At 46.8% G+C, this 141376-nt stretch overlaps 6 protein-coding genes across 21 annotated transcripts; 2 read left to right on the forward strand and 4 right to left on the reverse strand.

Moving 5' to 3' along the window:
• The first annotated feature begins 1864 nt into the window (after nt 1-1864).
• On the forward strand, nt 1865-7955 carry TAF9B (TATA-box binding protein associated factor 9b). The gene is made up of 7 exons (XM_048863612.2): nt 1865-1946; nt 2195-2276; nt 3521-3657; nt 3740-3874; nt 4967-5048; nt 5861-5974; nt 7596-7955. The coding sequence occupies exons 1-7, from the start codon at nt 1896-1898 to the stop codon at nt 7760-7762; spliced, it is 768 nt and encodes a 255-aa protein (XP_048719569.1). The 5' UTR covers nt 1865-1895; the 3' UTR covers nt 7763-7955.
• A 5756-nt stretch (nt 7956-13711) lies between these two features.
• Nucleotides 13712-54499, reverse strand: KIF4A (kinesin family member 4A). Of its 4 annotated transcripts, none has more exons than XM_075132457.1 (32): nt 54404-54499; nt 53226-53366; nt 50522-50664; nt 50224-50338; nt 49260-49450; nt 47580-47669; nt 46375-46541; nt 45972-46066; nt 42065-42184; nt 40515-40690; nt 39659-39720; nt 33736-33868; nt 33010-33068; nt 32699-32804; nt 31861-31938; nt 31311-31496; nt 30504-30607; nt 28272-28416; nt 27699-27809; nt 26923-27006; nt 25745-25858; nt 24580-24735; nt 23271-23365; nt 22640-22769; nt 20456-20626; nt 19689-19796; nt 18672-18749; nt 18467-18568; nt 17616-17777; nt 15935-16054; nt 15003-15125; nt 13712-14517 (listed from the first exon to the last, which is right to left on the reverse strand). In XM_075132457.1, the coding sequence occupies exons 3-32, from the start codon at nt 50642-50644 to the stop codon at nt 14332-14334; spliced, it is 3690 nt and encodes a 1229-aa protein (XP_074988558.1). In that variant the 5' UTR covers nt 50645-50664; nt 53226-53366; nt 54404-54499; the 3' UTR covers nt 13712-14331. The 4 variants fall into 4 exon arrangements, with proteins under 4 accessions (XP_074988558.1, XP_074988557.1, XP_048719545.1 ...); XM_075132456.1 differs by lacking the exon at nt 54404-54499 and adding an exon at nt 54181-54347; XM_048863588.2 differs by lacking the exon at nt 54404-54499 and adding an exon at nt 54177-54347.
• Nucleotides 54439-63581, forward strand: PDZD11 (PDZ domain containing 11). The gene is made up of 7 exons (XM_048863623.2): nt 54439-54538; nt 54780-54879; nt 57399-57482; nt 58980-59036; nt 59437-59535; nt 60169-60229; nt 61839-63581. The coding sequence occupies exons 1-7, from the start codon at nt 54501-54503 to the stop codon at nt 61877-61879; spliced, it is 480 nt and encodes a 159-aa protein (XP_048719580.1). The 5' UTR covers nt 54439-54500; the 3' UTR covers nt 61880-63581.
• Nucleotides 63582-65667: 2086 nt separating this feature from the next.
• Nucleotides 65668-71011, reverse strand: LOC125642373 (START domain-containing protein 10). Its single transcript, XM_048863611.2, has 6 exons — nt 70823-71011; nt 69136-69283; nt 68557-68660; nt 68006-68123; nt 67645-67697; nt 65668-66810 (listed from the first exon to the last, which is right to left on the reverse strand). Exons 1-6 carry the CDS (start codon nt 70976-70978, stop codon nt 66589-66591), a joined length of 801 nt encoding a protein of 266 aa, XP_048719568.2. The 5' UTR covers nt 70979-71011; the 3' UTR covers nt 65668-66588.
• A 10116-nt stretch (nt 71012-81127) lies between these two features.
• Nucleotides 81128-104285, reverse strand: LOC125642375 (ras-related protein Rab-6A). 12 transcript variants are annotated; one of them, XM_048863621.2, is made up of 8 exons: nt 104058-104263; nt 98903-98961; nt 97560-97613; nt 94809-94914; nt 90132-90243; nt 87134-87227; nt 84971-85037; nt 81128-83704 (listed from the first exon to the last, which is right to left on the reverse strand). In XM_048863621.2, the coding sequence occupies exons 1-8, from the start codon at nt 104134-104136 to the stop codon at nt 83640-83642; spliced, it is 636 nt and encodes a 211-aa protein (XP_048719578.1). In that variant the 5' UTR covers nt 104137-104263; the 3' UTR covers nt 81128-83639. The 12 variants fall into 12 exon arrangements, 8 of the variants coding, with proteins under 8 accessions (XP_048719578.1, XP_048719577.1, XP_048719575.1 ...); XM_048863620.2 differs by lacking the exon at nt 94809-94914 and adding an exon at nt 90524-90629 and having other exon boundaries at nt 104058-104257; XM_048863618.2 differs by lacking the exon at nt 87134-87227 and adding an exon at nt 86493-86586 and having other exon boundaries at nt 104058-104254.
• A 3787-nt stretch (nt 104286-108072) lies between these two features.
• Nucleotides 108073-127105, reverse strand: ARR3 (arrestin 3). 2 transcript variants are annotated; one of them, XM_048863598.2, is made up of 18 exons: nt 126634-127103; nt 123643-123688; nt 121645-121675; nt 121144-121204; nt 120458-120502; nt 119823-120022; nt 119023-119082; nt 118599-118666; nt 118071-118206; nt 117379-117463; nt 116114-116186; nt 115177-115314; nt 114375-114458; nt 112373-112396; nt 111544-111596; nt 110410-110419; nt 108956-108958; nt 108073-108412 (listed from the first exon to the last, which is right to left on the reverse strand). In XM_048863598.2, the coding sequence occupies exons 2-18, from the start codon at nt 123657-123659 to the stop codon at nt 108313-108315; spliced, it is 1188 nt and encodes a 395-aa protein (XP_048719555.1). In that variant the 5' UTR covers nt 123660-123688; nt 126634-127103; the 3' UTR covers nt 108073-108312. The 2 variants fall into 2 exon arrangements, with proteins under 2 accessions (XP_048719555.1, XP_048719554.1); XM_048863597.2 differs by lacking the exons at nt 108956-108958; nt 110410-110419 and having other exon boundaries at nt 126634-127105.
• Between the last annotated feature and the right edge of the window lie 14271 nt (nt 127106-141376).

A 141376-nucleotide genomic window follows, 5' to 3' on the forward strand; every position in this document is an offset into this window, starting at 1 on the left:
CACCACACCACCTTGAATGGGTGGCTCCACAACAGCCCATACTGATCATGGATCACACTTATTCCACAGATGGTCCTGCCCTAAATTGCACTGCCTCTTGACAGTGACTTCGAGAAGTTGCAACCCACCCCCCCAAATCACTTCCCCTCTGAGCTCCACACAATGATTTTCCCCTTCCCTCATTCTTTCAACAGTAATGTGGAGACAGGAGGACAAAGTCCACAAGGTCCCATTCATCCCCCATGCCTCCAGAGAGGCTCTGTTGGTAACCCTCAAGATGGTGGTGAAACTTGGTCCATAGTTCCTACTGAATCATGCACAAAAGCAAAAATGTTTAAGTGTCCTAAACATTCTCAATCCTGCAAACATATGCTTAACTTTGCATGTGTTAGTGGTTCCACTGAAATCAACAAGACTACCCTCGTGCAAAAACTTATGCATATGTATAAGTATTTGGTGGATCAGTACCTAAGGTAAGTGAATCCACACAAGCCCACGCACATCTAGTTGCAAGATTTGGACCTATAAAGAGAAAGCCAAAAGGCAACGGGTAGAGATACACCATACACACAGAGTGATCAGAGCGGTGGCAGACATGTCATGTTACCTTGATTGTTTTTTTTTGTTTTAATTTTCTGAACTGCCCTTGCTGATAGGAATACATTTTTTAAAAAATCACTTTTTGCCTATTTTCTAATTTTTCAAGTGAATGCTTATTAATTGCCCTTGGCTGGTCCATATTTAACCTTTGCCCAATCCCTTTTAGAATTTCATTAATCACTGTTGTCTGTTGCATTTTATGATACTTTTGCCTATTTTCTAGCATATTTGCCAGAAGCTGGGAATGGGCGACAGGGGATGATCACTTGATGATTACCTCTTCTGTTCATTCAGCACCTGGCGTTGTCCACTCTCGGGCTAGATGGACCTTTGGTCTGACCCAGTATGGCCATTCTTATGTCAATTCATTTTATTCACCACCCTCGCCTTTTGTATGTGTGGGAGAGAGGAACAAAGAAAGGCAGGCATTTATTTGTGGTTTTATTTATTTTGCAGACCTCTGCCCACTTTTACTTTTTCCTGTAACAGTCTGTACAAGCGTCTCACTGCTCGGTAGGAATCCTGCCCCTCCTCTAACTCCCCCAAACTAATGTCATCTAGCACTGCCAACTCTTGTGCTTTTATAGCAAATCATATGATTGTTGATATATTTCTGAAAGCCCCAGCTCCTGGAGGCATGTGATTAGGCTTTCGTTCAAAAAAAAAAAGTTTTTAGCCCTCCAGCCAGAGAAAAACTTGATTATGTCACACAAGAGCAGGGCAAAGGCTCAGACACAGGAAGGCACATCAAATGAACCCTTCATTTACTAATTTTTAAGTACGATTTGGTGGGGCCCACTCGTTATTTTGACACACTTGGGGTCACCAACACTAGCCCCAACCGAGCAATAAAAAAAGCCACGAGTCAGGCCCCCCGAAACCATGAGACTGGCTTTAAAAACAGCCACCCGGCTCTTTCCAAAGCCGAGCATTCGGGGCTCCCCGCCTGAGCCCTCAGCCCGCCCCGCGGCATCCCCCCGCCTGAGCCCTGCGCGCCACCAGGGCTGGACCCTCGCGTTCCAAGCCGCAGCAAAAGTTCCCGCGCTCGCGCAGCACCCCGGGGGCTGGGTCCGCGCGCCGCCCTGAGCAGCAGGAGAGGAGCACAGAGCGCAGACCCTGCCCCGCCTCTCCCGCACAGCCACGCCGAAAATGAGCTACTACTCCCACCCTGACACTCCACTGCGCATGCCCAACAGCACCGTGCGGGGGCTCTTGCGCATGCTCACTAGCAATCGGAGGGGGGCGGGACTTCACACGGCAGCCCCGGAAATAAGCAGGTCAGCTGACCGGAAGCAATGGAGCAAAGCAAGATGGCGTCTCCCAAGAGCGCGCCTAAGGATGCTCAGGTAGCGGGGGGCTCCCAGTGGGGGCGTCGCGGGCCGGGCTGGGTGGAGGGGCTCGGCGGGGCGGCTCCGGGGCGTCCTCGGTGCAGCGACTGCGTCCTGTGCTCGGCTGCTGCTGAGGCGAAGGAGCGCTGAGAAGCTGGGGGCGCTAGCCCCAGAGCACTGTGTGCCCAGCCCCTTGCGCCCTTGGCAGGGGGGTGTTAGCGCCTGATCTAATGGACTCACGCTGTATTTCTCTTCCCCGAACGCAGGTTATGGCCCAGATCCTGAAGGACATGGGGATCACGGAGTATGAACCACGGGTTATCAATCAGATGTTGGAATTCGCCTACAGTAAGTTGTCAAAGTGCTACCTACAGAACATGCTGCGCTGCCTTTCCAGGTGTGGCCTCCCCGAGGCGGTACCGGGCACCCCTCTCACACGGGCTATTGCAGAAGTGGCAGGGCTTCGGAGAGAGTCAGTGAGGATGATCAAAGACCTGGGAAAACTGGAGACCAATAAGAGGGACTGTTTGAGAAGTAATTAGAGTAATGAATGGTATGGAGAAGGCAGATCTGGAGTGCCTGCCTGTCTTAGCATAGGAGAACAAGTGGATGTTCAATTAAATTAAAAAGGGAAAATTCAAAACCAATAAAAGAAAATATGTTTGCACATGACTTGTAATTAAATTGTGGAATTAATTGCCACAGGAGATCATTGTGGTCAAGAACTTATCAAGATTCAGAAGGTGATTGCATATTTATAGGTATCGAAAGAATATCCAGAGTTATCAGTAATAACAATAAAACTGTAGGAAACAATAGTAAACCTTGTGTTTCAGGGCTTAAACCAATTTCTGATTAGCAGAGATCAGGATGATCTTATGTTATTGTCAGAAGCATCTAGTTCTGGATACTTGTAGACAACGTACTGGGCTAGGTGGACTGCTGGTCTGATCCAGTATGGCGGTTTCCATGTTCCTAACTCTCCAATATATGGCACAGAAAAAGAAAAGAAAAATTTGGATATTTAGAAGGTTTGTGGTGCGGTGTGTTGCTGCTGTAGAGTTTCACCTGTGGAATTTTTGGCTCCAATCTTAGCATGAGAACAAAAGTAAAAATGAGTCCATCGCCATTTAAAAAAAAAATTATATGGAAAACCCACCACATTATTTGGCACAATTTGCAAATGTTGCTGATGAGATGCCCTGGACTGTGGCACAGGTGGGAGTGATATTGCATGCTAGGTTTCATGTACATAAACAAATGCTTGATAGAAAAACTTGCACAAGTCATTGCTATTAGCTTTTCAATGAGCACAATTGTTTTAAAAAAATTTTTTTGAAGAAAAAGAGGAACTGTTGGAAATAAAACTAGATGGGTACTAAGGGATTAATTTTTGTCACAATAAATGTATTGTTGATTGTGACGAGACAGATTCATCTTTTGTTTTGTGGAATGTGTATCAGGAAATAATGTTCTTTCATAGCTTCTAGAAAACCTGTAGAGTACATGAACTTTTACCAAATTTTTGTGAAGAGAAGTTGCTATTTTTTTAGACATGTGCATCGGGAGATATTCTGTTTTGTTCTTCGAAGGGTATGTGACTACTATATTGGAAGATGCAAAAATTTACTCAAGTCATGCTAAGAAGTCCAGTGTTGATGCAGATGATGTGAGACTAGCAATCCAGTGTCGAACAGACCAGTCATTTACCTCTCCTCCCCCAAGAGATGTAAGTAAAGCTTATTTAGAGAATCATTATATAACAAAAGAACGTGGGTATTGATAACTATTTCCCTTTTTCTCCCCCCTAGTTTTTGCTAGATATTGCAAGACAAAAGAATCAAACCCCACTGCCATTGATAAAGCCATATTCTGGACCCAGACTACCACCTGATAGATACTGTTTAACAGCTCCAAATTACAGACTTAAGTCCTTGCAAAAAAAGGTAAGAGTTTTATGAGCCAAATGGGATTTTTGTGTGATGATGATGACATTTTATTAAACAGGATGCTCAAATTATTCAGTTTTTCTCAAGGTACAAACATAGGTGCAAATACCAGTAGAGATCTCTGGGTGCTAAAGTATATGGAAATTATTTCTGGCAATTGCCAGAAATAATCTGCTGTTTGCAGATATTCTTTCCACCAATTTACCTTTTAATATTGTGTGTAAAAGAGGCTGTGTTGTTTAATGGTTAGCACAAAGGATTTCAGGTTAGGTGTATCCTGGTGGACCATTCAGTCAGCTCAGCTGGACTATTGGGTAAAAGGTGCAAAGTCATTGAAAATCAGACACAGAATCTAAACAAAGCTTTCCTGGATAAATAAATGCTAAAGTGAAGACTTGTCCTTTGGTTAGATTGCTTTAGCCTATGCAAAATGACATACTATACTGAAAAAGCAAATCAAAGTAAATTGTATTGCTTCTTATTAATGTAATAGTAGTATTTGTTAGTCACGTATACTGTGAATAGTGCAATAATTTTCAGTATTACTCAAAACTAGCAATGCACTTTCATTATAAATGATTGGTTAGTATCTGTAACTACAATATTAAAATTGGTTAGTGCTATCACAATATTAAAACACTGCTATAACTGTAGCAACGCTTCCCTTGTAAACACTATCCAGGTAACAAATTTCATCCTGAGCCAAAACAAAGTTTAGAAGGCCTTAGTCTGTAAGTGGTGTGTTTAAAATTAAATCTTTAATGTAATTTCTTTTACATTTGTATAACTCAAACAGCTTAAGTTTTTAAAAGATTCTGCACTTTGTGCATAAGCATGGTGGATTAGTGGTTCCACAAGGCATCTCTACTGAAATGTAGTTCACAGTGTGAGGAGTTTGAGAACTTCTGTCCCAGTGGGTAAATTCTGTGACATAAGTGTTGCATTGCAGTAGGCTGCGCATGATCACATGTTCATATTTTGTTACTCTTCCATGTTGCAGAGGATACACGTGTTATCACAGAAATAATCAATGGTTCTTAACACTGAAATGGTGGTTCTAATCTGAATGCATATATTCTCTATCTACAGGTCTCTTCCTCTGCGGGAAGAATAACAGTGCCCCGACTAAGTGTTGGTGCTGTAAGTAGTAGACCTAGCACGCCTACGTTAGGTAAGAGGGAACTCAGTTATGGTTTGCCATATTGACCTTGCTTAGAAAAAACTTTAAACTTATGGAACAGTTCTAAATTTTGAAGAATAGTCTTACCTGTTAAAAACCATCTTGGAGTATGTTTTTAAGGAACAGTAGATAACATCCAACTCACCATTTCAGTGAACTTTGATATCTTAACAACCTAATGAGTTTTTAGGAAAGTGCAATGGAAGTTAAATGAAAATAAGTTTCTCTCTAAGTTACCAAAGCTAGACCATTTTTATTTAGTATGTAGGAATGATAATACCATTCTTGTATTTCTGACCTGTTCTATAAAATGGAAACTGTGGCACTTTTTCAGGAGAGAAAAAGTGAACTAGTTGAATGACTTTTAAAAAAGTACAAACTACATTCTGAGGAGGGCTTTACACCCTGAAGTATAGATTGAAACAGGTTTTTTACTGACTCAGCTATTTTGAACCAGAATTTAAGTTGGGCACATGCAATGATATACATGTAACCATGCATGTGCTTCTGGCCAGCTGGGAGTTTCACTACTTGTGTTCATACACAAATGTATGAATGCTGCTGCACACAGCTTACTCTGCATATCTGGCCATTTGTTAGGATCTAGATCAAACCTAGCTATGAAGTATCAATGTATATTGATATTATTTAATAGTAATTTATCTCTTTTCTATAGGAAAGTAATTTATCTCTTTTCTATAGGAAAGTAGCAAGTTCAGTTTTTTTGAAGACATTTTATGTAATGTAAAGAGTTGTGTATTTGCCTGCACTGAGTCCTCTAATGAAATCATTGTGTATTTCAGGAACTCCTTCAGCACAAACAGTAGCTGTTTCAACAAAAGTTGGCACTCCGGTATCACTGACAGGTCAAAGGTTCACTGTACAAATCCCATCCTCTCAGACAACAGTCAAATCAGGTATGGCATAAGTTACAAAACACCAATCTCTTGAGACCTACACCACTTCTTTAAAAGACCACATATATTGGTTATTTTGTTTTTTTCTTCTATTGAGGTGCAAGAGATCTGCATGGTGGATCTAGAGGTTCTAACCCTATTGATGACCCATGTGGTTAATGTGATACCACATGATGGAATTTGTTTCTTCCATTTTCTCTTTTAAAAACCTAGGAAGCTAGACACACACACACACACTTAAGATTTAAAAGTCAAGTGCTCAAAAGGCATGAAATGCCAGAATTAAGCTTGTCTTTTCAACTTTATTTTGGTCCTCAATTCTTAGTCTTAACATAACCAGTACAAATGTACCAAAGCCATTGTTAGTCTTACTTAGCTATTGAAATAATTCACTTTCTGCTACTAAACAATTACAGATTCTCTTAATCAGTAAAATTGTCATAGATCCTACTTAGACAGACAGCACAAAACTTCCTTTAAGGACTAAGCCTGTTTAAAAACAAACGAACAAAAACAAGCAACCAGAGTTGTAGTTATGTTCCTGAAAAATGCTACTTTAAGCAAATCCAATTTCCCTATTAAACAAACAGTTTAATATTCTACACAGCAGGGATGATTGTGAAGCTTGGTTGAGGTGGTGAAGTCAGAGGGTGGGATATTCCTCAGGGAATGCCTTACTGCTAAATGATGAACTAGCATTTGGCAGAGCTCTCAACGGTTAACACATTGTTGTTAATGTAGCCTCACAGTCTACAAGGCAGCACGAATGGAGGGAGGGGAGACAGCATGGCAGAGAGAGGCAGACACACACTGTATGTGTGTGTGTGTGTGTGATGCGTATTGCCCCTTTAAGTACACTGACCCCACTCTAAGTACATTGCCTTTTTAAGTAGATCAGCAAGTTGAGACAGCAGCTGCTGCCAAGAAGCTCCCTCTGTCCTGAGCCCTGTCATATCCCCCACTGCTCTGTGGAAATGGGGTAAATTAGCGGGGGTAGGGGAATACCCTGACTTTCTTCTCTTCTCCCCCTTCTCCTTGCACAGCAAGCAGGAGGCTCCTGGGAGCAGCTCCTAGGCAGAGGTCGGGAGCAGCTCCTAGGCAGTGGGGGGAGGGAGAGCTGAACTGCCTGTCAACTGGTAGCCTGCTGGGCTGCTGCTGTACAGGGAACTTAGGGGCTGCTGGTCCATCCTGGTTCCAAACTCCCACCAGCTAGCTCCAACGGGCTGCTCTTTCTGCAAGCAGTGGACAAAGCAGGCGGCTGTCAAACAACGTTATAAGGGAGCATTGCACAGCTTTAAAGGAGCATGTTCTCTAATTGATCAGCAACGTAACAATGAAACAATGTTAACCGGGACAACTTTAAGTGAGGACTAGCAAAACCTGACAGAAACAATATAGCAAATTTCAATTTAAGCTTTGCAACAAATCCACAATTATGTGATGGAAACTCCATTGAACATTATTGAAAATAAACAGGAATATTAGCATGCAGCACACCTTTCGCCTTTAGGATATTACATGTCCTATAATAGGAAACTATATTTTCATTAGCTTGAAATACTAACTATATTTTTGTGGCAATGGCAGCTAATAAACACTTTTCTTTTCCTTTTAAATACAGCAACGCCTACTACCCCTACAGTTCAGAATGTTCTGATTAATCCTTCATTAATTGGATCAAAAAACATTCTGATTACTACAAATATGGTATCATCACAGAATGCAGCCAGTGAGGCAAATCCATTGAAAAGGAAGCATGAAGATGATGACGATTATGATAATTTGTAAAGGGATACAGTCCAGTCTCCATACTTTTTCAGAGGTGTGATTCATATTGAGTCTGATGCCAAGTTGGAACTTGCCAAAATGTTGTTCACAAATTGTGACAGAAAATGTGTAAATATTCAGAGTTAATGGAATCAGGAGAAGAATGATAGTGCCAGGATAATGATGCTGCAATAAAAGCTGTTTTTTAACCATGCCTGTGATTCAAAATTGCTTTTGGTGCTCACTCACCATGATGTTCATTATTATTCAGGATTTCTGTCTTGTACCATAGTTATGTACATCTTTCCCTCTCCTCTTGAGTGTGTTGCTTGTAATTCAAATAGAAATGCTTGAAGTTTTGAAGAGTGCAGTTTCTGCCAGATGCTTTTCTTACTATACTGTCTAAGAGAATTTTTAAAAAGGAGTCAGAGGTAGGTGTAGACTTTGAAAGGACAATTTTTTTTTTTTTTAACTAGGTTTGAAGTTGGTGTCAATTTTTAAATAACCAGAAAAAGTCTTGGTTTAGTTCTTGAGAACGTTCTTTTTCTGCTCCTGAGCTGCTACGCAGATTTCAGAGTAACAGCCGTGTTAGTCTGTATTCGCAAAAAGAAAAGGAGTACTTGTGGCACCTTTGAGACTAGAAAAGAGGGGAACGATCACGTCCCTCGATCTGCTCGCTATGCCCCTACTTATACATCCCAAAATGCCATTGGCCTTCTTGGCAACAAGGGCACACTGCTGACTCATATCCAGCTTCTTGTCCACTGTCACCCCTAGGTCCTTTTCCGCAGAACTGCTGCCTAGCCATTCGGTCCCTAGTCTGTAGCAGTGCATTGGATTCTTCCATCCTAAGTGCAGGACCCTGCACTTATCCTTATTGAACCTCATCAGATTTCTTTTGGCCCAATCCTCCAATTTGTCTAGGTCCTTCTGTATCCTATCCCTCCCCTCCAGCGTACCTACCACTCCTCCCAGTTTAGTATCATCTGCAAATTTGCTGAGAGTGCAATCCACACCATCCTCAAGATCATTTATGAAGATATTGAACAAAACCGGCCCCAGGACCGACCCTTGGGGCACTCCACTTGATACCGGCTGCCAACTAGACATGGAGCCATTGATCACTACCCGTTGAGCCCAACAATCTAGCCAGCTTTCTGCCCACCTTATAGTGCATTCATCCAGCCCATACTTCCTTAACTTGCTGACAAGAATACTGCGGGAGACCGTGTCAAAGCTTTGCTAAAGTCAAGATACAATACATCCACTGCTTTCCCTACATCCACAGAACCAGTAATCTCATCATAAAAGGCAATTAGATTAGTCAGGCATGACCTTCCCTTGGTGAATCCATGCTGGCTGTTCCTGATCACTTTCCTCTCATGCAAGTGCATCAGGATTGATTCTTTGAGGACCTGCTCCATGATTTTTCCAGGGACTGAGGTGAGGCTGACTGGCCTGTAGTTCCCAGGATCCTCCTTCTTCCCTTTTTTAAAGATTGGCACTACATTAGCCTTTTTCCAGTCATCCGGGACTTCCCCGGTTCGCCACGAGTTTTCAAAGATAATGGCCAATGGCTCTGCAATCACAGCCGCCAATTCCTTCAGCACTCTCGGATGCAACTCGTCCAGCTCCATGGACTTGTGCACGTCCAGCTTTTCTAAATAGTCCCTAACCACCTCTATCTCCACAGAGGGCTGGCCATCTCTTCCCCATTTTGTGATGCCCAGCGCAGCAGTCTGGGAGCTGACCTTGTTAGTGAAGACAGAGGCAAAAAAAGCATTGAGTACATTAGCTTTTTCCACATCCTCTGTCACTAGGTTGCCTCCCTCATTCAGTAAGGGGCCCACACTTTCCTTGGCTTTCTTGTTGCCAACATACCTGAAGAAACCCTTCTTGTTACTCTTAACATCTCTTGCTAGCTGCAGCTCCAGGTGCGATTTGGCCCTCCTGATTTCATTCCTACATGCCCGAGCAATATTTTTATACTCTTCCCTGGTCATATGACCAACCTTCCACTTCTTGTAAGCTTCTTTTTTATGTTTAAGATCCGCTAGGATTTCACCATTAAGCCAAGCTGGTCGCCTGCCATATTTACTATTCTTTCGACTCATTGGGATGGTTTGTCCCTGTAACCTCAAAAGGGATTCCGTGAAATACAGCCAGCTCTCCTGGACTCCTTTCCCCTTCAAGTTAGTCCCCCAGGGGATCCTGGCCATCCGTTCCCTGAGGGAGTCGAAGTCTGCTTTCCTGAAGTCCAGGGTCCGTATCCTGCTGCTTACCTTTCTTCCCTGCGTCAGGATCCTGAACTCAACCAACTCATGGTCACTGCCTCCCAGATTCCCATCCACTTTTGCTTCCCCCACTAATTCTACCCGGTTTGTGAGCAGCAGGTCAAGAAAAGCGCCCCCCCTAGTTGGCTCCTCTAGCACTTGCGCCAGGAAATTGTCCCCTACGCTTTCCAAAAACTTCCTGGATTGTCTATGCACCGCTGTATTGCTCTCCCAGCAGATATCAGGAAAATTAAAGTTACCCATGAGAATCAGGGCATGCGATCTAGTAGCTTCCGTGAGCTGCCAGAAGAAAGCCTCATCTACCTCATCCCCCTGGTCCGGTGGTCTATAGCAGACTCCCACCACTACATCACTCTTGTTGCTCACACTTCTAAACTTAATCCAGAGACACTGAGGTTTTTCTACAGTTTCGTACCGGAGCTCTGAGCAGTCATACTGCTCCCTTACATACAGTGCTACTCCCCCACCTTTTCTGCCCTGCCTGTCCTTCCTGAACAGTTTATAACCATCCATGACAGTACTCCAGTCATGTGAGTTATCCCACCAAGTCTCTGTTATTCCAATCACGTCATAGTTCCTTGACATCACCAGGACCTCCAGTTCTCCCTGCTTGTTTCCAAGGCTTTGTGCATTTGTATATAAGCACTTGAGATAACCTGTTGATCGCCCCTCATTCCCAGTATGAGGCAGGAGCCCTCCCCTCACAGACATTCCTGCCTGTGCTTCCTCCCGGTATCCCGCTTTCCCACTTACCTCAGGGCTTTGGTCTCCTTCCCCCGGTGAACCTAGTTTAAAGCCCTCCTCACTAGGTTAGTCAGCCTGCTGGCAAAGATGCTCTTCCCTCTCTTCGTAAGATGGAGCCCGTCTCTGCCCAGCACGCCTCCTTCATGGAACACCATCCCATGGTCAAAGAATCCAAAAAGCCTTCTCTCCGACACTACTTGCGTAGCCATTCGTTGACTTCCACGATTCGACGGTCCCTACCCAGGCCTTTTCCTTCCACAGGGAGGATGGACGAGAACACCACTTGCGCCTCCAACTCCTTTATCCTTCTTCCCAGAGCCATGTAGTCCGCAGTGATCCGCTCAAGGTCATTCTTGGCAGTATCATTGGTGCCCACGTGGAGAAGCAGGAAGGGGTAGCGATCCGAGGGCTTGATGAGTCTCGGCAGTCTCTCCGTCACATCGCGAATCTTAGCCCCTGGCAAGCAGCAGACTTCTCGGTTTTCCCGGTCAGGGCGGCAGATAGATGACTCAGTCCCCCGGAGGAGAGAGTCCCCGACCACCACCACCCGCCTTCTCCTCTTCAGGTGAAGTGTTTTCATGCTATCCCAAATCTGGAATACCATAATTTACCTTATGGCATATTGTTTTTTAATATATCCTCTCATTCAACTGCAGCTGCCTATTAAGCATGTCTGTAGTGGTCTCTAGGTTGTGTTGATACATTGAATTTAGAACATCAGGGGCAGGAGATTAAAGGGGGTGGGGGAGTACATAATGTCAGGGTAGGCTCCCTCCCTCCCTGGCTGCACTGCCCCCCTCCCTCTGACCCCTCCCTGGCTCTGGAAAGTGGCCGGAACCAGGCAGCAGGGCAGTGGCACAGGGGTCTGTGTGTTGCCCTTGGAGCTTTGGGGGAGGTACCTGGAAGAGTGGCCAGGGCAACACACAGACCCTCCAGTGTGCCGCTGCTCCCCCCACCCCTGGGTTCTGGCCCCTTCACAGAGTGGTGTGGGGGCAGGCAGGCAGCCTGCCTTGCCCTCTGTGTGTGCTGGGCTGGACCCAACCCCCTGCCCTGAGCCCCCTGTGGGGGCAGGGAAGGGGTGGAGTGGGTGGTCAGTGGTGCAGCCCTCAGGCTAATGTACTAGTCCTCATGTGGCCCTTGTGGTCATTTGAGTTTGAGACCCCTGTATTAGACTAACTGCTGTTGATGGAGAGAAGCTTTTGAGCTGTGCAGAGCTCTTCTCTTTCACCAGCTAAGGTAGTAGAGTAGATTTGTTTAAAGACAGTGAATGTGCAACTCACACTGTTTGAGTACCACTGGAAGTGGTGAGAATTAATATAGCAATACTGTGGTAGGATATATGAAAACTTGCAAAAGAAGAATGTGCTACATTGGACTGAGCACTTTAGCCATTTTGAAAACAGGGCCTAGTCGCCTTTAGCAAATCATATGGGCTTTTACAAAATAGATTTCTGGTAGCTTCATAATTAAAGTGATTGTGGCTTGAAAGAAAATGGTACTCTGCAAGCAATAACTTGTGAGAGCTGAAATAGTTGACAGTGACAGTCCAATAAACTATATAAAGAAACTTATCCTGCATCTTCAGTTGGTGTAGTTCTTGGCTGATACTCAACAGGAGGGCTGTTTGTCCTAGTACACTGAGCAAGGCACACCATATGAAGTGGAGAGTCTCAGCATAGGAGCAATTAGATGCATACGATAGCTATTAACAAGTGCTTATGCAAGAAGCCACTGTGACCACTTTCAATAGTAGTAGCCAGTAGCATAGCTGCAGCATGCAGCAGTGGGAAATGCTGGAAGATCATTCCAATTGCTTTATTTAATGTTATGTCAGATCCTGTATTCCACAAGTCAGTGCTGTAAGCTAATTGCCCCTAGAAAGTAGTTTCTGGATTGCAGTTTTAACTGTACAGCCAGCTGAAAATTCATATCAACCAAGGAGTTGTTCCAAAGTGAAAGAAGGGTAGGGATGAAATTCAGGGTCTTCCTTAAAGTGGGGAAAACCTTGACATTTCAAAATGTACAAAGATGGGACTTGCAATTTGTGCAGATACCTGGGGAAAGAATTCAGTTACTAACTCCGACCCCTCCCCAGCTAGCAGCCCATCTACAGTAGTTGAGGTTTTTTTTGCTACTGGTTATCACATGGCATATAGGTAGTCCTAATATACCATCCCCTCCATTTAAACACAGACCCCAAAAACAACTTTAACTGGTTTCAAGCCTGAGCTTAATATGATTTTTTTTTTGCCCCCACTCCTCCCCTTCGAAAGCTGTTCCAGAACTTCGCTCCTCTGAACAAACGTGAGAAGTGAAACTACCACAGCAGAACTGCTAACTACTTGCAGAAGATGGGTTTTGGCTCACAAAGTTAACAGCCATCCACTCATTTACAACCACATGCCTTTAAAGATACATTCTCCCCAAGGATAACTGTTTATTTGAGTCACTACAGTCATCCTCTAGCAAAGGAGCCATCTGTACATTAGATTAGCTAGAGCATGCTGCACTGCTTCAGCCTCAGGCGGCCCTGTAGTTTAGTTCCTGGCATGGACAACAGAAGAACCCAGTGTGCTGTAGTAAACAGGAACAAGTACAAATGGCAGTATTTTTTCCTTGTAGGTCAAGAGGAGGAGAGAGTTAGACAACGCCATTTGTGTTTCCTGTTCTTTCAAAGTATAGCATAGCTATTGAACACAATTCAGCCTAGCAGCAAGCCCTGTGCTTGGTTGGAGCAGTTGCTGGAAGTTTTACTAACTACATGCATTGCAGTACAATTGGGCATGTAGTCAGAGAAGAACTTTGATAGTTGCAGTTATCCCACTGACATGATCAAACCTCATTGTCTAGTCAGATCAACCTGGGTTAGGAAGTTACTGAGGTTCTGTGGAGTAGGTGCTGTTAGAATCGCTCAGAACATAATACACTAAGCTTATGCATTTTTGTACTTCTTTATTAAAGCTACAAAAATTTAAAAAAAGTTAAAATTACTAATATTCACAAACACAAGGGCTAGTGAGAGTCATTTCATTAGTGAGGCACCAGTGGCCTAGAGGAAGCACACTCACTGACAAGTTTGCTGTGCTAGCTAGTTTTAAGACGACAAACAGTGCCCCACTGAGATAAAAGCACCATGAAGGCTCACATGGTAATTTGGGCAGGAATTCCTTTTTCTGCATTTGAAGAAAGGGCCCAGTGACCAGTGCATTCAAAATGATCTTTTAAGAGCAATGCAGGTAAAACTGTTCACAGTTCAGGATGCAGCTGGAATGCATGGACTAGATGAGTCTACTCTGCTCACTAAAATATTCCAAAGAGAAAGTAACACTTCCCTCCATTGTTCTGGTACAGCGAACATCTGCTCAGGCAGATCTAGACAAACAACCCAGGGAGAGCTGCCATCCCATATCACGGCCAGCAGCTGAGACTTGTTCCTTCTGAAGTTTTATTTTGTAGCCATAGATCCTGTTAATCATTTAAGAGTTAGTGTCTGAGGTGGGAAAGGAAGTGCAACATGGTAACATTAAAAGTCACAGGTCGTCTCCCTTGCCCTCAGTTGTCCTCCTCTTTGATGGGGGTACAGCCGGAGAAGAAGCTGGTGTTACTACTCAACATTCGCTTTTTCTTCTTTACTAGTGGTAGTTGGTTCTCCTGGAACTGTACATCTCCATTGATTAAGAGTGCAGCTGTGTTGGCCTTCTTGACAAACACATCTTGCTCAGTGATCTCTTTCAGGACCTGGTAAGAAAATGAGGCTATTAGCTTGAGTTGCCACAGCACTCAAAGAAACCAGCTAACCCTCCCTGAGACTTGAAGACCTCCACAATTGCAAGCTGCCTTTCCCCAGTCACGAACGGTAATTCACAAAAGCTACTCTATTTTCTGTACATGTCAAAACTCTGAAGAGATTTATAAAATGGGGCAGAAAAGTGGGGTGGGAGGGAGCAGAATCCAGTGTACTTAGTTGGCATAAGGACATGGAATCAATTAGGGTGAGGTTGAACCAGGTAAAGGGCCAACATGTCAATGGCTTATTTGATAGCAAAATGGTCTAATTCCCCCAGGCTACTCAGAAGGTCAGGGAGAAGCAAGAGGCAGAGACAGTGAAATTGCCTCTCAATTTTCTCCTGATTTAGTGCCCACTCCTAGCCATGAACAAGATACAGCAGCCAGTGGCTGGAAATCATCAATTCCACCCAGGCTCCCCCATTTCTGATTTGTACCTTCTTGGTTGGAGTGATACATATTGGTTCAAAGAAGGTCTCCCCAGCAGTCACTTCCGTGGGATCTTCCAGTTTGAAGGATCCTTCAGAATCTCTTGTTTGATCCTCACTCATAGGACCATCCTGGGGACAAACATGCACATGAGCCTAGGCCAATGCTGCCCCATCAATAAATCTTATTCAGGAAATAGACTTATTTATGGATCCTAGTATTTTACTTCCCCTTGCTGTGAACAGCAACTCTAGAGAAAGTGGCGTGGGCACTAGAAGGCACATGTTATAAGGCAACTGGTTCTTCAAGGTAATAAGGGATCAAAAATCACCTAATTTTGCTTTCTAGGTTACCAGGATGGGAGGTCTGGAGCAGAGGCCTCCCAGTACCAGACTGCTAGTCAAACTCAAATGCAAAAGGCAGATAGGGCTACTATTCGGAATCATAAATGATTCAGGATGATTTGTGAGGTAGCTAAAACCAGCTAAGTTCCTCTTCAGAGGTTTTTAAAAAGCCATGAATAAATGGAGTGGAGTAAGTTTTTTGTAGTTTGGACCAGAGGCACAAGTTCATGTCAATTACCAGGCAGAAGGGACTGCCATTACCTATCCTCTGAGAGGCATCTGCCAGGTTGCAGCAAGTTAACCCAGAAGACTGGAGATCAGTAGAAAGACTCCCACATTCATATTCTTTAATCCTGCAGGCTGGCAAAGCAGATGGAGCTATTACCATGGTTAACATGGCAAGATGCACCAGGTGGATTATACTCAAATGACATTTACAATTGTTTCCAACATAGGTTGCCAAGTTGTATGTGTAGGCACCACTAGCTTGTGGATGCCCGTGTTTGTCTTTCTGAATTAGATTATATGGAAGTTATTAGGTAGATGTTGGGTGCATCCAGCACCAAGGTCCAAGTGCCAAATGCAGTATTACTCACCAGCAGGCCAGAATCACGGTTTCTACATTTTGTTGCATCACAGTTACAGCCTGCAGTACAGCCTAGCTTCTGCTTCCTGCAGCCACACTGCCTGTTTCCACATCGGCCCCGGCAGGAACACTTAAGAGAAGAGAGCTCAATGTAATAACAGTTCCACTGCTGCTGGGCTGTGTCTAGATAGCCACAGCAGAGGGTCTTTACCAGTGCTAGTACTGGACACCAAATTGCATAAACTACCATGACCCTCATCACCTCACTGCCACTCTATCCCCAGAAAAGAGATGCAAGTGATCATGTGATCCACTGAGCCATCTCCTGGAGTAGATGTTCATTCTGAATATTGGTGTTTCAGCACCACCACGATAACTTTCATCACCTTGCCAGGTCAAATTCAAGCTTGAGACCTCTCCATGTTCCCATTACACATGCCAGCAACAGCCAGTCTCACTCACAGGTCTAAGTGCATGAAATTAGAGTTTCTCTCAGAAAAGCTAATGCACATCCCAGTTCAGAAGTAAAAGGGTTACACTGGTTTTGTGGCACAGTTTTAAATTCTAAGCCTGAAGTACAATCAGCCACTCTCACCCCTGCAATGGAGGTTCTGAAACTGCCTAGTTTTTAAATAAGGTTTGAGCACAGCAGTTCAGAATTACAAACTCCCTTTGATGCCAAGCAGCAGTTTCAATGTGGATGGCCCTCAACCCTTCAGGTCAGTTGAGCCTGCATGTAGCTTGCAGATGTGTCAGTATACATTTTACACAAGTGTATCTGTAAAAAATAAAATAAAATAAAAAAAATAAAAATTTGAGGGAGAAGGCAGTCATAGGGGATCAGAGCGCTGGCTTTGGGGAAATTCAAGCTTAGAATGGCCCATTGGTTCTTACTGATTTAAGCGTTCAGCACATGCAAGCTCCATCCACACTGCCTCTCCCTCAAAAATCTTAGTGGAGAGCAAGAGCCTGAACAAGGTATCACTACGGGAACCAGGAAGGAAGGGAGAGTTCCCACAAAGTTTAACACTTCTCTCTACCTCCCAAATGCCATTCCTTAGTTGTATGCATGTGCTTCATTTGGTACCCATCACTGCTTGTGGAGAAAGCTGCATGGTACCAGTGTCATCAATATTTTTGCCTCTTTATCATCTCCCACTCTCTCTCACTCATCTTCTATTCTGTCCCCCTTTCCCTTCCTACATGTAGTGCTTAGTGTTCCATACTCATCTTCTCCCCACGGGGTCAGCAGCCCTGTACACATAGAAGCTGACTACTCAGCTTCTTTTGCATCACACGATAGCTGGGACCGTCTGCAGGAGGACTTTGCAATCCTAGCCAGTTTCTCTCTGGAACAGCCACATGCATGAGCATAGCAGTTCAGAGAGTTACAAACTCCTTTGATGTGCAGGAAGTACAGCTGCCCTGGAACACTTGCTACTTTTGCTGCTATCTGAAGTGTTCAGGTGGATGGCAGACAACAATCCATCCAAAGCACTACTGGCCACAACTAAATGCCCTCTTGTGCTGCTGGAGTAAATGGCTTTTGCTTCAGAATGCCAGCACAAACCCCACAGTTCAGCTGTGTTTCATTCTGTATGTGCTAGGCAGCATCATGACATATATAAGCGGCCCCCTCAGTCAGAGCTAGTAACCCAAGCTGGAGGCAGAGAAAGGTAACTGGATCATACCCCTGATAGGCTTTTCTTGGATCCTTTGGCTGCTTTTATTGGCACCCACTCTGCATCTTCCATCTCCCCTCCAGACTCCCCAGATTCAGAGAACAGCTCTTGCACATCCATTTCTGGTGTCTGTGCACGGGGTTTTGCAGTTGTCTGACGGCGAGTCTTTGGCTACAGATGGAAATTAGATGGTTTGAGACCTCCTAAGGAATGTGTCAGAATTTGGACTACTCCAGAGTCCCAGCAGCATATCACACCCAGCTTACTTGAACAGCCAAGAGAACTGCAGGACCAGAGAGGTGCCAAGTCATCAGGTTGGCAGGGATTCTTAACAGTTCAAAGCAGCAGCTGGTTTAGCCTGTTATCTTTAAAGTTTGCAGAACTTTGGTGCACTGCCCCATGCTACACAGCTATGACAAGTGATCCTAAACCATCACATTATTCCTAGTGGTTAGCATATTTGCAGGCCATACGTTATACTTGATTTCTAGTTTCTTGCTTCCTGGCTCAGCAAACACTGGCAGTGCTGCAGAGGAAGCAGCCTGCTTGCGAAGGTGGGGACAAGGCAAACTGTATCAACATACAAGGTGTGACAGCTTCCTTTAGACAGAAAAGGAGCAGCAGTGCCAACTGGTTCCAAAAGGATTCTAGTTCTTTACTAAAGAAGAGGGTGGGGGAAATCCTTGGGGCCTGCCTAGGGCAGATGATGCATCTATCCCAGTCTTCAGAACAAAGAAGCTTAATAAAGCAACTCGGGTGTAAGAGGGAAGTTTGAAAGGTTTGTTAGCCAGTATCTTTATCCATACAGAGCCCGATCAGTCACAGAGAAGTGTGGCAATTAGCAGTTGGCAGTTGTTTACCTTGGGTGGAATATAATCAAATGGAGAATCTGGGGACTGAGTCGGCATTTGCTGAATGTGTCGGAGCTTCTGTCCGCTGGCAATTTGGTGGAGTATTAATTTCTGTTAAAAAAGATGATGAATTTCACTGCATCATAAATAGCCAAAGCTAACAAACGCTGCCATCAATAAGGCGCCAGGTGGCTGTGCACACACTCTTCCCTACCTGTTTGAGGGACTCATTCTCCTGGAGAAGCTCTTGGTTCTTCTCACAAAGTTCCCTCATTTTCTCAAGCTCTTCATCCTGTTCTCAAGAAAGAATGAAATCTGTAGGGTTATTTAGGGTCTGAGAGATAGAAACTGCTTCCAAACTGCTGGCAACAGATCGTTCAAGTCAGGAGGAGGTCTTGCTCAATGCTTAGGAGTGCTCTGCTCCTCCACATCCGCAGAGGTGGCCTCCCCACCAATCTCCAACATGAGACTGGACCTTTAGTTTTGAGGTCAGGAGGAATACAAGCCTCACTTGTATTATTAATAACTTCCTCTGTCCTACCAAACAGGCCAACAGTTCCCTCTCCTCATGTTACAGTCTCCAAACTTTTAACACATTCCTTACCCATCAGGGACAATCTATGAGTTAGGCTAGGAAAGCTCTGCTTTAGTAGCTCGGACAAATCTCTCCTTCCCTAGCAATTTGCTATACTAAACTCTAGTAGCTTTGAGGGAGAGAATAGTGTATTCCACTGTTTACTACTGTAGGGCCCATCCTGGAGCTGGTGCTTTTAACATTTCCACTGTTGGATCCCCCCCAAAGGCCCTTCATCACTGAAGGCAGACTGATGCTGCACTCAGCATGGAGCTAACAGTATTCCTTTGGTTGGCCTGAGCATGCATAAAAGCAGCTGATGTGGGGCTTGTGGAAGCTGAACTGGTCTTTGAGGCAAGGCTGGTGTCACTTAGTTTGCTTCTTTCGAAGGAGCATTTACGAACACAGACGAGAGGCCCAATATTCCAGCCATCTACTAGCAACTACTCCAAGCAGTCTAGTCTACAGATGCAGAGCAGCATGAATAATTTCCATTGTTACTCAGCCACTCGGAAGCCCCGCTTCCAATGGCAAGGAGCTGGCATTGCGCCAGCAGGGGCAATGGGGGGATACCGACATATAAAAAGATCCTGCACCAGGGGACCCCTCCATAAAGAGGGAACCTACCACAGCCGAGTCCACCTTCATCTAATCTACCTGGAACTTGAGCCGCTCAAGTAGCTGTTGCTCACGCTCTGTTAGAGAGTCCTCCAGCTTCTTCTCTGCTGCTTCTTTCTGCTGCAGTTGGCTAAGCAGGTACAGAACCTATAGGCAAATTAACACAGCTTAGATGAAGAGGATGTAGACAGTGACAAAACATGCTTTTAAGGGATAAACCCTTAAGGCATGCCTGGCAGTCTTGACATTCTCAGTAGACCTGGAGGTTTTGGGGCAGCTGAAGAGATGGTGTGGTGAGCAATCTCTAGTAGGCAGACAAGTTGTAGAGACAAGCAAGCTAGTTCTTTGCCATCCACAGCATAAGAGTAGTCTGGGTCCACTTGAAAACACCACCGTGTCTTCAGATGCAGCAAGTTTGTGCCTTTGAATGGAGCTGAATAAAATGGTTCTGTTTTTACTTCAGCAAGACCATTTAGCACCATTAAAACTTTAGAAATGGAGGCCAGAAGACAGATGAGGGAGACTTCTTAAGGGATAATTACATCAGGTCTCCTGCAAGAGACCAATAAAGCCTCATGAAAATAGGGTTTGTTTGCTGGTTTTTGTTTTTTTTTTTAAATAAAAGACAGGTTGCAAATTGATTTTAATTTAACCCTTTTTCTCTTAAGGAAAGAGGTACTTGGATCTAGGTACTCTTTTGGGCAGACCTTTAGGAACCTTTTTGCAGAGAAGCTCCAAGACATTTGTTTAACTCCATGGAAGCCAAGCAGTGGTAATAATGGTGCTCCTTCACCTCTGGGTTTTACCTTTTCCTGATGTTGCTGCTCCTGCGTCACCAACTGACTTTGGAGCTCAGCCTCTATCTCTGCCACCTGGTTTCGCTCTTCAAGCAACATTTTCTGCATGTCTGCACAGTTAGCTTTGCTCTGTTCCAGGCTGCTGTGAAGTTTGCTTTCCTCCACTTTGGAGGAAACCAGCTGAAAGACATCAGTAAGGAGACTACTGGAGAAAATGGGTGCCACTCTCCACAGCCCATGAGTGGGACTGGACATCAGCAACAAGGGTGCTGGAGTCAAATTTAGAGCTAGACACACCTGAAAACCATCATCAGGTACCCCCCGCGCACACACTTCACTATGGAAACAGATAGAATCGGCAGCAGTGACAACAGTTACTAGAATGACTCCACCATTGTCTATTACCTTTGTTTCTGCATTTCAGCATGCCATTGTCTCCCCCACTCCTCAGATATCTCTTGATCCCACCTACCTCATTTGTCTCCAGTCTTCTTGGACTTAACATCTACTTCTCCTGCCTTGAGTTTCTAACTCTCTCCTTGATCCTCTACAAGTCTGGTTTCCTCCCCCTCCCTCCACTTCATCTATGCTTCCGTTATGAGTGGCCTTTCCTTGGCCAAATCTCTAGGTATCTTCTGTTATCCTTCAAAGTTACCCACCGCACAGAAAGACAATTACTCTCTATCCTGATATTTATAGACTGTGCTTTTCATTGCTGACTACTCCTTCAGGGATGCTTTTTATGCTGTTTTCCCTCCTCCCTTGCACTCAGAGTACCCCCAGAGATTTGTCCTCTGCCCTCACTGCCCCTGGGCAAACTCATCTGATCACAAAGATCTGATTAGTGTCTCCAGGCCAGTGCCTCTACATTTCCTTCTAATTTTTTTGTGGAATTTTTTTTTTTTTATTTTAAACCTTTCCTCCTGGGAGTCTCAATGCCAACTCAAAGCCATCTTCCCCATCTCCCAACTACAGACATTGCTAGTAAATTCCTGTTTCTCCACAACCCATGCTTCCAGTTTCTGGAAGTCCCAATCAGCCTTTGATTGTATCATACCTTTACTAATGCAACTTGCTCCTTTCTGGCTTTCTTTACACACATCATCCCTCACTCTTAACCTTCCAAAACTCCACAGCAGAAAGTCACATGCCTCACTCGTAGCTAGAACCATGTTCAGCTCTTCCCTGAACACCATCATAGGCTCCCCCATACCTCCTGTGTCAAATTCAAGTTCTTCCCTTTCAAGGATGGTGTCTCCCCTCCCAACCCATTTGTCATGGATGCATCCTGTGTGTCTTTTCCCCACACTTCCTCCATGCTACACCCCAGGTCAGGAATTGCATTCTGACCCCATCCAGCATACCTCTTCCCTCTCTTTAGGCTGCCCATATAACCCACTTCAAGGAGACCAGTGGTTGTTTTAACATTTTAAAACAACCATCTATGTAACCTTCAAAATGAATGCACAATTCACCCAATCATCATCATGATCTTTTTATGACCCTTGTCCAGGGGTGAAAGTCAGTCTAGAAAAACTTACCAGTATGGGCCCTCCGGCCCCTGGAAGGGGTGGGGCCTTGGGTGGAAGGGGCGGGGCTGCGGGAGGTCAGAGCCAGCCCTGGCCCACCCTGTACCAGCAAGTGCCTCCTTCCCCCTCCCCGGGGTAACAGCGGCAGCAGGGCTCCGGCCATCACTACCGCCCCAGGCCCTTTAAATTGTCCCCAGAGCCTGCTGGAGCCCTGGGGAAGCAGCGGCGGGGCTCCGGGGACGATTTAAAGGGCCCTGGGCTTTGGCCACCGCTACTGCCCCGGGCCCTTTAAATTGCTGCCCCAGCCCTGCCGCCACTACCCCAGGGCTCCGGCAGCAGGGCTCTGGCAATTTAAAGGGCTGGGGGCTCTAGCTGCTGCTGGGAGCCGCAGGCCCTTTAAATTGCGCCTGGGGAAGCTGATCCACCCCGGTACAGCGCACCGGCTCTTGCCAGTACGCCGTACTGGGGCATACCGGCTTACTTTCACCTCTGCCCTTGTCACAACCCCTTCCTGTCATGTATCACCACATTTGTCACTTCCTTCTATTCTTGTCCAACCCGAGATTATGAGCTCTTTGAGGCAGACATGTCTATGGTGAAAGCTAATAAATACAGTGTAGCAATCCCAAACAGATGGATGTGCCACAATGCAGAAAGAATTTACCTCTCCAATCAGGTATTTCAGGGCACATTTTGCCTCTAGAATAGTTGCAATAGTTTCCCAGCGTTGCTTCACCCGGTCTCCATTGTCGGCATCCAATAGCTTCTGCTGCAGATCTGCTATCTGGGCACTCCTTTGGAAACAAACACACATTTGAGCTCAAGGAAAAGAATTTGGAGTAGCTCTTGGATAACACTAATGTCATATTCCCAAAACATTACATTATGGAAAGCTACTTCAGTTAGTTAAAACTTGATTGTTTGCACAGTGGTGGGGTCTGCTGCAAAGCTGCATTGGTGGGTCAGCTGGAAATTCATTCTCCTGAATCTGTACCAAGCCACTGCTTCAGCATCATGCAAGTAGGGCTGTGCTACCATCTTTCAGATAAGCAAAACAGACATACATTTCTTTTGCATAAATAGTGTTCATAGCCCCAGTATCTTGGAAATTCTCACTGGATAGCTATATTCTGCCTGAAACTACACAGAACAGGTCAGTTGGGTTTCCTATTCTTCACTTCTCCCAGGTCTCACAGAATGGCTGCAATGGTGAACGTGTAAGGTACCTTGAGATCATGGTGCTATAGATATGAGAGCTAGTTCTGCCTGCTAGAAGCTTCATGACACTCCCTTACCTGAGCGCCATCTCTGTTTCCAGGCTTTCTATCTGCTTTGTGATGGAATGGTCTATTTCTGAAGCCTGCACATCTGCGATCGAGTATGTACGTCTCTGAAGAGAATTGCAGCAAGACATAATATGAAATAATTGGAGGTTGGGGACGCAGGTGGAGAGTGCTTGAGCAGCAGTGGGTAAACCACGGGTCACGTCCGGACCGTGGGACCTGTTAATCTGGTCCTAGAGCTCCCGCCAGGGAGCAGGGGCTTGCCCTGCTCCATGCTCCAGCCAGGGAGTGGGGTTGGGGGCTTTCTGCACCACTCCCGGAAGTAGTGGCATGCCCCAACTCCAGCTCCTGCGCATAGGGGCAGCAAGGGGGCACCACACACTGCCCCTGCCCCAAGTGTCACAAGGGGACATGCTGCTGCTTCCAGGAGCTGCGGGGGCAGCACCTGCGGATAGGGCAGCGCACAGAGCAGCCTGGCCACGGCTCTGGGTAGGAGCCGGAAGTGGGACATGCCACTGCTTCCAGTAGCTGCTAGAGGTAAGCGCTGCCCGGAGCCTGCACCCTGAGCTTCTTCCTCCTGCCCCAACCCCAGCCCTGATCCCCCTCCCGCCCTCTGAACCCCCCCCCCCGTCGCTGCACAGAGCATCCTCCTGCATCCCAAGCGTCTCTCCCCAGTCCCACCCAAGAGGCTGCACTACCAGCTGGAAAGCTCCCCCACCTCCTGGCCAGCCTGGAGCCCCTTCCCACACACTGAACTCCTCATTTCTGCCCCCAACCCAGCAGGAGCCCTCACCCCAGCAGGAGCCCTCACCCCCTCCTGCACCCCAACCCCCAATTTCGTGAGCATTCATGGTCCGCCATACAATTTCTATACCCAGATGTGGCCCGCAGGCCAAAAAATTTCCCCACCCAGTGCTTGAGTCTGAGTTTTAGTTTAGACACTCTAAACACTTAAGATAGGGGTTGTATTACCAGGAAAGATGTTTATAAATAGTTCCTCTCAGCTGAAACCCGACCTTCCTTCTCAATGGAAGAAGGGGTTGTACACAAAACCTTCGATGGGGCAGGGGCTCACTCTCATGACATTGATGCCAGACTAATTGCTTTAGGAAATAGAACCACGAAGAACCAGATCCCCGCTACCTCTTGTGCTACAACCACCTCTTCATTGCTACTCCTTTCATCAGCCAGGGGGGCTGTGGAAACCTTCATCTACTCTTCACAGGAGTTCACAGGCCCAGAATGGAGAAAACAAGCATAGCAGTAAGAGGACAGAGAGTGAGTGTAGCTCTCAGCTATTGTTTCCCTGTGTGTCACTCACCCTGAGTTTTGGAGGTGGAGTCTCCCCAGCTTCCCTCTTTTCTCTAAGCTGCAGGAGTTCCTGGGCCAAGATTTTTCTATCCTCCAGAAGGTCAGAGAGGTGGCGCCGGGCCTCTTCAGTACTAACCAGAACCTCCACTTCATTTGCAAGCCAGCTCTGGAGAAAGACAGGACAGAGAATAAACCACGGGTGGGCAAACTACAGCCCACAGGCTGCATACGGCCTGCCAGCCGTTTTAATCCAGCCCTTGAGCTCCCACTGGGGAGCAGGGTCAGGGGCTGCTCTGTGCAGTCCCAGAAGCAGTGGCATGTGCCCCCTCTGGTTCCTACACATAAGGGCAGCTCCACACACTGTCCCCGCCCCAAGAGCTGCCACCGCAGCTCCCATTGGCAGGGAACCATGGTCACTGGGAGCAGCAGGAGCAGCACCTGAGAACAGGGCAGCATGCAGCAGAGCTGCCTGGCCGCACCTCCCCGTAGGAGCTGGAAGGGGGACATGCTACTGCTTCCGGGAGCTGCTTGAGGTAAGTGCCACCCAGAGTCTGCACCCCTGAGCCACCCCCACATGCCCCAAACCCCTGCCCTGATCCCCTTCCCTCCCTCTGAACCCCTCGGTCCCAGACCAGAGCACCCTCCTACACCCCAAGACCCTCATCGCTAGTCCCACCCAAGAGCCTGCACCCACAGCTGGAGCCCTCACTCCCCTCAGCCCCCCAGCGCCCACTCTGCCCCAGCCCAGAGCCCCCTCCCACACACTCATCTCCTCATTTCTGGCCCCACCCTGGAGCCCACCCCCCAGCCAGATCCCTCACCCCCTCCTGCATTCCAATCCCAATTTCGTGAGCATTCAAGGCCCACCATATAATTTTTATACCCAGATTTGGCCCTTGGGCCAAAAAGTTTGCCCACCCCTGTAATCAACTCTACTGAACATTGCAACAGTGGGACTTTGGTCACCCACTTCCTCCTCTGAACTCTTCCATATCTAGGGACAAATAAACTATGTTGCCTCTATTTACTCCTATACAGGACAGGAAATTCCATGGCCCTCCCTGTTCTCCACCCATCAAACCTAGCCTCCATCAGTGAGCTAGTCAGGCAACCTTTGTGTGAGCTCATTATTCAAAGGGATGCATCTGGCAGTGCACCACCATGCCGATACCCACTTTTACTCGAGCAGCAGCTCCTTCCATTCCTCGGTTTTGGCTTTCTTTCCGTTTATCCACTACTTCACGCTGTTTCTGTAGAGCATCTTTCAGGCGCTTGTTAGCAGCTGCTGCCTGAAAAATAAAATAAAATAAAATTCCACCACACATACAAGCATTTCCCCTCCCTGCATCCCTAGCACAGTGGAAACTGTTGGCTGCTTAGCTTAATTTGATTCACAGCTCTGGGAGCAGGACTCCATGCTGCTGAAAGTCAGTCAGGAAACATCTGCACAAAAACACTGCTGCTTTTAGCTTTAGCTGTGGAATAGCAGATCTACATTTATAAGAATCCATTCTTCCTTCACTGAGCCCTTGTAAAGCTAATACAGATGGGAGGTCAGGGAGCGCAGGGCAGTATTAAGCATGAAGGAAACAGCTGCCTGATCTGCTTTTGGAATTATTGAATGTCAATAGCCTTTGGAGGAGAATACCCCTTAACTAGGGTCTTAGACATATTACAAGCCTCTTGGTTCACCTTTAGAATGCATTTTTATTATTAAGTCTATATGCCGGGTACCTAATTTCCTGTGATTCTGCAGCCAAGTTGTCTCCAGAATACACCCAATGCAGTTGTGTGCCAGAACCGAAGCTCTCATTTTAAAAGCATTTTTGTGTCAAAACATTTCTGCTTCTAGGCCTTATAGTTGCAGAAAGCCTTTAAGAAGTGGACCCAGAGAAAACTGATGCAGTGTTGTCTTCTCACATCTGCAAACAGCCTGAGACAAGCTCTGCACAGTGTTAACTGCACCCACATACATCAATGAGAAGTCTGAAGCCTAATGTCAACACTTTAAACATTAGCGATCTCATTGGTGATCATTTTAGCAGATCCAGCTAGTGTGCTTATCCATCATTGTTGGAACAGGTGGTAAAATCTAGGGCAGGCAGTGCAATCAAGAGGTACTGGGTTTGGGAAGGAAACAGTGAGAATTAAGAGGCAGAGTCCCAAATTTTTCAAGGGGGAGAGAAAAGTCACAATGCATCCCCTCTGAACTGATATCTTCAATTCATCTCCAAACCCCAAAACTGTTCCCCAGAATATCAAGAGTTCCATCTGTCCCCTGCCAAAACTCCAGTCACGTCTTCCAGACCTTGGGGGACTGATCAGGAGTCCCTAGCAGATGCTGGCTCCTCACCTCTTCTGTTTTGCGCCTGAGGATATTGGCTTGATTCTGGAAGTCTCGTTCTAGCTTAAGCAGCTCATACTGCCTCTTGCGATCCTGAAGAGAAACAAACTAGGCAAGTCAAAAAGTTGCAGGTCATATAAAGACATGTTTACAGTGCACTTGTTTAGTCCAGGGGGATCATGACACAGACATCCTATGTGCTCTATGACAGAAACACTGATCACTGTAAGCTTGAGCTGACTTAAAATTCAGGAGGCCCTTGTTGCTCTAGAATATGGTCTCCTACGTCCTCTGGGACTAGGACTGTTCTGCTCACAACATCTTGAGACAAGGAGACTTGAAAACTAAAGAGGCACAGAAGCCCTATTAGGCCTGAATGCCACAACCTGATTGATTAAGTTAACTACTGTAATAGTAACAGCTTTAACTATTTGCTCATGTAGTGTATTCTCAATATACCCTTGAAAGGCAGATGCCTCCTACTTCTCTTTTGTGGTAAAGCTACCCCTAGGTACTAACGCTGTGGTATTTTTTCCTTCTGATTTAGATCGGAGTTGTGATCACTCTACTGGCAGATCAGGGAACCTCAGACATAAACCAATTGTCTATCTGCCCATTACACATATAACTGGTGAAAGGTGGCAGCCTGCCACTCAGGCATATATGGAACAAGAGGCTTTTTGACCTATTGGTTTGTTATTCTCAAGGCACTGTAGAGATGTTATGTTTTCAGATGTTAACTCATGGCCAGCAGCGACTGTCCAGGCAATTAATGGCTCACTTACCCGTTCTTTCAGCTGGATCACTTCCTTGTCCTTCTGCTGCTTCCACTGTCTAAATTTCTCAGCATCCTCTTTCATTTGGCGCATCAGCTGTACCCGCTGATTTTTCATTTCCTGCAGCAGGAAGTTATTCCAGTACTTACACTTTGGATAGTTTTTCCAAGTACTCTTGACAAGAGGACATATTACAAAACTTTGCCCACCCGCAGCACCTGCCTTTTGAGGATGTCAGTGCTTGAGACTAATGATTTCATCCTCTTAACCCCCACTTAAAGGGGTAGGGAATCATCTTGATTTTACAGACATGGAAACCAAGTTACAACAAAGTCAAGTGACTTGCCCAAGGCTTGGACTGAACAAGTAGTATAGCCAGATTTGACTCCCATGCCTATACTTGTACTACAAGAGCCTCCTATCCACTCCATCATTAGCAGCGATAGTCACAGAACTACAATTACAGGAGTCTTGTAATACACAGGGTGATGCCAACCCAATAAAATGGAAGTTTTCACTATCTTCTGACTGAAGTTACTCCGTTAGATGAGCTCAGAGGCTGCATATGGCAGTGTTAGTTACCCGAATCTCCTGGTTCAGTTTGGAGACTGTGCGCTCTGTAGATTCTTTCAGCTTCAGGAGTTTTGACTGTTCATTCAATTTCTTCTTTAGCTCATTCATTTGCCCTTCCAACTCCTGGAGTCTTTTCCTGCGGCGTTCACTCAGCCTGCAAAGAATCACCCTATAAATATATGCCTAGTAGAGCTATTCTCCAGAAATAGACTCCCCTTCTCCTTACTGTGAAAACAGACCCAGAATTGCAGTCCCTCACTCACCCCAGGACCTGACCATTGTATAAAGCAGAGTTTAGAAACTCTGGCTGTGCTTCTCAGCAACTCATTCAACCCAAAGGGAAGGTGGAAGGGAGATGCACACTAGAAATCTATTTCCCAGGGTGCAAGTAGAATAGTTGATCCTGGGCAAGCCAAGAACATCTCTGCTAAGAGATCAGTTCCCTTCAGGTGAAAGAGAGCCGACTGCATTGCAAACATACCTTAAAACTCCCAAAGAGAGATGGACAGCAGCTAATCCCAGAGCCCAGGTTAAATGACTCAAGCTTGTAGGGTTCACACAATGGAGCTAAAAACAACAATAATGAAGACATTTGGGCTAGGACTGAAGCCCAGGCTCTGAGACCCTCCTTCTTCACCCGTTTTCAGAGCCTGGACTCCAGTCCAAGCCCAAAATGTCTTCACTGCTATTTTTAGCTCCATAGTGCAAGCCTGATTCATTGGATCCAGGCTCCGAATCTTGCTGCTGCGGGGTTTGGGTTTTTGTTTGTTTGGTTGGTTTTTGCAGTGTCAATAGACATACCAATAGAGTCTAGAACTGTAATACGGTACACTCCCACTTAACTAGAATTTCCTTTATCTGAAAATTCTAGTTATCTGAATCCACAGTGCACTCCCCAAGTATCCCACTAATAACTTCTCAATTAACCTCTTCATGCTAAGCTAATATTCAGCAAGGAGTATAATTCATGCTATACCAGTGCAACAATATCTCCACTCACAATCTGGTTCCATGGCTGCAGCATTGTGCCCAGTTCAAAAGTGCAGCCTGTAACTAGTTGTATCCATAGCAGCCTCTCTAGTCAGCCCTCCTCTTCCATCATAGAGCCCTGCAGCCCAGGACACAAACCCTGCCAGTGACCATCAATGCAGGAATTTCACAGACACTGGAACCATCACTGAGGGGCTGTGTCCGGCCATAGCCCAGGGCAGGCAACATGTGCAGGAGAGGGGCTGACACACAGAGCTCATTGGCTCATAGCCCGGAAAGACAACAGTGGCCAATTGAGCAAAGCAGCTTCCCAGAGTGTCTTCAGCCTGCAACTCCCACTGTACCCAGACCTTTGCCTCCCAGCCCGAAGCTAGAACCAAGATCAAAAATAGTACTTCTGTTTAACTGAATGCCTGGTTATCCAAAAGTTTCAGCTGTTCCCCAAGCCATTTGGAAAAACAGGAGTATACTCTAAAGAGGCTAGCGATAAGAATAGATTTAATCAGCAGACGGCAAAGCGCTTTAAAGATAAATAAGTCTGACAAGTCCTTCCCAACAAATCAAATCAAGTACGCATTATTCTTGTTTTATTGATGGGAAACTGAGGCACTGAGAAGGGAGAAAACTACACAACATCAGAGTCTGTAGCAGGGCTAAGAATAATGCTTTGGCTTTCTGTTCTGGACGTTAAGTCTCAAGGGCCTCCCCTTCCCCATCTCAACTCCTAGCAGGATGCACTAGGTCAGAATAGATTCTCTACAAGAGAAATTGAAAATTTACTCATTCAGAGTTGAGGGTATTCCCCCCCACCTCACCACTTTATGCCAGTCTGTAGGGTAAAAACATGATACAGTAGGCACCTTCCTAGTGCCAAACATGAACCCTTCCACAGCCTAAAAATATACTCATTGTCTCAATGAAGTAGTTAAGGTTTGTGAAGCGATTCCCCAGAGCCCTCATGACCTGACAGGGGTGTGAATTCAATTCCTTAGCTTGGTTCATTGTGTAGTGTGGTGATAAAAACTACACCCAGCACCTGAAGTGTGCAGATTTATCAAATGGGACATAGTCGTGGAGGAGACAAGCCCATTCATTGCAACACAGTTTGGAATTTAGGATTTTACGTTTTATTCCAGTAGTCAGTATGTGCTGCAATGGCCAGGCCAATTTACTTGCCAGGCCAAGTGCCACTGATTGGTTCCAGTAGATGCTCATTTCTCTAATCTACTTGGCCTTTCTAGCCAGCCTTACTTTGCTTGGTTAACATCCTTCTTTGCAGTGTGAAGTGCAAGGATCAGTTCTTCCTTCTCTTTTTGCAGGCTGCTGACCTCCAACTCCAGGCCCTTGATATTAGTCTAGAAAGGAGACAGGAGCAGAGAGATTTCAAGTCTTGAAATCCCAATGGCTAGGGACAAGGCTAGATAAGGTCTTGGGGAGCCATGTTTCCCTTCAATAGGTTGGACAACTGCACTATTGTCGGAGGAATCAAAAGACTTCTCCATGCAGCAGCTGTAGGAGCCAGATCAATATACACCTGCAGTTAGCCTTTAGTCTGGCAGTCATGTTTTGATCAATAAATCAGGTGGGTGCTGGAATCCATCATTTTTGAACTTGTAGGAAAGAGGAAGCCAGTTCAATGGCAGCAGTGGCCGAGTTCCATGGAGGCTAAGCACTGCCACAACAGAAGTGCAATTCTGAGGGGTGAGTTGGAAGACTGGGACTACATGGAACAGTCAGTAGCCAGTGTCCTGATCAGAAGCAGCAAGGACTGGCTGCTTAGAACGATGTGCAGCCATTTAGGCACCGTAGTTCTGCCACCTGTGGGCACCTACAGCTAGATGATTACCATTCCAGAGATGGCCGAGTTCTGTGACAGAGGCTCTCTCATACCACACCTCAAGACATATGGAGTTCTTACTATGAGAACCACCAGGGGAATGCTCATGTTCTGATTAATCCCTTCCCCCACTAGCATTACAAAACATGCACATATGGGATGAAGAAGAGGACAACACTGGACAGATATTTCCATGAGCCTTCCTGGAAAGGAGCATTTACCTGGTATTGGGACTGTATTGGCTCCAGCTGGCTGTCATTCTGGGTCATTTTCTTGGCCAAGGCCTCTTTCAGAGCCAGGGCTTTATTTAATTCTATCAATGCTTTGGACATCTCTGCCTGGCGGAGGGCATGCTGGGTGGTGAAAGCATCTGGGGATCTCTTGCTGTCCTGGCTGGTTTCTGCTTGCTGGAATATAGACACAATTATTAGCCAGAAGAAACGAATTCCAAGGAGCTCCTCAGTGCTTGCATTGGCAGTTTGAACATAGTTAGCAGAACAGTTGAATACTACTGAAGTAAGCAGCAGTATTTATATAAAATGCTTGGACATTTTTTTTTTTTTTAAAACATAACTTTATAATTTTAAGAAGGAGAAAATAAAAAAACAGGAAAGGGTACAGTAAAGGAGGAAGGATAGATGGTAGGAAGTAACTATAAAGTGACAAACACATGGGATTAGGGAACAGGAAAGATGCAGTTACTGAGTGAATGAGAATATTTACATATAGTCAAAATCTGCAGTATATCAGACCCCCCCCCCCACTACTTACAGCGTCAGATTCTTGCTCAGAGTTTGCCATCTCAGCAACAGCTTCCATGGATGCTGCCACATAGGCAGCACTTTCATCCTGTGTAGCACAAACAGAGCACTTTAATGTACAGCAGTGAGAAGTGATGTGCAGTTAACAAGGGCTCCTCGCTGTCCATTTAGAACAGCAAAGGCTTCTCTAGACTCTCCTCTGATCTGAAAAAACTCTCCTCTCTAGGAAGGGAAGGTCACTGGCATCCCATTTTAACAGCAACAGTGAACGCCTCTTTTGAACGCAGTCTCAATTGACAAGCCAAAGTTACTCCCTATCAGACACTTCCTGCACTGCACAGAATTGGCAGCCAGTTCCTTACGGGGTGGCTGGAGCTTTGAGGGACATCTAGGAAGGGGAACATGGAAGAATCATATATTAGACAAGGACATGACATTTTCAAACAATTCCAGCTCCCTCCAATAGGGCCGTTTACTAGAAATATAGAAGCTAAAACCCTGAGCTTCCAAGAGTTGTTTTTGCGCCCTGCATTACCCAGTCTTTGGGCTGTAAATTTGTGCAATAGTCTCACTTCACAGCATTTTTCTGAGGATACTCATTTACTCTGGAGCGAGCAGCTATCTGAGCATAAAATGGTCATTTTGTGGCTTTGAAGTTTCAACAGGAAGTCTATATTAAAGTAACTTGCCAAGAGCCATTTAACAGCCACACACCTTGTGCAAAGGGCTTATTTAGCAGGGCTTTAAAGAAACCACTACCTAGCAGACTGGCACCATACCACTGAGTTCATCTCAGTAGGAAGCTCATTTGGTACAGGGATCTTCCCATTCCCTAGGTCAGTTCTTACCTGTAACTGGACTATCACTTGCTGGAGATCACGAATCACTTCTATGTTCTCTTTGAGCTCCTGATCCTCCAGAGTCTCTACCAGCTTCTGCAGATCAAGTTTGCACCTAAAAAATTCAGACATGCAACTGAGTCCACGGGTCTTGCTTGGCAATTGCATGTCTGACTGCTCAATAGATAGGGTATTGCCAACATACTTGCTCACCCTCCCTGCATACAGATGGACTTTGGAATAACAAATGCAGAGCCAATCAATGAAATGAACAGTGTTGCAGGGCACTTCTGCAGCACATGAAACTGGATGGGACTTACGCAGCATGCTGCCGGAGTTCCTCTAGTTTGGCATTCATCTTATCATTTTCTTGTTCTGTCTAAGAAAAGAAAAAAGTCAATTAGATACTGAATTATAGAAGGAGAAGCAGGAAACAGTTATCTTCTTTGTAGCAATACTGCTTCATCATTCTACTGTAAGGTGACTTGCATTGTGATTCAGTACAGGTTTCTGCACACTCAGGGGAAGGTTAGTTCCCTTTAATTTAAAGTAAGTCTGGAGTTTTCTCCAAAGCCAACAAAAGAGCAGGTATTAGGAGCTTTTGGGAGAAGTTGGGCATGCAAGACACATTTTTACGTATTTAACCCTGAAATCACAAAGTTTGGCAGTACAACCACTGAGGGCAAATGGCCTCCAAATAGTCAAGACACACAGAGCCACAGTGACTGATGGGAGAACTTGGGAAATAGAAAAGTTGGTATTCAGTGTTGTATTCCTGTGGGTAATGCATTTTCAGAGCAAAGTGCAATGTATTCCAGTTCTAGTACATTTGAGTCAAAACCTGCAGGCTTCGGAACCAGATGCATTCTGTAGCTTAACATGATATTGCTACTGGACATTTAATATGTTCCCTACAAATTTAGCTTTAGTCCTCCAGAGTCAGATGTTCCTGAATACCATTAGAACACTGTTAGTGGTCAATTTCCAACAGGTGGGAAACAGTAGTGTGTAGCTAAAAGCTCTTCACATAGAATTTTGAGCCTTACCAGAATGATTCTCTCCAACATCTGGGCTGTCTGACCAGCTGCCTCACTCAGACCTCGGCTCAACTTTTCATTTTCCTCCATCAGGGACTGGTTCTTCTCCATGAGGGATTGCAGATTCTCTGATGGCTTCACACTAATTAAGACAAGTGTTTATTATTTTAATGCCAATGAGATGTTTACTGTTACAGACTGACAGTATCCTGAATGAACTTTATTGAATTAAGTTAAACCTTATTGAATTTGGGTTAATACCTGTTGGATAAACATTTTCATTTCCTATACAGTGTATGTATTATTGTGAGATTTTATGGAACTTCTTTAGCAAGAAGACAGATTACTGCAATCTTCGGAAGGTATGAGGAAGTTCAAAGGTCTTTTTGGAACAATACGTTGGAAATGGATTTCCTTAGGAAGTACCTTGAGGTGAAGGGAATATAAGTTCTACCCCTCTAGATCCAACCTTCAAAGACATGCTTTGGGGGAGGTGGGGGGGGTAGGGAGAGAGAGAGAGACACACGCGTATTGTAATTACCTGCTTCTGGAAAGTCCAGCTCAAAAACTCCTGGAACTGTATAAAAGAGTGGCCTAAACTTGTCATGAGGGTACTTGTTCTCAGCTGAAGCAGTTATGAACCGGCAACTATAAGGAAGCCCCAGGGGAGTGTTGGAAGACTTTTCTCACCAGAATACATTAGGCCTACTCTACACAACACAGTTAGGTTGACACAAAGCAGTTTATGTCAACCTAGCTGTGCACGTGCCTACACTTACAATCAGTCTCCCACCACTGTAAGCACCCCGTTACGCCAACATAGTAACATCAGCTCCCTGAGCAGCATAGAACCACAATCAGTGTGCTTAGGTTGACACAATGCAAGTGTAGACACTGCATGATTTATGTTGACACTAACTGCCCTCCAGAGCTATCCCACAATGCTCTACACTGGCTGCTTTAGTCACCATTGTGAACTCCACTGCCCAGGCGTCACAGAGATCCATAAGTCCCTAATCCCCTTAAAGCCCTGCAAATTGTTGAAATTCCTTTTCCTGGCTACTAGACTTGGTGATCATAACTAGCAGCTCTTCACTGTTGAGTGCAACTCTCCAGCAGACTATGTTGGCTACGTGCTCCAGATGCACTGACAGGAGATATTGGATATCGTGGACCTGCAGGAAGAAGAGGCTGTGCAGGCACAGTTGTGGACCAGCCGTAAAATGTTGATATTATGAACAAATTGCTCAGGGGATGCAGGAGAAGATGAATGACAGGAACCAGCGGCAGTACTGGGTGAGAAGCAAAGGAGTAGTGGCAGGCGTACCAGAAGACCAGGGAGGCCAATGATCAAACTGGGTGCCAAGCCACAGACGTGCTGCTTTTATGAAAAGCTGCATGCCATATTGATGGAGACACCACCACCACTCCCACAGCACCGGGGATACCTCTAAGGGCCCCGAGTCACAAGCCCCTGCCATGAACAGTGGAGGTAGTGGATGAAGAGGAGTATGGGGGACAGGGGACCAGGGAATCCAGCTACGCAGCAAGCCAGGACCTGGATTTATTTGTTTGTTTTGACTCCACCACAGTCCAACACAGGCAAGCCTGATACAGGGAAAGGAACCATTATTTTCAATTACAAAGCTGGCACTCTCAAAGTAGCAGGACACGGTCTTTTCATTAATTTATTCATACAACCAAAAGAGGTAGAATTGCCATCTGCTTTTCATTCCCCTCCAAGATTACGTGGGGGCATGTGCAGTAGTTTATATATGTACACAGGGATGTCCCTTGAATCCTCCTAAGATCACGATGAAACTTTCATGAGAGTATTCTGCCAAAAATTTCTAGGGAGAGCTGCCTTATTTCTTCCTCCGCAATAGGACACTTTCCCATGCCACTCAGTGATAACTTCAGACGACACTATTGCAGTACACAGGCTAGAAGCATCTGGGCCTGGGCGGCTTCAGGACATGAGCTGCAGCTGTGTTCTCTGCCTTTGTTACCCTCAAGAATGAGATGCTAGCTAAAAACCACCATCATCTGTGGAAAACGGTGCCAGCATTCAGTGCCATTGCCCTATGCTACTAGAATCATGCAACAGAGCAATTCCCCCCTCATTTCCACATCCTCCAGCAGGCCATACTGACCATGGCTGGTGATGTCACTAGCACTATTCACAAGCAATCCCAAGCAGAAGAAGCGAGAATGTAGTGCTTATAACTTTAGGGGAGCAAGGTGAGTGAGATCCGCATTTTAAGTTTTGTTTTCTGTAGAGAATATGCTGCTAATGGTACCTCTGTTTTATCTTCAGCTGCTGCCATTGCGGCCTTCAAAGTCTCCCCCTCCACACTTGCAGAATGCCTGAGCCAGATAAAGAGGAAAGAACAGGACTCGGGATGACATGTTCAATGAGATCCTGCAAATCAGTGCCCTCAGGCCTTGAGCACAGAGCCTGGAGGATGAACGTTGTGGACATTCTGGAGAAGGAAAGAGTGGAGAGGACAAAGGCCCAGGAGTCCCAACAGGAAAAGGAGATGCACCAGGACATACTAGGGCTTCTCAGGCAGCAGAACACAGGTGCTGCACACTGGTGAACATGCAGGTTCAACAATTCTGTGCTCGCCACCCTCTGCAGCCCATTAAGAACTCAATATTGGGGACCTCTGTATGCACCCCCTGAACATTCCACATGGCATTAGGGGTTGCTGCACTACTCCTTCCATTCCATCCCAGGGAACATTAATGACAATCACAGCTTCATATTCACCAACTGTGACTTTCACAGGTAGGTGTACGTGTTTAGTTAAGATGGACATGAAGGTCCTTTCCCCTTCAGAATTTCTGTTCTATTAATTTACTAAGTTTTTAATGTATTTGTTTTTGTTACACAACTCATAGGATCATTCACAAACAAAATTATATGCCTACATGTGTAGCAATCACCACACGATTCTTACCAGGGCACAAAAGAACAGGGACAGGTAGAGCACCCAACACCATCATACCCTACTCTGGCTCTCTGTTAAAAACCTGTCTTCAAAACCTCCGAGTCATATAGCATAGCACTGAGCTCTTCTAATAGCCCATGTATCTGGCTGCTCAAATTCAGCAGACAGCTGCTCCACCGTAACAGAAACTTTTCCTGCTTTGCTTCACATATTATGCAGGACACAGCAGGCAGTCTTAACTATTGGGATATTTTTCTCACTGAGGTCCAATCTTATGAGTAAACAATGCCAGTGACTCTTCAAATTACCAAAAGCCCATTTAATTATTATTTTGCACCTGCTGATCTGTCGAGATGGCCAATGTATGACTTCATGAGCCAGGGGAGCAAAGGGTAGGCTGGGACGCCCCCATCACTATTGGCATTTCAACATCCCCAATGGTAATCCACCAGTTGGGAAAGTCCCTGCTTATACCTTTCCAAACAGTCCTGTATTCTTAAAGATGCAAATGTCATGCACCTTCCCTGACCAGCCCACACTGTCGTCATTGAAGCAATCCTGGTGATCTGCCATTGCTTGTGTAACCATAGTAAAGTAGCCCTTTCTGATGATGTACTCAGTGGCACCGTGGTCTGGTGCTGAAATAGGGATATGCATGCCATCTATTGCTCCACTGCAGTTTGGATTTGGCAGCAGTGGGGCTCCCAAATCCACCTACTATATCCTGCACATTGCCCAGAATCACAGTCCTACATAGCAGGAAGCAATTAGTGGCTCTGCACACTTGGTATTACAACAGCACCTGCAGTGGATTTACCCAGCTCCAAATTGATTCCCAACTGATGGGCAGCAATCTGGCATAGCAAATTTCCCTAAGACAAAATGCCCCCCACTTGTCCATGGTCAGAGCAGCTCACGTTGGTATCTCTGCGCTGGAGGACTCGGGCGAACTCAGCACACAGATCCAGGAAGTTGGCTTTCCGCACCCAAAAGTTCAGCAGCCACTGCTAGTCATCTCAAACCCATATTATGATGCAATCCACCAGTCAGTGCTTATTTCTCGGGTCTGGAAGCAATGCTCCACCTGCTGCAGCTTCTCTGTGAATGCCACCAACAACCTTGAATTGGTTCTCACTATGTTCCACAGCTATCTGTCCTCCAAGGAAATGTCATGTTCCCTCTCATTTGGTTTTTCTTATGGCTTTGCAAATACTCCAGGATCACGTACCCTGTTCTCGCAACACTCATGGACAATAGTGCTGAGCTGTGCAGGCTCCATGCTTCTGTCAGAGATGGTGGACAGTGAGGAGGGTCATAGGTTTTTGACAAAAGTCACAAAAAGTATGGGATGCAGACAGTTGCAAACTGGTGAGTTGACACCATGCTCCCAGTCACTCCTGTGAGACTTGTTTAGGACCCATCATGCATCTTCCTAAAAGACAGTGTGCTGGACAGTGGCAAGTTGTACAACAGGATACCTACCCATGAAGCACTGCACTCTGCATCAGTACACTTACCAGGAGTGCTTATGCTCACCACCGACACAAGGAGCCAAGTACGCATGCACACAAGCCATGTAGTAACTGCGGCAGCTGTGTGCCAACATGACTTGAGTCGACATAAGCTTGTAATGTAGGCATGGCCTTAAGCTTACCAGAAGCCCTATTAGCATATGTTCTGGGTTCTTTTATTGTTTTTAATAGGTTCTCTCTCTAATGCTTTTTATCTTAAGAATAAAGTAGGCTTCCTTAAAAAGAACCATGTAGTCATATATCCGTGGCAATCATTCTGGTATCAGTCTCTCAAGAGAAAGCAAGTAAGTCTGTTTAAGCAGACTGTCTTTGCTGGGAAATACACAATGAAGGCAAGAAACTGTACAACCTGGAAATACCCTGGTCAGAAGGGTGAGAGACATGCATCTCCACCTGAGAGAGGCAACAGCTGGGGAGCTGGAAGCCTAAGGGTAGGCACCCTTGCTGAGATGCAGGTGCAGTCACCCTGAACTGTGACAGAAAATTGAAGAGAGAAAACTCCTGTATTGAGAAGCTTACAGTCTAGGAAGATGGAAAAGTAATCTTTGCTTACTTTTAATTTACAGTTTGGGTGATGGATTGAGAAACTATACAGCAGAAGTGTCCAGTAGGAAGGAGGAAGTACAAGGGATTTTATCCAATATGAGAAATACATGGTCAGTAAAATGCTACCCTTCAATTTAAAAAGCAGGGTCAGATGCCTGCTCAGGGAAGTTTTATGGGTAACCCCAGCAGCTGCCTGTCAGACAAGACCAACTACAGCTCAACTGCAACTTTAGTAAAGTTTTGGAGTGAGATTGAAGTTCTCCGCACATTTCCCAACAGAACTATGACAAACAGAGGCTGGATCAGTTTGAGAGAAGGATATAACTGGTGAAACCCAAATCCTGAATTTAAGACCTTCAAGCACTATAAAAGTTAAACAGTTACTGCATCACATAGGCAAGTGGATACTATTTAGGTAGCATCACTGTGGCTGGTGTTAAATTGAGAAATGGCATTCACTTAGGAGTAGATGCACCCTCTAAGACAAACCCACACACACATCATTTCCTCCCTGGATTTACTAGCGTTTGCTTTTTAAGCTAGAGAGGAAATAAAGTCAGTTACTCATAGTGTTTGTTAGCAGCCTCTTAGAAGGCTGATATTTACACCACTAAAATGTTACCATTATTGACCAAGTTCCTCCCCATGCCTCCTCTACTACAGCTAGACTGTTGCATTCTTACAGAGGGTATTGTTGCATATGGAAGCGAAATACTGGGAGCATGACAAAGGAGTGAGAAAGAGGACTTGACAAATACTTGAGTGAAAAATTAGTTCCTGTCTTAGCACCAAGTGCAGTCTAGAGCCTCAGTACAAGAGGGCTAGTCAGGTGGGGGGACGGGGAGGTGTGGGGAATCAAGGCCTCTAGTTATATTAAGAGCATTAGTCTACAATTCTTACTTGACAGACACTGGGAGCGTCCCTCCATGGGCTTGCAACAACAAGACCTGCAGCTGTTGTACCTAGAGGGAAACAGAAAAAAAGTACCCAACTTTGAATCTACCTCTATAGTAATCAGCTCAGAGCACACTGACCTCTAAGAAAGAGTTGGAGCTGCAGGAATTAACATTAATGACTAAGAGGGAGCTTTTCCCTCTCTGTCAGTGCTGAACCAATGCTCCAGCGTTATTTGACAGCACAATGTTACCTTTCACATGATACACAAGATAGAGTTTATGAGCACATCTTCACTGAAGAGTCCCTACAAGAGTGCCAGGAGAAATAGGGAGAAAGCATTATCCTTTATGTTTTAAGCAAACTAGAATTTGATTAAACTAGATTTGCCTGCAATTGATTGCATATGAACCCTTCTACATTTCCTATCCTAAACTTGGGCAGTATAGCTGTGCAGCGTTCGCTAGATGCCATACTTCACTCCAGAGATGGCTACACTTTGGTGGCAGTGACATTTCTTATGCTGTGTCCAGTGCACAATTAATGTGAAATGTAAACTGTGGTGGACACCAACACTTGGCCACCTTGAAGCTTGACCTTGAAGGCCCAACCTAAAAGTGGAGAAAATAAATGTTCCAGGTGCAGCACACTTACAGTGGAGAATCTCAAGCAGCATGTGGCATTAGAGAAGAGGCCACTGCACACAAAAACATTTACGGATTTCCTTTAAGGTGACCCATAGCTAAGTGAGTTCAATGTCTATTTCTCTTTCGTGAATTTGATGCAATGAGGATTATCTCACTTTTGCTATGTACAACAGATGTTTTCCAGCCTCCAGCTGAAGGAGGGAAGTGTTCAGTACCTGCTGCTTTAGATGATTTAGTTCAGCTGCCTGAGGATCAATGTTGACTATTGGTTTGTTTTTTATTTTTCTCGCCCTGTCAGCATAGCGCAAAGTGTTTAAGGTTTCTTCTAAGTTGGAATCTGCTGGGCTCACACAGGCAATCATGAGAGTGTGGCTGTTACCACCCAAGGAATCTGAATAGAAACAGAATGGGACAAAGCATTACTGAGACAGTGAAAATGTCAAAGTGGGTTAGTGATGGAAACCCAGAGCTGTAAGAGTGCACCAAACCCATAAAACACAATGGTCAAAACCTCTTGTCTGTGTTGGCAAACGTGCTAGTCATGTAATACTCAATAGCTGATTTCTCCCATTACAAGAAACACTGTTAAGAAAAGCAACTAGTAAGAGCCCCACTGAAATATGTCACCCCACCTCCTTCTTCCCCTCAAAAAGTTAAACAACATTTTTCACATATGCTATTTTGCCTCCTGTTTCTACTCCAAACGCCGGTGGTTTGACATCACATGCTGCTAACGGGAGTCTCATGTCAAGCAGCTACACAATTCCCTATATCAATGTTTCAGGTACTCTTACTTCTGCTGGCATCAGCTCCCCTGGAAGATGAAATTTCATGGGTACTCTGGACAGTCAAACATCAGATCAGACTTCATTCTCCTTCATTTGAAGATCTGAACAAATATACTCCCCCTGGCAATGAGCTGCCCAGAATGGCTTATTACTTTTGCACCCAGCGTCTGTATTATCCAGCTTTGTGCCATAAGTCTCCTGAGAAGAGCACAAATGGCCCTGCTCAAATTCAGCTCACTCAACTGGGTTTCTTAAGAAGGTTATGGCACCTTACAGTCCATGTTTTGAAAGATGTAAAATGGTTTTGTGTAGCAAGTTACTTCACTGTGAAAAGGAAGACTGAAAAACTAATTTAATAAATTGAGCTATTTCCTTTTTATTCCCAGACTAAAGTGTCATTAAGATGAAGACTAAAGATTCCAGATCAGGAATTAAGGGTAAATAACAACATTCTTGTAATGTGTTTTATCACAAAAACAAGCATTACAAACTCAGAAAATTCAGAGTTAAGGTTAAACTTAAGAAATCCAAAAAAAAAAAAAACAAAAACAAAAAACACATTAAGGTGTAAATGTTAAGGGACACAGCGTCTTAGCTCTGCCCTGTGGTGACATGGTGCAGTAACCATTCAGTTATGATTTGTTGATACTAGTGATTGTGCCTCCAGATTAGATTAATGTATTTTAAAAAGGCAGTTTAGAGTGTCTCAAGGTTTTTTTCCTTATAGTGTCACTGCAGGATAGAGTTAGAGTTGTTTGTGCCCCTACGCCAAAGCATTTGCACTCAAAGATAAGACAACAAAAACACAGAGGGATTAAGGATCATGGGTATGTGGAATAAAGCACAAATAATACATTCATATCAGGTCAATGAGAATGTAACACACTTGGCCTGAGGGTTACACAGCTCTTGACATATTATTTTGTTACATATTTATTTTTAACTATAGAACAGAACTATACCGGTATGGCTCTTACCTTGCAGCAGCCGCGTTAACTTGGAGTCTCTGTAAGGGACAAAACCACCCTTTTTATTTTCATCGCCAAGAGCACTGATTACATTCCCCAGGCATAGGAGACCTCTGTTAATGTTGATTCCTGCACACACACAATAAAATCCAAAGTGAGTAAGAGTTAAACCAAATAGATAGATTGCTTTATTACTGTTTATGTCCTATACTTGCCAACAAAGGCCAGAAAATGTAGAAAATGAAGAGGTTTAGTCCTCATAGAAAAGCTCCAGTTCCCAGAAGGAAATCCCTCCCTATGCCTTCTTCCCACAGGTTTGCATAAGAGATTTAATGAAGAAGGATATGGTTACAGAACAGATGTGCTATGTGGAGTCATATGAAGCACCAGCAGGTTAATAACCTTCAATGTTGTCCTAGTCAGAATGGCAGAGGAACTTTTCTTTAAAGACCTGCTCTTTTCTCCAACTGAAAACCCCAAAATAGGGAAAGAACAGATTAAAGAACATTTTGATAAGTCAGATGTATTCAAGTCAGCAGGGCCTAATAAAATTCAACCTAGGGTACTTAATGAACTAGCTGACAATCTCCAAACCATTAGCAATTATCTTTGGGAATTCTTGGAGGATGGCGAGGTCCCAAAGGACCGAAGAAGGGCAAACATAGTACCTATCTTTAAAGTGGGGAACAGAGATGACCTAGAGAATTATAGACCAGTCAGCCTACATATTATTAAACAAATTTGGAAGCATCTACATGGTAACAGGGTTACAAGGAATAGCCAGCATGGATTTGTCAAGAACAAACCAGGCCAAATCAACCTAATTTCCTTCTTTGTCAGAGTAAGTGGCCTAGGGGATTGTGGGGAATGGAAGAAGTAGATGTTATGTTTATTTTAATAAGGCTTTGTGACAGTCCCAAAAGACACTCATGAGCAAACTGGAGAAATGTGGTCTAGATGAAATTACTATAAGATGGGTGCACAGCTGGTTAGAAGACCATACTCAACGAGTAGTTATCAATGATTTGCTATCATAGTGGGAGCGTATATCTAGTGAGGTCCTGTAGGGGTCAGTCCTGGATCTGGTACTGTTCAGTATTTTCATTAATGACTTGGGTAATAGAGGGGAGATCATGCTTATTGAAATTGCAGATGACAGGTTGGTAGGGATACAAGCACTTTGGAAGACAGGATTAAAATTCGAAATTGCCATGACAAATTGGAGAATTGGTCTGAAATCAACAAGATGAAATTCAGTAAAGACAAGTGCAAAGTACTGCACTTAGGAAGGGGGGCGTGGAAAAATCCACAGCTACAAAAGGGGGAATAACTGGCTAGGCAGTAGCACTGCAAAGAAGCATCTTAAGGTTATAGGGGATCACAAATTGAATATGAGCTAGCAATGTGATGCAGCTGCAAAAAAGACCAATATCATTCTGAAGCCTATTAATAGGTGTGTCATATTAAGACGCGGGAGGTTGTTGGTACTGGTAAGGCTTCAGCTGGAATACCGGTGTTCAATTCTGGGTGCCAAACTTTATGAAAGATGTGGACAAAACTGGAAAGAGTCCGGGGGGTGGGGGGAATGATATAAGGTTTAGGAAATCTGACAGAGAAAGGTTAAACTGATTATGTTTAGTCTTGAAAAAGAAAAACTTAAGAGGGACCTGATGATAGTCTTCAGATACATTAAAGACTGTTATAAAGTGGATGGTGATCAATTGTTCTCCATGTCCACTAAAGTAGGATAAAAAGTAATGGGCTTAATCTGCAGCGAGAGAGATTTAGGTCAGATATAAGGAAAACTAACTAGAAGGCTAATTAAATTCGAGAATAGGCTTCCAACAGAAGTTGTGGAATCCCCCTCACTGAAGGTTAAGAACAGTTTGGACAAATACCTGTCAGGGATGGTCTAGGTTTAGTTGGTCCTGCCTCAGTACAGGGGGCGGGACTTAATGACTCACTGAAGTCTCTTCCAACCCTATATTTCTGACTCAATGAACATCAGAGTTTCATCCTACTAGATTTGGATATTTTTTTGAAAAACGAGAACCAAGGATGAACAGCATCTGCCCTTCTCACCTCCCACCCCATTATCAGAGTGCAACAGATGGCTTATTTTGGTACAGTCAAAGGTTCATAAAGATCGTAGCAATCAGTGATGTTTTAGCATGTTGGACCTCTACCCTTATATCCATTCCGCCTAGAAGAGTCAATGCTGACATCAGCTACAGCGTGATGGCGAGAGTGGAAGATAAGGCACATTTTCCTTCCCCATACTTTGCTAGTTGAACACAGGAATGCAGTAACTGACAATGTGCCTCATCTAGTCCAGTACCCATCTCTGACAGTGATCAACACCAGGAGCCTCAGAAGAAGAAACCCTAACGTGGGGTAGTTATGGAATAACTTGCTCCCAGAGAAAGTTTGATCCTAATTCCCATTAGAGGATGTCTTATGCCCCAAGTTGAGGGTTTATATTTTTTTCCATAGCTCTTGTTTATTTTTAGCTTTTACTATTATAACTTAAGACATTCTGTTATCCAAGTAAAATGTCTAACCCTTTTTGGAATCCTGCTAAGCTAATGGCCTTAGCAATATCTTGTGGCAGTAATATCTTCTGCATTGTGTGAAAAGTGATGTATCAGTTTTGAATTGATTGCCTTTGGATCTCATTGAACATCCTTATGATCAAAGGTGAATAGACATTTCAAATCTACCTAGAACCCTTCAGTGGCTAGCATGAGTTCCTCCAAGTTTCCTGTTCTTCTGCACCAACCCAAAGAATCTTGTTCTGATTTTAAAGGGTGAATGTAGAGGAAAGACTGGTTGAGTCCTCTAATGCAGCAGTTCTCAAACTATGGGGCAGGCCTCCCACAGGAGGGTCGGGAATGTGTGGATTTAAAAAACCTCTGGCTGTCAGCCCCAGATAGGGTGACCAGACAGCAAGGGAGAAAAATCAGGACGGGGGTAATTGGCACCCATATAAGACAAAACCCCAAATATCGGGACTGTCCCTATAAAATTGGGACATCTGGTCACCCTAGCCCCAGGTGACAGGGGCTCATGCAAAAGTGCCGTGCACACCTGGTAGGCAGGGATAAAGGGGACAGCCAGAGCCTCAGCACCTGGGCTCTCCTTCCCCCCCACTACACCCAGTCCCTCACCAGGAGGCAGCAGGCTCTGGCTGTCAACCCTGGGGTGGCAGAAGCAGTGCAGAAGTAAGCGTGGCCATGGGGTTCTATGTCTGCTGTGAAAAGTGATTCTGACATATATCACTTTTCACATTGCCACCCTTATTTCTGTGCTGCTGCATGCTCTCCACTCTGCCTTCATAGCTGGGTGGCGGTATATGTACTTGGGGAAGAGACGCATAAAGGACTACAGACACAAATAAGTTTGAGAACCACTGCTCTAGTGGATTTAAAAAAAAGGAGAAGAAATTTTTTGTCTTTGTTTTTGCTGGATTCCTTAGAGATTCGCAATGGAAGATCAGCCCTTAACTGAAGGTCTATGACTCTTTCAGAGAGCTTTTCTCCCAAAGCATTTCATGCACTTGGGCTAAATAACTGAACACTGTGTTTGATCATCAGAACAAAAAGCTTTCCCCCTCAACTGCATATGTTTCAGTCACTTAGGAAGCCATGATCCAGCTAGTCCTTCAGTCCTCAAATTCCAGAAGACAAAGCCTGATATATTCCTGACATAAAAGCCAAACAGAAAGTTTTACTAGATACCTTTCAAGCTCTCCTTATACCTCAAAACCCAGCAAAAACAAGTCTCTCTCCTTTATGTGTCACCTTTAAGGTCAGGATTTCAGAGTGGTGTGCTGTATTTTGTCCTTTCTAGGAATGTCAGAGGTGAAGAGCACAAGCTTGCACTACTGAAGTTGTTTGAAGTTATTGTGCTTCCTTACCTTCCTTTAGTCGGTCCCCCTCAGCCTTGGTTTTCTTTTGCCTTTCGGAGCCAGCAAGATCTACAAGGTGTAGCTTGCAGCGAAAGCTGTTGTTCCTACATCAGACAGAAAAGTTACACTCCTCAGCTAATGTGTGGTTAGAATGCGAGCAGCAAGCAGGATGTAGGGGATTTCACATCAGAGCTGATCCAATGGGTTTAAGAGTGCATTTCTTATCAAAGTGCTGCCACTGGCTTTTGAAATTAGGAGAGTCCAGTGACTGTATATCTTTGAGGCAACTTTTTCTAGAGTCAACCAGTAATGGTTAAAAAGGTTACCTTTTGATAGGCAAGTATGAAATCTCAGACTGACAAGAGACAGGGTTGAATCAGAACTGTTACCGAAGGAGTTCTCGCTTTCTTACTTGTCACATTTCTTTCTCTGTTCGATTGAAATGGTGAAGATTGCATGGGACCGCGAGGACTGAGAGTTCATAGCTGTAGAGGCCACAGTTCTGGAATTGTTTCCCTGCTCCAGACAGAGGACGGTATCTTGGGCACACGCCACATCCCGTTCTGTTAATCCTACAATCTGTGCCAAGAACGAAGAATCTGGTTTCGTCTTCTTGCCTCTCAATATTCAGCCTTCACTTACTACATTACAGATGTGTACTTATGTCTCAGACCAAGTCCCTGCTTCCATCCCACTGTGACCACAACTAGCAAAGGAGAAACACACATTTGCACTCTGCTGTAGTCTAACAGACTTTACCAGAGATTAATGCTCACCAAGGGGTCCAAATTTGTGCCAACTAAGAGCTGTATTAACAGCTTATAAATAGGCATATCTAATTGCCATCCAGGAGCCCAGTATGCTGCCACTAACATGAGTCATGCCTCATCTAAAATACAGAAGCAAATCCTCTGAAGGTGCCAGCATACAAAGCTGCATAAGAGAACCTTTGTTCCAGGCATCCAACTAGAACATAGATACTACATATGCCCAAGGTTTTTGGAAATATGGCAATCAGCAACCCACTCACCATTTGGAAATGTTAATGAAGTATGATTGACAAGCCCTGGAGACAAAAGCTAGTTTATCCACAGAACAGATGCAGGATGAAACAGCAGCACAAAACTTTCCCTACACTGTACCCCAAACTCATCTATGGACTTCAGGCCTTCTCTGGGGGACTTAGAGACAGAGTTTAGTTTCATATCTATAGCCAGTGCCTGCCATGGCCATTTTGCTGTAGCTTTCCTCCGTTTGAGTTTGGGAGAAGGCATGCAGCAAGGAAGTTTGGCTTCAGGAACTACAGTAATGTGTTACTTTAAATAAAATCAGGGTTTGAGTTAATGTTATCAGTTCACTGAGAGCTTTAACTAGCTGTGGTCTGAAATCTAGATCCTAATGAAGTCATCGCAGAGCAGGTTTGAGAATCACCAGACATTTAATTTAGAAAAGAGTTGGAAGTCAGCATTCTTTTGTATCAGTGACCAGAGTGAAGCATGAGAGAGAATCTGAGACAGCAAGATTATGAATTGCAAAAGTGTGTCTGGGTTTGATTGAAACATTGGACTCTGACCTCTCCCACCTCCCAGTGTGCCCACCTCTGTGGGAACAACGCACCTTTATGCCTTCTTTGGGGTCCTCCCGTATGCTGATTTGAGATCGTTCTCTAGATGGAGACAGCAGGTCTAGAATATCCTCATTGTAGATCTGAAGGTATTTGAACAGAAGCTCAGAACAAGTGGTCCAGGCGGAAGCGGGCATGGAGCATGAGGGACAATAAAGGGTTACGCTGAACCATGCTAACTTTGCAAGATATTGCACACATCTTACTCACTAAAACATGCAGATTTAACTTGGCCCCAGTCCTGTGAGTAGGAGTTGTGTTTTATTAAATTAAATTCCTACACATGTGCCCCACTCTCCATTCCCTAGGGGCTCCTCAATGACAGAAGTTCTACAAGCCTGAGAACCCCAATTCCCAAAAGAGAAGAGTGTGATGCTGGAGATGCTCCTTGCTCATCTGAGGCAAATCTCTCTAAGACAGCGGTTCTCAAACCATGGGGTGGGACTTCCAAGGGAGGCATGGGAATGTGTCAAGGGAGGAGAGAGCTGTGTGCTTTTTGGGGGGGCAGGAAAGAGCTCTGGCTGTCAGCCCCAGGTGGCTGGGGCTCATGAAGAAGGGCTGTGCAAGCCTAGGAGGCGGGGATAAAGGGGACAGCCAGAGCCGCACCACACAGGCTCAGGCTCTCCTTCCCCCGTCTCTCCCTCAATCCCTCACCAGGAGGTGGCGGGGCTCTGGCTGTCAGCACCAGGGTGGCAGAAGCAAAGGTGGCAATGGGGCGCTAAGTCTACTGTGAAAAGTGACAAATCTCTCTTTTCACATTGCCAGCCTTATTTCTGTGCTGCTGCTGGCACACACTGCCTTCAGAGCTGGGCACTCCTCCAACAGACGCTGCTTTCCACTCTGCATTCAGAGCTGTGCGGTGATATATGTACTTGTTGCGTAAACATCTACAGACACAAAGAGGGGTGGCGGGAACGCATTGATCAAATAAGTTTGAGAACCACTGCTCTAGGAAGAAATGCAGTAGTCCTATCCCCATTATAGATTACAACAGAACATTCTAGGAACTGTATCCCAGGTAGCACGCATAGAAGGTTAGACTTAGTAGCCAGATCTGCACACTGATCAGGAAAGTATGCAGTCCCATAAGAACGGTCTGACCCAGTAGGGCAAAATGTCCATCTAACCCAGTATCCTGTCTTCTGACAGTGGCTAGTGCCAGGTGCCCTGGAGAGAATGAACAGAACAGGTAATCAAGTGATCCATCCCCTGCCGTTCATTCCCAGCTTCTGAAAAACAGAGGCAAGGGACACCCATCTGCTACATAGGCTTTCATTCATGAGAAGTTATAGGTCTCTTTCTAAAGTCCTTTAGATTCCCCTTTATACCAGCTCTCCTGATTCAGCTGCCACAACCCTACTCACTGGAGTGTTACCAAAGAAAAAGAGAAGGGGGAAAAAAAAACAAAAACAAAAACCCCCACACCAGACTATTTAAATAACCACAAGAAGGAGGCTTTATGATTAAAAAAAAACAAAAAACAAAAACAAAAAAACACTAGGAGCCTAGTGGAATCTGGTTTCAGTCCCAACCAAGACTCCAACATAGTGTGTGACCTGAGGCTTCGATTTTAATAAGCCCGGCTGCCTGAAGAATTTGACCTATTTAAGCCTCACTTTATTACAAAGTTTGCTTTTAATTCCAGATATTTTGAAACTGTAAATAGCTTTTACCTCCAAATAAGAGACTTTCAGGGTGAACTCCCATTCCAGCCTCTGTTCTTTTTCCTGAAAGAGCAGTTTGATAACACGAGGAATGACTCCAACAGTAGGTTCATGCTCTTGATCAGCAGTGTAAGTCCCTCCCATAGAATATGTTTTTCCAGAACCTGTCTGTCCATACGCCAAGACAGTAGCATTATACCCTGAAGAAGTAGAGAATGCCTGGAATCAGGAGGAGGATGGGATCATCTAAGAAGAGACCTTGTCAGATTGGAGCATCCTAGTATGCTTCCGTGTGAAGTGTCCTCAGAAGCTAGAATCTCCAATTCAGAGAAGCATTGCCACTCACCCATTCAGTTTACACAGCATAAATGCACAATTCATAGTCTGCTAAGTCAAGAACAAAAAGCTGAACAGAACCAGGTGCCTTATCTGGACTATGAAGTATGAGGTGAGATTTATTAAATAAGCCTAATTTTATGGTTCTGACTAAAGATGCCAGAAACAATTTTTTAACTGCTCTGTCAACCTTCCCCTCCCCACAACATCTTAGTCTCAAAGTTGAAGCATATAACATTCAAGTGTCGGACTGCAGATCAAACAAACAATCATAAAGGATCTTAACATAATCCTGGTGTTTTAAGTCAGTCCATCCATTTTTGCTTTCCGTGAAGCCCAGTGAGATTGCACAACTCATCTTGGTGGCCCAGTGGAATACCACGCTAGCAGCAAATAGGCAGTATTTAGCACTCACCACTTCAGCCTGGGATTGATTTCTAATCAGAAAAGCATTTTATTAACATGGAAAGGTATGGTGGGTGAGGGAAATCGGAGTGGATAACCAAGTGATCTTTCCTGGCTTGACAGGATCTTTTCCTGTTTCACTTGACTTTGGAATGCCACCCTGACCACAACTGACAGCATTTTTAAAAAGAGATTTCACTTAGTTACTATGAACAATCCAACAGGCTCTCACCTTTGAAGATGCCCCGTATCAGAGGGGCAACAGATCTATTGAAAACTTCCTCCTGCTCAGCAGATGGGTCAAACACAAAATCGTATGTGAAGGATTTATCATTGCCTACAATCACCTGTGGGAAAGATGAGAAAGCAGGTAGTGACACATACACTGCAGTTTATGGGTTCATTTACTCGATACTAAATTCAGGTCATTTACAATGGTGCGAGTCTACAGAAATACCACTGACGTCAATAGAGTGATTCTAGCAAGTGAAAGATTTTGACCCTTCATAGTCAAGACATCATTTACTTACCTGTGGTTCCTCAGGCACAAAGGATAGACACATCTGGCATCCCTCACTGATCTCTTTGGGGACCAAGGGGCGGCAGCGGAGTACCACACGCACAGGAATCACTTTCTCATCCTCTTTCACCATTTCAGATTACAATAGCTTCCCTAAAAAAACCAAAGACATAGAGTTAAGTGTGTCTCACTGTAAGTATCATCAGCTGGATTTCCTTTATCAGGCTTGACAGCCACTCTGGGCATTAAGACACATTCAGCTTCCACACAGTCTGCACTGGTGTTTGTTTACAACTGGCATAAGTTGGAAAGAGTCTATGATTCCATTATATCACATTCACTGCACAAAGAAAGATTACCCAGATAGAGTGAGAAACCCTAAGCTAGCAGTTTCTGAATAATTTAACATTTCACTTCAAAATTAGATCTTAGGACACTTGGAGCTCATTTACACGAGAAGCAATGAAGTGGCGTAGTGCATCTGGTGAAGACACTCTATGCTGACAGAAGGGAGCTCTCCCATCAGCATAATAAAACCACCTCCATGAGAGGTGGTAGCAATGTTGTGCTGTCCACGCCAATGCTTAGGTCAGCATAATGCTGACATAACCTGTAATGTAGGCAAGCCTTCAGAATTGTAAAGAAAGCCTGCTGTAAGTGACCTGAAGCAGGTTTCAGAGTAACAGCCATGTTAGTCTGTATTTGCAAAAAGAAAAGGAGTACTTGTGGCACCTTAGAGACTAACCAATTTATTTGAGCATAAGCTTTCGTGAGCTACAGCTCACTTCATCGGATGCATACTGTGGAAAGTGTAGAAGATCTTTTTATATACACACAAAGCATGAAAAAAATACCTCCTCCCACCCCACTCTCCTGCTGGTAATAGCTTATCTAAAGTGATCACTCTCCTTACAATGTGTATGATAATCAGACCTGAAGCAGCATCACCTACCCAAGCACATAAACATACCTCCAAAGCCTCTACTGCTCAAAGCTTTTCCAAGGACCAAAGTAACTAATGACAACTTGATTGGTTTTATGACTGCAACTCAGAATTTCAGGGCTAGCCTTTAAACTAACCAGAATCAGGTAATTTCACTCTGACAATCATAGAATATTACGGTTGGAAGAGACCTCAGGAGGTCATCTAGTACAAACCCCTGCTCAAAGCAGGACCGACACCAACTAAATCAGCCCAGCCAAGGCTTTGTCAAGCTGGGCCTTAAAAACCTCTAAGGATGGAGGTTCCACCACCTCCCTAGGTAACCCATTCCAGTGCTTTACCACCCTCCTAGTGAAATAGTGTTTCCTAATATCCAACCTAGACCTCCTCCACTGCAACTTGAGATCATTGCTTCTTGTTCTGTCATCTGCCAGCACTGAGAACAGCCTAGCTCCATCCTCTTTGGAACCCCCCCTTCAGGTAGTTGAAAGCTGCTATCAAATCCCCCCCTCACCCTTCTGCATGCTAAATAACCCCAGTTCCCTCAGTCTCTCCTTGTAAGTCTTGTGCCCCAGCCTCTGAATCATTTTTGTTGCCCTCTGCTGGACTCTCTCCAATTTGTCCACATCCCTTCTGTAGCGCGGAGGGACCAAAACTGGATGCAGTACTCCAGGTGTGGCCTCACCAGTGCCGAATAGAGCGGAATAATCACTTCCCTTGATCTGCTGGCAATGATCCTACTAAACTAGCCCAATATGCCGTCGGCCTTCTTAGCAACGAGGACACACTGCTGACTCATATCCAGCTTCTTGTCCACTGTAACCCCCAGGTCCTTTTCTGCAGGACTGTTGCTTAGCCAGTCGGTCCCCAGCCAGTAGCGGTGCATGGGATTCTTCCTTCCTAAATGCAGGACTCTGCACTTGTCTTTGTTGAACTTCATCAGATTTCTTTTGGCCCAATCCTCCAATTTGTCTAGGTCACTCTGGACCCTATCCCTACCCACCAGCGTATCTACCTCTCCCCCCATCTCAGTGTCATCTGCAAACTTGCCGAGGGTGCAATTCAACCCATCATCCAGATCATTGATAAAGATATTGAACAAAACCGGCCCCAGGACTGACCCCTGGGGCACTCCACTTGATACCGGCTGCCAACTACACATTGAGCCGTTGATCACTACCCATTGTGCCTGACAATCTAGCCAGCTTCCTATCCACCTTATAGTGTATTCATCCAATCCACTTTTTTAACTTGCTGGCAAGAATACTGTGGGAGACGGTGTCAAAAGCTTTGCTAAAGTCAAGATATATCACATTCACCACTCTCCCCATATCCACAGAGCCAGTTATCTCATCATAGAAAGCAATCAGGTTGGTCAGGCATGACTTGCCCTTGGTGAATCCATGTTGACTGTTCCTGATCACCTTCCTCTCCTCCAAGTGCTTCAATGCTTGGGAAAAGGATGAACAGCAACAGAAAGACCAAAAACACTAAAGCTGGGAACATGTGGAGTAGTAAAGACCCAGTTCTCTCTCCTCAGTAGCAGGTGGTGGCTACACTTCTGGTCAAGGATTGCTGTAGACTTTGCTGCAATCTCTCATCAATATTCTGCTAGTAGGTGTCTGCAGCAGATGCTATTGTCCTGGATCCCAAAAATGTAACCCCCACCCCTTGCTATTTAGTTGGAAAGGAGGTTTTTGTTTGTTAGGAAAAAATAGTACAGCTGATAAAAATATCAGTTTTAACAGGAAGAAAGAAGGATTTTTGTCACCTGAGGCTCTGGAGAGATATGAGCAGCTTTTCGCCTCCCTATTCCCAGAATGATGCTGATGTGCTGTACAACCTTCACTTCCCTGAGCCTCAGTGTCTTGCACCCGTTCTGTGTCCAGTCACCATAGTAACAGAGCCCCTTCTGTAAGAGAGCATCATCATGCCACACCATCAACAGACATGGCACTGCCTGCCCCAAAGCTTCCCACAGAGAAATTGTGACAAACTGACCAGGAAGAAAGCTCAAAACCATTCATAAAACGCTCATTGGAGGGAAGCCAACAAAGGGAGGGATAGCTCAGTGGTTTGTGCATTGGCCTGTGAAACCCAGAGTTGTGAGTTCAATCCTTGAGGGGGCCATTTAGGGATCTGGGGCAAAAATTGGGGATTGGTCCTGCTTTGAGCAGGGGGTTGGACTACATGATCTCCTAAGGTCCCTTCCAACCCTGATATTCTATGACAATCCCAGGCTTGGGCTGACTCAGGCAGCTCTAGCGCCTGGGGGCGCGGCACGGGGCTCCATTGCCTCAAGCCGGGTAGCGCGGAACAAGGGCGGGAGGCGACGGCGAGCGGCCCGTGGTGCTTGCAGGGGCCTCCCAGCACGGAGACTGTTCCGCTCCTGCCGGGGGGGCGGCGGCGGCTCAGCCAAGCCGGGGCGGCGGACGCTGCTCCTAGCTGTACCCCCGTTTCTCTGACTCCGAGGGGCTGAGGCGAGGCCCCGTGGGGAAGCCAGCGGGGGACACGGCCGAGCTCTGCACCGGGAGGCCCTGCCCAGCTCCGCCCGCCCCGCGCTCAGAGGGTCACGGGGACGCCGTGGTGGCAGCCCAGGCCCCCGAGCGAGCCAACACCGGGAGAGCTCGGATCCCGCCACCCGCGGGCCTGAGCGGCTCCGGAGAACAAGCCGGCCCTGGGCCGGGCCGCAGAGCTCCCGGGCCGTTCGGGGGAGAGATACCTGCCCTCGCGGAGGCCCCGTGACAACGACCAGGCGCCAGCAGCCCACGCCCGGCGCCCCGAGTCAGCAGGGCCGCGGGAAGCTGGTGCGGAAAGGAACCGCCGCCTGCCTGAGCCTTCGGCCACCACTTAGTAACCCTTCCCCTTGTCCTGGAGCTTTAACCGCCAACATTCAAACCCGCCCCGCCCGCCAATGGCAGAGCCACGACGCGATACGTCACCACGTACGGGAAGAGACGCGCTCCTACATGTAACCAGGGGCAGCACCGAGGGACAGCGTCATCGACTCGCGCTTCGTCACGTGATCTGTGTGGGTCACGGTCACATGATCGTGCTGGGGGTGCGGGGCGAGGAAACTGGACGGTGAGGGGGGTACAGGGGCGGGCTCCCTCTGGCGGGCCTGCGGGGTGTTGGAGGGGGCTTCTCCGCCATCGGTGCGGCGGGCTGCGCCCCATCGGCTGAGACTAAGGCCGGGATGTGCGCGGGGGGCAGCCAGGAGCCTGCTCTCGCCCCGCCGTAGCTGGAAGCGCCGCGGGTTGGCCGTGGGTGGCTTCGGGGTTCAGCGGTCCAGCCACTCACGGGACGCCGCGCTTTCTCCCTGCAGAGCCGCTCCCGCGATGGACAGCAGGATCCCCTATGACGATTATCCTGTCGTCTTCCTGCCGGCCTATGAGAACCCGCCGGCCTGGATCCCTCCTCACGAGGTCAGTGCTTGGCTCCCAGCGCTCTGAAAAACGGGCTGCTGGGCCCCGGGGACACTCGTTACAAGCGAGGCAGTATTTCCGCTGGGCTCGAACTGGAATAATGGTTCCTCTGCGAGCTCGGTGCTGGGCGAGCTGCCGTGGCTTAACCATGGGGCAGTCTTCCGAAATCTCTTCTAAACCTTTACAGCTGTAGGTGGTGCCAGTGATTCTCTTAAAATTAGCTAAGCATTTACTAAACCTTTGTCAGGTTGGGCAGATTGGATGGAAAGTAGCTGTTAGAATTGGCTGTAACCTTTTTTTAAAGGTAAGCATCAACTATTTTTTGTCAAATATTGCTTCGTTTTACACCAACAACTTGCTCTGCCTTACGGATGGCTAAGGCCACAAGTGCTCTGCCCCAGGAGCATGTAATTCAAAGTCCTCATCCTACAATAGCAGATGGACTTCTGCATGGAACTCCATTAAAAACAATGGAGGCTCATATTAGTACAGAGATCTAGGCATACTCATTGCAGGACAGGGGCCTAAATAAGAGCTAAACCTCCAATAAATCAGAAAGCTGAACTAGCACTTACCTTACAAGCCATAACTTGATGTTGCTAGAACCTTCCATGAAATAAAATATTTAGTGAAAGTCATGTTTTGTTTTAAATCTTGTTTTGCAATGTTCACAGTATTGAGTACAGGAGAACTCTAAAGCAAAATTCACTAGAACCACAAACTTCCTAATCTAATCTTTCCATCCAAATAACAAGAAGCACAAAAAGTAAACAAGATCATAAAGTTTATTTTTACTGGTTACCTCAGGCATAATTAATGACAGAAAAAAATCTTTTAAAAGGATACATTTTAACTCTTCCAATAATCTTTTGAAACTTGCTCCTCTATGTGTGCCTGGTGTCCTCTTCCCTTCTGTTTTAATATAGTGGTTGCAGTCCCCCTTTATTACCATGAAGTTCCTAATTGCAGCAGCTGGTGGGGCTTGTTTGGGTGGATTTGCATGGATTTCTGACCTGCTCTGGCTATCACAGGAGCATCCCTTGAGTAAAAATGGCAGTCCTCTGCCTTGCTTGGGGCTACCACACCCAGCCTCCTTGACTAATGCAAGGAACCTGTTCCACCCATAGCCATTTCTTCCAAACTTGACTAAAGCATTTCCTGACTACTGGGCCAATTAAGAACCAAACATTTCAGAGTGTAGGAAGTGATGCTGTGCCAAGGTGTTTTAGATGAAAAAGAAACCACGTCCTCCCAGGTCCCCCATCTAGACACACTGATCTACAGTAATTGTGCCATATCGAACAAAGTTTTGTTGTGCCCATTAAAGGAGATGCTGAGGTTACAACTTTATTTGGCCCTCGCCCTCTGAGTTAAACAGCTGGGTCTTTGGGTTTCTTGGGTGGAGCAGAAAGCCTAACTTTTGGGGTAGGGATGGTGCCTTTTATAAGGAACTGGCTGAGAAGATATGTGGTCTGCTTAGGGCCCAGCCAAAGCCCTGAAGAATCAGGGTCTAACCCCCTCCTTCAACACATCCTTTAATATTGATATATAGTGGTTTAACATGTGATACAATCCAGGTTGATGCTGAGTTCTGCCTGGCACTGCCCTCCCCTCACAGCCTGCATCTGACAGCAGAGATCCTTGCTTGTTCACGATGGAAAAAGGCTGTTACAGTACTTAGAGCGTGCATGTGCTACCACGTTACATCACAGAGGTGGGCAAACTATGGCCCACAGGGCCGTCCTGCCCGGTCCTTGAGCTCCCAGCCAGGGAGGCTGTCCCCTCCCCTGCTGTTCCCCCTCCCCCACAGCTGCGCAGTCAGTGCTCTGGCCCAACACTCCTGCTGGGCAGCGCAGCGGCGTGGCTGTGAGCTCCTGCTGCTCTGAGCGGCATGGTAAGGGGGTGGGGAGCGGGGGTGGGGTTGGATAAGGGGCAAAGGGTCCTGGGGGCAGTCAGGGGACAGGGAGTGGTTGGATGGGGTGGAGGTTCTGAGGGGGGCATTCAGGGGGTGGGGGCCAGACTGTTTGGGGAGGCACAGCCTTCCCTACCCGGCCCTCCATACAGTTTTGCAACTGGCATGTGGCCCTCGGGCCAAAAAGTTTGCCCACCCCGTTCTGTCAGAGTCAGGTCTCCATTGTGTTGGATGCTGCACAAAAACCTAGGATGAGACAGACCTTTCCTGGAAAAGCATGCATAACCCAAGTGGGGGTAACAAGCAAATGATGGTGTGCATTTTGGGGGGGAAGGGAAGGGTGATGATAATGTAGCCTTGCTGTGTGTAAGCTGGCTTTGCAATGGATCTCCTACAGCTGTATATAAGCACTTGATGTCAATGACATGAGGAATCCCTGCTGGCCACCAGCCACACCACTTTTACTTGGCAGTATACCATAGGTATCACAAAGTGCATCTTGAGCAGCGATAGCATGGAATTCCTGTCTAGGGTGCAGAAAGCCCCTTTAGGGGATTATGTTCCCTGCTGCTTTCAGGTCTCTTACAGTGGCTGTTGTATTTTGCAGAGAGTTTACCACCCTGACTACAATAATGAGTTGACCCAGTACCTGCCTCGCACTATTGTGCTGAAGAAGCCTCCTGGGGCTCAGGTGAGAACTCTCAGGGCACAGCCCTAGCCTTTTCTACAGGCCCAGATAGGGTTGCCTGCTGGTTGAGGCCTGGCATCAGTGTGTGCAGTCTGCTACTTTAGTATGTTCTTGTTTTGCTGTGGCAGGTTTGCTTTGCTCCAGGGCTCTAAGGCACAAAATGCACCATGGTGTGACTGTCCGGTAGCCTCAAGGGAGGGGAGGTATGGGTCACACACACATTCTGTCTTCATCTACCACTTCCTAGGGAATCTATTAGCAGTGAAGGGGATAGTTCAGGTTCACCTCTCCACCCCCTTGTCCTGCAACAATCACAGTCTCATTCCAAAAATCCTGCTTGGAGACCAGTCCACATAGATGTTGGAGGGAGGAGGTAACCCTACACCATACTCTGAGAAGGATATCATTCTTCTGCATATGCTTAGGAAGACATTTTGGAGGCAGGGGTGGTGAGTTGTATGGGCCCATGGTGCCCGTGCTCCAGGAATATTCAGAGCATGGGGGGTTGGCTCCACCAATGTTCATGGCCTGGTCTCTCCCCTGGCTTCTCCTGCACACCTCCACCAGAGCATCTCCCAGGCCCCACTGCCGCCCCTAAGTGATTTAAAAGGGCCCCTGCCACCGCCAGCAGCAGCGCAGCAAGACTAAAGCAGCTTCCTGTCTGCCCTTGCTCGGTGCAGCGCACCACTCCTGGAAGCAGCTGGCCCAGCCTGGGGAGTGGGGGCTGTCTCTGCGCGCTGCCTCTGCTCCAACTCTGCCATTGGAACTGTGGCCAATGGGAACTGCAGGGGTGGTGCCTGCAGGCAGCAGCATGAGGAGACTCCTGCCCCCCTACCTAGGAGCTGCTACCACAGGAGTGTGTGGGTTGCTTTTGGGAGCCACCTGAGGTAAGTGTTGCACCCCCAGCTTAGAGCCCGCACCCAGTGCCGAAATTCCCTCCCAGAACTGTAGACAGTTTGTGGGGAGGGGAACAGGGGGACTTGAACCCGTTCTGGGCATCACCAAAAATTATACAAACCTGCTGTCCCTGGGAATGGGGCTCCTGCTACCAGGTGACTCCCTCTCCTGCTTTTATCACTTGTTAAAATGTTTCCTAGATAATAAACTGAAACTGCCCCTAGAAATTGGGGGGCCAGGGCATGAGAGTTCTGCTGGCCCTGTTCTTGGGTGATGACTGACACTTATCCTGCCCAAGCAGTGGATGTCTTGTGGTTGGAGCACAGGGTTGGGACTGAGAAAAGCTTGGTGTTAACTTCCCAACGGGGCCACTGACCTCTACCTCCACTCCTTGCTGTAAAATGGGGATGATGTTTCACAGGGGTGCAAGGGTTGCCATAAAGGTACCAATAGAGACCCTGAACGCTTCAGGGTGTTGTCTGACCCCATGGGTAACAGCTGCAGGTTCTGAAGGCCTTCCTCTGCTGCCACTGGAGCAGAAGTCCCAGTAACTGGCAGTAGTTCACATTCCACTTAACTATAAATCCTATTTTCTTCTCACAGCTGGGCTTCAACATTCGAGGAGGAAAGGCCTCCCAGCTGGGAATCTTCATCTCCAAGGTATATCAGTCCCTTTGCCATTCTCTCTGCCGCTTTATCTAGCTGATTTAGTAATTTTTTTGGACAAGCTAAACTAGCAGAGAGTTTACCTATTTGGGGCTAACTCAAACACTGCATGGAGCTCCAGAACCCATTGCTGTGAACTGCCAAAGGATCAGCAGCTGGGGACAACCTGGCCTGTAGCTCTAATGAACCTTCGTTCTGACCCAACTCCATACCCTGCTGTTTTCTGAGTGGAGCAGAGGTGGACAACATGAAGGGGAAATATAGAGGCTGACTGGTACTACAGAGCTCTGAGGGTCTGACCTGATCTGGCTGGGGAGAGAACTGTGGACTGGTGGCTCTGCATAATCTGATATGTTGGTTTGACTGACATGGCTCTCTTCTCTTCCATTTTCAGGTGATCCCTGACTCAGATGCACACAGAGCAGGGCTTCAGGAGGGAGACCAGGTCCTGGCCGTTAACGATGTAGATTTCCAGGACATTGAGCACAGCAAGGTGAGAACTTCCCTGGCTGCTGCTAAGGGGATCATATACTGCTTGTACAATCTGAGATTGATAGAGAGACAGGGGTTTAAGGGAACTGAGGGAGGAGACATGCAGTGAGGGGAGCTGATCCTGCCCCCTCACAGCATCACCCCAGCCTGGACTCACCTACCGTGTGGCATTTACTTTACAGCTTTGTCCACTAGGTAGAGCAAGTCTAGGAGGCAAGCTCTTAGACCTCTATTCCTAGTTCTATTCCTGACTCATAGCTCCCATCTCCACCTATAAAATAGAAGAATCTCACAGACAAGGATCATTCGGTAAGAGCTCATTCTTGATTTAAAGAAGTAAGCAACCCTAAATGGGAAAAAGCACAGAATTGGTCATCACAAGTCTAATACAGGATGGGTAGGGAAGCCCACTATACCTTCCTTAGTGTGTCATGGTTTAGGCCTGACCCATAAGAGTTGATTGAATGTTAAAGCATTGCACTTAGAGGAGCAGCAGCAGTAATCAGTGCAAGTTGTATACTGGGGGTTGGAACCTCCAGCTGGGTTTGAAGGGTGGCATTGGGGCAGGCCCCTTTAAACTAATTTCTGCCAGCCCAATCTGTTAACTTACTGACTCCCTTGCTGCTGCTTCCAGGCTGTCGAGATCTTGAAGACTGCCCGTGAGATAATCATGCGAGTGCGTTACTTCCCCTACAGTAAGTGCCTGTTAGCTGCTTCTGAAATGCTGATTGTGAAGCCTGATGCCTTGCATCCTAGCAAGAGACTGTGCTGACTCCAGCTAGACAAATACTAAAAATCTAGAGTCAAACATAGGGTTAGACTAGCAGGCTCCTGATCAGAAACTATTGTGGCTTTGATCAAGATTTTACACTCGTCAAATACAATAAGAGTGACATCAAGCACCTGCATATAAACTGGTCACATCCTAGCAAGACAAAGTTTAAACAAACTGACCAGCTTAAACAGGGTCTTGGAACAGTAGTTCTAGAGCACACAAGCAGCAATTTTAGACTTAAGTCAGGAATTGGTTCACTAGGTATAATTTGAATAACTTTAACAGTGGACACACTTAAACTTTCTCAAGGGAGGAAAGATTCCCAATAGTGCTGGCTCTTTAGAATGGAGATTTTTTTAAAAAGGAGACTGACCAACATGAGCAAATTTTAAAGCCTTAGGACACTGCATGCTAAGCAACCAAGGTGCAAAGATGCAAGAAAAAACCCAGGTGGTAAAATGACAAGTTCAAGAGGTTATTTGAGCCAAAAAGTATCCTTCAGAAAATGGAAATCCAACCCTAATGAGGCCATCAGAGAGATGCAAACTATGGCAGTTATTGGATGGAAATTAGAGCAAATAGCCAGAGACACAACCAGAAAGACATTTTTTAAATCTGAGATGTAGGATGCCTGAGAGTGTGTGTTGGACCCAACAATTCTATCAGGAAATCAAAGGAGTAGCTAAAGAGGATGAGGATACTGCAGTGAAGCTAAGTGATTTCTTTACATAAACCTTCCACCATGAAGACCGAATTGGGGATTGGTCCTGCTTTGGGACTAGATGACCTCCTGAGGTCCCTTCTAATGGCCCACCTTGATTATCATACACATTGTAAGGAGAGTGATCACTTTACATAAGCTATTACCAGCAGGAGACTGGGGTGGGGGGAGAGAAAACCTTTTGTAGTGATAAACACCCATTTTTTCATGATTTGTGTGTATAAAAACAAACATCTTCTGTATTTTCCACAGTATGCATCCGATGAAGTGAGCTGTAGCTCATAAAAGCTTATGCTCAAATAAATTGTTAGTCTCTAAGGTGCCACAAGTACTCCTTTTCTTTTTGCGAATACAGACTAACATGGCTGTTACTCTGAAACCCTTCTAACCCTGATATTCTATGATTCTAAGGTGGTGTGAGATAGTGCCTCACCTTAGTTAAGATCAGGTGTCTGGACTGGAGTGTCAAAGGAAGTGCTAGAACAAGTTGACAAATTAAGGGACACCAAATCCCTAGATTTAGCTCTACTTTCAAGAGTGCTGGAGGAATTTAGGAATGAAGTGGCTAAGCTGCCAACAAACATGCCATCTCATTAAAATCAACTGCTAGAGAGGAGTCCAGTGAGTGTTGTATTCAGGCTGGACCTTAGACCTGTCACCCTTACTGTAGTAGCATCAGTTTCCCCACTACTGACAGGACATTGTTACATACAGAGCAATGCCTGCAGTCAAATAGCAGCACCTGAGCTCATTCTCTCCTGTTTGTCCTATTCTATCAGCCTCACTAATGCTGGCTTTTCCTTTCCAGATTACCAGAGGCAGAAGGAGAGAACCGTTCACTGTCCCTGATGGGGTCCTCCCCAGTAATGGCTGCTCTGCCCTGCAATTCATTGGGTCACAGCAAGAAGACTCTGCTCTCCTCAGCATTGGGGAGATTTGACACGAAACTAGATTTTCCTTCAAGTTTCAGCTTCGGGTAGAGGTGTGACTATCCCACTGGTTCCATGAGCCTCAGCTTCCACAAGATCCCAGCTCTGTTCTTTGTACTGATGGACCCAACCTCTTCCTGCTGTTTACACCATGGAGTCAAGGACGCAACAGGACAGGGAGCTGGACTCTAAACTCCACTTTCTGACTCAGGCACTGCGTTGCAGAGGTTGATGGAGAAGTGGGGTATGGAGGATGCTGGGGCATGATGGGTGTCTTCTCTAGCTAGACGTGTATCCATGGAGTGAGTGTCTGTTCCAATATGTGATTGCTTCTTTTAAAGGAGATTCTTAGGGGGTGCAGCTCTTGTCCATCTCAACAATGAGGTGTGAGGCTAAAGAGTGTGGGTCTGTATACATGCACCATGTCTGAAACCTGTCATGTCTGAATTAGAGCACAAGATGAGGGGGCTGTGGTGCTGATTCTAAGCCAAGCACAGAGCAAGCTTTTTCTTTCCAGTGTGGTCTTGAATGTCTTTTGCCCTACCCATCATGCACTTCAAAATTGTACAACACGAATGAAGCAGCTACTGCTTGCTGGGTGGAGGGAAAAAGTAGCTGGCAGAAGGCACAGCCAAGCTGCTGTCTGCCTCCGCCCGCTTCACTATCCACTGGAGTTTCCTTTAAAGTAGGCCCTGTACCTTGTTCACAGCACAGTAGCACTTACCTCCCCAGAGCCTAAATGGAACAAGTGCTATGTGGTAAGAGAATGGGTGGGGTCAGTTACTGCATAGGAGATGGACTCGTTCTCCCTGTCTGGTAGCCACTTGCTGTAGCCTGACACTGGCATCTTCCCCCATTCTAGAAGGTAAACAGGCTCTTCAGCCCTTTTTATGGACATGGCTAGAAATCCTTCCCACCCCTACCCTCCCCTGAGCTGCTCCTTTCTAGGACAATGGGTTGGTTGGGATCCAGGGAAGAGAAAGGAGGTAACTCCAGTGAACTTCAGTATGTGTGTCTGTCCAGCCATCTTCCTGGATTTTGAGAGTAAGGCATATGCTTGTATCCTGTCATGACTTAACAGTGGAGTAACTCTTGGGACTGGTTTTCAAATCATGCTTGCTGTGGTCTAGCACCAAACAGACAATTGTTCTGCTAGGCTCCTTGTGGCGCACTGCTGCTTTCACTGTTAAGCATTTCCTGCTGCTGATGTGGTGGATATTATTTACTGAGGACACATCCTTCATTGTGCAGTATCACATCATTTATCCCTTTACTACTCTCTCCCTTTACGACTCCCAGCCAGCTGTATAGGGGGAGGTACCTGCACTCATCCCTCATGTTCCATCCCTGTAGACAGGTCTCACAGCCTGCTACTGGATTAACTGAATGTTGGTTATTTATGACACGAAAGAGAACCCACCATGCCCTATATGGGGAAGCTTATTGCAGTTTCTCTTAGCAGTTGACTTCTTGGTAGGAAGCACAGCAGTAGTGTCATTATCCTCAAAGCTTCTTTGCTCTTGCCAAACAAGATTTGGGGCTAGGTCTGCCTTCCTGGGCTGGGATTTGTTCTATTACTTTATAGGCACCTAAAAGTCTTAATAAAAAAAGTTAGTTTTGAAGTCTGGCTCCTGTACTCTTAATTCCCTCCCAGGAAGTGAATGTGGTGTGATGAATTGTACCCACTCACCCCACACATGGAGGAAGTAGTGAGCACAGCTCAATAGACATCAGCATTGGAGGCTAAAGTTATGTGCAACACTATCCTTAACTTCTGCAACTGCAGGCACTGAAAAGGACCCATGGCACATATAGGGACACTTTCTAACAATCACTCACCATTGTGATTACTGGTTCAATTCCAGAGGTGGGAACCCCACTGCAAACCAAGCCAAACACTGAGTCAGTTTGACTTTCTCTGACAAGAAGTCTGGGGATGTGCTACTTAACACCAGCAGGTTGGGGGGGGGGGGGGGGGGGGAGAATCTCACTTCTCCTGGAAGTTCTAGTAACCACTGCTGTTAGCAACACTGGAACTGTCTCTTCAAAAGGGTCAAACTGCAGGACAAGAGCAGCTCTAGGCCCAGCTTTTGCACCACAGGCCAGGGTTAGCCACTCTTCTCCCCACCCCCAGTACTTTGGACTCAGCCCAGGGAATAAGGAGGTGAAAACGGAGGACAGAACTAACACAATGACTTGTTCTCAGTAACAATCTTCTATCAAAACCTAACATGAGCTGGCAGCCTCACTGCTACAGGCCAACTGCTGCCAATAGGAATAGCACCCTAGGGACAAGGAACCCAAGGCATTTCCACAGCACACAGAGTTTAAAGTATTGCACAGGGCCAATGCCCTTTCCTTCAACTGATTTGCCTTTATAGCGCACTCATGGACACAGTTCCACTGGCTTGGAGAAGGAACAGTCTGTTATCATGACAAGCCAATCTCACACCCCACAAATCCAACAACTGCCTGCAAGATTAGTATATCTCTAGCTTTAGTAGTGTCACCTACTTGAGAAGGGCAAACATCCTGGGGGAAAGTTCAATGAACAGTTCCACACCCAGCCTCTCAGAGCCAACACCGACCATATGTTGCAGAATGGAGAGTGCAGTGAGCAAATAGGCCTGGCAGGGTTGAGCAATGCTCTCATCACAGGCAAGTGTATTTGCACAGGGTCTTTTAACAGAGACTCCAATCAGTATCACTGAGAGGCCTATGGCCAGAGGCCCATCGGCTGTCCCTAACTTACCTGCACACAGATGACTACAAACACAAACCCAGAGATAAACTCTAAAAATTCTCACTGAACATTCAACCTGAACATTCATCCTACTTGTTAAGAGCAGGACCCTCAAGCGCAGCACTAGCTCCATCCATTTTACACCTCTCAGCTCCAGGACTCAGTCAACCTTACCATGCTCTAGGTGTCCCTAAACCTCTGACAGGTAGAAGGTGGTACTAGACCACAGGGGATGGATCACTCAATAAGTTGCCCTGTTCTGTTCACTCCCTCTGAAGCACCTGGAACCAGCCATTGTCAAAAGACAGGATACTGGGCTAAACGGATTCCGGTCTGACCAGTATGGCCACTTATGTTCTTACTAGAACTGTCAATTAATCTCAGTTAATGCATGTGATTAACTCAAAAATTAACACTTTTTAATGAGCATTAATTGCAGACCTCTGCAGCTGGGACTCAGTGGTGGCCAGGTAGGGAGCCACCAGCTGGACAAGGGGGGCTATTGCCCAAGGCACCATGCTCAGGGGGTGCTGCTGCATGCCTCTGGGGCAGGGGTGCCCCATCTCCTGCTGTCCTCCTCCACTGCAGCTCCCACCTCTCCACCCCATGGAGCTGCCCCTGGCCAAGCTGCTCTTGACTGGGAGCCAGCCTCCTGTGCAGAGTGGGGGTGGGGAGGCTGATGTTGGGGTATCCCCCTCCCCTTGCCCATGTAGCTGGTCACTGCTGAGCTGGGGCCAGAGAACGGGGGAGCCTGTCTGCTGCTGCTGGTGGCTCAGGAGTGAGTTCTGCTGACAATAGCTGCTGCTGGCTGAAAAGTGTTCAAGCTCCTGAGTGCTATGCTTAAAGAGACTGCACTCCCCCACTACACACCAAACCAAAAATACTAGCAAAAATATTTAAATAAGTGGTATTATATTAACAGTGGGATTAAAACTGCCATTAATCAAGACTTTTTAATCTCATGATTAATCGTAAATTTTTTTAATCATTTGGCAGCCCAGTTCTCACCACCATTTCCTGTCACCTTGACAACAAAGCCAACCTGCTTCCCTGAGGCTTATTTGCATCTATCCCTTTCCAGCTTCACTGCTGCAGTTACCTATCACATCACCCCATTCAATACAAGCCTGCTTTGCTAGGGTCAAGTTCAGCCTTGGGGCAACAGGGTGACATCCCAAGTTACAGCAGCAATAAACTTGGGTCAGTCTTCAAGGCCTTTCTGGGGCACACGCCTCCCTCCTGCACTGGAGATGAATTCCTCAGCTCTGACAGGTAGCATCACATGAACTCTGAACAGGCAAACACATTTATCCTCTCTCCCCAGAAGTGCCCCAGGAAGTAGGCATGTCTGTCCACCCCAAACTCACTCCTGCTGCCCGTTTCTGTAGGAGGGTACTTGGTCTAATGCTGTCCAGTTCTTAATGGCTCTCAGAATACACAGGCAAAAACTCTCAGACTGGGGCAGCATGAGCACTTCAGGGACCAAGTCCCACCAAGAGGCAGCACAGCACAGTTGGCCAGATGCATTATGGATATCTTTACCTTCGTATGAAGCAACAGATCTTGGTCAAAGGACAGAAAGGATCATCAAGCAGAAGCAATTCATACCATCCGATCAGATGTCTGATAATTTCTCAAGATTTACCCTGCTCACTGCGATAGCTGTGTCAGCACAATGGGCCCCAGGCACTGTAAGCTCCCCACTCAGTCACTGTCCACAGACACCCCTCTGTGCCTGAGGCCTAAACATGGTCTCTTGGGTCACGATAGGAAGAACTACAAACCCTGGGCATAAAAATACATTTCCCCCCTTTAATGTAAAACTGTCAGGAAGAGTCCAAAAACAGTCTAGTGCAGTGTTGCTCCTGGAAAAGAGCCAAGCAGCATCAGTTCTCAGAGCCACTGTGGTCTCCCCTCTCATCCTTCACCTCCGACAGGCTGCTCTCGTCAATGTTCTCCAGAGAGGCAGCATGCTGGAGTGCCAGGTCTGACAGCATCATGGTGGGGAGCTTGTTCTGCTCAGGGTACAGCCAGGGCTTCACACTGACATTGTGCTGCTGTTTCCAGGAGGGGTATTTCAAGCAGGCCTTATGCATCTTCTTCAGCATCTGACAAAAGCAGAAAAGGGGACCAAGAAAATGGAAGCAGCCTAGAATCTGACCACTACCAGACCCCCTGCATTTTCTTATGTACTTAATGCTTGGGAAAGGGTGGGTGCTATGCAGTTAGCAGAGACAGGTGGGGCGAGGGGGGGAGACCTGAGTGCATGGATGGACAGACTAATACTGTAAAGTTCCATACAGGAGCATTTTCCATTCATTTGGATAAGCAATCAGCATCTTCAATAGATCTAAGGATCTCGTGTTTCAGCTGCTTCTCCTCTAGAAGGCAGAGAACTATTATCCCCATTTTACAGATGGGGAAATGGAGGCTGAGCCAAAAAGTCACTGTGACACCTTGGTCAAGTCCAGTGACAGATCTGGGGACAGAACCCAGGATGCTGACCCATGCTGCAATTTTGTGTCTCAACTACACCTCACGCCAAATAGGTTCCCCCACAGTTATGCCCTGCAATCCTGACCTGTGCCTTCCCCACTACTCCAAGAGCTCAGAGGATGCCAAACCTCAGAATGCAGAGTCCGCTGGTCAGAAGCTGGGGACCCCAAGACAAAGCACTGTGCACAGGTTTTTCACCTCTCTGATGTATCAGAGGTCAGTCATTGTCAGATGTTGGACTAACCAGGCCAGCACATTCTAGTATCAAATCCAAGGATAGCTAGTATGCCCCATTCTTTCTACTGCTCAGCCCTGTACTAGGAAGTTAGAGGGGCTGGAAAGTCTAAGGACAAGTTAGTAGATCTCCACTAACTGCCAGCCCTTTCCTCTAACCATGAACGATGGTTGATCCTTATTACCCACTACACAGGAGTGCCTTCACTCACCCTTGGTGCCAGGTACTGGGAAGCTTTATTCACAACCCACTTTGGCAGTTTCCCTAATGCATAAGAAAGAAAGGTGGAGAAACAGAATTATTAGCGAGCCATGGCAGAAAAATGCTGCATTTGTGCCAGGATGCAACCGCACGCAATGCTTCAGCCCCTCACCAGGGTACAATTGCCAAGCTGCAAGATCGTCTCCATGGCAAGTTGCAAAGTGATCCTAGATGGATACCTAGGAGGGAAGTGTGTGGAAAGAAAGCAATGCAATTTACGTCCTATATAAGGGAGTAGAATTTCTGTTCACCTAGACCTGAAGTTGCCTCATCCCCTTGCACACCCACAAGGGATACAGACCCAGACTTACCTTTGGGGTCCACCTGAGCCAGGTAAGTCAAGGTGCAGCTGTTTGATCCAGTCGACTGTACCAAGTATCCCGCCAAGATAGAAACAGTCCTTACCAGGTCCTTTCGGGGAGGATATTGCTGTATGGTGAAATCAGACACTCAGACCCTGTCACCTTTCCTGAACTCTTTCCAAGATCTGGTGCTATACACACAGGGCAATGGGACTAATCTAGAGGCTCAGACACGGTGCCTGGTCTGTAAAGAGTTAGCTGTGAATTCATATCCCACAATAATAAAAGGTCCCCGCACACCCAAAGGGACACAGGGACTAGCTACATACGCTCTAAGGCATCAGTGAGGGGTGGCAGATAAATAAATGCAGCTCAGGTTAATGAGAGCCAGAGTCACATTCTGCTCAACAGAGCATCCTTAACGCAGACAAACTCCACCCAGCTCATGACTGTAGCTGTGGGGCGGAGTCATTCATCAAGGAGGCATCTAAGCAGGCACTATTGAGATTCCCAGGAGAGCATGGGTCCATGTAATTAAACTCTTCCCGCCCCCAACTCACCGCATGTTTGACAGAGAAGTTGATGATCATGTAAGATTTATCCACAACCTGCCAGGATCGCAGTGTCACCACATCTCTGTTCTTTAAGGGCTTTGGACACTTCCCTAGCCAAGAAGGAAGCAAAGTCACTTCAACTCACCCAGTGATAAGAGTTGCAGGAAGTGCAGCCACACTAAGGGGTTTCTACCTTGCCTGCACTTGCCCCTCAGATGAGGTTAGTGATCTCTCTGTATCCTGCCACCAATGCCTCCCCTCATCTCCTAAGAGCCCAGCTGACCCTTCTGTTGGAATCTCTATTGAGGCTGCTAAGGATGAAATGAACCCAGGGGACTGAACTCCCCTCTCCTATTAGAAAGTCCAGCTTGGGCTGAGGCATGTTGGTGTGTGGGAAGCTTGCCCTACTGCTGACCAGATGGTATCTATTCGGGGCATACAGAATGGGCTCAGTCTTTGCTCCTTCCTACTCAAGGAAATTGGATGGGCCCTCCACTTGTTTAACTCAGGATTTCAATTCTCTGGGGTTGATCACACCTACTGCCGCACTCAGCCAATCAGAGCAGCCCCCAAGCCATCACTCACAGGCATAGTAGCCCACATCAGCATTGGCGGCAAGACGGGCAATGTCGTGTGTGTCAATGACGTTCATGTCCCACTTCCTGCGATACTCAATGTCATGCAGCACATCATATACCGTCTCTGCTGGCACATCTTGAATGTCAATGCGGCACTGCAAGCAGGAGCAGGACCACAGTCAGGACACTGGCTGGTTGCACCCACCCCGCCCCCACCCCTGTCCTCCCAATTGGAGCAGCTGACTTGGTCCATGTGTAGGGAAGAGCTCCTCATCCTCAGCTGGGCCCCCACTTGTGAGGGAGTGTGTCAGCCAGGCAAACACCACCCCTTTACTAAACACTGAAACCCTCCACTCAAAACACTTTGCAAATATCAACCCACTGTGAGGGTAAATGATGAACAGAGAGGGAAGCAACTCACTTAAGATAAAAAACAGGGATCAGGACAGAGAATCCATTCCAAAATAACAATATTTATTGCCCTTGAGTCATTCAGCAGAAACAGAAATGTAAACGGATCACTGTTAAAAGCTCTATCCCATAACTAGACAAACCCCAGTCCACAGAGCAACCAGAATCATGAACAAGAAGCAGATGGCACAGGCTTCCATAGGTAAGATACTACCACACTTGTTGGTGCAGAAGAATGGAGAAGGGAAGTATGTGAGCAGAGCAAGTCAGAGCTGGACACTACGTTCCAATCTCCAGATAGAAGCAAGCAGGCAGAAAGTGGAGGTGTCCAATCTTACACAGATGACTCCAGCGTGGAGATGCACAGTAGGCCCACTCAGTGGCTTGTGGTTGACCAGAATTCATGGGGGAGATAGCAGGTCTGGGAGATCCCAGAAAGAATGGCTTTCCTGTTACTGGTTCAGAGAAGCTGCACCTCTACTTCTAATCCCATCACCCTCTACCAAGCTTCACCCACTTACAGTGGTGTTTGTCATTATGAGTCAATGATTTACAGAGAAAGCATTACTCAGACTGCACTCTCAAGGCTGGTGCAACTCCATCACCACTCACTATGTAGTTCTATACCACATGGGCGGAGAAGACTCCTGTGGGGAAGGTTATCACCAGGGCAGACTACTGGATATGAAGAATAATTAATCCCACTCACTGATCACTTTCTTGGGACGTTCACATCAGACTCCTGGCACCCAGACACTGGAGTGACAAGTGCCTCTGGGTCGCAGATGTGTCACAAGGCAAAGACGAGGGTCACATGAATTGCATACCAAGAAAAAGGGACATCAAAGCCCATAAGAGATGGTGACAATTAGCACAGATGGGGCTCTACCACCATATTTTAGAGTTAATCAGTTACTCTAGTAACTGGCACAGGCACTGGCAAGCACCTTCCCAGGCAGGAGCCCAGCAACGCCTCTGGTGCCCAGTTTCTGTCTCCAGGTGACAAGATCCCTGACGCCCCGCTTTAGGGTCCAGGCCCAGAGTACAGTGGACCTCAGTTTGCGATAGGGAGGAGTCAGGACTATAAATAGTCAAACTCTCGGTGGGTGGAGCTGCCTGCCGTGCCACATCTGGGCGTGAGGCCAACCAGCAGACCGCACAGCGAGCGCCGCTCCCAGGGGAGCTCCAGGAGTGCAAGGCGGCCGCCAGGCTCCTGCCCCCTCCCAGCCCCCCACACCCCGCGTCCCCTGCCCTGGCCTGGCCTCCTGCCTCCCCCGGCTCACCTTGACAGTGTGCACGGCGGGGCCGGCGGGCGGGGGCGGCTGCACCCACACCCCGACGCCCTCCCGGCTGTACCTGCTCTGCCAGCCGCGCTCCGCCTCGCACTGAGCCTGGAAGGCCCGGAAGGCGTCGGCGTCGGGCACCCGCACAGGCTCCATGGGCGCTGGGGAGCCGCCAGCCGGGGTCAGCAGCGGAAGGCGCCGGACGGGTGGACACAGGTGCCGGCGAAGGCCCCACCCCCTCGCAACCCCATACGCAGTTGGCGTAGCAGCTCCCGCCCCGCCCCGCCCCGCCCCTACCAGGTTCGCCCAGCTTGTCCCCGCTCCTCATTGGCTTCGCCTCGTCGAACCAGCCGCCAATCACCGAGCGATTCCGGCCAGGTGCGCCCCGCCTGCCCCGCCCTACCCGCTGATTGGCCACGGTGTCCGCTGCTTCTTTTGGACTGCCCCGCGCGGCACACACCTGCCGCCTCGTGACTGGTGAAATTTTAAAAATCAATGGCGGGTTCGGAATTAGAGACAGCATGAAACAGGCCGCGGGCCACGTGGCCAAGAGCGGCGGCGGGGAGAGCTGGGGTTGGCTGTTGGGACGGAGTGTCTGGTGGGGATTGGCTCCAGAAGGAACAGCTCGGGAGCTGGGCGGCCCTTACGAGCCCTGTGGCGCCGCGTGGCCTGTCCTTCCGGCCCCATGCCCCGCCCCTTGTCGGAGGCTGTGGCCGCCCCCTCACTCCATCCCCCTCCCTCTGTCACTCCCTCTTCACCTCACTCACTGGCTCCTTTTTCACCAGGCTGGTGCGGGGCTCTGGGGCAGGGCCGGGGCTGAGGGGTTTGGGGTGCAGGAGGGGCCTCTGGGCTGCGGCTGAGGGGTTCAGAGTGTGGGAGGGGGCTTGGGGATGCAGGTTCCAGACAGCGCTGACCTGAGATGGTGGCTGGGGGGGAGGGATAGCTCAGTGGTTTGAGTATTGGCCTGCTAAACCCAGGGTTGTGAGTTCAATCCTTGAGGGGCCATTTAGGGATCTGGGGCAAAAATTGGGGATTGGTCCTGCTTTGAGCAGGGGGTTGGACTAGATGACCTCCTGAGGTCCCTTCCAACCCTGATATTCTATGATTCTATGGCTCTGGGGAAGCCGTGATTAGGCCGTACGGCTCCTAGGCGAAGGGGCGGCCAGGAGGCTCCCTGTGCTGCACCTGTGGTTCCTGGCCAATGAAAACTGCGGAGCCAGGACTTGGGGTGGGGGCAGTATGTGGAGCCAGAGGGATGTGTCGCTGCTTCCTGAGAGCTGGGCAGGGAGCTTGCCTGCCAGCCCTGTTGCACTGCCAACCAGACTTTTAATGGGCTGCTCAGCATCGCTGACCAGAGCTGCCAAGGTTCCTTTTCGACCGGGTATTTCAGTCGAAAACCGGACACCTGGCAATCCTAACCAGGACCAGGGCACGGAGCTGGCCCACAAGGCTGTGATCTCTGATGTCCATTAGCTGCAGACACTCTAGTGATGGGGGAGTAGGTGGCCTGATTGGAGCAAGGCAATGAAATAGCCTTAGGGCATGGCTACATTTGCAGATGTAGAGCGCTTTGAGTTAAACCAGCATTCGGAGACCGCAGAAGGGAAAGCGCTGCCGTGTGTTTACACTGTCAGCTGCAAGCACAGTGGGGTGGCCACATTTGTGGCACTTGCAGCAGCATTGGGAGTGGTGCATTATGGGCAGCTATCCCTCAGAACACCTTTTCTCATTCTGGTGCTGTGGCTTGTGGGGAGGGATAGCTCAGTGGTTTGAGCGTTGGCTGCTTAAACCCAGGGTTGTGAGTTCAATCCTTGAGGGGGCCATTGAGGGATCTGGGGCAAAAATTGGGGATTGGTCCTGCTTTGAGCAGGGGGTTGGACTAGATGACCCCCCTGAGGTCCTTTCCAACCCTGATATTCTATGATTCTATGAAGGGGGTGGCAGAGGGGAGAGCATTCTGGGTCCTGTCCTAATGCATCGCTTCGCATCCCAGCAATCCCTGTGCTTCCATCCATATTTAGCACCATCTTTCAACGTTTTTTGTATTGAGCGCTCTGTCTTTCCTTTCAGTCTATGGGAATGGATCCTGAACTTGTGAGGAATATGCTGATGGGTATTGCCAGCACGGATTGCAGTTGAGTTACTCCTTAAGCTACAAACTCACAGTGAGGAGTCCGACGATGATGTCGACTCATATAACGCATATGACACAAGATTGCTTGTGGCATTCATGGACATGCTCACCACAGTGGAACGCCACGTTTGGGCTCGGGAAACAAGCACTGAGTGGTGGGATCACATCGTCATGCAAGTCTGGGATGACGAGCAGTGGCTGCAGAACTTTTGGATGAGGAAAGCCACTTTATGGGACCGTGTGCTGAGCTCACCCCTACCCTGTGGCGCAAGGACACAAGATTGAGAGCTGCCTTGTTCACACCAGACAGAGAAATGATTCGGCTGAACTTAAAGACAAGTACAGTGTACACAATAGCAGAAAGTGCCCGTCCCAAAGCGAGCGCACATAACCCACAGGAGACCCGAAATGGTGAGTAAACAGAGGGGCAAGGAGGACTGATTGTTTCACGGCCGTACTGTCCTCTGGGGTTCTGTGCCTTGGGGAGAGCCAACAGCTGCAGGGGGCCCCTATACTGAACACTGTCCCCACATTTTCCACAGGATGAGTTCAACCTGGAAGATATCTCGCTGCTGAGGGTGACCTGGGGAGCAAGGGAGGGTCTTCTACTACAATGCGGCTTCCGCCCTGGCCCTTATGCCGCTTGCCTGTGTGCAGCAATGGTCCCCTCACGGCACAGTGGCACAGACATGTTAGCCTTACTTGGACAAGGAACACAGTAGCACTGCCAAGGAACCTGCACAAGCAGATTGCCCAGCTTCTGCATAAGACCTTTGATGAGATCACTGAGGCCGATTACCGCGATGTGAGAGAGCACATCAACGCCCTATTCTGCATCTAGATATGCATGCAGCCCTAACCCTCCTCACCCCAAGAGCCCACACCAAAAAACTACCTTCCCAAAATAAAAGCCGCTTACCGGGCACCTCCTCTGCTGTTTGTTCTTCCCCAAGCACCATTCGCTGCAACTGACTACCTTCCTCCTGGCTTGAAAACAGCTCCTGGCTGTATGCATCTAGGAATGCCGGGCTGTCCTCTGGCTCTGGGCTCCCCTCCTCCTCAGCACCCTTGCTCCTGCTTTCCTCCTACTGCTTTGTTGAACTGTGGGTTGCTGCGGCCTCTGAGGTGTCCATGGTGGTCTTCGGAATGGAGGTGAGGTTGCCCCCAAGTATTGCATCCAGCTCTTTGTAGAAACGGCAGGTCGTGGGGGCGGCACCGGAGCAGCAGTTTGCCTCCCACGCTTTGTGGTAGGCATTCTGCAGCTCCTTCACTATAACACTGCACTGCACTGCGTCCCGGTCATGGCCTCCTTCCATCATGGCCCTTGATATCTGCCTGTAGGTATCATATTTCCTACTGCTGGAGTGCAGCTGGGACTGGACAGCTTCCTCCCTGCAAATACTGATGAGGTTCAGCACCTTTCCATTGCTCCATACTGGGGATCGCCTGGCGCGTGGAGGCATGGTCACCTGGAAAGATGCGCTGAGAGCACTACACGCCTGGCTGAGCAAACAGGAAGGGGAATTTCAAAATTCCCAGAGAATTTAAAGGGCGGGTCTGACAGTTGGTCACCTGAGGGCCGGGCAGTTGAGTTCAAAGTGATGACCAGAGTGGCTAGAACAGGCATTGTGGGACACTTCTGGAGGCCGATCAGAGTGCATTAATAGACCAAGGCATCCATACTGGTCCCACGGCGCTCCAGCTGGGGCACAGCAAGCTTTATGCTTCTCATGGAGATGGATTACCAGGGATGCTTCAGCTGTGGAGTCCGGGCGCTCTACGTGCCTTGCCAGTGTGGACACCTAGGAGTTAGGTCACCCAGGGCTGATTTAATGCGCTCTAACTTGCAAGTGTAGACAAGGCCTTAGCTGTCTGTGTTGTAACTCTTCATGTAGAGAGTGGGCACTCAGCGCTAGGGAGGGGTGCCCTTGGAAGAGCTGAAAAAACTGAATAATAATAGAACTAGACAGGCCTCACTACACGCAGGATTGAAATGCAGCTACACCACCTCTGGGGCTAAGACCAGCATCTAGGGATTGGCACGCAACCAGCCCGGCCCACACTGCCCCATGCCAGTGAGACTCATTCAGTGAGACTCATTCAGTTCAGTGCCCTGGAGCTATCCACCACTGGGGAAGAGAGGAGGTGCCCAGTTTAAGTTTAAAATCCTTTTTGACGAGAAACTGTACTGATGTCACCAAAGTTAAGACAGACAACAGGCTAAATCTTGCCCTGAGTTACACTCCCTGGAACCAATGACCAGAGTGGTTGCAGAGCAAGTAAGTCAGAACAAGATGTTCTATGTACATCTCAGGTTACATCTTCACTAGAAGCTCTTCCACTGATCAAAATTGGTGCTTAGGCCAATCAGGGGTGTGTGGATTATTCACATCCCTGATGAGCGATGTAAATTATACCAAAGTAAATTCTAATGTGGACAAGGTCTAGCAGAGGGCTCTATGAAGGTACTTGCTATTTTACCCAATGAGCCTATGTGGGTTTATTGTCCATTTGTGACTCAGTCACAGGCTGCTTTCTCACTACCCTTTTCACGTCTAAGGTTAAGCACACTTTTTCTTCTTCCCCTTTAAAGAGGAGAATTACTTATGCTTTGAGAAACTTTCTTACTCTCACTTGTTTCTGGTGTGGAGACTGACACAAAGCAAGTATGTTTCAGTTCTTGTTCTCTCCTCTGTGCCTGAGCAAGGAGGAGGCCAGTTCATAAGAACTAATGGTTTGTAATTACAAAAACAAAGAACACACCCAAAACACTATAAGAACATTCTTAACATTGCAAAGTCAAGTACTCTGTAGTCAGAAAAGACCAGAATAAAGATTGCTTGTGCAACTCACCAGCCCTTCCTCTATGCAGCTTTAATTCAGCCCCCTTGTACATATGTATTATGTTCCATGATCACATACTATTTTTTCAGCAGGAAGCTGCCTCATTCAGTGCTATTGGACAGAGCTCACTTATTAATTCAATGTTTTGTTTTCTCCACATCGTTCAGTACGTGACTCCAGGCCTTATTTACTGCAAACTATTCAAATCTGCTCACAAAACAGATTTTTAAAATTTCCTCTGGGGCTTTTTTTATGCACTTCCTTCTAAGTGCTTCACAACTATTAATACATTCATTTTCACAGGCCTCACAAGTGGGTATGATCCCACTTTTTCAAATGGGGAAGTGAGGCACAAAGAGATTAAGATCAAAAGTGCTCACTTATTTTGGAAAAAGAAAAGGAGTACTTGTGGCACCTTAGAGACTAACCAATTTATTTGAGCATAAGCTTTCGTGAGCTACAGCTCACTTCATCGGATGCATACTGTGGAAAATACTTTGATGAAGTGAGCTGTAGTTCACGAAAGCTTATGCTCAAATAAATTGGTTAGTCTCTAAGGTGCCACAAGTACTCCTTTTCTTTTTGCGAATACAGACTAACACGGCTGTTACTCTGAAACCTGTCACTTATTTTGGGTGCCCAATTTGAGATTCCTAGGAGCTGATTTTTCAAAGTACTTAGCATTATATGGCACTTCATAGCACAGCTCTCATTGACTTCAGCTGGAGTTGTGAGTGCTCAACCCATTTGTAAATCAGGTATCAAGTTAGGCACTAGAAAATTAAGAACACACAATTAGTAACAACTTGTGAAAAGTTTGGTTTAAGTGACTTGCCAGCATCAGCATCACATAGGAACTCTGCAGCAGTGGCAAGTGCATTTGGGTACACATGCCCCCTTGGACTTCCCCTCACATACCTTCCCCTCAGTTTGCATTGGGCTGCTGGGCCTCCTTCTCCTGCCTGCCCACCAGTCCTCTCTCTCATGGTTTACAAAACCCCCTCCCCCTCATCTCACAAGGCCCCAATCTCTCTTGCAGTTTATTGCTCCCCCCATTTCACCAGTTCCCTTCCCCTTGAAGTTCACTGCAGCCCCCCCGTCTTGTGTGGTCCCCCTCTCATTGCAGTTCACTCCCCTTTCCGTTTGTTACTTGCCTCCCCTGCCTTGCCCAGGACCCCCATCTGTTTGTTTCCCTGCTTGCCTTCCCTAGGTTGCCCAGGCTTCAAGCTTTGCTGTTTGTTTTGTACCCAGGCCCTTTGCTTCACTGTTTGTTTCTTGCCTCCCACGACGTCTTGGCCCTACTTGCCTCCATTGCCCACCGTCTGGCCAGCTCTGTACTAGTGCTATTGAACCATTCCTCCATCTCCCCTGCAAGAGGATGACTGGGTTGGTGTTTCAGGAGCTGGATTTGCAGGTGGGCCTATTGGCATATGCCAATAATGTACTTCTTGTTGGCCAGGACTCAGGAGACCTAGCACGGGTTGAGGCTTGCCAAGCCATTTATTTGGCAGCCTCCTCTGCCCGGGTCAACTGAGTCAAGCGCTGGTCTGATAGAGACAGGTAGCAGGTAGGCTCCTTCCCACCCATACTGTGCCAGCTGTCGGGTCTACTGCGCTCTCTTGGTATCACTTTTCTGCCATTGGTCCCTCCCTGCTGGAGAATTGGATTGACCTAGAGGCCAGGATGTCTGATGGGTTGTAGAGGTGGACAGGGCTGCTCCAGTGTCTTTCCCTTCAGGTGCTGGAACTGATGCTGGTGATCAACCAGCTAGTCCAGTCCATGCTCTGGCACCAGTTCAACACCCTGAGCCAACCCCCGGGGACCCTGGCCACCCTCCAGCAGAAGATCCTGGAGTTTTCTGGCCAGGGTTGCACTGGTTCTCTGCAGGTGTCCTGAGCCTCCCTCTGGGGGAGGGCAGGCAGGGCCTGGTATGTAACTGTAGCCAGGTCCACGCCTTCCACCTTCAGCCCCTGCAAAGACTCTGTGGTAGTGCAGGTAGGCTGGCATAGCAAATATCTGTGAAACCCACTGACAAAGTGTCCCATTCCCTTCTAGCGCTAGTCCACAGAGGATGACAGCCTACTACTGCTATCAGTTCTGTCAATTCAAATGTCACAGGTCTGTGTGGTGGACCTAAAGGTTCCAAACCTGCTGATGATCCATGTGGGTGTTAATATGATGCCACATGATAATTTTTTCTTTTTGAGTTTGCTTTTTTAAAAGTCTAAGAAGTTACTCACAAAAATATTAAAAGAACATTAGTCCAGCACTCAAAAGTTAGGAAATGCTTGTGTAACCTTAATTCAGCCCCCTTCTATCTGTGCACCATAATGCAATCTAGTGGACAGGGGTCCAGTGAGTTCTGGAGGGCCAGGGGTGAGCAGAGAGGACCTGCTTGAGAAAAGTGAGAGAAACAGGAGGCAAGGATGGCTTCACTCCTGGAGAACCCAATGGGGGAAATGCAGGATGGGCAGCCCATGCACTGGCTGAGCACCACAAGGTCCACCTGGACCCTCCAACTATTGCCCAGGAGGTCGCCAATTCTGGTGGCGCCAGCCAGGACCAAACCTCCAGTGCACCGAGGGGGACTCCACCACCTGCATGAAGAAATGGGGGTTGTGTAGCAGGGGTTCTATAAGGAGATCTTCCCACTCGACAGCCACTCTGGACCTGGTTGCTGAAACTAGCTTCCAGGTCCTGATAAAAGACTGGCAGCTCAGAGAGGTCTTGCTGGAGACAAAAGAGCTGCTACTGGTACTGGAGGTGAAGGAGGAAGGCCTACATCAGCACACTCCATCCCTGACTCCTTGTATCTGTCTCTGCTCCTCAGACGTCTCATTTCAGTCCCAGTGTTCTTGCCCAGCAAGTCCTCCAAACTCCTCATCCCACTTCTCCTTGCTCAGCTAGTCCTAGTCACCCCCAGTTCTGGCTCTTGTCCCCTCTATACTTGAATCAGTTAATTTCCTCCTCTCTGCCACCTGAGCCCAGCAGAGGAGGTCAATGAGAGAGAGAGGCTCCTTGCTCTCAGTAAGAGTGTCTGGACCCAGCCAGGTCTGCATCAACCCAGAACTGCAATTGCAGGGAAAATCTCACTGAACCTCAGGTTGGAGCATGCCTAGTGCAGTTGGAGTCTTAACTGCTAAAAATCTAAGTCTGTACCAAGCATGTGCAAACTGCAATGTTTCAAAGGCTTATAATTTGATCAAATTTGGATGGATTTTCATGTTGACAGCAAAAGGCACATTAGTGACACACCGGCCACGCTTCTGACAAATTTTCAGTCCCTACTGCACAGCATGGAGCACTAGAGCTTTGTAAAGCAGGAGTCACCAAAATGTTTTTAACAGGGCAAAGCATATTTTTCCCTTACCCTAATTCTTGGAAACAGCTGAATTATTTTGGCTGATATAATTCTGCCTGACAGACATGCAACATGGAAAATTTCAGTTTGGCAAAGTTATAAACAACTGAAAACAGGGTCTTACAATGGGAAGTGTTAGGCAACCTTATTAATAGATGCGGCTACCTGCCCCATCTATAATGGTAAGCCCACCTACTCATCTCACACAGGCTCCTGAAGTGTCATCAACATCCTTTCCAGGAAGTGGATTTACAAACTTAGCGATGTATCCAGGTTGTATATAATGCGGACTATTCCATGCCCAACAGAAAAGCCCAGTTTCTTATGTTCATGATGATAATGTAATGACAGGCAACTCCAGAGCTGGCAGTTCACTGTAGGACCCAACCCATGGCTGAAAAGGATGTCTGCCACACAAAGTCTGGGTTTTGCTGTTCAGAGGGATGCTTTCCTCACTGGTTGGGTGATACTGAAATGAATTCTCCAATGCTCCCCCTCACTCGCTCATCTTCAAGTCTTCAAAAACAGACTAAAGGAGCATCTCCAAATGTTAAATTTGTTCAACTGTAACTTCCCAAGGGGAGCAATATCCCTCAGCCACGAGTGGAAATATCAATGACAGTACCATGTTTCTACAGTATGCAACCTTGCAGCAATCCCAACTTCCTACTGCACAAATCCCTTCTTCATTTGAAAAAAGAAAAGGAGTACTTGTGGCACCTTAGAGACTAACCAATTTATTTGAGCATGAGCTTTCGTGAGCTGTGGCTCACGAAAGCTCATGCTCAAATAAATTGGTTAGTCTCTAAGGTGCCACAAGTACTCCTTTTCTTTTTGCGAATACAGACTAACACGGCTGTTCCTCTGAATTCTTCATTTGAGTTTCACTCATTGCAAGCACACAATAGACCCCATAGGGAGCTAGCTGTTTACATGGGCTCTGATAAGTACTTTAAAAAGTTCCTCGTTTGTGTTTTCACTCTTCATTGACTTATCTAACTTCACAGCATGATGGAAGACAACTGACAGGTCTTAGCTAGACTAGATCAGCAGACTTCTTAGTGTCAGCAGCAGCACCTATTACTTATTGCTAGCACCCCCCTACTCTGATTGTCAGGGGTTGCTTGGAAATGAGCAAACATTTCTGCCTCTCCTTCCCTTGTCCTTTGGCAACTGGCACATACGAATTTTCTTCCCAAAAAAGTGGTACATACTGGTTAAAACAGGAGACAATGGGTACTGGGGCTGGGAGGAGTCAGGACTCCGGGATCCCAAGCCTATAACTAACTCATCATCATCTGAGGGCACTGTAGTTTTCTCTTAGAGCCTTGGCTTCCCTATCTGTAAAGTACACAATACTTTGTTTGCAACTGGTTTGTAGAGTGCTTTAAAACTGTATAACTACTAGGCCTTCTTTCATAGTTCACATGAAAGAGAGGGGAGGGATAGCTCAGTGGTTTGAGCATGGGCCTGCTAAACCCAGGGTTGTGAGCTCAATCCTTGAGGGGACCATTTTGGGATCCGGGGCAAAAACTGAGGATTGGTCCTGCTTTGAGCAGGGGGTTGGACTAGATGACCTCCTGAGGTCACTTCCAACCCTGATAGTCTATGATTCGATGAAACTGGGTCATTTACTTTTTGTATGTATGGGTCTTATCAGAATGAGCAGGTATAGGACTTAAGTGCACTACTGCCTGTAGAACTTCTAGGTAGAAACAATGACTAAAATATCCCAAAGGCCAAAGTGGTAGGTTCTTTCTGAGATGTATAAAGAATCCAGAAGACATTTCCCAGACAACCCTTCAGCGTCACAGAACATCTATAGCTGAAGACTGCATTTAGATGGGACAGCCTGTTACCTGTTTCCTCCACAGATAAATTGGTGTTGGCCTTTGATGAGCAGGGGCTCTGAGTAAAGTAAATGGTGGCAGCAGCAGTCCTCTCCCCAAAACAAACATAGAAAAGGTGTTGGTGAAATAACTTTATTTAGTGTGATAGACGGCTGTGGTCAGACAGTCGCTATTCATATTAATAGTCACACTTACTTGGCTAACAGCTAGGAGACAGCAGGGCCAGAGACACACACTCACTATTATGCACATTCATAGGGAAGGCAGTGGAAAGTGAACTATTTTATTTCACTAGGTTTTCCCTCCCGCTTACTTATTCTCCCCCTCCTACACCCCACCCCACCCCCAAAAAAAGAAAGTCCAGTGACTGGAGAGAACAATACAACACAGTGGCAGGGTATGTCTGCCTGTAAGGAGGGGAGAGCGGAACCTGTTCTACTGCAGACACAGACACTGACAGAACATCAGCAATTCCCACACAACAGGGAGTATATACATAGTATGGGCCAGGGCTTCACCCTGGGGGTGGGTTCTAAACAACTCAGACTAGGCCATTGAGAGCTTTAGGTAGGAAAAGGGGAACACTCCAGAATAGGAAGGAGAAACAAAGAACAAAACATCCCAGCTTCTCCCTGCAGGTCAACTCACATGGAGAGGAAGGGACAATGCTGACCACATACCAAATGTATCTACCTTAACCAGTAGCAGGGTGCTCCAGGGCCATTAAGTAAACACAACCAGAAAAGCCAGCCCTGGCATCATGAGTTGGGTGCTCCCAGCTATCAGGGTTCAAGTTAGTTCATCCAGGTAAGAGTGACGTGACAGTTCATTCCTCTTCCTGGATAGGATCACAAGGTTCACACAAAGAGTACATAGCTGAAGTGGTGACCAACCAGGCATTATACCAGAGGAAATAAAATTTATGCTGACGCAAACCGCCTAAGCCCCTGTTCTACTGCACTGTCTCTACCCTTTCTTTAGGATGTACCCTGACACCACTACACAGACCATGGATGGTCTACCAGGACTTCTCCATCTCTTCCTTGTACTTTCCTCTCAGCCAATGGACAAGTCTGATCACAGCAGGGTTGTGGGTGGGCACAGAGGCAAAAATTACTTTTAAAAAAAATCCCCTTTAAAACTATCATAAGAGTCACTAGGAGACGTTCCCTCAACCCAAGCTAATGGAACAGAAGCAGCCACAAAAAGCAACATTTCCCTTTATTTAATCCCATCTTCCGTCCTATGAAGGTGGGAACAAAGCCATCCTACTGCTTGTCCCAATGTTGGGAATGTTGTGACCTAGCATCTTCCCCACATACAGGGCTGGGGAGGTTCTCCGGCAAAGGCAGCTGCAAGGTTGAGGGTAGCCATGTTCTTTTTCATAGGCAACACACTAGATAGTTAAAAGAGTAAAACTGCTGTCACCCAGATTCAATCTAGTGGAATAGGAGATGCTCAGCTGCCCTTCCACCATATCGGTTGAAGCTGCTGGCACTGGACTGAGCCACTTCTGCAGTGCAAGCCCCATTTCTGTATAACTAGTAACTGTGTAGCTTGTATCTTATGTCTGGCTAGCAGACAGTAGACTGTGCATGTTCCACAAGAAAAAGGAGATTCCCAGTATGTCTGCAGGTGAAGAGAACCAGAATGGGACCCGGGATGCCCAGTCCTAATACTGACATCCTAGGGATAAATTCTAGATTTCATCTGCAGCCTACAGATAGAGCCCAGGTCATCAACAGATGAAGTCAGGCAGGATCCCCCACAGCAACTGAATGCTCCAGCAAGTCTGTCTACCCTCCTCCCCTGCAACTGACGACATTCCCCAGGGCAAAGAATCCAGCTGAAGCCAGTGATCCTGGGGAATTTTACCCACCACAGGACAAAGGGAGCAAAGAAGATCAGTGGCTTGTGCTAGAGCAGATTGGGAGTAGAATGTCCAGGGCTCAGCTCTCACACTGATGTGGGAAGTGAGGAGGGCTGGGAAGCTCCTTCTCCCAAACCTCAAAAGAGAAGACTCAGGAATTGGCTCAGACTAACCACAGGAGGGAAGGACTGGGAGGCCTGTACTATGCACCCTCTCAAGGAAGCCAGACATGGAGAACAGATCACCCCCAACTCTCAAAACAGACAAGGCCAAATCAAATTGTGACTAGTTTTAAAGGAGAAGCCGCTGAAGGGGAAAAAATAAAAGGAAGTGGGGTGTGGGAGAGAAAACATTACTGGAGTGGAAGGAAAACTGGTTAAGATGCAAGGCAATTAGGGAGGTGGAGAAACAACCCCCCAGCTTTATTTCCCTTACGTGGCAGGTTTTTTGTTGCATTCACAGGAAAATACACCTGTGCAGATAGGCCCAAGGTGTGGGATGGAGTAAAGGGCACCATGGTGCCAAAGTGCAACAACTAAAAGAGGACATAACATTCATACTGCACTCAGGGCTCATACCATGCAATAGGAGGGGCAGCCAGGGCTGTTCCCCACCAGCTAACAGGGAGCTCGCTCACTTAGTAGATTGATTAGTTGTTTCTTCAGTTCACAAAAAGTAGATTTGCCTAGCCAATGAGAAGTGATGGTCTTCAGTGAGACTGGCCAATCAGGGAAAGTGGTTGCTATACAATGGGCACTTTAGCAGGAACAGCCGCTCTCCGTTACTGGCTGCTCAGGAGGTTTCTCTAGCTTGATGTCAATCACTGTAGAAGACAAGTTAAGGAAGCCACCTGGCCAGCGTCATGGGCAAAGCATCACAATACAACTTAATTCCAGTAGAGCACACAGGACAAAGTACAGACCTTACCTAACCCAGGAGTAAAATTGGGGTTTCCACAGTTAAGAACCGGGTAACAAGTACAGCCACCTAGGTGGCTTGGTACATAGGCATCAATGCCAGGAACTATGAGGTTTGTTTGTTGAAGCAGACATCTCCAGAACCAACAGCTGGCTGAAGGCATTGGTAGAGAGCTGCTGCCTTTGTGAAGGTTGAGGCTAGGAAGAAGTACTGAAGTGACAGCTATAGATTTAGCATCTGACAACCAAGGTTGCTGTGATAACAGTTGAACCAGCATGCACTGACCAGTATAGCACCTACTCTGCTTGATAGAAGCCAGCACTTTGACTACAACATATTAGCAACTACCTGTAGCTTTAAACTAATGTGACCTGCGATTTGGGGCATTTTCACTATAAATCTGAACTGGTCTTTCTCCATAAATAGCCCATGGCAAACCACTAGCCCCACAAAGCATGCTTCTCAAGAACAACTGACTGTCTCCACCCCATGCTATATTACCAGTGTGTGCACATATGGAGTCACCAGTTGCTGTTAGAGCATTAACTGGATACATGGGCAAGTAATGTATTTCTATGGACTGTTGCTTTGGCAGAGGCTATGTTCCTGCCCTTCAGTCTGAGACAGTCATTTAGGAGCTCAGTTTGATGGGTTCTAGCTAAGCCCCACTTGGCAGTTCTTTCTCCTGTAATTCTGAATAGCCTCTCAGTCACCCTTCCGGAGAAGGGAAGATGCATTAACAGAGCATGTACACTGAAAAGCAGACATGATGCGCAACAGTGGGGGAACTGCCCTCACTCAGCACTTTGAAGGGGACAAGCCAGTCAGAAGTAGGTCTGTATGGCCCAAGGCATGCAGAATACAGAATCAGAAAAGATTAGATCATACTGAATCATTACAAATCAAAAACACATTTCACACCAAGCCTAAACAGCAAAAGCTCAATACTGGCCCCAGTGGTGCAAGTGGCCAAGACATTTGGCTGCAGACCCTCAGTTTACACATGCAGGTGAGCATTACAATATAAAGGCTACTTATGCTTTACAGTGATGCAACTGAATCAAGGTCCATGACTGCCCTCAATCTGTCAAGGACAGCAGCCAGACCTGGCAACAAGGAAACCTTGCTAACTCTTGAAATAAGAAAGTGACTGCACAGCAGACAAGGATACTGTCTTCTTTGCTCTTCTCGGGTGTGCTGTCCATCCCAGGTAAGGCAGCAGCCACACGGCGGAAAAGCTGAAAGGCAGCAACCAAAGCAACAGGTGAACGCAGAACTTGTCAAAGAAAGTAAATGATTAAAAACCCAATTCTCTCTCGACAGCTGCTGTTGGAAAGCCAAGGTTTTGCTAAGAGTTATATACACATTTTAGCCAGCACTGCAGTAATTAACATAGTCCTCACAGGAATATCTCTAAGGACTTTATTCAACCCCAGTCCAAACATTTTATCAAGTTCAGTAAGCTACTGAATATCTACAAAGCACACCTCTGGTGCAGGATTTTGCTTCAGCTTTTTTATTTCTTTAAATGTACCAGACCATTGTTCCACAAAATGCCACGATGTTAAGAGCCAGCTGGCTAATAATTCCATCCTCCACTCAACAGGGAAGCAAGTCAGAGGCAGCAATTTACCATTCCAACCCCACTACTTCTGTGCATAGCTATTATTGATTTTGTTACTGGACAGTGCTATCCACCACTAAACTGATCTAGTTTGTTCCAGAATGAGCTCAGGATTCTAGGGACACGGTGTTTGACATGGTGTTTAAAAGTCTACCCTTTAAGTTAAAAGAAATCCAAGCTCTGAGGCAGTGAGCTAGGAGTAGAGGGGTTGACTTGAGAGTGCTGCACATTAGCCTTTAGGGACAGACTCTTTTCTATCTATCCATGTTCTTCCTTCCCTACCTTAGACAAATCATGAACAGTGCCTCAGGTGCAGCATGGTAATTGTGCCCAGGACACACAAAGCTGGACTTACCTTGCAGCACTAGAGAATGACAGAAATTCATGCATTACAAATTCTGCTAGGCAAATAAAGCAATGCTATCAAGTAGATTAGGCCCAGAATTTTACACTAATGCAGAGTAATCTAGTTAAAGAGTAAAATGAAGTTAGTTTGAGAAGTCCCCAAACCCAAGTGTGAGGTTTCCTGCCAAACCTGTTGCCCTGCAGCATGTTGTGACTAGCGCAAATCAGAGATGAAGAATGTCCTGACAGCAATGATGTTGGGTGTACTTCAAAGTAAATGTGGAACAAGGTTTAATTCTGTCCCAGCAGAAACCACCACCTGGGAAAGGAAATTCCACAAGACACTAATTTAGCTGTAATTTGAAGAGAACACAGGTGATTTGGTTCCAAAGCTCTGACATACTTTAGCATATCAGTATATGCAACAAGTATTGTTGGTGTCACAGGTCTGGGAACAGGGTACATCAGCTGCTGACAGGATCCCTTAGCATTCTACCTGAATGAGCCACCCTTGGCTTGGCAAGAGAGGGAGCCTCTTCTATTTAAAGGACACACTGATTGCCTAAAGGGAAGAATTTCAGAGGCTGGGAATATGGACGCAGAGGGTAAAGTGGGAAGTGAAGATTTGATGCAGCACAAAACCCATAAAGCAGCTCATCTCCCTAATCACAGTGAAGTGGAAAAAGTGCAGAATTTGCATCCTGAGGGCACAGTGCTGCTCTACCTGTTTCACATTGTATCCAGTCTTCGCACTTGTCTCAATAAACATCACATTCAGCTCTTTGGCTCTCTGCTCACCTTCTTCCGTAGTGATTTGCCTGGACAGACAGATGCAAACAGGAAAGAAAGAGCAAGAGAAGGAAGAACAGACAGGAGAGAGAAGGCATGAGTTACAGACTTCTGTGACTGAAACACTCTTCAGTAAAGGGTTTTAATAGTAGAGCATCGTCCAAGAAGGGAGACCGTAGGGCTTCTGAGCCTTTACGCCCCTCCCTCCCTTTACCTTCTTATGCTCCAGCTAAGAAGGGACCAACCCAAATGAGCAGCTGAGGGAATATGTAGATTATAATAACCAATAAGGATGAGTCTGCACCGGCTGAGTTTCATGTAACAACACACTTAAGTCTCATTCATAGCCTTCTTGTGGGGGAAGGAAGGAACCTCTTCAGCTGTACCTAATGCAACAGAATCAGTGTGCAGCCATGCAAAAAGCAAGTCCCCCAAGTCAACAGAAGGAAACTCCGTAAGGTGATAGGAAGGCTCCAGCAGGCTCCAGCAGGAGGTGAAATTCAACAGCAAGTACTGAGCTGCTGCTTGGAAGCAAAGCACCTGCAAGAGCATCCCTGACCAATGCCCTGTACATACCTGTTTCATATTATATCCTGCTTTAGCACTGGTTTCAATATACATCACATTCAGTTCTTGGGCCTTTCTCTCGCCCTCCTCTATAGAAACCTGTCTACAGCAACGAGAACAAATCACAGAAAAGAAACCAAAACAAAAGAAAACTAGACAGAAATGGTAGTAGAAATTAAAAGAAAACTACAAAGGAACTAACCAGCAACTGAAACATTAGCATGGAAAGAAAACATACAGGCTACACAAAATAAAATGACAAATTAAATAAATAGCTCAACTCTTCAAACATGTTTGACACTACAGCTTAGAGGACAGTACCTGGTTCTTCCCAAAGGGCTAACAGTTTCCTGAGGACTTTATCAAGACACAGAAGTCATGGCCAGGCTCAGACTGACACTGGGGCTTTGTTTAGTTTAGGATTAGAGGTGCAGTATTTTAATTAACCAACATGATCTGAACACCTAAAACTCTAGACACGACAAGGCAGGTTCTTGCTTTGACCAGAGTTTCAGGTGTTAGATCACATTAGCTTGCTCATAAGCAAAGCATCTGATACCACTGAGATTACCCCACGGGGTGGGAATATCTAATGCCACATGCACTCCAACCACAGGTATACTGCAAGCATGGCAAAGTCTCTGGCTTTTTTGTTAAGGCTGGTACAAATGATGAGCTGGCATACACAGGGTGCCCTACATGTCTGTCCCATCTGTCATCCTGGGGAGGATGACTGATAAGGTTCCTATTGTGTCTTTTTCCAGCACTGGAAAATGACAAGAGTGGCAGATTTCACAAGCTTATTAAAAATTAGAAAGCCCAAAATCTAAGAACCAGATGACTGATGTTATTCTGGGAACCGAGGAAGGACATAAAGTACTAATTGCTCAGGTCATAGCATTATTGTGGATAAAGCATGGTTCTCATGTTTTATCTAGTCACTTTCCCTGGCTGATCCAAAGTGAGGCAGCCTGGAATCCTTGTCAGGCAGATTTCTCAGTCCAGAGCATTTGGTGTGTGTTAATTACAACCTAGTTTAAGTTGTTCCTGGGTGGGAAGAGTTTTCAATGTTCCTGGAACGTATGGTAGTAAGGCATCATTTATGGTGGCATCCACTGAAGCTGGGACTCTGTAGAGTAACCTTGGTAGAAAGGAGCTTTGAAAACAGAACTATAGGAGAGCAACAGGGGAATGAATTAGAGTTGCTGGCATGAAGTAAACATGACAATGGCTTAGTTCAGTTGACACAGAGCATCTGTCAGTAGCCCAAGTACTAAGGTGGCATAGTGAGTAGGAGCCTAGCCTCTATGATTAACTCACTGCTAGATGGTTTAACAAAACTGTATATGCTCTTCCCAGTGGGGCTAGAAAGCTGAACACAGCAGCAAGGCATGTTCTCGATAGTGAAGGGGAAGTGGTAAGGGTAGACAAGGGCCAAGGAGAAAATGAGACTCATGGCAGCAATATGCACTTGCAAGGTTGAGTATCATGTCACATGAGCACTGTGTAACACCAACACAATGGGGGAAGCAGAGAATGCAAGCGCTAAACTCTAAAATGATTTTTATACTTCATGGAAATGGTAAAATAAAAAGCAGATTTAAAAGTTCTAAAGTATTACAAATACCCCTTTAACAGAGTTGTACAGTCAGACATCTTGTTGAGCCTTACATCAAAGCAGAGGAAATTAAATAGCCAACTGAAAGGGTTTGGCTGAATGTTTACAATTTTTCTAGCATGGCTACCATACCAGTGAAAGAATTATATTTGACAGAGCATTTCTGTTTAAATTCCTCTTACGGCTTGAGCCTCACCCAGAAAACAGAAGTATCTTGTGTGCAGCCTGGAGTGAATGGCTTTAGTTTGGCAAGACTGCATTTGGCTGTGAGAGTTCCAAGTGTTTACCCCAGTTCAGCAACTTAGATTTTTACTGTACACCAATAAATAATAATAAAAAAATACTGCGCAGTCTAATTTTTCCCTCACTAACAATGTGCCGAGGTGCCTAGCACTTGATATACATGAGCAAACATGCTTAAGAGGTTATCCATCATGAAAGAAAGGCACAGCCGCTATTTGTATCTACCATATTTCTATTGTTCCATCACAAGGGTAGTTATGTGACATTTGAATCTCAGTGCACTTTGTCCTTCATAGAAAGTAAATTTCACTTAATGCCATAAGCTTGAATTCAACATTAAGGATAAGAATCTGAAGTTAAGAGATTAAAGAATGCAAGCATCCTAGGGGACCAGAGGCTAACTACCCTGCTACACGTGTTGAAGTGACACCGTCACGTTTAAAATATTTTTCAAAAACTGAACTGCTTTCTTTAACATACGAGTAGCGTTTTATATTAGTAAACCTGACTGAGTTTGAAGAGTCAAGCTCACTTTTTACCTGTCTCATTTTGGACAGTTGAGAGTGGCCAGATTCACTTCTGTTAATTGTGAGTTTGTTTCATTTGCTGGTTCCAAACACTGCACTGCTGTGCTACTGCAGGGAATTCTGTTTTGTAGGAAGCCTCTCTGTTGATCTCAGATTTTGTAAAATCTGTTTTCCACACACCTACATCTGATACCAACGACGACTTGACACGGCCTCTTACATTTGCCATGCACAAAGACCCACTTAATGTTGCTGTGGGGACCAGAATTTCCTGACTTTTGCGAAGTTACTTTTTCAGTCTTATCTTCCTATTAACAGCATGTTTTGTACCAAACAGTGTGGAGCAGGTGCTTGGTTTTGGTAGGCTGGGAAGCGTTTTCAGTTGACTTTGTTCTAACCATGATTATTTGTACCGTCTAACAAGACTAAGCACCTTGGGCATTCTATTACATATGTTATGGAACAAACAGCAAGGACAGTGGGAATCTCACTCATCACGGGCTACTTAAGCCCCAAAGGGCCATTGTAGTCTGGGCTTAAGAACAGTTAGTGGTCCCCTTAAAAGGTATACCAGCCACTTGCTATCAAACTGGCAAGGTCACCAATTCCCCCCCATTACCTCTTGTCTGCCAGGTCAGTTTTATTCCCCACCAACATGATGATGACATCACTTCCTCTCTCTGTTCGCACATCATCAATCCACTTGGAGGTTTGCTGGAACGAGTTCAGATCTGTGTGAAGAGGGGAGGATTGAGCACATTAACTAGAGGCTCTTTCAAACAGGGGGGTAATGAAACACTTCCAAAACTACCTGTGTCTTTACCCCTATGCTTTGCCAATTCCCCCAGCACTGCATAGATGACATCCTTAGATTGCTTCTTGTCCAACCCAGAAGGGAAGAGACAGTTACGTTTCTCATGTTATCTTTCTGTAATAACTCATGACTGTACACTTACTAGCCCCTCTCTCAAGCGTAGCATTTCAAACACGAGACATCAAAGCACCACTCACTTGTAATGTCATAGACTACCACAGCAATGGTGGAGTCGCGGATGTAGCTGGGAATGAGGCTGCGGAACCGCTCCTGGCCTGCTGTGTCCCAAAGCTGTAGCCGAACCTGCTGGTACCAGGCCAGGGAGAGCAGAGAGAGCAGAGAGAGAAAGAAGAAAGGAGGAAACTGTCCTTTAGAGAAAAGGCTATTTGCCAGAACTAACTGTTTACAGGTCTCAGTCTGGGAACTGGACACCTGCCTTGCTGACCAGCCCCCTGAACACGGAAAGAGCAGTGAACCCAGCTGTTCTATTTCAGGCTGTAAGAAGGCCTACTTTAATTACCCCTTCTGTGTGCCTGGGAGTCCCATGAAGTTCACACCCTCCCGCTCCCCATACCAATGAGCTCTACCTTGAGGCTATTGCCATTCCAACCAAAAAGGACACCACTGGCATCCTCCAACACTATTTAACATTGTGAAAGGTGGCCAGTAAGTAACCTACCATGTTGGCCATTCCCTCCAAGGGAGGAGCATGCGCTGCCTCCCCAACACACCTAGTCTAGAGAGCTAGAATCTCAGATCTGTGCCCCTTGTGCAATTCTCAGATTTATACTCAATGCAAAGACATGGGACAACTTCTTCAGGAGACAACATAGTGAAATAGCATCTACATTCTCCTCAGCATCAAGCATCCAAAAGAGGGTAATGGGGATTTTCACGTAAGCTTAGGTCAAGAGGTCTCAGGAAGAAAAAAAGCACACGCAGCAAGCCCCAGCTCACAAACTGCATTCAGTGCTCCCTTGCAGGAAAACATGAAAAGCAGAAACATGCACTAGTTACTTGGTAAGAAGAGGGCAGTTTGGTCTCTAGCACAGCAGCCATATTAGCTCAGTCAGACTATCTAAGCATTAAAGGGACTACAGGAAACACCACAATTTAAAAATGTTATTTCTCCTTCCCCCACTCACTCCACCCTCACATCCACCGGAGGTTCTTGGGAGGTCAGAAAGAAGTGAGTGATTATGCCTGCTTGAAGGTGTGTCCTACCTACATGAAGTGTCAGGGCTCAAAAAAGGTTCCTAGATACCACAACGGTGAGTGAACAGATGCTTAATAAAATATATCAAGTAGTTTCACCTCAAATTCCCCCTCCCCAAAATGTTACCAACTGTAATCCTGTTAGCCGCGCTGCTCAGCTGAACAGTCTGATGGGGTGAGAAAAGCCTGCTACTGACATTTCCAGTGATCCAACATGTTTAGTGTGAGCTGGAGGAAGCCCCAGAAAGGACCCAGTAGGAGTATCTGAGCAGGCTCGATGTGCTCACAAATGCTCATTACTCAGCAGTTTGGAACAATAGCCCTTTCATGCCTGAAAGATGATGTTAGTTGCTTGCAAGTGCCCAACACTAGCTACAAGATGAACGTGGCAGTTTTTATGAAGGAAGGAAGGAAGGGCAGACTGCCAAATTCTGTTTAGGAAGAGACTTGTTCTTGGAGATGCTTTGGCAGACCACACCTCTCCAAACCCCCATGGTACTAGCATTAGAATCCACTCCATTGCCCTATGGCTTCAAGAGAGATGGGGTCTAAATTTAAGTGTTCACGTCTTTGGTGCCCTCCCCTCTCCTATAAAGGGTATTGCTCTGTGCTAGCATCCCCCAGTGCCAGAGGAAATCCAGGAAGGACAGTGAATCCCAGCCACTAGGCTACACTGTAAATGAGCCCTCAAGATTCAGGTTTGACTTGTACCCTAGGCCCATTCCTTAGCTTCATGATGCACCTCCATGGTGGTCTGCACATCACTGCTGCTGCCCACCTCCAATTCACCCAGGCAGGCTCTAAACAAGATGGAGTTTAAGCTGCTCCAAACTCCAGTCTCGTGATCATAAGCATACCCATAGGATAAACCACTGAATCAAAGTTGGTGGGCATTGGATGGTACAGTCAAGATCTCATTCTAGTAAAGGAATACTGTTGCTTGAACAACACGGGGAACCACTGAACTAACAAGCAGTTTGTGTTTGAACAAGCATAAAAATTCACCAACACTGAGCCATGGTCTGACACACACAAAGGTTTTTGAGACGGTTTCAGAAGCAACTCAACCCTGAGGTGATGGGATAAGGGGTGTGTGTGGTGGGGTGGGGAGGGTCGGGGAAGAGGAGACAAAGAAAAACAATTTTTAACTGCAATACCTTATTAGCCTCCAGTGGCTCCCAGAAGTCAAAAAACTGATGCTCAGCCAGTCTCTGGGGAGTAGTACCACCACAAAACCCTAAGCAGTGCTGTACAAGGGTTGTGCTGTAGAGAGAGAAACCCCTTCCCTACTCTGGAAGGAGGAGAGGTCCTCATCCAGATATTTCTCTCGTAGCCTTTGGTATGCACAAGTTGGCTGGTCTCCTTACAGTACAAGGTAACAGACTTCAGAAGGAGCGCCACACTGTTATGGAGGAAATGGACCTGCTTGATTGCACAAGAGCCCCAAACCCAGTAGTGCCTCACTTACATGGGAACATGAGTGGAGCCATGTATCTAGAAGGGGTTACTGAGAGGTTCAAGCACTCATTCTGGATTGATCCTGCTCTGCCAGCTTGTCTCAGCAGGCACCCAAGTATGTTGTATGGGGTGCCACAGCTTTGCTGATCTGCTAGACTGTTTTGACTTATTGAAGCCTGTTTGGAGAAGCTGAAGTTGCTGTGGAGACAGACTGCATATATGTACATTTTTTTTTTTTTTTAGTGTGTGTAAGGAGAATAAGGGAAACAATCGTAACATCCTTCCTATCCCCAACTCTCACCATTTCATTTGTGGCCGGGGCTGTGTAAGGACAATCTTTTACTCCAAGTCCAAACAGAACTGCAAGCCTCCCATAGCCTGCTGTAGAACAGGCTGAATGGCATGTTATGCCCCTTGCAATATCCAACCCTGGAAGGAGCAGGGAGGGAGAGATGTCATCACAGACTGGCAGAGTGCGCATCCTTTCTCTCAAACTCCAACCTCAGCTAGAGGTGTTCCCAATGTATATCCGAGCACGTCCATGTCTATGTGCAGAAGGCAGACTTGTCCTCATTTTCAACCTCAAATTCCTGCATGGTGCCCTATGGCACATTACATGTATATGTTCTGCCACCCCAGAGGTCCTTCCCCAAAGGAAGTCTCAGACCATCATTCCCAAAGTGGACTAAGCTTAGAAATTACAGAGACCTCAACTGCTTGTCCCCACCACAAATCACTGGTGAAAATTCAAACAGAAAAGTGATCTTACTTGTTAAACATTTATGTACTCAGCACAGTGCAAGACAAAAGTAAAGGTAGTCCCCACCCATAAATCCTTCGGATTTAGAATATTGTATCCTAAGCTGTAGATTTAAGGGAACCTGCAAAGGAAAAACTGTTGGGGCAGTGTTTTTTATTTTACTTAGGTCTGGTCTATACCATATAGCTATACTGGTATAACCCTCCATGTGGGCACTTCTTCAGATATAAATTACTTTTTGATTTCCCAAGTGATAAACTAAACCAAGAAAAGGAACTCTTAATAATGGAATAAGTGTCTACCCCAGGGGTTATACCAGTACAACTATCAATTTAAATTCACCCCTTAGCTTACACCTCCCATATAGACAAGACCATTTTAATTTGGAGAAAGTTTGATGGATGGGTGTTTTCCCTTCAAAGTTGTTTATTCTTTAGAAATGCCAGGAATAGTAAGTCTTGCCTTTCCCTTTTTGTCAGAGGGATCTTTGGACAACCCAGACATGCATTGTGCAGTTTTTTAAGTTGGTGTTATGCAGTTTCACACAGTTTGAAAATAAAAAAAAAGTTACTCCCCCAACTCAGGTTTCACTTCTTTGGTATCTTTGTCAAATTCCTTCTAGTGCTCTACTTGTCCAGAGAAAACCTAAAGTTCTAGTGTTAAAACAAGTAGATAAAAGCATCCGAAAAACTCTTAAGGCCTTTTTTAATAACACAAAGGGATATAAAAAGGCATAAATCCAATTCACACACATACTCACCCTTTGTAGGTCATCTTTAAGGTTCGAGATTTGAGTAAACAGAAATCAATGATTTCCCAATTCCCTAAGCAGCCTTGACAGAATTACATTTGGAAGTGGGAAAGAAGAGACTTCAGCTACCTCATTCAGAGGCAGCAGATCCATCCAAAGAACACCTGCAGGCCTCTAGCTGCAAGCCTAGCCCACCCCATATGGAAAGGAGCCCCTTCCAGAAACAGAGCTGTCTCCTCCACTTAGAGGGCACCTGTTAACAGCTAGGCCCCTGCAGGAGCTCAGGCTCAGTACCTACTTGTAATGTCAAAGACAACGACAGCTGCAGCAGAGTCACGGATGTAGCTGGGAATGAGGCTGCGGAACCTCTCCTGGCCGGCTGTGTCCCACAGCTGCAGCCTGATCTGGGAAATGGAAAAATGTGGGGGGAGAGGAAGGGGAAGAGCAGGAAAAATGGAAACAAAATAAAACCAAAACCCAAGTGAAATAAAAAGAAAACTATTTTGCAAGGCAAAAAATAACACAAAAACATTCAAAGAAAAGTTAAAATGGAACAAAAATGCAGTGCAGGAGAATGAAGAGTGATGAAGGTACCTCTCCATCCCTTCCATGCAATGGCCGCAAACAACATGGCAGAACCATCACTTAGCCTCCACCTCCACACCAACCTGCTGACCTGTGAGAGAGACCCTATTTTGGTGGAAAACCAAAACATCCCTCATAAAATCACTTCTAACATCCACCAGAGATGGATTATGACCGTGTACCTATATCACTGCATCCTGGCAGTCAGACAGGACAGGGCTATCCACAATGCTTGCTACCTACATATGGCTGTATGCAGTCACACCTAATACATAAGGACTAAATCATCCTGGAGCCTCTTGTAGATTAGCTCATTATGAAGCCAAGAGGGTCTTTGTTTAATCTCATTATAAGGTGTAAAGCACAAAAGGTAGGATAATGCCTGAGGCCCAGCCACCTTCAACTGGGATGTTTGCTCTCCTGATATAGTGTTATCAAACACCCTCCAAACTGACCTACCGTCACTCATGCTCAGAACAGAGGATCCCACAGTGGAAAGAGGGAATACATACAACAGGAGACACTGGAAGTCATTACATGGGAGCCTAAAAAGCAGGACTACCTGCAAGCCCTCTGTGCTCACTCAGTAAATTATCTTGGGATGGTGTGAAATCTAACAGTTGACATTGCTGCCATAAACTAAGCTCTTCCTTACCTCTTGATGAAGGTTATGCCAGGGGGGACCAGTTTTCACAAGCCCTAAAGAAATCTACAAAAACCTACCAATCACACTGACTTGGGAGTTGCACCCAGACACTCTGATGGCTGAGGGCAAGCAGAGCTTCAGTTCCAGGTCAAATCTCTCCACACCTCAGCAGCCTATTCCTCTCTTCCATTCCAGGATCACACAAAAGTTAAAGATTCATAGTATGAAGAAGAATGAAGCCCCAAAGCTTTGAACTTGTACTTGAAAATTCAGCCTGTTAGTGAGCAATACTGGGAGGTGAAGGACAAAGTTCCATCCATCCTCCCAGGCTGAGGTTGTAGCTATGACATGGAGCTCTGACAGTTATGGGTACTCATTAAGGTAAATGAGATTCCTTAGCACTCCATTTAATTTGGTGCGTCTCATCCACCCCCCAACAAGCAATGAGTTGTAAGTAGCATGTTTGTGTTCTATCTCCCACAGTCAAAGCCCGTGTGTGTTTTTCTTTGGCAATTTACTTAGGGCTGATTTTGAGAATGAAAAGTACATGCACTGGGGGCTAGAGACAGTTGTTTCTTGTGTTCACGGTACAGGCAACACAGGATGGATTTAGAGTTTGAGCATCTGGAACAAGGATAGCTCTGAGGGGAGGATACATCAAACGCACCAAAATGTTAATTAGGCCAGTGTGCAACCAAGGCCCTGTCATGCTTCCATCCAAGCATGGCAGCCAGAGCCTTATCTCAGACACGGCTGGTGCTAGATTTTACAAGGCCCTGTGAGAAAAGACATGCAGACATCCAGAGAGCAGGTATTTTTGCTCCTGTTTCATCTCCCATTTCACCATCTTTGCCTGCATTCAACAGGCTTTATGGCCTCCGGTGGACCCCTACATGACTCAGAAAGCTAACCGTGGAGATAATGCGAGAGGAAGGCAGTTAGGAAATTCATTCTCTGCCACAGTGAACCAGAGAGAGGGATGTTGCTCTGATTTGAAGATCAGGTGCAGAGGCAGCATGCCCAGTGCCACCCACCCAGAAGGGTTACCATCACATCCCTCAGGAGCAGCGACTGTCTCCAAAGGAAGGCCAGTTTCACCTGCTCAGCCAGTGATGAGTACTCATTTGAGATTTAATAGGAAAGGAATAGGAATACCAAAAGGAATAAGAGAGGAATCTAAGGGGCCTCATGTAGCTGACACACTTAACTGTATTGCTTCAGTGAACATTTTCCTTCCTTCACTGACTTTATTCAGATATATATGTTTGTTATCTGAATGTTGTAGGTTAGAATTATGTTACTGACTTATCTAGCCACCTGCCCTGTGAGAATTGACCTTGTTATCCTCAGAAATCTTCAGTAACTTAACAGAGCAGAATCACCTCTGGTCTACTTAGAATCATTCATACTCACAGTCCCAAAGGCAGCATTGCAGCCACTTTTGAGAATGTGCATGTTATGCCTGTGATATAGCTGCAACGAGTACAACACAAAGACAGCCCTTTTCTTCAAGCATATGGATTTGTGAACTTGACACATTTTGCATAGTGCTTTTTTGACCTTCCACTGAAGCACCAAGTATCGCAAGTATCAGAAACAGGACCAGTGGTTTGAGCCAGTACAACAGGATTCCATACAAGACAGATTACTAGCCTGACCAAGTCTGGCAATTCCTGTTAAACACTGCCCCTGGGAAGGCTGCTGTGGGGTTTGGAGGAATGGCCATTGCATGAAGAACCAGGCAGAAACACTGTGTGCGTGGGCAACTGAGGCTCTTGTGACTGCATTTGCCAGGTTAATTACAGCATCCTCACTCACCGTGCGGTCTTCTAGATACATTGTCTTTGAGAGGAAATCAATTCCAATGGTTGCCTGAAAAGAAGAAAAAGGTCTCAGTAACCTGCAATTTATCCCCTTATACTGGTTTGTACAGCATTATATTTATTAGTCTCAAAAATCTTCCAGTTAAGGTTGTTCATGTGCATTTATCGCCTCAATCCGTCCATGAGAGAGTGTCTTAAACAGTGACAGATAGGGCAATTTTCTGCAGTATCTTTGCAAGACCTTATTGAATTAAGTTTAAGAAGCTTTGGAATCCATTTGTATTATACATGAAAACCTTATCTCTTATTGTAGGATTGCATAACTTCTTTAGGGAGGAGATGTGATGTAAACCCGGGAAGTGTTCTGAGCATCAAAGGACTATTTTAAACAAAGTACCAGATAATTTTGTCCCAAAAGTTCCTTCTTAAGTGGGTTTCCTAGGAAATGCTAGGGAGGAAGTGAATGCAAATTCCCACCTCCTGATCCAACCTATTGAAGCTATGCCCTGAGGAGAAACCAATTATCTGCAGATTACCTATTCCTGGAATCTGAAGATCAAAGTCCTAAACTACAAATTCATGAGAGTGCTTGTTCTGAGCTAACAGTTGTTATGAACCACAGAAAAAACCCTTGGTGGGGTTTGAAGAACTGATCACCTGCCAGAGCCTTTGCGGGAGTTGAATTCTCTCTGGTGAAGCTTATTGGTGTGTGTAGGTTTTTTTATTGTTTAATATGTTTCCTCTGTAATGCTTTCACCTTAAGAATAAGTGTGCTTGCTTAGAAAGGGCTGTGTGAGAACTCATAACTGTGAGCAATTATGCTGTTTATAGCCTCTGAGAAGAAAGCAAAATGCTCATGCTGACTTGTCTAGGCAGTCTGACTTGCTGGGAAACTCAGTGTAGGCAGGGAACTGTGTAGCCTCTGTAAGGAGGGAGAGTTACACAGATTTCACATCTTACCTATCTCCACATGGCACTGAGATGTCAGCGCCCACCTATGTGAAATGTCATGCATCTAGCTTCACATAACACAAGAACCAGGAGTCACCCAATGAAATTAATAGACAGCAGGTTTAAAAAGAAACATAAGGAAGTACTTCTTCACACAATGCACAGTCAACCTAAGGATCTCATTGCCAAAGGATGTTGTGAAGACCAAAAGTATAACTGGGTTCATGGAGGATAGGTCCATCAATATCTATTAGCCAAGATAGTCAGGGATGTAATCCCAGGTTTATGTAGCTTCTATCACAGTTCTTGAAAGGTCAGTTCTTCCCAAACAATGAAGGAATTTGATGTACTTTGATAAAAGAAAGCATTTACTGGGCTCCCACTCACCTGATAAGTATTGTCAAAACTGTCATACATAAACCTGGTGATCAGAGATGTCTTCCCGACTGCAGGAGGAGAGAAAAAAGTTACTTTCAAGTTGCAGAAAAGGAGTAAGAATGCTTCCCACAAAGCACAGTTAATTCAAATGATAAAGTTTCCAAACTCAGCGTTTGTTGCTCTTCTTGCGACAACCTTCTTTGGTCTGTAAGAAACTGTCTATACTACAAAATATTTAGACAAAGAACCCACTCACAACGTGGTTAAAATATAGTGCAGAATAGATCTAACCAAGCCACATGATATTTTCAAGGTTGTACTAGTTAATTACTAAGTATACTGTAACCTGGTGCTCAACTTCGTTGTAGCTGAAGTGTGGATGGGATTTAAAAATTATTCATTTTGCTCACCCAAAACAATGCCAAATCTGTATAAATTATTTGTATTGTAATACCTAAGAGCCCCAGTCCTAGACCAGGACACCATTGTATTAGGCTCCGCACAAACAGAACAATGAGATAGATTGTAAACTGTTTGGGGCAGGGACTAACTAAGACAAATGGATACAGACAGAGGTAGTGTGGAGTACAAAGAAACAGTGTGACAGTATTGGGTAGCATGATAGGCAGTGGCTTCAGCACACAAGCAGACCAATCATTTTTTGAAGGTATCACACAAGAGGAATTTTTTAAGAAGGGATTTGAAAGTAGATAATGAGGTAGCTTTGTTGATGTTTATGGGAGCTCCTCACAAGTACGACGGGTAGCACATGAGAAAGCAAGAAGCTGCTTGTTTGAAAATTTAACAAGTGGGCAATGGAGACTGGTATCATAGGCTGATCAGAGGCAGGAGCTGACATCTCAATAGTGAATGAGAGATGATAGGGAGGGTTGGGACAGGCCGTGAAGGGCCTTGAAAATGAAGACAAATCGCTCATGTGTGATGCAACAGAGAAGTGGGAGCCAGTAAAGGGATGCAAAGAGAGAGACGATATGGTCAAAACAATGGGCTAGTAAAGTGAACTTTGCAGTAATATTTTGAACGGATATGAGTGGGGCAAGTTTGTGTGGAGAAGATCTAATAGGGAACTGCAGAAAGTCACAGAAGAACCAAAAATAAATGTTGTGAAATCTCAATGGCTTCAGTGGCAGAATGGTAGGATAACAGAAGGCAAACAAGCTAAGCTCTGCCAGGAAGGTCATCTTTATGGTATCCAGTGGCACGGTTGATCTAAGAAGATGGAAGAAAAACACTGAGCAAACTAAGAGCTCTTACTGGGATTTACCATCAATAAGAAACATGTACCCTTGACAGAAAGAGGTGGGGTAAATTCTGAGCTCAGCTAAGGCTCTGTGGTCTATAGAACCAGGGAGGGAAGTAAATGATTGCAATTGTGAAGGCCAGCAAAAAATATATTGCAGTAATCAAGACGAGAGCCTTGATGAGAGTCTTAGCTGTGTGGATGGATAGGAGAGGCTGTATCTCAGAGACGCTGAGCAGAAACAATCAGTAGAAGCTACAGGCCTGAATCAAAGATGATGCACAGGTGATGGGCCTGCAAGAGACACAGAACAGTAGTGTTGTCCACAGCGATTGAAAAATGAGGTACCGGGGAGAGAAGATCCAGAGTTCTGTTTTAGCTATGTTAAGCTTGAGCTTATGACTAGACAACTACAATGAGAAGTAAGAGAGAGGCTGAGATTTTAGTTTGGAGACAGGTCTGAAGAAGAAGATGATTTCCAAGTTGTAGGCATAGAAATGGCAACTGAATGTGTTTGCAGAGGAGACAATCAAGAGATGGAAAAGAGGAGCAAGAACAGAGTCCAGTGGAACCCCCCACAACTAGCTGAAAGGGGGATATCCTTTGAAGAACATGCTGAAGGAGCAATGAGAGGTAGGAGGAGAACCAGGAGAAAACAGTCACTGAAGTTAAGGGAGGACAAATTTCAAGAATAGCATGGTCTATGATGTCAAAGGTGGCTGATAGGTCAAGGAGGATGAGGCTGGAGTACTGGTTCAGAACTTTGGCTACGAATAAATAATTAAAGACTTTCACAACAGCAGTTTCAGTAGACTGTAAGGTGAAGAACACCAGATTAGAAAGTAACTCTAGACAGCGACTGACTGCTCTGTTTACAAAGAGCTTAGAGACAGAAGGAAGAAGGGGTGGTAGCTGTAGAGGCAATTGGGGTCAAGATTTTTTTTTAAGATGGGAGGAACTAGATAAAGTATGCCTCTGTTGTGAGGGGAAGAGTCAGAAGTGAGAGAGAGAGAGAGAGAGAGAGAGGTTAAGCAGAACTGCAACGGAGGGGATGAGAGTGGGCTATAAAAGTTACACTACTATACCACTTATGCTATTTTTTGGCTATTTAATACCAATATGCAACTTGTATCCCATTTACATCACTAGGGAGTTTGACCTAGAGATATCTATAGGAATTACACCTTCTTGTAACAGGTATGAAATCAGACCCTATGTTTCTTCACTTGTATCTACTTTTCTCAGTTGCACCAATGCTTCTGAGCACCCTCTCTTTCCCTTCATAGGAAAAGGGCATAATTTTTTGACAGGAGCTATCAAGTGGTTTCATAACAGGGTCCACGTTTTAATATGGATCCCTTCCTATCCATTCAGAACTGCTTAACTTATCTGTGGAAACTACAACCATTGCCAACATAGATAGTAACATTAGGAAAACAATATATTTTTAGCTTTCCTTAAGCACTGTTTAGTAGCGGAATGGAGAAAGAGCCAGCACTAATCGGCTCTCCATGGACAACCAAGCACTCCGCAGACCATCACTGTGAAATGTGCCTTATGGGATCTTAGATTTTCTCATGTACTCCTTTACCACCCCAACGCCGCACACTGCAGTGACCCCCCCTCTACTGCCTTCCCAAGGTGGACCATGCTCCCTCATACAGCTTCTTAACACTGTCCTTTCAGCCCTCGTTTATGCTGAAAAACAGCTGCTTAAACACATTTGGGGATAATCATGTTTTGCAATTGTGTTCCACAAAGCTGGACAGAAGTCACCATAAGTGCTTTAACCATATTTTGGTGTACATAGCTACCAAACCAGGGTTAGTTACAGTTTAACAACACTTATGAAATGGTAATTTCTGGCCACAAAGATCTGAAACAGCAACATTATAGCACTTGGATCATAATTACACTAGACAGAATTCAATTTTTTTTAAATATTGACTGACAATATCCATGTTTATTTTTAAACATTTTTTCTATTTTTATCTATTTCAGTGTTCACCATTGTGGGAAATTAGGGAGGCGGGGCCACAATCTTTAAATATTTATCCTTGAGTTGCAACCCTTCTGTGAGGTAGGGAAATACTATTATTCTCATTTCACATGAGAACGAGGTAGAGACACTCAATGTCTTCCCAAAGATCATGCAGGAAGTCTGTGGTGGGGCAGGAACTTGAATCATGGTCTCCTGAGCCTCAGGCTAGTACCCTAACCACTGGACCATCCTTCTTCATAAATGTGAGCTTTCAGCAGAACAACAAGAAAAGCCCTTTCTGACTGTTTGCACCTGGCCATGGTGCTCCCCCAAGCGGTCTAGTGGAAATGCATTAAGATCATGCAATTCTTCCACAAGTGCAGAGAGTGGAATTCCTGAAATCTCTTTACCCTACTCACGAACACCCTCCACAGACAGCTCCCAGAAATTTGGCATTACACTAAACCGGGGGTTCTCAAACTGGGGGTTGTGGCGCCTCAGGAGGTCACAAGGTTATTATGTGGGGGTTGCAAGCTGTCAGCCTCTACCCCAAACCCCACTTTGCTTCCAGCATTTATAATGGTGTTAAATATATTAAAAAGTGTTTTTAATTTATAAGGGGGGTTGCACTCAGAGGCTTGCTGTGTGAAAGGGGGCAATGGAGGCGGGTCACCAGTACAAAAGTTTGAGAACCCCCTGCGCTAAACCCAGTAGCTTTCAGCCTGTGGAGAGACCGACTTCCCACTAAGAACCTCAATAATAATCTCAATGTTCTATATGTGCATATATTATTGCAACCTCGCACATGTTATGAACGTTAGCCAGCCAAGACATAAAAGTCTGCTTGCTTATCCTGTGATAAAAAAGTGAGCTTTTTTCAAACTCACCTGCTCAAAAGTGAGTGAGCAGAATTTTGCAAAGCTGGATAATGCCAAAAACAAACACAGTGGGCTTCACTGAACAACTAAACTGGTGGGAGTGAACCACCATTAATATAAAAATTTCAGTGTGCCTACACTGAATCATATTTTGAACCAATGCAGTTTTGTCCCCCAGCCACACTAGGCCATTTCTAAAGCCATTTCAGTTGCACTACTCTCTGGGTGTCCACTCCCAGTTCTTGACACAGCTGACAGACACTGTGGATTTAGGAAGATCACAACCAGTGCACTGCAGAAGAGTATGAGAAGAACTATTTGCAACATTCATACTATAACTCCAAACACTTCCATCCACATTGTCACCAAAATGGCACAGACCGAACTGTGTCTGGAGCAAAGGATTTGGGGAGGCATATGATGATCTAGCTGGGGCACTTGTGCTTGGTCACCAGGCGTGTTATAAGTGTGCTGACAGGAGTGTGTCATCATCAAAACAGCGGATTTCCGTGGTGCAGATAAGGTCTTATCCCTGGCTAAGGACTGGAGAGCTGAGAGCCTGGCTGGACACCCCACACACCAGCCCAGGTCACCAATGCTGGGGACACAGCCAGCCATTCCCAGGAATGGTGAGTAGGGCTCAGATCTGTGTCTGGCCTTGTGCGAAGAGCACCAGGACGATGACAGCAGCGCCCTCTCCCCACCCCCGAGAGGCTAGAAATCACGGAGGGGGATGATTGCAGCTCCTGCGGAAACCCACGGGGCCACACCCCGGGCCCCGATGCAGCCACTGAGTCTTCCACTTGGCCACACCGCACCCCCACTCCCGGGTCTGCCCCGCCTCAGGCCTCAGCCCCCAGCTCCGGGTGTCCCCCCGCCCCCGCCCGGACTCCACCCTGCCCCCAAATCCCTCCCGCCCCGCCCCCGAGTTTACCCCCGCACAGGCACGGCGACCTCTCTCTCCACCCCGCCCCCGGCGGCCCCACCCCAGTCACAGAGCGACCCCCCGCCCCCCCAGCCATGGCCCGGCCCCGCCCCGCTCACCGCTCTGCTCGCCCAGGAACACCAGCTTGAACTTGCGCAGCGGGTTCCCGAAGTCGCCGCCGCTGCCGGGCGCGGACATGGCGGAGCGGGGAGGCCGAGCCGGAGCCGGGACTGGGGAAAAAGAGACGCTACCCAACTCCCACCGCTCCGAGATCCACCCACCGCCACCGCTTCGGGCGTCACTTCCGCAGACGCAGAGAGCGAAAACGTCATCCCCCTGCGCCCTGGGCTCATCCCGGCCGGCGCGTGAGCGACGTCTTCACGTAGCAGCTTGCCCGTTCCTGTCGTGTGACGTCACCGAATCGTCACGTGGCACGCTGGTGCTGATTTCAAGGCAGCCAGTGCCTGAGGTGCGATGAACAAACCCCCTTCCCCAGGACCGGCCCATAACATTTTGGCATCTGAGGCAGGGCGCTCAAATGGCGACCCCACATTCCCTCTCGCTTGGGCCAAAACTTTGAAAGTCCTTTGTTCCTGTAGAACCCAATGTGGCTGGAACACTGGACTGGAAGAGTTTGCAACAAAAACAGTATGCAGCATTCTGGGGTTTTGAGTACATAAGCCATGGCCTCTCCACTTAGTCACCATTGGGGATTTCACGCCGGGAATGTGTTGGATGGAAACTTCTATTTTCATTGTCTTTGGGGAACATGAAGTTTTTCACTTGCTGTGGCCCATGCAGTACAAGGAAGTCCCTAAGGCTACTGCTCAAGTGGGTCCACAGCCCTGGATCATCTAGACTTAAGGAACTAAACTCAGCAGCAGCTGTTTCTGGAGCCTCCACCACACTCTTCTCTGATCTACACTTTTCTTCAGGAATGTGCATGGTTACATCCATTTGAGATGAGATATGGATGCTGCAGTAGCTACCAGGTCACCTGCACTCTGACTAACTGGAAGATCAGGCATCTCCTCAACACTCACATCCTCACTGGGGCCAGAAGGCTCATCGTGAATATTTGTGTCTATGTATCTCAGAAGAGCTCCTTCCTGCTTAGATAGAAAAGCTTCCTTTGCTTTCTTTCTTTTTCTGAATGCTGCCCAGGGGGGCATTTTCTTCTTTCACTCATGACTGCTGTTCTGTGCCAGCTATAGTAACTCTCAAAACTCAATTGAAGGGGACAAATAAGTCAGCTGGTAGCAGGGCCTGAGTGAGGGAAGATATCAGAGTCTTAAGGGTCTAACTGCCTCATACTACTGCAGTTGACGACCTGTTCTCCTCAAGTTGGTTCAGGGAAGCAGCAGGAAACAGGAAGCTCCCTGAGAGGCTGATGTTAATCAGTCCAGGCTCCTGGGGGTACTAGAGAGGTAGATAAGAGGCTCCTCCTCTTCTCTCTCCCTGAAGCTCCTGCTGCTTTCTGTTATTCCCTCTCCCCTTTTCTCCTGCCTGTTATGTCTCTTGTGCCGTCCATCCTCCAGCACAGCACTCCACCATCTCTGTGCATCTAGAGCAGAGAGAATACATATGCATCAGCAGCAGACACAATTTTCTACACTCTGGGGCCTAGTGCCCCCCCCCCGAGGCGGCCGCCTCAGTTTGCCTCATGGTAAGGCCAGCCCTGCCCTTTCCCCAGACTGTTAGGTACCCCACCCGGATGGGTAAGGGTGGGTCTCCCCATGCTCCTATAACAGACTCCCACCAGATGGATAAAGGAGATCCCCATGCACCTATAACAGGAACCTCCCACCAGATGTGTAACAGGGGGGTCCCCCATGCTCCTATAATAGGGACCTCCCACCAGATGGATAACACAATGTACCTGTAACAGGAACCCCCCCCCCCCCACACACACACCAGATTTTTACATAAAATCCCCCCATGCATCTATTCCAGGGGCTCTGCAGCAGCTAGATACCAGGTTTCCCCTAATCCACCTATAACAGGGGCCCACCCATCCGATGGATAACAGGGATCTACGCTTCCCTGCCCAAATGTACTGTAGACTATAAGCCTCCATTTGCAAAAACAACACCGTGTTTTTAGCCTTCATGGGCCTTGAAGACTTAGGTCACATAGTAAGAATGCTGATGTCCTGCACGCACTAGTACAGTACTTTCAACATTACTACCCAGGTCGTAAATTATGGGTCTGAATTTTCCTAGTGCAAACATGACCATGGTTGTAGGGAAAATCTGAAATATAGGACATGACGTCCTATCTAAACGTGACTTTTGTTGCACTTATGTAGCTGCACCAATGTAGCTAAACCAATGCAACCTCCCTGTGTACATGTGCAACACTGAACGAGCTTCTCCAATGTGAACCTACCTGCATAGAAGCAAGCCCACTTTTGCATCATCGCAATACATAAGGAATTTGCTCCGGTGTAACTACATTGATATGGTTACATTGGTGCAAATTTCCCTAATCTAGACAAATCATGACTGCAACTGAGGCAATGATATCTGCCTGAATTTGCAGACAGACTCAAGCAGTAGATCTGAGGTGTGAAATGCCCCATTCATCTTAAGGTGGTATTAACTCTGAAGTCTAAATATAACAGTTTACATCACTGTTGTTCATTTTAGCAGAAATGTCCAGCTCCCAAACTGCAATGCCTTTCTAGCTGCCAGAACCTATTTTCATCAAAGCTTCTATGATGAAGTTATGCATTGTCAATCCAAAAATGTGTACTACCTTAAAACAGAACATGTGGGGGCAGGGTAAAGATACATTGAGTTTAATAACACAATAAAAAAGAATGGATACCATTGACTGTATTATTCTTTTACATATTTAATTTTAAACATTTTTTAACATTTAGCTGCCACAGAGTTTCCAGTCTTTGCGCCCTTCAGAGAATCCAAAGAACCTTGTTGCAGAATTTAGATCTTGCTTGCCACAGAGCACTAGATATTGACTGTAATGCTGTTATGGGGTTTTGGTCAACTGTTGTCACAATCACAGTTAAACGTGGATGACAAATATGATCCTGCTGGTTCCATTCTCTTCTGCAATTGGTGCCAAATGGTCTGGCTGAAGTGCAGTCAGCACATAATTACCTCAAATCTCACTCTTATCATGTTTTAGGTCCTGTGAGATCCAGCTTTGCATCTCATCAGCCATCAGCAACTTTACCTTCTTTAGCAGGTGCAGTAAATACAATCGCTGTATGTTGGTCTGCATAAGCAGGCTGGGCATTTGGGCTGAGAGATGAGAGGTCCCAACCCCAATGACATCACCTAATTCCAGAGCAGGCAAACTAACGTCACTGGACTGTGGCAGATTTGAAAGGGTTTTGTGTGTAAATCATAGGCTCAAAAACCTTAAGGCCAGAAGGGACCCGCATGATCATCTAGTCTGACCTCTTCCATATCGCAGGTCACAGAACCTCACCCACTTATTCCTGCAATAGACGCACAACTTCTGGCTGAGTTACTGAGAATCCACTGTTTACTCTAGTTCAAACCAGCAAATGACCCATTCCCCATGCTGTAGAGGAAGGCAAAAAAACCTTCCCAGGATCTCTGCCAATCTGACCTGGGGAAAAATCCCTTTCTGACCTTAAACATGGTGATCAATCAGACTCTGAGCATGTGGGTGAGACCCACCAGCCAGACACCTGGGAAATAATTCTCTGTAGTAACTCTACATCTAGGGTCCCATCTCTCGCCATTAGAGATATTTGCTAATAGCAGTCATAGATGAGCCATATGCCATTTTAGGTAACCTTATCACACCGTCCCCTCCATAAATTTATCAAGCTCAGTCTTGAAACAAATTAGATTTTTTGGCCCCACTGCTCCCCTTGGAAGGCTGTTCCAGATCTGAACTGGTTATAAGAATAGTATATACAGCATATGCTGAACATTCTCCTTTAATAACATATTTAAAAAAAACAATTTGTTTGGACTTGACCCTTCCCTGTGGGGTGGTGTCCACCTAGCTGGCGCTGTTGTGAAAGAGACACAGGGACTTGTGCACCAACTTTGTCTCTAACTTGTAGGCTCTTCCTTGACTTATGAGGAAGTGATCAGAGTAAAACCAAAGCCAAAATAAATGGATTCCAGCACCTTTCAGTTTATATAGTTTTATTTATAAAGAAATTGCAGAATGTTGCAGAATTCCAGTGGGTGGCATAAACAGAATGTAACACATTTCCTTGACAGCATTCAAATAATTACACTTGCTAACAAATGGTGATTGTATCACACCACAGTGTAAGATTGATACATCAGGGACGGCTCTAAAAAATCTATGTGCACTGGAGTGGTCACTGCTGCATGTTCTGGCTGGACCGGACAGGGCAGCAGATTAGCTTTCGTCTTTTTCAGCTTCCTCCTTCTCATCTTCATCGTCTTTCTCCCCCTGGAGTTTTTGGCGAGCAAATTCCTCAATCACAATGTCTTCCTCACTGGAGAGAAGAAGACAGAATGATGAGGCCTCAAAATTGGGATTTTGGTGACTACACACATCATCTGCCTCGGGGTGTGTGGCGGGGGGAGGGGGGAGAGGAGGGAGGGTCACAGTGTGAAAGTCCCAAAAGGGTGAAGTCCCTGCTTAAATAATCAGAAGCATGGAGACAATGTCCACTTTCTGCTGACACCCAGCCTCACAGGACTCCTCAATGCACATGTTCTGTTGAGGAACAGTGCTTCGCCTTCTGTACATATTTCAGCCGTGGCCCCAGGAGGCTTGGAGTGCTAACTGGTAAGGACAGTGTAGTGGGGGACATTTACTGAAGGCAATCCACAAGATGTGCTGATGAATAGTAAATAGCTACTCAAGTGGCTGAGACTTTTACCAGCAGAAGCAATGCAATTCTACCCAGGACATTCAGCTAGGTGTGTGTATGGAGGGGGGAAACCTGCATCTAAAGAGATTCCTGAAGACAAAGTTTTACACAGTGACCAAACAGACAAAATGGAGACAGAGAGACATAAAGAGGATTAGTTACCTTCTTGCAAGAGGGAAATGCAAAATGACACCATGAAACAGAGAAAGAGGCACAAAAAGGAACAGAAGGAAAAAAGGAGAAAATTCAGCAAAACAGGTTCCAAAATTTCAAGACTATAAAGTGATTCGACAAACTGAATGAAGTGCAAGTGGGTTCCGTACTCCTGAGAGAAATCTGAAATATCCTGACTAGGCTCATAGAGAGGCTATAAAGGGCACATTCTTTGCTGTGAGAACACGTGAGTAGCTTATCTAGGCACAGGGAGCTCCTGGACTCTGCCTGTTCCCAAAGTACTGTTCTGATTTTCATGCATTTCTCCAGTGTCCCGCAGCAGCACCTCGCAGGATATAACTAGACACAAAAATGGTCTTTCATGGTCTTGCAACTATAGATCAAAGTCATAGCTGGTGGACTTTGGAGTGGGGGATGGATTTGACATTGTGAGATTTCCTAGAGGGGAAACTTGTAAGTGTGGCAATTCCATCCTTGTGTTTTGGTCAGTATATATTGCTGCCAGCTGGGGAAGTGGGATTTCACCATTAGAGTCCTTTGGACAGAGTGTTCTGGAGCTAAACAGAATTACCAGGGCAATACAGGACTTTATCTTATGAGGCTGGCTCTCAATATATAATTTATTGGCACATAGCGGGATTTGGTACTAACAATCCTGGTGGATTTGTGTCCTGTTGGGACAGTTCTTGGATGCTTTAGTCATTTCCTACACTAATTACAGTAGCTACAGGATTTATTGCTGTTAAGAATTCAGCCAGTGCCCTCTCTCTAGGGATATTTTGGATTTTGTTTTGGTTACAGTTTCCGGTAGTCCAGTGCCTGGAGTGCAGCCTCCAGCAGCCACCAAGCTTAAGTGAATTGGAGCCAGCTAAGATTACCAAGGAAGCAACAGCACTGGGAGCGCTGTAGTCTGTGTTCTCAGCTGTGCTGATAGGAGCAAGGGACAGAAATCTCTATCAGTGGGCCATCTACCATAGCAACAGAGCAGGGCATGTATCTATGGAGCCAAGTTGGTGACAGCAACTCCCTTCAGAAAATAAGAAAGTAACACTGAAATAGGCAACACAGTTTGGATCTGAAACAACAGGGGTGAAGTGTGATTTTAGCAAGGAGAAGAAAAGCCAGGAAACCATAAAATAAACAAAATTAAGCTGCAAACGTGCCTCTCTTACAGCTTTGGTTTCTCCTCCCGCTATGACAATGCTCATTTTAGTGGTGACCTCACATTGTAATGTCATCGTGTCTGTTGTGATGTCGAGAGCACACATTTGTGGGGCCTGAGCCTGAGCTCTATGATGGATCTTTTGGTCCAAGACACTCACAGGAGGCTCCATATTGAAATGGGAGCAGGTTACTTAGTATTGCAGCTATCGCCAATGAGTTTATGTAACAGATTTCTTACAGAAAGCGTTGGTATAGAGGCCGAGAAACCTTTTCCTTACCTTGGCTTTTCTATAGTCCATTTATAAACACATTGTGGGGAGGCGGAGAAAGATTGAGAGAGACACACAGAGGTTAGTCTGAAACAGGCATTTCAAAAGGACATGTTCTTACTACTGGGATATTTCTATTGGAAAGACACATTCTGGGGCAAATAACTGACAGGGGTTGTGTGTTTTATCTGCAGAGTTACTGTGGAAGGTCAGTAGTAGACATATGGCTGAGACACCATGCAACCTTGAGAATATTTCTCAGCCTAGATCTCAAGGCAAAGTCAAACCTTCCACTACACTACACACATTGTGGAGTTTTGCGTTTATTACTCAATTCTGCTAAATAAGCATTAAACACAGTTCACAGCTCTCCTGTTACCTGTGTTGTGTTTAGTGGCTCAGACACACAATTGCAAAATAGGACCTTTGCTCCAGCAGAGCATTAGCCTCAAGTCTTGGCTGGGCATTGGATCACCACCCTTAAAAATTTGTCCTCCACTACAACTCCACGGCATCATGAAGTTGTGATGTCTGTGCCATCACAATGCAGCATACTGGTGTGATGATGTAGTTGCATGTTCTGCAAGACAAATTTGCAGGAAACAAGATGGTCCTGTCAAGATCTGGAGAGGTGGCAAACTTACGGGAGACCTCCCCTGGCATGCCATAGACAGATCATGGCTAAAATGTAAGTGGGAACTGCTCTGACTGACTACAAATTCATTGGAAACAATGGACTCTGGAAAGCACAGCCCGTGCCTTCTTCATATTGTTGATGGTCTCATTGGCACACTGTGCAGGACATCATGGGAACCCAGTGATGGGTCAGTTGCAGAAAGTGTGGAAGCTCGGTTTGGAGAGGGAATAATACAAGCTTCTCTCTTTCAGGGTGCATTGGAGCTTCCAGGCCTGGCCATGGCAGAAGAAACAGAGCCACAGAGAAAAGGGCAAATGAACTGATCCCACCCTGGAAAGGCTCTGAGGTTTGTTTCCATCTGGGTTGGGTCTTCTCTGAGCTGAACTGCTTCACCTGGCCTTAGAGATAACTGGTGTCACTAGTGTTTCTGACTCCTTCAGGAATATGAATGCATTTCCTCCCTGCTGCTTCCCTAGTGAAAATTGTATTCCAGCGTGATCACTCACCATCAGTGGGCTTTGGGTGCATCAGAATAACAGGCATCTCAACACCAACATCACTGGAAGGAAAAGCACACATCTCTTAAAGGGGAGAATTACACAGAGACAGTTGTGAGGGAAGAGCACAAGAGTATGTTAAATCCTCCTGAACTGACGGCCTTTTCAATGGGCATGAGTACAGGTCTGGCTGTCTCTGCTCAGGCTTGCTTACAGCACTCTGGCAGTCATGGAAACGTCCCACAATGCTATGCAACAATCAGATAATCAAAATCATAATTAAAACTGATATGTGTTAAAATGTAACTTTTGTGGGACAAGGACAGGATGGGGAGCAGCTGTGTGTGTTTGCATTAGGAACACCATCCAACTCCCTGAATGGTGCTGCGAAATACAGGTCAGAGAGCGGACTGGAGAGAGGTCAGGCTGCAAATCATGGTTTGGGCCAGAAAAGGCCTTGGATTTTCTACTTGACCCACTCCTTGCTCAACTTTGAGTGAAGTTCTCTTAGCACAAGTCATCTGCTGGGTAATTGCACTAAAAGCTGAGCAGGGAACATGAGAGCCCAGAGAAGAGGAGCCACCCACTAGCAGGACACAGGAAGGTGTCACACAGGCGGTGTGGGGTTTGACAATCACATCTTCACACAAGGTGTCTGAAAGTGTGTTTGCATATGTGTGTTTTGGAGGTGTGAAGCTGTGGGGGCGGCTTGATATTTATTCTTGTACAGTGAAAGAAGGATTCATTGTCTCTGGGCCCTGTGCACCATCCGATTGCAAAGCTCCGTAAGCAGGGACACCATTCCTGATAGACACCCGTCAATCGACTCATTCTTTACCTTGAAGTGAGATCTCCCAGGATGCTGTGGGGATGAAAGAAAGAACATAGAATTCAGCTAAAAAACAGTACAACAAATACAAATGTAATGAATGAGTGGAAAATGTCCCCTTCTGGACAATGAGGCTTTTCATTTCGTGTCACTGTTACTTTGGGCAGGTGAGTGACACCCTTCACAGATCCCTGCTGTCATGGCACCCAGGTGTCCTGTGGTGATGTGTCAAGAGTCCCAGACTCTCCACTCCGTAATGCAAATCATAAATGAAAATAGTGAATAGTACTGGACCTAGGACTGACTCCTGTGGCACCCCATTAGATATGCTCTCCCAGTTTGACAATGAATCATTGATAACTTCTTTCTTTGAGCACGGTCTTTAATCAGTTATGCACTCGCCTTATAGGAATTTTATCTCCACCACATTTCCCTAGTTTGCTTATGAGAATGTGGGACATTAGAGAATGTTTGGTAATAAAGTGAGGTGCATGGGTATAAATGGGGATGTGACCTGGGAGCAAAGGGGTGGGAATCATTGAGAAGCCAAGGCTCACCTCTGGAACGGATGCCATGTGGAAGACCCAATGCCTGGATGATTTAAGTCAGCAGTTCTCAAACTGTGGGTCAGGACACCAAAGTGGGTCACAAACCCGTTTTAATGGGGTCGCCAGGGCTCAGATTAGACTTGCTGGGGCCGAAGCCTGAGCCCACCAGCTTCAGCCCTGCGTGGTGGGGCTCAGCTTACAGGCCCTCACCTGGGCATAGGTGCCAATTCCAAAAGGTGCTCCAAAAATTAGTGGGTGCTCAACATCCATCGGCAGCCAACTCCTCCCTTCCCCGCCCAGCGCCTCCTGTCCACTGGCTGCCTTTTTGATCAACTCCTCCTCCTCTCTCCCAGTGCCTCCCGCCCGTGATCAGCTGTTTCACAGTGGGCAGAAGGCGCCGGGGAGGGAGGAGGGAGGCACGGGGACAGGGCGCACTCGGTTGAGGGATGGAATTGGGCGGGAAGACGTGGGGCTGAAAGAGGGGGAGTGGGGGTGGGGACTTGGGAGAAGGAGGTGGGTGAGCGCAGAGCGGGAGGTTGAGCATCCCTGGGTCCCAGAGTAAGCTGGCACCTGTGCACCTGGAGCTGAAGCCCTCGGGCTTTGGCTTTTCCACCCAGGGCAGTGGGGCTCGGGTGGGCTCAGGCTTCATCCCCCTCCACCCGGGTGGTGTGGCTCGGGTGGGCTCAGGCTTCGGCCCCCTCTACCCGGGGCAATGGGGCTCGGGCGGGCTCAGGCTTTGGTCCCCTCCACCCAGGGCGGTGGGGCTCAGGCAGGCTCAGGCTTCAGCTCCCTCCACCCAGGACGGTGGGGCTCAGGCGGGCTCAGGCTTTGGTCCCCTCCACCCGGGGCAATGGGACTTGGGCAGGCTCAGGCTTCGGCTCCCTCCACCCAGGGCTGTGGGGCTCGGGCAGGCTCAGGTTTTGGTCCCCTCCACCCAGGCTGGTGGGGCTCAGGCGGGCTCAGGCTTCGGCCCCCTCCACCCGGGGCAGTGGGGCTCGGGTGGGCTCAGACTTTGGCTCCCTCCACCCGGGGCCGTGGGGCTCGGGCAGGCTCAGGTTTTGGTCCCCTCCACCCAGGCTGGTGGGGCTCGGGCGGGCTCAGGCTTCGGCCCCCTCCACCTGGGGCAGTGGGGTTCGGGCGGGCTCAGGCTTTGGTCCCCCCTCCTGGGGTTATGTAGTAATTTTTGTTGTCAGAAGGGGGTCGCGGTGCAATGTAGTTTGAGAACCCCTGGCTTAAGTGTTTGTAGGGTACAGAGATGGCCCCAAAAGGCAAACTAAGGAATCCAGTTATTAAGCTATTTCCCTGGTCAGTATATGTCAGTATTATTCTGATTAGCTGTAGTAGTATTGGGGTAGTGCCTAGGAGCTCCAGTCATGCACTGGGTCACTGTTATGCCAGGTGTTGTTCAAACACACAACTCTTACACCAAAGAGTCACACTCTATGTACCGGAGAGATGCTCACCCTCCTCTGGATACCACTAGATTGACCTTCACTTTGTAGGACACCAGGATCCCCAATACCTCCTTGTCCATCCCAGGTCTCAGTCTACAAGAAAAAGCATAGAAAAGAGGTCAGAAGATGACCTGGGATGAGAAATGCCATGTTGAATTTGTCACCTGATGATCAGGATGACAGCTACTAAAATAGGTTTAAGCCACCACAACAATGCCATAAAAATCTTATAATCTGTGTCTCCCATAGGGCTCCATCTTGTGCAGAGGGAAGTAGCTGTTTAACTGCACAGCCACAGGGTACAAAGGAAGGGAAGACTAATGTAGCTGAAAGCATGGAGGAATTTGTGGGGGTAGATGGTAATTACCTCAGCTGGAATTTTATCAGGACACTAGGGCTGATGCACCGGCTCTTGGAAAAAGTGTTATGGGATCTTTTAAAGATCATGGTCAGGCCCATGGGTTTACCTCTCACCTGCAAGATGGATCAGTGGGTGTGCAGCCTCATCACAAACGCAACAAATTCTTCAGCATGATTAACAGTCTCTGCTCAAGAAGGTCTTAGAAACAGAGCTGCAGGGACTGAGGTAGGACAGGATCAAGGTACATAAGCAGTGTGTAGAGGCCCAGGACTGGACTAGCAGGAGTGGAGGCTGCAGCTCAAGGTTTGGGTACCTAGGTATTGGCAAGCAGCACTGGATGGTACAAAGTGGGAGTAGTGTGTGGGAAGTGGTTGTCTGGCAGAGACTGATAAGAGAAGCAAAGAGATCGGCCGGAGAGCACTGTTGGCAGGGTGGAGGCCTTTCTCTTACATGGTGGTGGAGGCCAGGTTGGTGTCCTCATGTTTGAGCTTGCCGTCAAGTGCTAAGCCACGCTTCTCACGGTTGGATGATAGGCTGGGAGTCACTGTGTAGCTTTTGGAGAAGGTGGAATTGGCAGCCACAGTCTCACTGAAAGGGATGCAGAGAGGAAAGCTCGGAACAGCCACCAAAGTCCCAACAGTGAACAGAGTAGTGACAATTGCAAGTAACCCATTGGAAAGCTAGGATCCTGAGCTGCCTGCTGCTGCACCAGGGAACGGCTTGTGATTATGGACCCAGAGCAGATGTGTCTGGGCAGAGCAAGGCCACAGCACACTACCTGATCCCTTCCCCCAACCCTGCTGTCTATATGCCCCAGGAAGAGGAGAATCTCTATTCCGCCCGCCACTCCGCCAAACACAAACGTGCCTGCTGTCTGTATCCCCCGGCTTCTCTGTCTCCTTTTCTCTCTCCCACTTTCCTTCTCCTTTGTATTCCTCCTCCCCTTTTCTTTCTCCCTCTTCCTTTGCACAGGAACACAGGACCTGCCAGATTAGATCTGACCTGTGACCCACTAGTCCACGCAGTATCCTGTCTCTTACAGTGGCCAGCGCCAAATGCTCCAGAGAAAGTTGCAAGGACCCTGCTGTGGGCAGTTGTGTGACAATCTGTCCCCCGGGAAGTTTCCTCCTAGCTCCCAGTGGTTAGACAGTGGCTTATGCCGTGATGCTTGGGGGTTTATATCCCTTCCAAAGCTCTGTTTCTTTTTCCCTATTTCCTGTTAGAACTCTGGATAGTCTTGCTCCGCATTGAAACGTCATCTTTCCTGCCTCCTCTCTTTCCCCATCTTTCTCTTCCCACTCCTTGACTCTCTCTCTCTCTCTCTCCCCATCACTCTACTGGACAGCCAAGCCCAGTGATATATGATCTGCTACCTCCTCTCACTTACAGTATCTCTTCTGTGCACACGTTCTTTGTATATTTGTCCAGCGAATAGAGAACCACGTCTGTGATCTGCTCGACTGATCAGAGAGAAAGGGAACACAATGTCTATCGTGGCAATGACATGCCTATCACATAGGATGTTGCACACACCGTCCGTGGCTCTGTACAGAGGCATGCGCAGGGATTTAAATTTGACCGCTTTCAGAGGGGCGCATTAAACACACACAAGTGAAAGGTCTGCGTGATCCCCCCCCCCCCCCGGCCCAGATTTCTCGAGACACCCTGGCGGGGATGCCTGGCAGCAAGGTGGCAGCAGCTGCCCTGGCAGCTGCACTCTCCGTGTCCCTGCAACCCCCGCCCCCCCCCAGGGAGGGAGGAAGCAGCAGGGCGGCTGGCTGCCACCTGAACTCCTCCTCTTCCCCCTTCCCCTCCCCCTCCAGCTGCTGCTTCTTCCCCACTGCTGGAGTCCCAGCACTGCTGCCTGCTTTGCAGGCACTCACTGAGGTGAGTCAGGGCTGGAGGCCGAGGCAACACCTGGGACGCCAGCAGAAGGGAAGGAGAAGGCGTTGTAGAAGGGATTGAAGGAGGCGAAGGAGAAGGGATTGGAGGAGGGGCATGCTCATGCTTGCCCCCCTTGTGCATGCCCCGTGACACTGCGGCTCTGTAGCATCTCAAGAGGTAGTCCCTTAAACCAGTGGAATAGCAGGGGGCTTCCCAAGGATTTTCCTAGTCATTCCACCACTGCATTGACAGGTTAGATAAAGTTGGAGCATGACACACGTCGTGCAGGCTTCTGGCCTCAGTTGTTTTACATCTCATCCCTCCCCTAACAGTCTGAGCTCTATGAGGGTGAATGAAACTATTGTGTCTCTAAACCACATCCCTGAACCATACAAAGCACCTGGTTCTTCCCTCCCATGCATTGGTTTAAAGGAGGTATAACCCCACTGAAGTCAGTGGAACTACACTGGTGTAGAACTGGTCCAAGTGAGAGGAGAAGCAGGCGAAGGGATTTACTCTCTGAGCCTGGGAGAGTGGGGAAGAGAAGAGGTGAGGCATTCGGCCTTGTGCCCAACCAGCACAGTTCACCTACTGGGCCCATGTGCACACTTATTTATAAAACCTGACTCTCACAAAGGTGTTTTAAAGGTCTGCCCCAGGGTGTGGGGCATGAGCAAAGTGTAGGACAGGGGACAAAAGGAACAATGTGGGGCACAGGAGGTAAGAATGAAGCTGAGGCCTGAGGGTGTGCACCATGTTCTCTCTCACCTGATATTTTAATTTTCTTCACAATCTTGTTGGTGGTGTTGTTGATATTAATATTGACAGTGATTGGGTCTCCATGGTAATAAATCTGCAATCACAACGGAGCTGGTTACACTGCGCACTAACAGGTGTTAAGGAAGTAGCCAGATACTATGATGATGGGCACCAAAGTAAGGACCTAAATAGATAAGTAGAAGTTGAGGCACCATGGAAAGAGAGACCTGTAATAGCTAGGATGCAGGGACCCAAGGGAATGCATATGCAATGCGCACCAGGACCTCTCCTCTCCAAGAAGGGGACAGCCCAGATAGTAGGGGGTCCTTTGTCTTCTTGGGTCTGTGGAAAGGGTCTGTTTCCAAGCACTAGAAATACAGACATAGAAGAGAAAGTTCCAGCCCAACTACACTCCTGAGGATTCACCCCAGGGTAAAGCATGTCTTAAAAAGTACAGGCTGTGATGAAGCCCCCATATTTATTGGCAAATGAATGATGGATGCTGGAAGGCTGAGAGGCACAATAGGTCAGGAGGCTGGAATGGATGCGAGATCCTCTTCTGGAGCCTCAGTTTCACAGCTGAGCATTTCTGCTGTAATCAGTCTCCAGCAGCAAAGGGAAAGACCAGCATGTACCAGTCTGTGTGGGACAGGCCCTACTTGCAAGAGTACACGGGAGAGACTCCATACAGGGATACAGACCTCCTTATCCAAGGAGGCCTCAAGGTGTAAGGGCTTGTCAGACATCATGAATTGCCTGGTGGTCTCTGACTTTGGTGCTGGACCCGTATTTACTGGGGCAAACTGGACCTTTCGGATCACCAGTCGCACTGAATTCCTGCAAGGATGAGAAATGGCCAGGCCTGTAAGCACAGAGACATTGGATCTGTCCCAAGGGGTCCCACATATAACCTACCCTTCTCCCCCAGCTAGATCTAAAAGAATGGAGGAAAATGTCTGTTTGCTTAAACAGATGGACACTTTTATTCCCCCGCCCCAGGGAGATGCATGGGCAAACCAAAGTATGCTCTTAAGAAGCATCAGAAATGGAAACAGAGGCTGGCACCTTGAATCAAAAAGCGTGAGGCAGGGATGATGGAGGCTAAAGCCTGTGGCCTCCATTGGAAGTATAAACCCAGGGCTGCCCTCCTGCAGGGATTTGGCCTCAGGGGAGAAACTTGGTTCTCTTGCTTTAGGGTGCTGGGGGAAGAAGGGATGCACTGGAATTACCTCTTGTGAATTTTCTCCTCCAGATTTTCAGCACAAAATCCTTTGACCTCAAAGTCCACACCACAAGCCTGAGGGAAACACAGATGGTTACAAGGTTATTGTGATAGGCCTCAGGGTGGAACAGGGCCCCTTAACTTCCATCAGGGATAATAAGTGCTGATAGTTACATTTATTCACCTCCTTTCCTCATCACATCAGTGTGTATCATCAACCTCTCTGAAGACCCTGTCTCTGCATGAAGCAGCTGTGCTACCTCCCTCTCAGAGCTGCCCCCCAGCTGGCTGTACCACAATGGAAGCAGCTGTGATTTTTGGAGCCCTAAAGTTGGGGCAGGTTGTTGGAGACAGATTCTTAGTTCATCCATCCACCTCTTTGTCTTTCTCTCAGGCCAATGATAGGTATGAAATGCGGAACCCAAGCTCACCTTTCCAAGATCGTCCGGTCCTGGCTGGAGAGTGACTGAACAGGGCAAGTTGGTTGCCATCTGGGGGAAGAGAGGAAATCTTTACCAAGAACACCAAACCCAACCCAGCAGAACAGCACAATCAGAGCTCAGGTTCCCCCTCACTCATTGTAATGTCTGACTCCAAGCTAGTGACCCCTGGCACCGAGGGGTGTCGGGATAAGAAAATCCCTAGCTTCAGTCCCCTGAGGCTTGGGGTTTATGGTGGGATAGATGTGTCCCTGGCAGATATTTTGGTAGCAGCTCAGAGTTCTGCAGTTGAGTTTCTTCTTCCATCATGGCTATCGGCTCAGATAAGGAGTTTGCCTGAGGATTAGTTCCCTAAGGCATAAATGGAGCAAGGAACTTCACACACACACACACACACTGCACACCCATACACCACACCACGGTAGCATCGCATTTGGGGCCCCATAGTCTCTTCGTACTTTCTTAAGCCACTGTCTATGACATGGGCTTTATATCTGTCCATAGGAAGCTTCTGTTCAAGCTGATGCTGGTGCTGGTTCTGCCCCAATCCCTTACCCAAGGGACAAAATCTCAAGACTGCTCCCCCAGCAATATGGCAGCACCTCTGAGCTGAGGTAGCTGAGAAGGATACTACTATGAGTTAACTCCTTGACTTAGTTGCCACTGATCCTGGATCATTTGTTGGGGAGCATGAGAAGTGGCCATTGCTTCACAGCTCCAGAGAGGCTGTGCATAGCAAGAGATAGTGGAGTGTGTGAATGGAAAGAGCCATGTGTGTTAGAAGTTCCTACCTCGAAAGTGAAGGGGTAAGCATGCTCGCCCAGCTTCTTCAACAGCTTTTCCTGCAAAGGAGTGAGGGAAGTTGGTGTCTGTTCTGGCACAGGAGGATAAATCTGAGTGGTCAGGACATAGAGGTCCTTCCTGAAGGTCAAGCCAATGACATCCAGGTCGTCTCGGCCATAGCGGAATGCACAAGTCAGGATCACATACACTGGGGCCAGTGCAGGACAGATGGAAATTGAAAGAAAGAAAAGAAGATGAGCAAAAGGAAAGAATGGAAATGAGGAAAGGGCAGGTGGAGGAGCAGGACTGAGACAAGAGAAGGGGCCATGTTAATGACTCTTCAAAGTTAAAAGCAGTTTCTTTGTGCAGGCAAAAATCTGACCCAATTATCTAGGGCTGGGTCTCTAAAGCCCAGTGGAAAGATAGAAAGATCCATGAAATCCTTCTTCAAGCCTCTGGGAGCTTCAGAATCAGTCCCCAAGACAGAAGAGAAGAGCAGAAAACAGAGACAGTCTTTCATCTCTGGCTCAGGAAGGGTTGCTTTGAATAGGGAGACTGGTGATCTCTAGGCACTTTAACCTAACTACAGTCACAAGGCATATCATAGCCACAACATTTGCATCTTATTGCTGCAGAGAGTTACCTTTTCTATCCTTCAGATACTCTGGATCAATCAAGACAACACCATCTGCAAATAAGCACAAGAAGTGCAGGTGAGCTCAGCCTTCACAACAGGTGGGGCTGCAAATGTTCTTTTAAAAATGTACTTTATCCATAAAATTTAGTCAACAAAAGTAGCTCCTTTCTCCAGCTGCAGAGACATTAGCCCATCCCATAGGGAAATTGCATGTTGAAGAGCTGCTACCACTTCCTAAAATACTTCCAAAACCATTTCCATGTAGTGATCAGTTTTCTCCATATACAGACCTGGCTGACCTCCTGGGTATGTACTCAGGCAAGCTGCTCATGCTGTCATGGGCACATTTCTATTTTTAGTGTGCTAGCTTGAGCAGAGCTAGTGCGTGTCTGTCTACCTGCTCCTAGAGGCTAGATTTTCTGCTTCTCCCACCTTTGTCTTATGTTACAGATATTTGCAGGAAACCAGAATTTTTGCTTCTCACAAGTCTTGCTTGCTCCTCTTGCTTATTCCCACTGAAAATCACCGACCACTGGAACATATGGAGCTAAGCCATTTTACACCAGCTGAGAATCTGGCCTCACAAAACTTTTGTTTGCAACATGACAACCAGCTACATAGCAATCAGCTGCCGTGTCACATGCAGAGGATACTGGCTTGCAGAATGGGATGGGGACAATAACGTCACTCACCTACAGGTTCCACAGAACCTACATGGTCCACAAAATCTCTCTTCCCCAAGTAGATGGATAACTGGAGGCAGCATGAGGGGAGGAAAAAAAAAAAAGAACATCAAAGAAACAGGTTGTTCTTCATTTGACCAGTGGAAGTTTCAAGTTTGTAGCCATGGCTGGGATCATGGAATGGAGATCTCTCGATACTGTGATTATTCAAGTTACCAGAACAGCCATCATTACTTAGGGACTTCATTATATTTAAAAATGCCAGGTGCATCAGAAATAGAGTAAGAGAGAGATTGAAGAGGGAGGGATTCCCCACAATGCACCCCTGATGGATTTGGAATCCCCCTAGCATGGAGTCTCTGACACACATGTTCCTGCAAGTCTCTCTTAGTAGTGCCTGAGTAAATCAAATACAATTTAGTTCAACAGGTAAAGTGTCCTGGGATACAAATTTGCATGTGTCTGTGTTCTGCAGCCCCCCAGGCTTGCCCAAGCTCAGCAGGTATTTACCTTCCCATTGGGACTGGTCTTCTTAAAAACCCTGCAAAGGAAACAAACACAAAAGGGTTGGGAAGGTCTGGGAAAAGATTGCAAGTCCCTGCAGGCTGGCCTCTGCTGAAGTGCTATGTTCAGAGAAAGGGAGGAGAAGGGGAGTCAGTTCACCTGGTAGTTAGGAGGAAGTCGGGGAGCGAGGCTGAGTCTGTAGCCAGAACACTCAGCCACGGAGGAGTGGGCATGTGAATTCAGGATCTTTGGGCGTTCAGTCCCTTGCATGGTCAGACTCCAAACTGAGCTTCTGCCTGTTTCTGCCTGGTGCAGACTCAAATGGCTGGGGAGAACGGAGATATCATATGCCCTGAGCTCTCTGTGCTGTGGATTTCTCTGCCTACTATCATGAGAAGAATATTCCTGGTGGGGAGGAGTGGAGGACATACTGTTGCCACAGACCATGTTTTAAAGGCTGGGGAGGAAAGCGGGAACTGCGATGTGAGAGTGTTAGCTAGTGAACAGCTCCTGGAGTTAGGGAGACCATGTGTATATATCTCCTTTCACTGTAGAATATGGTCAGCCAGCCAGGCACTGGTCCTGCTCCTGTCTCAGGTTTCTCAGGTAGGGCTGCTGCATTTCCCCAATTCTCTCTAGCTGCTGGCACTGAGGAGTGGATTTCTCCACAGGACAGGGAGCTACTGTTGCCAAACACTCAGGCCTGGTTTGCACTTAGGTCAACAGGTGCTCAGGGATGGGGAAACCCCAGGTGAGCTATGCCGACCTAACCCGCGGTGTAAATGCAGCTGCGGAGGTGATATTCCTACAATGACAGAAAAACCCTTACTGTTGCTGTAGGATGTGTCTACACTACAGGTTATGCCAGTCTATCTATGGCACCATAACTCTGCTGCTGTAGTCCCCGTAGTGTAGATATGGCCTTAGTAACACTAAACTCTGATGCTTTAGTTCCTATTCCAGTTAGACATTATCTGCAGTCAGGGTAAAAGGCTACATGGGCTCCCAATGCTCCTAATTCTTGGCATGAACTGATCACCCAGTGGTGAGGAGACAATCCCCCATGTACATAGATGTGGCTGCATATGCATACAGACACCGCTCTCATCAAAAGAGACTGGATTTGGGACCTTCAGCAACAAAGTCAAACTGCTTGATCTATGAGATAGATGCAGGGTTTATAGTCACTGGGCCCAGCCACTACACGTGAACACTGCAGCACATATGACCTACCACGAGGGTCGTTTTTTTGTGATGGTGGGGTTCCTCCTCCTTTAACGTATCAAGAACTGGCCACTGCTTGGGCCAGGACACTGGACTTAATGGACCACTGAACTGGTTTGATTTTGGCAGGAGCTGGGACACTTGACTGGGTTGGAAGTTCCTCTGGTCCTATGTCCATCTGGCTCCTGGCCCAGACTCTGGAGGATTAAAGTCACCTTGGACATCCTTGCCAGCTGGAGGCTGATGCTAAGGAGCTGATAGTGACTTCAGTGTCAATTCCCATTACCATAATCCCACGTTCCCTTTCCATCAAGTCTAACATTAAGCACCCAGCTTCCCTCAGATGCAGGCTTTGTTCTGGGCGGGATACAAAGTGGGAGAGCTTGCATAATGCCAGCAGATGGCATTGAATATGCATGACAGAGAGAGGGATGGGCCACCAAAGCCAGGCAAAGTCCTGTTACCCACTGCTAAACACACGTGCATGAGACTCCTGACCATCCCTGGAGGATGGCACGTCCCAGTCTCACATGGAGAGAGAGCAAAAGGCAACATGGGCTGATTGCAGGACTGTCCCCGGAGGGGGCTGAGGCCTTCAAAACAATGGGCATTTATCCCATTCCATCCGATCTCTGCAGGGTATGGGCTGCCTCCACTAGGGCTGGGGCGAGCTAACACAGTGTGTTTGGGGTCCCCTCTTTCCTGTGAAGGGTGCTGCATGTTGGCACTCTGCAGTGCCCCAATCCAATACATAGTGGGAGAAGGAAGAGGAAGACATACTTGGAGCCGTCTGACATTTTCAATCAGTCACTGCACAGCAGGGGTTCTGCAAAAGGAAGCAAAAGAAAACAATCAAAAGCAGGGTCTTCAGAGAGCCCTTAAAATTGTGGGGGGTGCATAGATTTGCACTCCTCCCACCTGACCCTCCTCTTCCCCTCTCAGGCACCCCCTTCCCACCAGCAGCCTGACTCCCCTGGCCCATAAGCCCTGACACCCACCCCCTCCAAATCTGAGGAAGTGGCGTTACGCATTGCAACCTGGTGCGTGGGGTCACAGCGCCACTCAGTGGCATGGCCATGGCATGGGCGGCCCCCTAGTTCCTCAGCCTAGGGTCACCAGGGTGAGATATCTAGGAGCCCTAGTTCTCACAATGACAGGTCTAACATTTGATGGGACACTATGATACTAGGATAGGCCAGGGCCTTCCTTCAGCCTGGGGTCTCAGGCTATGGTCTCACTGGTTCTTTCGTGAGGAACCAGGCTATGAGTGGGGTTAGGGCATTCTGTTTCCCAGCCCATGTTTGCTCCTGATTCCCTAAGGACTTGGTGGACGTGGCTAGGTGCATGCAGCACTGATGCAAGTTTAACTGTGGTTCGAGGCTACCCCCATAACCCAGATGGGAACAGACCTAGCATCCAACTCTTCCTCTATCACACTGGAAGGCAGCAAAGAAAATGAGGGTCAGAAAAGATGAGAGTGATGAGTAGGGCAGAACAGATGTTAGAAGGTGACAGAAGAACCATTTCAGACCATCCTGATGGCAAGTGACTGTTGAGTGAGCATCTGTGGGGCTGGGAAAGCGGGATGAATGAATGAAGCTATTAGAGGAGCCAGCATTTTACACAAGTCCTTATCTGCAAGAAATTTGCTATAATGACTTATTAGGAGGAAGCTGCTGGTTGCTATATTGCCAGTCCTCTATAAAGGGAGCTAGGAAACCAAGCTTAGAGCAGTCAAGACCAATGCATATTCAAGCCACTAATTACATACAACCTCCCAGGAAGGGGTCTTTGAACAAGGACAAAGAGCTGGCTTTCCCCATAAGAGAAGTCCCTTCCTGAGGTCCTATCCTCTTCTGACAAGATACAAGTAACTCCCAATCGAGTCAATGGGAGCTGTGGGGGCTCAGCACCTCTGAAAATTAGATCCTGCATGTCTTAAACTGGTTGCCCAAAAGCTGAAACAGCCAGAAATAGGGCTACTTTTGAAATTGTTGTCCTTAGCCTCTGCACCGCGGTTTCCTCAGCGGGCTTGTCCCTTGTAAAAATAGGATAATAAGCTGATCCCACTTTATAAAGTGCTTTGAGATCAGTGGATGGAAAGTGCTAGTTAAGGGCTAAGTATTATTAATTATTATTACTCTGAGAATGCACAAAAATAGGGCAGGTAAGATCCATTTCATACTGCTGCTATGGGAAATTATTTCTCCTGTCTCTACCCCCACATCAGTTTAATGGGAATGCACAACTGCCACTGTCATTGCTGACTAGTGCTTATCACTATGCACATACCCAGGAAGACACAGTCCCCTCTCCCCAAAAAGCTCACAGTCTGCACAATGGGCTTTCCTGTGGAAAATGAAAATGCCGTTCTGCTTTGAACATTTCCATATTTAACCACTTCTGCCTCTACATCTGTCTCTCACCATTCATGAATCCATCATCTCTCTCTTCACTCTTTACATAGCTAGTATGGGGATTGCTTTTGCTTTTACTGAAATCCATGAAAACCCATGGCTTTAGCGGTGCAGGGCCAGGGTCCCAAAGTCCATTCCAGGGGTGTGCGAAACCCAGGTCAATTCCCAGGACCATAGATATCCAGTTCCGGTTCCTTCCCTCTGTCCCAGTGAATGGTCTGAGAGCATAGACTGCCATAGTGATCATTAATCATCAGAGCCAATTCAGGTAAACCCTGCACTGTAGTGTTGTGCCAACATGGAGTGGATTCTGGCTTCGCCCTGCACTCAGGGGACTGCTCAAGATCTTGTCATCATCTGAATGAGCTTTACTTTATCAGTCTTTGCTGCCAGAATTACACTTGTAAACATCTCAGTTGTAATCAGCTGATTTGCGGGGAGCTTATCAGGGATGAGCTCAGCATCTTAAACTTGGATAGCCCTGCTTAAGCCAGGTGGGATAGGAACCCAGGCAGAACTGCTAAGTTGGGCGGCACATGGGCAGAGCTTTTTTCAGTGTAATTGAAACAAAACCCAGGAGAAAAAAGAAATCAGAACTCTGGGGGAAAGAGGGATGAGCACCCTTCTGCCCCATTGGGAGACAGGTAATTAATCCTAACATCAGACTGTGTCTTTAATGCCCTGTGGAAAAGCTCTGGGATTCTGAAACGCTGGGCATCTGCCCTAGCTAGACCTCAGGAGCAGTAGCAGGCAGATTACCCTGAGTCAGAGAAAGAGGGAGCAGAGGAGGATATTATGGGACTCATCCATTCCCCAGATGGAGACAAGGCAGGTCTATGGCAGGATGTTGATGGTGTGATGTGGTGGGAATTAAAGAAGAAAGTGGAAGGAGGAAGCCAGAGAAGAAAGGAGCTGAGTCCCCTCCTATTTCTCCTAAGGCTGTTGTGAGGAAGGGTGCACTAGGGATTTGGAGACATATTATGGCTTGGTTAGGATGGGGCATCTCCTACTCTGATATATTAATACTTCTGTTCTCTGGTTTCCAGCTCAGCCACATGCAGGCTCCTGGGTTCCCTGGATAGGGTTGGCAAAGTCCTTTAGTGTTTCAGCAGGCAGGCAGCCCTCTTTTAGCCCCTTGTGGGCCAGAAGGCACTACCCACCTATATAGCCGCTATTGAAAAATTAACATTACTGGTCCTTAGCGCTTTACAAGACCCAGAAGGGTCCCTGCCCCAGTGAGCTCATAACGTAACCAGACAGAGTAACTGAACTTCCCCCAGAGTACTGGATGTGAGGGACAGAAAAAGCCTCTCCCTCTCCCAGCCTGAGAAAAAGGGAGGTAGAGAGGTCTTACCTGATTGATGAGTGAGATGAGTGAACAGAGCCCAGCTACTCTTCCAGCCCTTTCTTCTATAGCCAAGTTACAAGGAGGCTTCTGCTCTCTGCTTGTAGGCTTCTTATAGCTCCTTGCTAGTCCCTCCCCTGGAGACTGCTCTTGCCAGAGAGGCTTTGACTGGAGATGTGATTTGTGTGTGTGTGTGTGCATATTGTAGGGGGAGTATTTCGAGGCTAGAATCCTATTACTTTATTAGTTGGGGGACTTTTAGTAAGTAAGAGTGGGCTATAAATAATGCTTCTGCTGGAGCCCTGAGAAAGCAGATTAGAGAGCTTGGTAGAGCAGGCTTAAATCCTGATGATGGTACTGTAATTAGGATGGATGCTTTGCTCTTGCACATTGGAAGTTTGCACAATGCTGGGAGCCTGTTTCCACAATCACTGCACTGCTGCAAAATCACACCAGGTCATTAGGAGACTTGGTTTGAGACGCTAGCAAGGCGAGGTGTAACGAGGAGCCCTGGGAAGACATTAGAATGGGGAAGCTTTGCGGTCAGGGCCAGCTCCAGGCACCAGCTTTCCAAGCAGGTGTTTGGGGCGGCATTCAGAATGGGGCGGCCGTTCGTGTCCTGCAGCGGCAATTCGGCTGCAGCTCTGCTGCTCTTGCGGGGGCAGTGGCAATTTGGCGGCAGCTCCGCCACTGTTGCAGCGGCAGCAATTCGGGTGGGGACTGCTTGGGGTGGCAAAATTGGTAGAGCCGCCCCTGTTTGCAGTCCTTGTTTCTTCCTGGCATTCTTCAATCATAGAATCATAGAAATGTAGGACCTTGAGAAGTCATGAAGTCCAGTCCACCACGCTGTGCTAGGACCAAGGAAAACTAGACCATCACTGATTGGTGTTTGTCCAATCTGTTTTTAAAACCCTCTAATGATGGAGATTCCACAACCTTCCTTGGAAGCCTATTTCAGAGCTTAATGATCCTTATTGTTAGAAAGATTTTCCTAATATCTAACCTAAATCTCCCTTGATGCAGATTAAGCCCATTACTTCTTGTCCTACCTTCAATAGTCATGAATAACAAGTGACCACGGTCCTCTTTATACCAGCCCTTAACATATCTGAAGACCGTTATCAGGTCCCTTCTCACTTTCTTTTCTCAAGATTAAGCATGCCCAGTTTTTTAACCTTTCCTCAGAGGTCAGGTTTTTAAGCCTTTTATCATTTTTGTTGCTCTCCTGTGAACTCTCTCCAGTTTGGCCACATTTTTCCTAAATTGTGGCCGTCAGAATTGGACACAGTTCTCCAACAGAGGCCTCACCAATGCCAAGAAGAGCAGGACAATTACCTCCTATGTCTTACACACGACAGTCCTGTTCATATGTAACCCATGTGCCTAATAAGGAGAGATCTCTTTAGGAGACCCATTCAAGGAAGGGAGGAGTGAGTTGTGTCTGAGTCATTGCTCCTATTGGGATCCAGGAAGTGAGCGGGCAAAGCCCACGCACTGCTAAAGGATCCCCCCCCAGCCTAAGAGGGGGATCCACAGGACCTGGAAACCAAATAAATACAGGGGACAACTAATGAAATAACAGGGACAGGAATGCGGTTAAAGGGTCAAACGAAAGGAACCAGACGGGGACACTGAGCAGAGAACCCCGGACAGCGCCCACTGCTCCTCAAAGGCATCAAGGGTCTGAGTCATTGTTGCTCGGCAGATTAAGCGCTCCACAGCCAGAAGCTTCTGGAATTGGATGTGGTAGTTTTGGGTCTGCTCCAGTAGGTTCTGTGTTGCTGGGGTCAGGCTCCATGAGGGCAAGCAGTCAGGGCAGCTGCTGTGCAGAAGGCCAGATTAGTGATATTGTTAATGTTAACCCTCTAACAGGGAAGCATGGGCAATGCTAATTATAGCAAAGGGAATTGGGAGGGAAAAATAACTTCTATTTTAATTGTATGCTTTGAATGTTGTTTGGATTTTAGCCAAACTGTTTTTGTTAAATTGTCTCAACTAGTCTGATTCACCAACTTTTCTTTAAAAGTAGTAATGAGGAAAGAGTCATTTCTATTTTGCTCTTCTCAGTTTTGTATTTTCTTGTAACAGGGTTTTCTTTAAATATATACACTTAACTGAGTGATTGATTAATCAGTTAGCCGACTGGCTAGCAGTGATTTCAGCAGAGGAAGAGTCTGCCTGGATTCCAACTAAAGATGCCTACAAGCAAGTGGAGGGAAGATGTTGTTCTAATCAGTGGTCTCCAACCTTTTTACGCCCAAGATCACTTTTTGAATCTAAGGGCAACCCAGGATCTACCCCGTCCCCTCCCTGAGGCCTTGCCCCTTCCCCAAGGCCCTGCCCCGCTCACTCCACTCCCCCCTGCCCCCGCGGATCACTGGCTCTCCCCCACCCTCACTCACTTTCACAGGGCTGGGGCAGGGGTTTGGGAGGGGATGCGGGCTCTCGGCTGGAGCTGAGGGGTTCGCTCAGTGTGAGAGGGGGCTCTGGGCTGAGCCTGGGGCAAGGGGCTGGGGTGCAGGAGGGGGTGAGGGGTGCAAGCTTTAGGAGGGAGTTTGGGTGCAGGAGGGAGCTCCGGGCTGGGACAGAGTGTTGGGGTGCAGGAGGGGGTACAGGATGCTGGCTCTGGGAGTGGGGTCAGGGCTGGGGCAGGGGGTTGGCGTGCAGGAGTGGGTATTCCGTGCTGGCTCTGGAAGGGGGGTCAGGGTTGGGGCAGAGTGTTGGGGTGTAGGAGGGGGTACAGGGTGCTGTCTCTGGGAGAGGGATCAGGGCTGGGGCTTGGGGTGCAGGAGGGGGTATGGGGTGCTGGATCTGGAAGGGGGCTCAAGGATGGGGGTTGGGGTGCGGCCTCCTGTCGGGCAGCACTTACCTCCCAATCAGCGGCGGACACAGCGAGGCTAAGGCAGGGTCCCAATCTACCCCAGCCCCACACCACTCCTGGAAGGGACCAACGCGCCTCTGCAGCCCCTGGGAGGGGCAGGAGGCACATGGTTCCACACGCTGCCCCTCTCTGCAAGGACCACCCCTGAACTCTCCCAGCCAATGGGAGCTGCAGGGGTGGTGCTTGCAGGAAGGAGCAGCGCGCGGAGGGAGACCCCTGCCCCTGGGGCCATGGGGCTGCAGTGGCTGCCTCTGGGAGCGGTGTGGGGCCAGGGTAGGCAGGGAGTCTGCCTTAGCTGCAGCCACGCTGTGCTGCCCCTGGAGATCGCGATCGACTGGGAGATCCTCTAGGGTCAACCAGCCGATTACGAACGACCAGTTGGTGACCACTGTTTTAGACTCAGCAGACTGTATAGATTTGGTGATCGAAGACTCTAACTGAGACTTAGGTGAACAAAAACTAAGCTTTTGGGAACTTTCAGTTTCTTCTCACTGTATTTCTGTGGGGACTGAACTGTTCAGATTTTAGTTTGTTTTCTTTATTTATGTTTATGTATAACTGTGAAGGTAATGTCTGTGGATTATAAAATAGCCATGCCATGCTGTAAAAATTAGATTATTTGTTTCTTTATCATAAGATTTCATAAAGTTATTTAATTCAATTCATTTCTTTAGTTCCTTTTGGGACTTGAATGTGGGGAGGTTGACCCTGTGCAATCCTTGCTGAAAATCCTTAGAGACTGAACTCTGAGTCTCCAGCTACTTTCTATGGGAGTTGGGTTTTTTTAAGGCACTGGAGATGGGAAATGAAGTGAACTCTAGCCCACACAAGGTTACAGATTGGTGCCCAAACAGACAGGGACTTGAGGATTGCTCAGAGCTCACCTCTGAATTCTTTTGAGGAATATTGCAACAATTAGTTATAAAAGAATGTGGTGTTATTGAACATTATTGAATTTGTGCACCATATTAATATTATTAAGATAATGGAAACTCGTACACAGTTAGGGTTAGATCCCTATAGGACAATTCTGGTCAGTTATGTGTCCCCTGTTGATAGTACTGCAGAAATTAAGAGGGCTATTAGAATCTTTGGTCATGTGACTAATCTGAGGCAGGTGAAGGGAAAACAAAAGAATACGATTGTTAATTTGAAGACTCTGTTTCTGTGATACACATAGGAAGGAAATGTGTGTTGCAGAAGCTAGGGCAGAAATGGGATGTGACTCCTATTCATTTTGAGGTTTTGCCATTTATATTTACTGGTTCTGTGCTCAGAGTACCTTAGTGCATTAATCAGAGATATTCTGTGTATTCTGACAGAGGGTTGAAGATTGAGACACAGGCTGTGGTTACACCTGTGGGTGACAGACAGAATAGGTGGTTAACGGATGCTACACCAGTTATCGACCGGGGTCTGTCGGCTTTACACATACACTCCAGAATGATAATGAATGTTTTTGCAGCTGCATCACATTATTGACTCATATTCTGCGATCCACTGTAATCCCCAGGTCCTTTTCAGCAGTACTACTGCCTAGTGAATTATTCCCCATTTTGTAGTTGTGCCTTTGATTTTTCCTTCCTAAGTACAGTACTTTGCACTTGTCTTTACTGAATTTCATCTTGTGGATGTCAGACCAATTCTCCAATTTATCAAGATGTTTTCGTCTTCTTCTAAAGCAGCAGGTACTGTATGATGCTGGAGGTGGGACACAGGACTAGCTGGGCCAATGATCTCTTCCATATGGTAGTGCCAGCATACTCCTATAAGAATGTGGCTCACATGTCCCAGCTGACCCTATTACAATGCCTTTAATCAGCGGCTCCCTGCTGTGAATGGAAAACTCTTGCAAGTGTAAAGGTGGCTTTGTTTTATGAGACAAAATAGCCTCCTCCCCTCCCCCCCAACTTCCTTCTCCCTTTACAGACTGGGCCAATTAGCAGGAATTTTCCCCACCTCTCTCAGCACGACTGGCCTTGTGTCATCATATGGCTCCCAAAAGAGAGAGGGAGAGACAGTCCAACAGGTGGAGAGTGCCCGATTCCAGATTGAAGGTGTGATGAAAGGATGTTTCCAAACTGATGTTTAGAGCTCGGGAAGCCCCTTTGGTACCCTCACCTGCCTGGTTGTTGCAAGGCTGCCTCTTCTCATTACTGCAACTCCTATTTTGTCTCATAATTTGTCTTATTATCCCTCTGATTTCTCTTGTCCCCATTAATGCCAGGATAAGGGAGCACTTTCCTGACGAGAAGCTTCTCAGGCTAGGTGGCTGCTCAGTACTTGGCTGTCTTGCTCTCTTCACAGTGTGATGGACTAATGCACAGGAAGCCCAAAGGAGGTGAGAGCCAGCCAGCCCAGAAGGAAGGCAGCTCCCTGAGGAAGTGGGAAGCTCAGGAGAATGTGGATGATCAGGTGTGAGATCAGGGCCAAGTTCAGTGCTAATCATATCCTTCACCCTGAGCCCCCTGGTGAGACTGCCCTATCAATCTGCTGGAGGCTGCTTTGCATTTAGTGCGAGACACTCATCAAACTCGATAGCCTCTCCTTGAGGCTGCCTCTCCAATGCATGTGTCTGAACATGATTATAGATTCCCAGGCCAGAGGGGACCATTGTGATAGTCTAGTCTGACCTTCTGCGTAACAGAGGCCAGAGAACGTTCCCAAAATAATCCCTAGAGCAGAGCTTTAAGGAAAACATCCAACCTTGGTTTAAAAATTGTCAGTGATGGAGAATCCACCACAAGCCTTCATAAATGGTTCCAGTGGTTAATTACCCCTACGGTTATGCCTTATTTCCAGTCTAAATTTATCTAGATTCAGCTTCCAGCCATTGGATCATGCTATATTAATAACAGCACATAATCTGATTTGCCAGTCAATGTGAAGGGAGTGCCAGACCCCAGGGAGCAGCAAGATCAGGAGCCACTAGCGCTCATTCATGGGAAATATTCTATAGCACCATCTGTCTGGCTGTCAGCTGACGCAGTCTCAGGGTGTCAAAGTTGTCAAATGGGGTGACATATTTTGCCTAACACAGCAAAAGGGAGAGGGAGGGAAAGAGGCAGGTATTGCTAAAGAGAAGCCCATTCTCTTTGACCTTTGACTGAGTGTGAGTTCAGAGTCACAAAAGCCTCTGACCACAACTAAAACCCCAAGAAAAGAAATTCAACAACAAAGCCTCCTTCCCTCCTTCAGCAAGAAAATCCTGCTGGAATGCGTTTTCTTTGGGGGAAAACTTTGGTGATTTCTGTCAATTTGCAATGCGCTGCAACATGTGCTGATAGCTCTGCATACAGAGTGCGCCAAAGTCTCCTCTCCCACCAGGAGAGATCTCTTGAGTTTTTGTGATTGCACCTGGCATCAGGATAGTGACTGCAACTCAGGGCTACGCAAGACTGTGTGCTTTTACACTGCGGGGTTCTGGTCTGAGATCCCAAGATTATGATCAGAACCCAGCCAGAAGTGCCCATTATGAGTCAGGCATTATGGAGCAGTTTAGCATTTATAAAATCCAAGAACAAAAAAATCCCACAGGGTGAATATAAACCCTGCAAATTCCACCTGCTAAGGAGCCGATATGGGTTTAGCCTTTCTGTTTATCTGATCAAATAGCAAATCTGGGGATGTGTGAAGACTTTGAATGCAGTAAAGAACATTTGTTCCTGGCTATGCTGGCCCTGCTACTGGGAGATGAGAAAAGAGACCTCCCAGCCATCAACATCTGTAACAGAAGCAGCTCTTTTGTGGTGGGATTGCACAGAATCAGATATGCAGCAGCACAAGCCTGATACCTGAATTCTCTGTGGTTCATGTATGTTATTCGCTAAGCATTACACTGAGCACAACTAAGCTATAGGACCAATAACTACTATATTGTCTGGCAGACTGGAAAAATGACAACAGTGCCAAAACTATAGGCCAAGGGCTTTATTGCCATTTTGTCAACTCAAGGTGCAATCCTTGTCCTGTGTTTTAGAAAGTGGCCTGTATTTGTGCCTGTGCAGTTTCGCAGGCACCACTGAACAGGGTGACCAGACAGCAAGTGTGAAAAATTGGGACGGGGGTGGGAGGTAATAGGACCCTATATAAGAAAAAGACCCAAAAATCGGGACTGTCCATATAAAATCGGGACATCTGGCCACCTTACCACTGAAAGATGGCCAGGGACAAATGCCTCTGCAAGCACAAATCCATCACAGACTGAGCACTTGTGGGGTTTGTACACAGACATGCTACCATTTGTACATGCAAGGTGTAGTGCACAAGTGAGCTCACTAGGGTCTCTGCTCAGACACAGGCCCAGGCCTAGGTTGCTTTATTAGCCCCACTTATTTATATCCCTTTGCCTTAAGTATGTTTTTGTTTCTGTTTCAGCTCCTAAGGCCCTGCTACCCTGTTCCAATGGCTCTGCAGGGCTTCAGCACTACTGAAGATAGTTAAGGCTCAGGTTCCAATGAGCGTTTATATTTATTTTTATTGCTTTGCCATTTGTGTTTCAGGGTTGGTGCATTCACAAGGTCGCTGACTCCCAAAAGCAGCAGGGGAGCAGGGAAGCCTGGAATACTGGACTGTGTGGAATACTGGACTGTAAAGATCTCTGATTCTGGATTTCATTGCTGAAGCAGCACGGATACCCCCTACTCTTAGGGCACAGGATCAGCTGACTCTGTTTCAGATAGTGGCCAGCTTGCCAATCATTTTGATCTCTCTGCCCCCAGATTTGCCTCTGGGACCCCTCTGTGCCCATCTCCCGGGGCTGCCAGGGACCGCTGGTGCTCATGAACTCTGTCGCCAGCCTTTAATCACTGTGTACCCCCTCCTCACACTTAGCCCACCTGTGCTGTCAGGTCTCTGTAAGCTGAAAAGAAGCATCTTTGTCAGGCCAGCCTCAGCTGGGAGGGTTTTATCTGTCAGAACACGTTGCCCATCGCTGAGGCTTGTGATCCTGTAACTGTAGACAGGAGAGCTGCTTAATCTGTAGATTAGCACTGGCTATTTCCATCAAGGTCAGGAGGACACATGAACTGTGAGCTTTCTAGTGATGGTCTTGCAGGGAACGGGATGCACACTCCTGAGAGACCTGTTCTGAACGCTCATAGTGAGCAGAGATACAGCCATAGGAGTGGGCAGGTCTGTGTTTCTTGGTGGTAGTTACACAGGCACGGTGATGAGTGAGGGTTGAGAATCCTCAGCATGTATCAAAGCTGCCTAATCTCAAGGTTTTGGCCTGAGACTCAGGCTCTTAGGATAGCCTGCTTTCTTTCAGTAGTGCAGTGGCCATGAACACTACAAAAAATGAAGGTGGATCAATCAAACAGAATATTGTCCAGGCAGGATGCAAGGAACACTGTCGAGGGGCTCAGTTCAGTTTATTTCCCATTGTCTGGATCCAGTGGGGAAGAACTTATTTCCCTGACTAAAACAAATAAACAGTATTCAATGGCTCTTTTTTGAATTATGGACCAGGTGTGGGGGATAGGTTGGCTGAAAGAAACATCTCAGGCTTTTCACTAGCCCACTGGAGTCAGGCACAGGACTGTGTGTTTGCTAGTATATGCAAGCATGTGTATCAGTTCAGGAATGCACACACCTGACTTGGCCTTTCCAGTCTGAATTCCCATTGGCACTCTCAGAGATAATAGCTTTTAGCCAAATCTTTATGGGCTTGTTTTGTTTTGAGCAAGCACAAAACAATGTATATTCTTCTGGTCACTCCGATCCACGTGAGTGCGTGAACTGCTCCCCCCCCCCCCCTGGCGTTTCAACCTAACCTCCTTAGCTGACATTCCTCTAGCTGTTCTTAGCATTTCTCTCTAATTTGCATTTACATTTTGTCTAAGCAGTTATGATTCTTTGTTATTTATTTGCATTTTAGTAGCATCTAAAGGCCTCGGCTGGGTTTGGGTTCCTATTGTTCTGGGTGATGAACAAACAGAGAAAGAAACTGCCAACAGCCAAGGATTTTATCATCCAACAAGGAAAAAGTTCAGCAGTGTTAACCAATCAGATGGACACCTTGGGAGCGTGTAGCAGAAAGACAGTGTTTGGAGTGGGAGAATAGGAGGAGTGCACTTTCCATGAAGAGCTTCACCTTTTTTTCTTTTATTATAATTATTATTATTTGTATGATTCTAGTGCTTAGGAGCCCATCGGGGACCAGGATCCCATGGTGCTAGGCACTGTACAAACACAGAACAAAAAGACAGTCACTGCCCAAAGAGTTTACAACCTTCGGCCATGTCTGCACTACAGGCGCCATAGTGGCATAGCTACAGTGTCGTGGCTAGACCACTGTAACTCTGAACCATAGATGCAGACTACAGCGACAGGAAGGGTTTTTCTGCCACCTCCCTATCAGTTCCTTTGACTTAGTTGGATCTCACAGGGGTTGGGCTGGCATAGCTACAGCACTCAAGGGTCTGGATTTTTCACACCTAAGAGTGTTGTAGCTATGTCAATCTACGTTTTAAGTGTAGACCAGGATTAAGAAGCAGCTTTGGGCACATCCCTCCCACTTGTACCCCTCCCCCCAAATTCAAACACTGTTTAAAGTCGAGATTGGAACTGGATCCTCAAATCTGAACCCCTTAAGAGCTTCCCCAGATCCAAACCCACCCTTCCATTTGGGATCTGGGTTGGATCAAACTCAGAAGAAGCCTATTTTCTGGTTCCAGTTCAGATGCAGGCAAATCTCTTGAGAATAACTGCTGAAATTTCTGTCCCATGGAATCTGAACTCAGACCCTGATGCACCCTCAGACTCTATCCTAAATCCGATGTGGGTGCAGATACAAAGACCTCTTCCTTGTCCCATTTCGCTTAAAGAACTGAAGGGATTGAGTAGGTGACTGCAGCTCTGTCATGCCTGTGTTAGAGCATGAGTTTGTGCAGACATAAGGGAGCGTATCAAGCCATTTCACTGAGCAGACCCGTGATAGTGCAGAGGCTGGCTTGGACAGCGTGGGTTTAGGGGCTCGAGTTAACAAGGAAAGACAAGAACAAGACACTTTTCCTAGTTGCTCACAGTGGTCTCATTTTTATTCTTGACTTGAGGACAGTGACACCTGCTGGTAATAAAGACTAATGACAAGTTAGATCTGCCTAGCAGTAGTCTTGGGGGCAGTTCATCTCATCTGGTTTAAATATCTGAGGTTATTCCCTTCTCAGATAGCAGGGAGTCTCTCCATTTGCCCATCAGTTGGGCCCTGTGTAAACCACAATTTCATGGAGGGCATGGAAATCATGAAAGTGCCCCCAGACCGTGAGCTTTTCAATATGTTTTTTAAAAAGGAAAATGTCTACAATGTAGTCTTTAATACAAAATGTTACCTGAGTTTACAGTCCTTGAAACTGACTAAGGCTACTTGTAAAATTCATTTTGTCCCTGAAACTGATTAAATTTAATTGTAAAATTAATTCAGTGAAAACTCTGGTAAAATTCAACACTTTGCTGTTTACACTGGCATGAATTTTCTAAAAAAATTAAAATAAAATAAAATTGTGATTTACACAGGGCCCTTCCCATGAGGGAGAGGCTCCTGTTTCCAGAAGTGCCTGAAAGGGGTTTCTGAGAAAAGCCTTATGTTAGACAATATCACATATGCTAAGTTGTATAACTACAAACATACTTCTGTTATGCTTTGCAATTCATTCTAAGCTTATAGTAGAAATGTACTAATAGGTAAACTTTGTATGACACCTGTTCCTTGTACATATAGGAACTAACGAAAACAAGATATATGTTCTGTTAAGGCTTGCCAAATATGAACAGTGCTAGTTTTAGGGATAATTGGTATAAGATGCTTTCAGATGTCTTTGTGACCTGAAAATAATTAGAAACTAGATCAGAACAGGTGTGTAAGTGCTTTAATTAATGAAGTGGAATCTGTAGAATTTCCTTCTGTTGTAAACAAGTGGGGTATAAAAACAGGTAGTTGTAATCCATTTGGAACAATGAAGATGTAACCTGCAAGCCTGTTCTCCTGATTGGGTAAAGTATTTAACCCTTTCTGTATTGTGCTGATTTATCTATGCTCAATAAACTGACTGAGCTGAGTTATCTGATGTCTTATCAATAAAGAATTGAACCCATTGGTATTGACACTTAGGTCCCATCTACTGCAAGATTGTTTCCTACAGTGGATTTTCCAGGGCATTTCTAGTCCAGTTTTAAATGTCTCTAGGTCTGCATTTCCCAGCCCTTCTCTTCGGAGATGATTCCACAGCTTGATCAATCTTACATGCTGGCAATGCCTCCTGATAGCCTCTCAGACTTTCTTTTGGATTTTCCATTCTATTCCTCCTAGTTTGGCCCCATTAATAAACAGTCTCTCCCCCTTCTTGGCATTTGCATCCATCAGGTTCTTCCAGACCCTTAGCATATCCAATAGCCAGAATGGACAGACTTAGTCCTAATCTTTCCAGACCCCATGGAATCCATCCAACCTGACAACATCTTTCTGGTATTATCTATCTATCTATCTATCTATCTATCTATCTATCTATCTATCTATCTATCTATCTATCTAGTGCCTTAGTGCCTCCCAATGAGGATTAAGACCCCATTGTGCTAAAAGTAGTACAAAAAATAGTAAAACACAGCCCCTATCCCAAAGAGCTTACAATTAAGACAAGATAGACAAAGGGTGGAGGAAAAGGGATGCAACATAGGAGCAGAAATTGATTCTGGGCGCTGAGAGGCCCCTAGCTAGCTAGCTGGAGCATTGTGGGTCTCCATGGGACAAGGGTCTCTGCAGTGACAGTACTGTGCAGGCTGGCAGGGTGCACTCAGTGATCTTTTGGAGGCACTAATCCTTGGTGGGGCTGGAAGGACAAAGGTTGGGTTGTACCTTTGTAAAACCAGTGAAAACTCTTCACCATTCCTTTGGTGCTGTCCCATCCCCCCAAAAGTACCCTAGCTCCCTCTGGTAGGTCAGGATTAAGGGTTTGGTCTGTATCAGGAGTTTGCCCCATTTACTCTGCTATCCTTATTAACAGCATGTGAAATGTGTATGGAGGATCCATGCTCCAACCCCATTAACAGAGTCTGACATGTGTATGGGGGATCCATACCCCACCCCCATAGTGTCTGAACTGCGTTTTAGGAGATTCCTCCCCTAATTTCATTAACAGACTCTGAAGTGTGTTGGCAGGAAGTCAGGACCCATGCCTCAACCCCATTACCAGAGTGTGAAGTATGGGGGGGAGGGGGGGTGGAATTCACCCCCTAAGTAATTAAGAGAATGTGCAGTATGTGTGGGCTGGGGGATTCAATCCCCTTTGATGAGGATGCAGAATTACCAAGACAGAAGCTGTCAGTCTTGCCCTTCTCGGATCCTGTTACTCTGGAGTGTGTGTGCTGGTCCTGCAGGGGTCCCTGTGAAACTGTGCACATCACCTCAGGGCACGTGGCTACACTGGGGTGGAGGATGGATGACATGGCTCTGAGGATGTACTGCTCGCTCTCTCTGTGCACAGTTCCCACTAGGAGGAGCTGTAACTCTGGGTGTGTAAGGTCTACACCAGAGGAGATGCAGACAAGAGGATGAAGTCCACCAGGGTTGGGTGGGAGCAGTGGGTACAAGGACTCAGGAGGCACATCTGACCCCTTGGCTATGATAAAAGCCAACTGAGGCTACAGGAAAAGTGCAGGGACATATAAAGAGAGTCCACTTATGATGCTGACTCACAGAGCAGAGGGAACCATTGTGCAGCCTATAGCAATAGCATTGCAATGAACCGCCAAAGAGGAGCCACCAGGAAGATATTCTGAGACTCTGAGGTATACTGAGGCTTGTCTCAGGGAGTGCAGCTCCCACTGGAATGTAGAGCTAAGCAGGGGACTTTCAAAGTTCTGCAGAGTCAGCTCTGTATCACAGCAGCAACCAACACCAGTAGTAAGGAGTTTAACCAACTTGCCATAACTCCCTCTGGAAGTCATCTGCTTTCCTCTGCCTTCACATGGAGGCTTGCCCTCCTCCATCCTTGTCCTATCCTCCATCCTCACCCTGGATGGATTAGTCTCACTGGGAGACACCAGTGTCTTGCAAGGCTATGGAGAGCAACACAGTGACGGGGGCTCTGGAAACTTCCTGGAAAACTCACATTTTAACATATTAATTCAGGGGTCAAGTTGCAGAAAAAAAGGTGATGGTACTCTTCCAAGCCCCACCCCACAAAATAAGCTTCACACATGAGGCACCACTCACTGCAGATTGAGCAGACGTTTGGAATATGACTATGGGCGTTTGCTTGGCTCCACTGAGCTCCTTGAGCATAGCTCCCAGTTGGTGGGCTGGAATGCCTTCCAGAACTCTGCTAGGCTCCCAAGGATTTGCTCCTTGACAGGGAGAGAAAGCCAGTGCTGGTATCTCCCAAATACCATCCACCACGGTGCCAAAATGAGATGCTACTTCCAGACAATTGTGGAGATTAGAGACCTTCCTCCCCCACAGCCCACCTTCCTCTCCCCACATACTTTAATGAACAATGGAATAGTTACAATGCTAGCTTTTAAATAATCTTCACTGGGCATCAGAGTTAACCCCTCATTGAGATGCATGGGCCAGTTCATACCTCTCAGAGGCATTGTTCCAGACTGAGGCAGAGATCACTACAACCTTTACACTTCATTCCCACGTTTTCACATGCAACCACAGCAGCTTTCGATTTACTTTACTGACAAATGAGAGCTGAGATTCTGGAGCACAAATGGCAGTTTGGGAAAGGTGTTAACCTGCCTGCCCTCCCACCACATACCAGGCCATCCCAGCCCAGCTCTAAATGTAGAGCCCCTCATGTTCTTATTCTCCTCAGTACAATTTCACTTTGAGGTGGCCACCCACCCAGTCCATAACACATTGTGCTCCAAATAGAGCCTGCATTTAATACATTGGTGTGTGTGTGTGATCATATATCCCTATAGCAGCTGGTTCCAGTGACAGAACAGCCTACTACTGTCTCACAGCTAATGGAGCTCTCCCTTAATTCAAGTGGTAAAGGCCTGTACTTCTGGTGCTCAAGGCTCAAAGTATGATCCCAGCTGACAGCCATGGTGTCTGTATATGCATGAATCACACATCGTTACATAAACACTACAGAGATCCTGTGCTGGAGCCATTGTATGACTGGTTCAGAGTCTTGTCATTTCCCAAAGTCCCTCAAAGCTTCAAACTGTCTTTCCTTCTCTGGTCTGGATTAAGGCGTGTGAGTGCATTAATCACCAAGCTCTGCTCCCAGATCTGGGCATCCTCTTAGGTCTGACAAATTAGTTCAATGCTGTTAAATAACCCCTGCTTGTCTAAAAGGGGAGATAAGCACCCCCCTACTAGCCAAATCTGTATTGGAGAGGGTCTCTGGGAGGAAGGCAGTTTCCTCTGTGACTCTATGGAAAGAGTCCCTAAGCAGCTAGTCTCCTGGCTGTCCATTGATTGCTATTTCCGATCCTGGCAGCTTGTATAACTGGTGAGCAGCCTGTCCCGCTTAGACACATTATATCACCAGAGAAATTAGTATCACGTCTCTCTCTCACCATTGCCCTGAAGGGGTCAGAGACACAAACACAGCAGAGCTGCTCACAACCCAGGGAGCCACCAACTGAAAACAAAGCAGGTAGCAAAGGTTCTCCAAAACCTCCCAGCAGGCCAGCCCACCGACCCTCCCCCTGATGTTAAAGGGCACATGTGACAGCAACCGAAGTGCACAGGAAGCAGCACGATGCTGCCACCCTTGGAAAGAGGCTTTGGCCACTTCAGATCCTGCAGTTTTATGTAAATGGTTGTAGAACCCTGATTTCCCTTTGTGCTCTCCCTGCTGGGAATAGTCCTGGAGTAAAGGAGATTGCAAGGTCAGTGGAATTGCCATCCACGGG

This window comes from Caretta caretta, chromosome 9 (assembly GCF_965140235.1).
Source record: "Caretta caretta isolate rCarCar2 chromosome 9, rCarCar1.hap1, whole genome shotgun sequence".
NCBI classification, from domain to species: domain Eukaryota; kingdom Metazoa; phylum Chordata; order Testudines; family Cheloniidae; genus Caretta; species Caretta caretta.

Bases quoted from the DNA above. Each gene is read 5' to 3' on its own strand.
- TAF9B (XM_048863612.2), top strand. From the start codon at position 1,896: ATGGAGCAAAGCAAGATGGCGTCTCCCAAGAGCGCGCCTAAGGATGCT. The intron at 1,947-2,194 runs GTAGCGGGGGGC...CCCCGAACGCAG, and splicing joins GCGCGCCTAAGGATGCTCAG to GTTATGGCCCAGATCCTGAA. The intron at 5,049-5,860 runs GTAAGAGGGAAC...TGTGTATTTCAG, and splicing joins ACCTAGCACGCCTACGTTAG to GAACTCCTTCAGCACAAACA.
- KIF4A (XM_075132457.1), bottom strand. From the start codon at position 50,644: ATGGTGAAAGAGGATGAGAAAGTGATTCCTGTGCGTGTGGTACTCCGC. The intron at 46,067-46,374 runs GTAAGAAAGCGA...TGTCTGATGTAG, and splicing joins CAGAGAAAGAAATGTGACAA to GAACAACAGCTTTCGCTGCA. The intron at 24,736-25,744 runs GTGGGTATCGGC...GTCTTTCTCCAG, and splicing joins GAGCTGCTGCTCGAGTAAAA to AGCTGGCTTGCAAATGAAGT.
- PDZD11 (XM_048863623.2), top strand. From the start codon at position 54,501: ATGATCGTGCTGGGGGTGCGGGGCGAGGAAACTGGACG. The intron at 57,483-58,979 runs GTGAGAACTCTC...TTCTTCTCACAG, and splicing joins AGAAGCCTCCTGGGGCTCAG to CTGGGCTTCAACATTCGAGG. The intron at 60,230-61,838 runs GTAAGTGCCTGT...TTTCCTTTCCAG, and splicing joins AGTGCGTTACTTCCCCTACA to ATTACCAGAGGCAGAAGGAG.
- LOC125642373 (XM_048863611.2), bottom strand. From the start codon at position 70,978: ATGGAGCCTGTGCGGGTGCCCGACGCCGACGCCTTCCGGGCCTTCCAG. The intron at 69,284-70,822 runs GTGAGCCGGGGG...TCCTGCTTGCAG, and splicing joins CCGCCGTGCACACTGTCAAG to TGCCGCATTGACATTCAAGA. The intron at 66,811-67,644 runs GTGAGTGAAGGC...TGCTTTTGTCAG, and splicing joins CCCAGTACCTGGCACCAAGG to ATGCTGAAGAAGATGCATAA.
- LOC125642375 (XM_048863613.2), bottom strand. From the start codon at position 104,270: ATGACGTTTTCGCTCTCTGCGTCTGCGGAAGTGACGCCCGAAGCGGTG. The intron at 90,633-97,559 runs GTGAGTGAGGAT...GCCTGGTACCAG, and splicing joins TGTATCTAGAAGACCGCACG to CAGGTTCGGCTACAGCTTTG. The intron at 85,038-86,492 runs GTAGAGCAGCAC...GCTGCCTTTCAG, and splicing joins CTGGATACAATGTGAAACAG to CTTTTCCGCCGTGTGGCTGC.
- ARR3 (XM_048863598.2), bottom strand. The intron at 120,503-121,143 runs GTGAGTGACGTT...GCTTATTTGCAG, and splicing joins AGGTTCTGTGGAACCTGTAG to ATGGTGTTGTCTTGATTGAT. The intron at 118,207-118,598 runs GTAATTCCAGTG...TCATCCTTGCAG, and splicing joins GAGGAGAAAATTCACAAGAG to GAATTCAGTGCGACTGGTGA.